At 39.4% G+C, this 144,179-nt stretch overlaps 3 protein-coding genes and 1 long non-coding RNA gene across 7 annotated transcripts; 3 read left to right on the forward strand and 1 right to left on the reverse strand.

Annotated features, from left to right (window-relative positions):
• Nucleotides 1-5,979: 5,979 nt before the first annotated feature.
• Nucleotides 5,980-95,552, reverse strand: OXCT1 (3-oxoacid CoA-transferase 1). 3 transcript variants are annotated; one of them, XM_080575019.1, is made up of 17 exons: nt 95,197-95,552; nt 92,716-92,824; nt 91,194-91,284; nt 77,318-77,453; nt 74,572-74,721; nt 71,893-71,999; nt 67,806-67,870; nt 46,896-46,999; nt 44,104-44,215; nt 43,508-43,602; nt 42,928-42,976; nt 39,500-39,572; nt 38,668-38,743; nt 24,957-25,046; nt 19,741-19,821; nt 16,513-16,614; nt 5,980-9,759 (listed from the first exon to the last, which is right to left on the reverse strand). In XM_080575019.1, exons 1-17 carry the CDS (start codon nt 95,278-95,280, stop codon nt 9,724-9,726), a joined length of 1,560 nt encoding a protein of 519 aa, XP_080431145.1. In that variant the 5' UTR covers nt 95,281-95,552; the 3' UTR covers nt 5,980-9,723. The 3 variants fall into 3 exon arrangements, with proteins under 3 accessions (XP_080431145.1, XP_080431147.1, XP_080431146.1); XM_080575021.1 differs by lacking the exons at nt 91,194-91,284; nt 92,716-92,824; nt 95,197-95,552 and adding an exon at nt 79,040-85,243; XM_080575020.1 differs by lacking the exons at nt 5,980-9,759; nt 16,513-16,614; nt 19,741-19,821 and adding an exon at nt 19,844-22,921.
• A 197-nt stretch (nt 95,553-95,749) lies between these two features.
• Nucleotides 95,750-101,395, forward strand: LOC308186109. Its single transcript, XR_013943914.1, has 2 exons — nt 95,750-96,026; nt 100,912-101,395. It is a non-coding gene; the product is annotated as an uncharacterized lncRNA (long non-coding RNA).
• A 6,472-nt stretch (nt 101,396-107,867) lies between these two features.
• On the forward strand, nt 107,868-119,270 carry LOC308186103 (RAB7A-interacting MON1-CCZ1 complex subunit 1-like). 2 transcript variants are annotated; one of them, XM_080575017.1, is made up of 11 exons: nt 107,868-108,078; nt 108,377-108,483; nt 108,854-109,000; nt 109,377-109,508; nt 109,709-109,823; nt 111,177-111,372; nt 113,808-114,028; nt 114,878-114,953; nt 115,446-115,624; nt 116,524-116,699; nt 117,610-119,270. In XM_080575017.1, exons 1-11 carry the CDS (start codon nt 107,883-107,885, stop codon nt 117,697-117,699), a joined length of 1,635 nt encoding a protein of 544 aa, XP_080431143.1. In that variant the 5' UTR covers nt 107,868-107,882; the 3' UTR covers nt 117,700-119,270. The 2 variants fall into 2 exon arrangements, with proteins under 2 accessions (XP_080431143.1, XP_080431144.1); XM_080575018.1 differs by lacking the exon at nt 107,868-108,078 and adding an exon at nt 108,115-108,291.
• Nucleotides 111,602-113,801, forward strand: LOC308186108 (F-box only protein 4-like). The gene is made up of 2 exons (XM_080575042.1): nt 111,602-111,841; nt 111,946-113,801. Exons 1-2 carry the CDS (start codon nt 111,659-111,661, stop codon nt 112,183-112,185), a joined length of 423 nt encoding a protein of 140 aa, XP_080431168.1. The 5' UTR covers nt 111,602-111,658; the 3' UTR covers nt 112,186-113,801.
• Nucleotides 119,271-144,179: the final 24,909 nt, after the last annotated feature.

Here is a 144,179-nt window from a genome sequence, read left to right on the forward strand (position 1 = left end):
ACCAGACTGTTCTCTTGGTCTTGGGAACAGCTTCCTCTCCAAAATGCCATTTGGGTTTTAAAACTAACTGGTTCTCCTGGATATTGTCACATTTTCATTTGTTTTTTATTGCATACCAAACTCCCGTGGGGACTATTCCCAAGCCTGATTAAGCCCTGACTGAGTTCAGGCTGAGCATCCTCACCACCACCCCCTGTGCCCTCACCATCACTTCAGGCACTCTGGCCTTGTAATATGATGCAGGGTCCCTTTTTCAGTGCCAATAACATGACAGTGACCTGGCCAAATTGATTCTCATTTTTACTTGTACTGCAGCACTTCTAGCCTCACGCCACTTAGCATCACTGTGATGTGCCTGACTGCCGCCTTGTCCCCCCTTATCTTGCATATGCTGAGGATCTTGAGACTGTGCTGGTAGCATCTATGGAAGAAAAAGTACAAAAATAAACTATCTTGTTGCAAGAGAGAATTTGAAATCAATATTATTCTTTGCATGCAGGGCACTGTGAAAGAAGGACATGGTGTGTCTGCACATGGCCAGTAGGGAGGGGAAGCCACAGGGCAAGGTGTGGGGGAGCCAGCTCTGCCTGGGCTTTCTGGAGATGGTTCTCAGCTGCAGGGATTTTTTCATTTGTTTGTTTATCAGGATTAGCAAATAGCCCTTAAGTCTTAATTTGAACCTTGCCACAACGGAGAACTGCACTTTGTAGGGGAGTTCATGCCTGTGTTAGAACGCTAATTTAATTCACCCAAGAGGACAGCAGCTGTCCTTCTCACAAAGACCTGGGCCTTCACGGCAGGAACCAGCCAAGAATTTACCTTTCCTCCTGTCTTTTCCAGCCCGTTCAGATACTGCACTTCTATGGGCACAGCCCCAGGTGTGGATGTGCTGCACACACCGTTCCAGTCACCTTGGCTGTCACCCGTCCCCCCTGTGGGTGCTGGCACGTGGTGGCCCAGACCTCACCAAGGAGCACCCCCTCCTGCCCCTTACTAGCTTTTTACAGGATGTCTCAAATTAAATTTAGTGTTTTGTTTTATTTTATTTTATTTTATTTTATTTTATTTTATTTTATTTTATTTTATTTTATTTTATTTTATTTTATTTTATTTTATTTTATTTTATTTTATTTTATTTTATTTTATTATTCTCAGATAATTTCTAGGCTTCAGCACAACCTGTCTCAATACTTGAAAGCCACAGGCCTAAAACATTTACTGTGACCCACTGGTGAGAGCCCTTACCCAGGAGCAGAAATCCTGGGGTCCTCAGGCCACAGTGTCACTTCATTGCTGTGTGTTTAGTAGTTAATGCTTAACTAGCTCAAACAGTGCTGGGCAACCTCCACCCCCTGCAGATCTGCCCCGCCTGGAGCATTGTGCTATGCCTAGAAGTGTCTTGCACTTGAAAATTTGTCTCCATTTTGGGTAAAATTATCAACTAGCTCCAGAATTTGAGAAATGTTCTGTACATGAAAGCCTTCAGCTGTGCCCCATCCAGAGCAGGGCTCAGCACTCAGCCTCCCACGTACAGAGGCAAAATCTCCACAAAGCAGACTGAAGTGCCTCCCCACTTTGGTGAGCTCTGCACAGCGTCAGTCATGGTTTGCGGTGGGGATTAACGGCATGGGGCAACCAGGGCAGCAGCACTGCCCATTGCTTCCCATCTCTCCCACCCCACTGACACCTGCTGTGCCCTGGGGACACTGTCCTGCACTGGCTGCAAACAAGTGCCCCGTGCCCAGGCTGCTGGCAGGTCCCACCTGGCCTCCCAGAGCCCACGCTGCTGCAGCCAAAGAGCCCTTCAGCTTTGGATGGCCACCACCTGCCTTGCTCCAGCCTTGGCTGGCAAGCCTGTGCTCCAGGAGGTCCCCAAGCACACACTCAAACCTGATTAGTTTTGAAGATACGCTTGAATTAAACATGCCATTGTAAAGCTCACCCAGAAGAGGATCCCATCTAAACCCACAGCCAAGAGCAGTGGCAGCATGTGGTCCTCAACCTCATTGCTGCCTTCTGGGAAGCAGCATCAGAGGGGCAGATAATGGGAGACAAAAGCCAGCTCTGGCACAGCCCTCACCACCAAAGCAAGCCTACGGGAGTGCAGAGAGCTCCAAGCACACCCACACCAGCCCTTCCAACCAGTTACATGCTGCCTTCATGGGCGCAAAACCGGACCTCCAGTGGCAAGAGCTCGGTGAAGAACTGGGTCTCTGACTGCTGGCTGTGGGCACATAATCATGCACTCCTGTGAAAATACAGCTGTGCTGAGGGAGAGGAGGGATGAAGGGGGGGAAATAACTAATTCACCCGGGAAACAACTACTTGGTTTAAAGTATTTCTGTGACATTACCAGCAACAAAAAGGAGCAGCCTCGCGCTGTGTTCACCCTGCTCCGCAGCAGCAGCTCAGGCCCAAAGCCCACTGTCCTCTCGTGGCCCTGGGACCAGCCTGGTCTCCTCTTCCCACGGGCACCATGGCAAACATTTTTGCCTTCTTTAACATATAGCCTTTTTTTTCAGGTTGCAACAGTTTTGCAACTCCATAACCAAACTGGTCTTTGCCATTTTCTTTGCACATTACAAATGGAGCTCTGCAAGGCAGTGGTTTATTTCCTATTGATCTGCAGCCTCCTTTCCTTGCCGCAGCAGTCAACATGTCCTAAAAATGCTGGATTGCTCTTAATGAGAACATGGATATGCTGTTGCAGACTAATTTCACCATCTTTCAGTTTTACAGCTAGCAGATTTATGCAGTTGGTATTTTTTTAATTTCTTTTTCTTTTCTTTTTCTCTTTTTTTTTTTTTTTCCTTTTCCATGCTGTCATTTGCCTGAGGAAGAGAACTGAAAATGTCCATATGAATCAATACAGCAGCAGAGCATCAGCAAACAGCAGCTTGTGAGCTGAAAGAACAAGGACACAGCAGCAGTACCGCGAGAAGCATCTCCTCGTGGAAGCAAAAGTAGGCAGAGAAGTGTTTTTGTGCCATTTCAGCCCCAGACCTCAGCCCTGCCTTCTACTCTGAAGAGTCCTGGGCTGTTGACAGCCAAGGCAGACAGATGCAGCACAGCCCTGTCCTGTGTGACGTTAGGAACTGCTACATGTGTGGGTGATGAAGCCTGGGCACAGGTTGCCCAGAGAGGTTGTGGAGTCTCCTTCCTGGAGATCTTAAAAATTCACCTGGACGTGGACCTGGGCACCCTGCTGGTGGTGTCCCTGCCTGAGCAGGGGTCAGACCGGGTGGCCTCCAGAGGCTCCTTCCAACCTCGGCGTGATGCTGTGATTCTGCCAGAGGCTCACAAACCAGCTCTGCTCTTCTGCTTGTGGCACGGCTTGGACACATGGACACAGAGACACACAGACACACATTTCTGCCTTTCTGCCTCCAACGCAGGAGGCAGCCAGGCCAGCAGGCGTCCCGCAGGCATGCGACAGCCCCAGCAGCACTGTGGGCACAGGCAGCTGCTGCTTAGGAGGGTGCCACGAGAGCCGAAAGTGGGATGGGGTTTTGTTCAAGCAAATGTAAGACGAAAGTAGACAGAAATGACTGGCAATCTAGAATTTCTGATTATGGCTTTAAATTTGGTATTTCTAGGGATGCTTGTTGGGCTGGACTTCGCCTGCCCCAGCCTTGCACAGCTTGCTGTATTCACGGGCAGACATGAGAAAGTGCTCATTGCTCGTGCAGCCAGATTTCACCATTACCCACAGGGGCGGAGGAAGGACAGTTTTGCAGGATTGCATCAGATCCAGTTTCCAGCCTTCATTCACTCACCACCTAAACAGACGATGCAGAATTTGTCCTAGAATTAATGTATACTTTCTGTAGGTGGTACCAGCATGCTCCTTCTGTGGCTTGCCTTTATTTTTTGGGGGTAACATTTAAGTCTGCTTCTCATATCGCTTTTGCTCAGTTTATGCAAATACTCTAATTCTCCTCCCGGCTGCAGTTTTTGCACTGCTTCTTGTAATGTGTTTTCCTGCATGTATAAGTTTTCACTTCCACTTTCAGCCCACATACTATGTACTTTCCAGCTGAGAGATCCAAAGGGAATATTTAGGAACTTTTATACATACACACACATATATATATACACACACATATATATGTATATAAAAGCAAGAGCAAAAAAGAAAGAAAAAAAACGAAGACAAAAAGAATAGGAAAAAGAATAATTGATAAACCTGCTGCATTTTGAACCATCCTGTGCAGAGTTAGGAACCAAACCTTGACAATCTCCCTACTGGGTTCACGTGGAGAAAGAAGCGTCAACACCATTTTTTAAAGAGATTGTGGCTGTGCCACTTCTTACGTTGAAAACCACACAAGCCTACCTACCAGCTGAGCGAGACCCTTCAGCAGTCAGGCTGATGAACACTCAGCTCGTGAATCTCATACAGTCGTAAGCCTGGGACAAACATGATGCTTTGCATTGCAGCATCTGCAGTCTAAGCACCTATCACAGGTTTACAGAAATTTAACACTTCCTCTGTGGATTGCATGCCCAGGGGACAGCATTAAGAGCACGGAAATGGAAAGTCTAGTCCTAGATTTCTACTGCTCTCACATGTGAGTAATTGTCTACTTGTTTCTGCCAGACATTATGAAAATAAATAAATAAATAAATAAATAAACCAAACCAAAATAAAAATAAAATGTAATTACCATGGGAGGAATAGACAGAAGCCATTGGGTTTGAAGGCAAGGACTTCTCCCGTGCCCTCACTTCTCAACACATACCTAAATATGTGAACCAGACATAGCAAGTTTATGGAATACAAACAAAATAGCTACCGTTTGTTGATGCTGGAGCCTCAAAGCCTGATGTTATGTACATTCAGGAAAGGAACTTCTTTCTCCCCAAGCTGTCCCCTGAGGTTGTTCTGTTAAAAACCACCACACATGCTGTGGTGCAGGCAGCAGTTGTGCAGGTTGTCTTCAGAGCTAAGCCCCCCGGTCTACAGCAGCAAACAAACAAGGGCAGAAGACTGCAGTGCATCAGAGACAATGGGATACGGTAAAGCAGGCAACAACATAAGACATGTAAGATGCCACAAAACTACTCAGACATGCCTGTAATCAAGTGGTTGCTTTCTCCTCTTGTTAGAGCCATACTCTGAATGGCAGGAAAACTTCACATTCTGCATTCGTACAACTGGATTGCAGAGCCTCAAGTACTCTCTTGGTGGTGCTGGCACTTACCTTGGACCCTATTCATCGGGATGAGAGAATGTTGGATTTTGACCAGACACATAAATTACTGAAGAGTCTAATTTCTGAGTGAACCATGGTGTGTTTTTTTTTTGTTTGCTTGTTTTTTGTTTTTTTTTTTTTGTTGTTGTTACTAAACATTTTTTCTCACATTCATCAACCTTTCCTATGATACAGGAGATAAAATGATACTATGACATATTTACTCATATTTCAAACAGAGCATGACTTCTGTTTGAAAAGATGACCTCACTATCCACAGACAAGCATTTTCATCACTTCGCAACCATCCAATTTATCATTCACTACGTGGTTAATGGAATTTGTCTTCATTTGTCACCCAGTGCTATTTTCAGAGTGGAGCCACACGCTAACATCAATAATAAACATCTCAAATGCCATCACTTCTACAGCAGTTTTAATCAAAAGGTGGAAAACACTTCTCTAAGGACTATCTATGTAGTCCATTATTTGACTTGATTGAAAAACAAGTCATTACAAAAATGAATGTGATAATTATGTTTGAGATTGACCTGACATGGAAACTAGTAAGAAGAGGGAACATGTACAATGCGGCTGTTGGCTGAGTTTTGAGCTTTTTTGTGCTTTGTTATTTCTGTTCATCAAATCCCTCCACCCTCAGCCAAGACCTTGAGGATTTTATGTGTGCTGAGGTATGACATGGTGGTGTGAATAGAAGTTAATCCTTTAATACTTCTAATGGCAGAACAGAACAGCATGGAAAACAGTAACAATAGACACAACCTGAGATTTTTAATCTTTTCTTTACTGATTGTTTTGCAAATACAGAGTAGGACTTTGATGTATAGTTTGCAGAGCTTACAGTACAACTACAATTTATATCATCATTCATTTTTTGCTTTTTCAGGGACAAAAGTCAATAAAATACAAAATGAATTAAGTCCAACATGATAACAGTAGAATCATCATCATCTTCAGGACAAAGAGCATCAGCTGTCTTTGTCTTGTGAAGTGCTGTGAAGCAGGCATAATATCAGTGATGTCCCAATAAACCATAAACCTTCACACATACCAGCTTTCTTACAGCCATGGAAGAGAAAGAGGGATGAGAATCTCTTATCCCCATAATACCGATCATCACAACTACTGCTCAGAGTATACCTTACCTACAAACCATACTTGTGTCCACAGAGAAGGCAACACTTTGGAGTGTTTTAATTTCTAATCCTACTTTACAAATTTAAATTTAAACAACAGAATCAGAGCTTGTTGTAATTAGCTTGTGCAGACACACGACATTTTCATAATACCAGTATTCTACCACAACATAATGTCTTTAAGATAAAAAATGTAAGTGTGACATACAGATATTTGCACCACCGGAATATACTGAGAGCGCCTATTTTCCTTACTTCCCTGGTCTTCGGCACCATATTGACTTTTGTCCTCTTGCATTACACTGGTGCAAGTAAGAGTAGACACAAAATTCAAATATCCACCATGTATGACATTCTTCAAAGCACTCCTCCATGCTCTTGATCCAAGCTGAAGAGAAAGCATAACCTGTTGCACAGATCATAGCTGGTTATTCCCCACAACACCCCTGTGAGGTAGGAAGAAAAACATCCCCTTTTCTAGGAAACAAGACAGAGAGCACAGATGACAATTTTCAAGGCAATACGTAGAGAATTGGAAAAGCTAAAATGCGGGAGTTCATGGCTCCTCATTCTTTGTGTCAGAAATCAAGGTCCTGAACTCCCAGACATTATCAGGTCATCAGTCTTTTTATAAGCCATATATCAAGGATAATTATGGCTTCTGTGCGTATGCCAGCAAAGCATAGTTCAATGGAAGAAGCAGCATATACTTGAAGCTGCCCTCAGACACTTCTCCCATGCCCTATATATGCCAATAAAGTATGCTGTAATTAACTAATCAGTACTACGACTAATATAACATAGGTAATTGCAATAGATCAACACTTCATTTCCAATTTTCTTTAAGACTTCCCCGGCTATTTAAATAATTTTATTTCTGGATAAGTTATTAAATCTCCTCCCCTGTACAATAGTTTTTATATTCCCCTCTAAAAACATCATCCATTCTGGTTGATCTCTATGAGAGCTTTACGTGATGATGGACAAGAAACTTTCAGGGACCAGATCCATCCCCTCACAGTAGCTCTTTTTTTTTTTTTTTGCTGTGTGCTGCACCGCAAGGGTCAGAACTGTCACTGAAGTGTTTTTGTGGAGCATGGCAGACATCTCTTGGCTGCTCTGTCTGAAACCAAAATTGTTTCACAAAGCTGAAAGTCACCTTTTTATATAGCGACTTTCAATCTGCAAAACCCCTCTGAGTAGAACCACTTAGATCACTCCACAGCAGTAGAAATGGCCAAACATTGAGAAAATAACTTGTTTGGAATGAGGGAATATGCACAGGGAGTATTAATTGAGAAAATATGAAAAATAAGGTAGGTAAAAATGTTGCTAATCCTGGATATTCTGGAACACTTTGACCAATGTAGTTTCAGGCTTTGCACACAAATTAACTACCAAAGAAATCACTTGTATATGTTCAGTAATGAAATTAACACTAGTCTGTAAAAGACATTTCTTTGTCATGTGCTTGGCATTAAGGTATTGCCTACACATTTAGGCTATACAACAGCCATTATCACCCATTAGCTCAAGTCATACAGCTTAGTTATTATGGGAGTACTTTTGTACTAATGTAAAGGTGCTTACAAAGGTATTTTGTTTATTCCTTTGTGAGAAGAACAACAACATATTCTGGTATTGACAGGAGACTAACAAGGAACTGCTTAGAGTAATTATAACTCAACAAAAATAATTTCTCTAATCAACAGTTTTACTGCTGTAAAACCCATGTGTGGGATAAGACGAATTTTATAACTGCCCCATGAAAAATTAGTATGTCTTATACAAGGTTACTAGTGCAGTACAAAGGCTAGTACTGGAGCTAATATTGCAGGAGTTTCATATCTAGTTCCCTAGAAATGTGTTACATTCCTTCCACACACGCACTGAATACATCATCCATCTAGTATCAAAATTCCCTTCTACACCATACCCCAACACTGCTTATCATATTTATGATAGGCATATCAATATAATTCTTTGTGCATATATATTTTACATATTTTTCAGTCACTTAATTTCCTTCTATCAAACATCAAACATCAAATATATGTCAGGAATTATTTTCACTAAAGTTTTTTAAGCATTCCTATTTAGATGAATGATGGAAACTATCCTACCTGGAAAGAACACTGTAAAAGAACACTGTATTTTAACAGATGCAGACTTCCAGTATTTCTAATCAATTCATGCTCTGTATAACGATGATCCATTGTGCTAATCTGGGATGTGAGATCCAATGCTGTCATAACTGTGCTGCTTGTTTGCAAAAACAGTTGGCTTGTAATTAGAACAGTGAAAGTAAGATCTTTACCAAATAGCAGAACCAGTATGAGAGAATGACTTTTCATATTGATTGTCTCATGGTGTGCATTCTAGTTATCATGAGTTTGGGTTCCAAACTCTCTAATTTTTGCTGATGCCTTGACTCTTAAGTGGTACAAACTTACTGCTTCGTATTCCCTTCGGAAGCAATCTCCCAAATGCCCGCAGCATTTTCCTCCCATATGTAACACTGGAAGGGCAGACCTCACTCCAGAAACAGCCTTCATTTGCCTTTGAATGGAGGTAGGGAGAAGAAAAGATTATATCCGAAGAGTAAGAGCAGTTCATGTGGGACAACTGTACAGCTATCAGTTGTTTACAGGGGAATGGAAACATGTTTTTATCTTCCTCCTGCAAATTAGCCCCATTCTAGCTTGTACAATTTAAATAGAAGGGGTGAGAGCTGGACTGTGGGCGGTGCATGGCATCTTAACGCCATCAGACACTGTTGAAGCAGCAGATACATTCAGGGCTAAGGGCCCCACTGATACAAACAGTTTTGTCACAGCCTCATTAAAAGGTTCTGGAAAAGGGAAGTCCATATTCCTGATGGCTTTCTAGAGATGCATGCATTTGCTATACACCACTCCAGAGGAAAGACACATTACAGGAAAAGAAACATAGTAAATGCTGTAGTTAAAGAGCAACAGAGTGATTTGTAACTGAGCAACATCAGCAAAAGCAGAGGCAATTGTAAGTTTGCATGGTCATTTCCTGCATCTGTGTAAAAAAAGTATTATTTGGCAGAGAGACTACAAGGCATTTTTTTTGACAATGTTCACTAACATTTTAATATAACATTATTTGAAATTTAGAGAATAAATTCACCCTTCTATTAAAATTGGTAATGCTATGAAAGTAAAATTCCGTTTAGGCTGATAGTCATGGCCTGAGTTTAACTAGCTGGAAACTACTTACAAAGCCCTTAAAAAAAAAAAAAAAAAAAAAAAGGAAAATTGCAAAACAGTCATGGATTCTTCTTCACTGAGCTCCCATTTGGAAACAAGCCTTCTGGCAAGTGAAGCCCAAACTGTGCTGCAGGTTTAAATCTGCCTCATAGGTATCAGTTTTGGCGAAACCTATCAAGAAGGAGGGAAAAAAACAGAATAGTTAACATACAGATATAGCGGTACAACCTGTAGTTTCCTTCCACCTTTATTAACAATGTGCCACTGAAGAATAGAGACACTGTATTTATTTAAACCCATATACTTGCTTTATTTCAGATAAATGCTGCCACCACTAAATTTCTGATGCAGAAATACAAGACACACGTAGTGCTAGTACCCAGCCTCTAAATTTCATTTACTTTGAGTTGGGTTATTGATTTAAGAATGCAAGCAGGTTAATCCTGGACAGCTGAACCTCTACTTGCCCCTGTTAACTGTGTGGTCTTTGTGGAGGGCTTCCAGTGCCAGCAGGAATGATAGCTGAACTCAGGTGAAGCAGCAACTCAATTATACAACATACAGGATGGCGTGTGAACATCTCAAGAACAAGCCATGGCTTTGTTAATACTGAACCATAAAAGGCCATAGTTTGTGCACAGCAGGGCAGTGCTTGCCATAAACAGCAATAACAGAGGTAGCTGGAGACGGGCTGGTGCTTCAACCTTCACCTAGTCCACTTGCATTCATGCACCAATACACCTAATGATGCAGAGGCAACAACACAGATGATATTCAATACCTGGCTGAATCACAACATAATTATTAAAACAAGCATGCCAAAGAATCCTGAACTAATACTTTCCCTTCTTTGCTCAACTGCTACGTTCATCCTGTTTTTTCCTCCCAACACACCTGGAGATGGGATGCTGTGTGTCGATGGTAGGTCTGCACAGAAGTAGTCAACTAGAGTTGTGGAACATGCATATTAGCAGGCAGTGTACAATCGAATGTATACATATACTATATACCTACAGTATAATATAGGTATAGTGTACATATAGTGCAATACCTCTAATTTTAACTAATATTGATTTTAAAGTTGCCTTCTTCCATTCACATTCATTTTTATGTCAGGACACACATACTGTTTTAATTCTATAGTCATAAAATCCATTAGTTGTATTATAAGATATCCAGCAGACCAAAACTAAAACATATTAAGCCTAAATAGAATAGTGGATGAAGACAGAAGGTATAAATGGGAGTAATGCAGAGAAGAGTTCAGAGCAAAGAGCAGCATTGGTTAACAACTGTTTGAACCGTAACTGCAGATCTACATAACACCCTGAGGAAAACCTCTCCGCAGAAGATCCAAGCCTCATTAAATATATCCTGTTCTCAGCCTTATTTAAATGCCCCAGGATGAAGATCAAAAACAATTTGTGTGATCTTAGTCTTTCTAGAGGAAAGACAGTACCACAGATATGTGGCTCCTCGTTGGTTAGTGTGTCCCACTGAAACATCACATTCTGCATTCCTTCTGCCTCCTTATCCCACCTTTTTCACTTAATAGTACTGAACAAGCCAACTTACAAAAGAATGATATATATGGGCCTTTTCCAAGCACAGGGAAGGTTGTATTTCCAAACACATAGGGCTGTATTTCCTATACCAGTTTGATTTCTAAGTTATCCTTCCTCCAGCCACAAAATGTCATTGCCTATAACTTTATGAGAATAGTGACTGAAAAAAGCTTAACTTGTGAAGAGCGTGTTTAATATATCAAATGCTAAGGAAGTGTTTTCAGTGGATGTAAACTGTTCACTGATTTTTCAAAGTTCTGTGTGAATGAGGATAATAAATAGATGTAACAGCTATAGGTGCAAAGGAGCTGGAAAAAATAAACATTCCCGAGCTAGTTCCAGACATGTTTCAACATTTCCAACTCAAAGTAGGTATGTACCTCGCTTTATTTGGGCCTGTTTCTGCCTCACCTAGGGATGGTGCTACTGAGGTAAAGACAAAAGCTGGAGGATGAAGACAGCACCATTAAAATCTGTATTCTGCAAATAATGACAAAAGGCAATTAATGGAGGAGATTGTTTTTCTGCTAGATTTTGGTACTATCAAAACCTCAAGCGTTTTACATGTCAATGAACATATTACATTAAATGTAATGCCTGCACATTTGATGTAAGCAGCTGTCATTTGTGTGTACCACTATTGGTGTCTGAAAGGCTCTGATCCCCAGGAGTGCAGAAGTGTCATTGTGCCTGCTGAACAGAGGTGGCGAGAGCCCAGCACCGCTAAGAACTGGATGCAATTAGAAATGTTTGCTCTAAATAAATGTGATTAAATAAGCAGAAAAATGCTAACATAAAGAAAGGGATGGTCTGGGCTTGAATAACAAGAAATAATCAAGTCTGAAACACAGAAAGCCTCCTGAATCTGCTAATTTAAATACCAGCAGACTCAGGCAATTCGGTATCACTCTGCTAACAGCATAGCATTTGATAAGGGCTGAATGCGCTTGGCAAAGACTATTTTACAGTACACAGATGCATAGTTGCTACTTTCCTGCAGTACATCCTAAGCAACACATTTTCAATGTTATTTCACTTACAGAAAGAACAGCTGATCTTGGAAGCTGCAACAGGCTGTGCTAATGTTGAACAGGCAGTACTGGGAGCTGCTTGCCTTTGCAGTCTGGTATGAAGCCCCAGACCTGCTAAGAGGAAGACCCTAGCTGAGGGCACATGGCCTCAGGGACTCCCTAGAATTCAAGCTTGTTGACTTCCTGATTTCCAGCCCCAAACAATACTTTTCAGCTACACAGACATCCCTACGCTGATTTCGTTACGTTTATTTACAGCGAGCAGCTCTTTCAAGGGCTGATTCTGAATGATGCTGAGTCCCGGTAACTTCTAATGATCTCATCAGGAGTACAAAAGCAAGTTATTGTGCAGAGCAGAGCAGAGAAGAGAAGCGTAACTGTTAAAATAATAAAAGTAGCTTATCCCTTATTAACTCTTAATTATTTGAAACTGCAGATAAATGCAAACCACATTTCTAACATCTGCTTTTGTAGAAAAATCTGCTCCTACTGTGAGCTCTGTAGTGGGGATGATTGATAAGGAAAAAACACAACATCCATTTAAAAATGGATTCAATCCTGCAACAGCCCATTCCCTCAAAGTAGAATATATTTCCAGAAGCTAAAACCATGTCCTCTGGTATTTTGCACTCACTGACTGGAGCTTAGACTGTTGATTATTTTTAAACATACACTAGTCAAATGCTGTTCAACTACCTAATTTTTCCTTTGTCCTAGCAGATGCTTTTCCTAAACTCTGTATTATCTTTTAAGAACCTTTTTCGTAAAACTGAGCTCTCAGATTATATTTTAAAAAAGGAAATGATTTTTTATCTCTATTTTATTTCAGGTTAAGCAGACTTACTGTGATGATCTTTACATCTGCAAATGTATGGTTTCTCCGTCTGTTTTCTTACAGTCTCATCAAAGGTATAAACCAGCACAAGCCAAAACAGATTACCTGCCAAAGTAACCTACATGCTAGGCAGCAGTAAATATGATTTAAGCACATGAGATAAGCCAACACTTTGTGTTGCAGTAAAATTGAGGTTGAATTGTTTATTTTGGATATGATGCCAGTCTAAAATCAAGATTGTTGACTCTATATCCTTTTTCCTTTGTCATTTTCATGTTGCAAATGTCTTTTAGGTGATGTTTTCCCAAATAAGCAGGCTGTGAAAATGGGAATGTATAGCCAAATGTGTCTCAAAAGCCACAAACACTATAAAGCTCTCCCCTCCCGAAGAGAAGTAGCTTGCACAGGGAGAGATAGTTATATATGAAGGCAGAGTCACTCCTGAAATTCTCAATAGTAACAAACATAGAGATATGCTAATTTTAGTTCAGATTGTTCTATGCATTCACTGAAAAGCTGTAAGAAAAGGGATAGCTCCTCTTTTTCCACCTATTAGTTATGTTCCAAACTACTAAAACATACGATACAAAAAAACCCTGCTTTAGCTATACAGTATCCCTTAAGTTCCTTGTCATCAATATAGACAAGATACCTCATTCAGTGTACGTAATCGCAAGCACAACTGTTACTCTTGCAAAGAAGCCTCAGGCAGAGCCTTGAAATTTGGAAAAACAGACCAAGGATACTGCTTTCTAAACAACTGCTTACCACTGTGCTCAAGTCTCTTTATTTTCTCAACTTCAAAATTAAGCGCTGTAGGTGTTCACTGTTTATGAGAATCAGGCCCTCAAGGGTCTAACATCATGCAACAGTGACCCAGTCTTGCTGTCACTGACGTCAGTATCAGTTTTGCTGAAGATTTCAATCAGAGGAGGAGGACTGGGTCACCATGACCTGGAAACATGTTTAGTGGAAACAAAGAAAGATGAAAGGAAAGGAGGAAAAGCAGAAAGAAAGAAAATGGGAGAAAGGAAGTGTTCTTCTGTGCCATGACTTTAATAAACAAATCACGGTAGTTCACTCCTTCCATTTGCAGAGCTGTAGAGATTTCAGGAGTTTTTAAGGAGCTACCAACCAGAATGTAAAGTCAACCTATGCACGTACCCGGGCAGAGGTCAGCACAGTACATGGTTTGCAAGCATTTATGGAAGCTGCATGCTTTAAGATAAATACATAAAATTGCATAAACCAAGCAGCATCTACATTTTTCATGCCCACATATCCTTTAGTGCAGCTCATGATGTCATGCATGACCAAGGCAGCTGTACAAAGCAGACTGCACTGGAGTTTGTCTTCATGAACCAGGAAATAGGGTGGCACTGAAGAGTCCCTTCCAGAACCTGGTCTGACAGATCCCAGAGACACAGACAGCACTATACCTCTCATCAAGTGCTAACCCAAGGATCCAAAATTTATACCACTCTTTTGCAACATTTATAGGAAAGCACCAATGGGACAGTGGGTGGTGTTAATCTTTTCTTTGGTCCTAATAGTCCTAATAGTCTTTGGTCTACTAATCGTCCTAATAAAAATTTATTTGAACTCTTTGGTCCCCACTTCTTCCATTGCCTTCAACATGGCCTCCTGGAGTTTACTGCAGGTAATACATACCCAATTAAACATATACATTTATAACTATATATTTAGGCCACTTGAACCAAAAAGAAACCAACTCCTTCCAAACAAACAAGTTTGGAACATGTAAGGGATGGTGTCTTCTGATAGAAAAGTACTTTCCTGTAGTTTCAGTCTATTTAAATGGTTACTAAACATGACGCTCTTCAAATCCAGCCCATAGTTAAACCTCAAACTAAATACATCAGAACAATGCAAGTGACTGATTGCCATAGATACAACTCTACAAGGTCATTTTTATGCTTTGGTATTGGGTGCTAGCTGTTTGAGAGGTTGATCAGCTGAAGAAAAAGAAGCCCTGATACTGACATTTTAAAAAATGTATCATTTTTTTCCTAAATCATAGACAGAAGTGAATGAATAATTTCTTTTGCACACAGAATTGCTAAATATAGAAGCTTGCTACTACTGTAAATTAAAAAATAAAAATGACTTCCACAAAATGTTACATAGAAAATGAATAATAGAGCAAAGTGATTTTGTAGCAATTTCCTGCACTCTGCAGTCGCAGGTTACTCATATTTAACAGAACATTTTTTATTTACGGATAAATGAATATTTTCTTACAAGTGAACAGCTTTTTATTTAAAATATTTAAAACTCCACAAGAAAAGCATACACCATCACATTTGGTTGTCAAAAATGCTCTCTAATGGACATGGAATTAATTAAATTCCACGTGTTCATTACTCAGAATATTTTAATTATTGCCAATTGTATGTTCAAAGCCTTAATAACAAACTCTTTCACATAATAACTGTTCTTCATTCTTACATTTATGTGCCCTAGCCCTGCCTCTCTTAACTCTGTGAAGAGGAAGAGTACTACACTTCACTACCAAAAAGAATACTACACTTCACTACCAAATATTTCTCAACCATTTTAACAGCACACAAGGTATACCCGTCAGACTCACTGTCCTCACCAAAAGAGGGCTGACCTGCCCCAACTTTACAACACAGAAGAAAAAAAATTTTTGATATCCATGCAGGACAAGGCCATGACAAAACTGTATTTGTTATTGGCTACACCTACAGAATCAGTTACACTCCAGTGCACTACATTTTTCCATTAACAAGCCAGTTTTGTGTTAGCATTAAATGAGGCTTAAGACAGAGTGTGAAGGTAAAATGGCAGTGGGTTTATGGATTAAGAACAAGGCACTGGAAAAGGAAAGATATCAACAGTATAGTATCCCACTAAAACAGGAGCTTTGAGATGTCCCTGTCCATGGCAGGGGGGTTGGAACTAGTTATCTTTAAGATCCCTTCCAACCCAAACCATTCTGTGATTCTATGATTTTGTGATGTAATTGATTGGCAGTAGTAACCAGGGTGGATGCATGCATGTAGTGATCCCTGTTGAGAAGACTCACAGCCCCACCTAAATATAACATGAAAACTTAAAATTAGAGAATTAGGTAAACTTTGACAGTGGAAGTACAAACATTCAACCACCTTTCAGACTCCCTTTTCAGCTCACCAGCTCCCCTCTTCAAAGCGTAAAGGGAATTGAGGTTCCTTTTCCACACTGCCCTTTTTACTCCTAGATATTCCTCCATCTTTTCTGTTTTTTTTCCACCTGGATTCTAATACCATTACCTAATATAATCATATTAGGTTAGCCTTAAAATATCCCATAAACTCTCTTCCTGGGTAAATCTACCCTCACCTTTAAGGAAGAAACTTACTGTACCTACAAGTCTTGAGGGGATGATTATTTGTGAATACTCATCCAGACACCAGAGTATATTTGTTTGGGAATATATTTGTATATATTTGTTTGTGAAATGACTTACTGCAAAGTCACAGCCAGTGCTTTTCTTGATGTCATCCACTGATAGTCCTTCCCAGATTTCCACAAGGGTGAGCCCTTTCTTTTTGTCCACATCAAACACAGCCTGCCAGGTTCAAATAGAACACAATTAATTTTTTTAATGTATATAAAAGAAAGAGGAAGTGAGTAGTGATACTGTACAAAGTAATGTTCTGAAAAGAGTTACTTCAGTAACAAATGATGCCGTTAAAAACTGGTTTCACTTTTCTGAATGAACAATAATGATTTCTGCAGCATTTATCTGTACCTAAAAGAATCTAAAGTATAAGATATGTTGATTTTGTGGAAAAAATGTGCAACTGTTCTTTGCTGTATGAAATAAAGACTGTGCCTCCTGCTCTGATCTGGCACAAAGGAAAGGGGTGAGATATTCTCTGCTGCAACACAATGTCTACCAAGAGATCATAAAAGAGAATAGGGAAAGCCGTTTTCTCCCTCACCCTTCTGTTTTGTTTTTAGGCCAGCAGAGAGGTACAGGGTGGGTGATCACCTTATCAGATGATGAGCTTCTCCAACAGCTATTAAACACTCAGTTCTAATTTTAGTATTTTCAGAAGCTAGCAATGAACGAGAAGGTTTCTTGTTTTATTTTCAATAACAAGCCTAGGGAGAAGTGGCTGAAGGAGCAAAGGCTATTCTTTCTGACATCTTCACAAGACATGCTTTACACTTCCGAGGCTCACAAACACATCAAATAAGAACACCTGTAAAACAGCATGCGCTTTAATGGTGCCTGCCAGAGGTAAGTATATAGGTTGCAATCTAGTTGCCAGGGAAACTATAAGGTCTATATTAATTTTTCTAAAATGCAATCAGTAGGAAAAGTCCAGTGAAGATTGAACTGGGAGTGAAAGTGAAGTCTTATGCACCCACAGAAGTGTGCTGAAGCTCAATAGCCCTCTGGACATATAGGACTGATTTATGGCTTCACTAAGTGCAAATCACACCTGACAAATTTGGTGGCCCTCTAAAACAGGGTTACAGCATTGGTGGATAAGGGAAAAGCAACTAACGTCGCGTACTTCGACTTGGGCAAAGCATTTGACACTGTCCTGTATGACATTCCTGTCTCTAAATTGGAGAGACATGGATTTGAGAGATGGACCACTCACTGGATAAAGGATTGGCCTGATGGTCCCATTCAATGAGTTACAGTAAATGCTCAATATCCAGGTGGAGACCAGTGATGAGTGATGTCACTGAGGAGTCAGTACTGGGACCAGCACTACTTATCATCGTTGCTGGTGACATAAAGGGTGGGACTGAGTACACCCTTAGCAAGTTTGCCAATGACACCAAGCTGTGTGGTGTGGTTGATACTGGAGGGAAGGGATGCCATCCTGTGGAACACTGATAAGCTTCAGAGGTGGGCCCATGCGAACCTCACAAAGTTCAACAAGACCAAGGGCAAGGTCCTGCACCTGGGCCAGGGCAAACCCAAGCACAAAGACAGGCTGGGAGAACCCATTGAGAGTAACCCTGTGGAGAAGGACTTGGGGGTTCTGGTGATGAAAAGCTCAACTCAGCATGAGCCAGCGGTGTGCACTTGCAGTGCAGAAGGCCAACCATATTCCAGGCTGCATCAAAAGCATCGTGGCCAGCAGGGTGAGGGAGGGGATTCTCCCCCTCTGCTCTGCCCTCACGAGGCCCCACCTGGAGTCCTGCACTTAGCTCTGAGGCCCCCAGCACAAGAAACACGTGGAACTGTTGGGAGTGAATCCAGAGGAGGGCCATGAGGATGACCAGAGGGCTGGAGCATCCATCCTATGAAGAACAGCTGAGAAGGCTCTGGGAAGACATTATACCAGTTTTCCAAGTACACAGAGGGGGCCTGCAGGAAATCTGGAGAGGAACTTTCTATAAGGGCATGTAGGAACAGGACAAGGAGCAATGTCTCTAAACTAAAAGAGGGTAGATTGAGACTATACATGAGGAAGAAATGCTTTACTGTGAGGTTGGTGAGGCCCTGGCACAGGCTGCCCAGAGAAGCTGTGGATGCCCCATCCCTGGCAGTGCTCAAGGCCAGGCTGGATGGGGCTTTGGGCAACCTGGTCTGGTGGAAGGCGTCCCTGCCCATGGTGGGGGTTAGAACTAGGTGATATTTAAGGTCCTTTCCAACCCAAACCATTCTCTGGGACTGAAATAGCTCTTCTGAGTTTTAAAAGACAGGCTGGGTGTAAGGAACATCCACACTAGGAAGCTAGAGCAGAAACAGTTTAGAATACAATCTAAGAACTGTTGTGCATTTGTGTCATCTTTTAATAAAACAGACAGATTTGATGAGTGGTGACTCAGAAAATTTCTGCATGTTGTTTATTTTCTGTCAGCCTTTATTCAGTTCTTTTTTTTTGTACCTTACATTTGTATGTGGCCAGTTAGTAGAAAACTGCATTATAACTTGCCCATTTTCATTTAGTTTCCCTTCCTTTGTGGAGGAAAACTTTAAATGACAGTAGCAATATACCACTGGGTAAAAATAAATTCTATATCCACACCTTTGAAGTATTCTACTTAGTATGACGGATGGCTCACAGAGGGACTACTCTAAGCCTTTAAAAATGTAAACATTGATAATAAAAGGAGTACGATTACAGCAAAAATCCCAAGTCACTTATCCACTGCTGAAAAGATCCACTAATGTACTTTGAGCATCAGCAATATCAGATGCTCACAAGGACTTGCATTGGACAGTAAATTGCTTCACAAGTGGAATCAAGTAAGGACAAAAGAATTAAAGCCCTGCTACAGCTACAGGTCATATTTCCCTGAAAGTCTGTAGTATACACCAAGGAAGATGCTAATCGTCTGACACGTATGTGCTACAGAACCGTTGCCTTGCATGTATACTTGAGGAAAATGTGTATTCCAGGATTTGCACCTCATGAGGCGAATTTTCAAGTATACTTTGGGAAAAATAAGCAGATACATACTTTGCATACTTCTCATGGATGGCATCTCTCTTCTGAAGGCGTCTAAGAACATCATCTGGTATGTTTGATGTCAATGGTGAGAGATTTAAAAGGAAAAATGAGCCACCAGGTCTCTGGAACTGAACTCCAAAGGAATTTTTTAGCCTTCACTGGTCACATCTACTGAACATATTATTCACTTTTATGAAGGTTTACTGCTTTTACTGAGTTGCACTTCTTAGGAATAGAGGAACAAACTATTGACAAGAAAAGCATTTTACCTTCTCTGTAATGATGCGGTTTACACATTGTTTCCCAGTAAGTGGTAAATTGCATTTTTCCAAGATTTTATGGACATTGCCCTGTGTTAAACAATATACAGACAAATGTTAATTTAAAAAAACAATGCAACTTACTCACAATGCAAATATGTACTTGAAAAGGGAAAATCACAGCTGTAGGCATTCAGTGTTACTGAAACATTCACTGTATTCAGAATACTCTCTGAAGTCTATGGCACATTATACCTCTGGCAATTTGGGACAGTTGTAACTAAAACCCTAGATATGGGATGATGATGAATAGGAGTCTTACTGCACCACTGAGTGGGCTCCTGTGTTTAGAACCTCTGCATACTTCTGCTTAATGATTTGCAATGTGTGGATAAGATACACATGGGACCTCACTGATGACATATAAAGGACAAAAATTAGACAAAAATGACATTGTGGGCATGACATTTCTGTCTTATACTTTATTATGAACAGTATTTGCAGGATCAGCCATACACACAGGCATTTCAAATCCCTAGGGCTCAAGTGCCCAGTCATGCTTTGAAACTAGTAAATCGAGTTTCTTTTCCCACATTCAATTCCCATTTCCTCCATCTCTCCAGGAAAGCACAGAAGCACACTAAGAGGTGAGTGAGATATACTCATCTTCAAGTACTACAGAGAAGTTAGATTGTATTTATTTTAGACAGAATAAATTAGCCCGCATGTATGGTAGAAAAGAACGTATGTAAAGAAAACAGGATTTACTCTACAGCATTTCCTTTTTTAGGGCATCAAACAGCAGCTACTCTAAATATTGGGAAAAATATTACCTAATGAAAAAACATAGCTTCTGTCACAAAGTTGGCTGTGTAAGGTTTGGATGGTAGGGTTTTATGTTCTTTTCCCTCTTTTTTTTTTTTTTTTAAATAGTTCACAAATGGCTTTAGATCCTTCTAAATCTGCAATAGCTGCAATAGCTCCAAATGGATATGATAAAGATAGATTACCATGTTTTTAGTCAGGATTTTGTGAGCCTTATACACAGGTAGCATTAAGTGCACATTTTTCCTATTATTATATGAGTTTTTTCTCTAATTATCGATTTTCAATTGTGCGTTTCAAAACTCTTGGAGTACTGCACGTCCCATTTAACTATCTGAATGCAATACTTTTTAAATTTACAATCATCAATTTGTCTTAAGGCTTAATATAAATTGGGGAACCATATCTCAGCCAGTTTGATTCCCAAGTGATAACAAAACGAGCAGCGCATGTGCTTTTCAATTTATCTTTTTCAGTGAGTAACTATTTTTTCATTATAATTATATTGGCAAGATCCACATCTGGTATCAAGGCAACTACTCTGATGAAACTCGATCACTCTTTACAAAAATGACAACTTGTGATAGTATGTTACTTTCAATTGATCAACTTTTATCTTGTCTATCTTAAGGACCTTCCTGCACGTTTTTCTTAAGAGCCAAGGTTAACCTGCACTATCTGTGGTATCCTCAGTAACATATCAGGTGTAATTCTAAGGCATTGAATTGCAGTATCTCTTCTTGGTGTCTAGTTGAGACTGAAATAACATAGACTTGAAGAGCTGACAGCCTGAATGGCTCCTGTGACCCTAAGAACTGATATGTTCCAGCTTTTTAACAGAAGAGCTGAACATTACTGTATTACCAGTTGCCATGAAAAGTGACTTTTGGAACTCTTCCATCAGGACACTATCAGAATGGGAATCCAAATAGAATTGCATGATTTTTTTCTGTCTGAATTTCTACAGGATTTGCTCAGATAAAGGAAGAAAAGACTGTCATGTAGATATCCAAAGTCTTAAGGTGTTTCAGTCTGCTTTCTCTAAATTCTGTTACTGAAGAACCAAAAATGCTCATAATTTTCCAAACACATCAAAAATCAAAACTATTCACAATGACAGAAAAGTTTTCAATTCAGTGCTCTTACGTTTCAGCCATGTCTAAATCACATGTTTAAAACTAGTTTCCATTTTATTTTTTGAACGGCGTAGACAACTCATTTCACAATATGAAACAATTACCAGCCATTATTTTATTATGTTTTGCAAAACATGTCAATAATGTGGGGGTGAAGGACTTTTATTTCTCTTAGGCAGCATATAGCTGAACGGGCACAGGTGCACAGTGACTGTTCAGAGATTAAATAACAACTCAACACACTATTACTGTTCTTCACAGTTACGAGCAAAAAAAAAAAGTAATTTAGCAAAAAATACATTAAGAACTTTCATAACAAATTAGACTCAAGACCATTTGCTGAGTGTCTCACAGTGGCCTAAGCACATAGAACAAAAATTGAGCCACCCTTGAACAGGTATGCCCTTCTGGTTCCTGAGATGCTGTGACATATGCATTTCTTGAGCTAGAGACTGCTTCTTGTCAATGCTACTTAATTGTCACTGATGAACTTGAATTCTTAAAACAGTTTAATGCCTTTCATATATATTCAATACTTTGAGCTCCTATATCATCCTGCCAAAGATCCACAACTTCATTAGTTGGCTATGAAAAATACTTCTTGCTGTTTGAGACGTGCTTATTTCTCTTTTCAGTTGGCTACCTTTATTTCTTCTGTAAGGCAGTGACTAGCCATCCTGCATCCCCATCTTTATTATTTTACACAGTTCTACGCTACCCTGCATCAATGACATTTCTTAAAATGAAGTCTTCTACAAAAGTCATTTAAAGTCATTTTTCTTCCGTATCTTTGAGTTTTAATTTAATATAAACATTTTAGTAATTAAAAATTTAAACACTTTAGGGCAAAGGGTGATTAGTTTTATTTTTAAATAAAGGAAAATTGAGTACTGCTTTGAATGTGAAGACAGGTAATAGTTTCACCCCCATAAGTAAGTGTAAATTGTATTTTGCATGCATTGCAAGGACTCAGCCTATTGCTGTCTTTGAAAACTGCAAAATGTATACTCAAAGGAGTACACTCTTAGAAAAATGTATTTTAATGTTTAAGAAGCTGTCACTATTATAAAAACACTTGAAGGGGATTAAGAGATCCTTTACAACATGACAGATCACACAAAACTAACTGCAAGATCTACCTATTGCTGCAATTCTTGAATATGTTCATTGAAGGTACTGCATATATCCCGTAGCCTTCCACTGTATTTCAGTCCATCGAGTCTTGACTCCTGTTGATTTACAGAAGGCTTTGGTGTCTAATGATAGATTTCTTATTATTTACTTGGAAAATAAGATGACAAAAATGTCCCTAATCTAAAAAGCCAGCAGACATAACAGATTCTGACAGTACACGCACACATTTTTTTTTCACTTAGTAGCACACTGGGCTCTGAGGAAGAGGAAAGAGGGCTTCTCTGATGCTTACATATGGATGAAATAACAGTTTGAGAAAATCTTTGTGGTAAAGAAATAAAAAGGTGTAAATATAAGATCAGCTCTGTAAGAAGCAGTCACCTCAACAGAAGGCTTCTGACTTTCAGAACTGGTGTCAGAGGTGCTATATTTGCTTGTTCATCACCTCCCTGCCTTTCAAAGGAGCATCTAAAAAGCTGTAAAAGCAGATTCTGATTTTTGAACACTAGATTTCTATACTTCATCTTGTCCATTTTCGGACAAACAAGAAGCAGCCCCAAAAGAGGACAGGTAAGAAGAAAGAGCACTAAGAATACTGGGACCCTTCCATTTTAAAATACGGATAAAATTGAAAAATCACCTATGTAGATTAGTTTTGCAGTGCCTTCTTACAAAAGCAGAATAAATAATTTATGAAAGCCTGTAATAGGCTTTCTAGAAGTCCACACCAGGCACCCCATCAATATAAAGGCCCGTCTTATGTATATGTATACCAAAATAAATAAGTCTATGCCTGAACTGTTTATGAGTGAACCTGTGTTCCTATCTTTTTAAGTTTCAGTGTTCTTATTGACTAAAAACAACAATTAAACAACTTCCAAACATTGTACTGACAAAAGAGTTTGGTAATAGTGCTATTAAGAGATAAATTGTCATAAATAATTAGTGTGTGGACTCCGACCCTTAACTGAATTCTACAGTAACTTGAAGTCTAGCATAAATATTTATTCAGATGACATTAATACCTGAAATATTTATCTGAGCAAATGGATAATTACACACCCAATTTGGTGGGGGAGGAGGGACTGTGATAGGGATGCAGTCAGGATGCTTTGCACTTTTACTTATTTACACATGTGCACACAATAACTATCAGGTCATTCTCAGTTCTGCTGCTTAGAACGTGCTACTTGAGGACACAACGTAGTATGAATTGTCCAATTTCAAAAAACAAAAGTTAAAAAAACATGGAAAATGAAGATTCACTCCCTAAATCACATTAAAAAAAATAAAATAAAAAAAAAGCCAACCCCACAACCATTAATATATTTAGCTTATCATGCAAATTCCTTATGAATTCTGGCAGGAATACTGATCTTAAATACACACAGCTAATTCTTATTGCAGACACATAACAAAATTGGAATAACAAGCACAGAAATGAAATAGGAAGTTAATTTTTAAACATTTATTTTAGTTCTCCAAGAATAGAAGATTTTGTCCTTTGGCTCATTTTTCTCAGTTTGGACAATCCCACTCTTGAAGTTTCAAATGACAAGTTTCCTATGACCTTCTGGGGGAGACTGCTTACTTCTATAAGCCTCCCGCCATAAAGTCATCTCTAGATTAACCTCTAGCACATAATGGTATAATATGAAAGGCAGCCTGCATTGCATCATGCCAAAAATACCTGTTTTATCAAGCTGCCAGTACCACTATGACTGACAGCTTCAAAGGTAAATATCTGTCCATCATAACAAATATTTAGCCACGGGGAACCTCATTTCTCAAATTATTCTGAGGTAAAGAGTAAAATCTCTAGGGTAGCATCTACTGTAGCTCTGGCAATTACCACTCATTAAATATACATGAAGCAACTACAAAATGCGTGCAGCTTTTAAATATCAAATTAATATTTCATTTTTTCTATGGTGAATGATTAACTTACAAGAGTCAAGGAACCATACTAACCTATCCTCCTGTTGTATCCCCCTCATAACTAGCAGCAAAACTGTCAAATCCTCACAAAGTGACAGAAGAAGTATGAATGTAAGAACTCTTCTTTATTACTATTTTTTTTTCTTGCTACAGCACAAGAGACTTATATAGAAAGAAGCAGCAGAGCCTTACCTTGGCTGAGTGCTCCATGGTGACAACAACTTTGGTCTGGGCACTGGATACCAGGTCCATGGCACCCCCCATTCCTTTCACCATCTTACCCTAAAATGAGATTTTTAATAGAAATGTAACATTTCTACCAAAATGAAAAACAAAACAAACAAACAAACAAAAAACAGAAAGAACATATTGGCTGCAATGACAGGACAAGGTATTTATCTTTTTCCTGTGTAGAAAACCCACATTATCCATGACCACTGTATTCAAACACTACCAGAGCTTCCCCTGAGAGGAAACAGCTGTATCATCCTAGGGTCTATGTGATGCAAATAGGAGGAGAACAATGAGTGGAATAAGGACCCACTGCCATGTGAGGCATCCTGGGTGTAACTTACACCTGAACAGTGACAGTGGGAGCCCTGATGCTGAGGAGCAATTAAGCTAGTTCCAATGTTTCTAATACTGTAAAAACAAAGTGTTCATTCTCACGTTAGAAATCTCATTGTCTCAAAAGTAAATAACTGATTTTAAATGTAACAACAAGAACATCAGAGCAGTCTCCACCTGCCAGTTCAGAAAGACATTGCTTGTATCACTAGATTAGCATAAACCATTCTTTTTATTCCATTCCAGATTTATTTGGATGTCATTTCAGAACAGGGGCAATAAATGAGTTTGAATCAGTACTCACTTCTGTTTGTCCTTCAAGCCAAGAAATGCTTTCTGCCTCTGTGACTCATTCTTTTTTTACAGAGCGTCACAATTGCACCTGTCATCACAACAGCTGTATTATGGCTTGGTGTTCAGCTTTTCATAGTGCTGTGGCATTCAAGCCCTGACTGCTTCCAGCATCTTAAACTGAATGCGTCTGATCTTGGAAGATAAGCAGCAAGGCTTGCTTGGCTTGCCGGGCTCAGCAAACTTCTGATGGGCAATGACCTTGAGTACAATCTTCTACTAGTATGAGGAGTCACTTTTGGACAACAAACACCAGAGTACCCCCCAAAACCACAAGCTAATAACTTCATGTGTCACTCCTGAGTTGCTAGGGAGGGGACCTGCATGATAGGTAAAGTTAGCAGGAAACATGAGGCAAGGAATTTTGGAGATTAAAATCAACTATTTTGTCTCAAATATTTTGTATTCATTCTGTTTCAGCTGCTTGTTATCTGTCATTAAAATGAATGAAGTACAGAAATATATTGTATGCTGTTTTACACTAGGCCTAAAATTAAATGGTTAAACAACTTGGAAACTTCCTAGCATAAAGCTTTTCTCTTATGCTTTTGTTTATTAGTTATATAGTTCGGTACCATCAGCAGCCATGGCCCATGACACAGAACACATGGAAGAGACTTGCCTCATTAAGCTGTCAGGACAGCAATTTATTGAAAACCTCTTCATCATAATGAAGGCAATACACATAAAAAAAATTGTTTTGTACAGTGAAGAATAAATCATATCTTCCTTTATCTATAAACAAGCCCTTTAGATTTTCTTATATCAGAGTAATATTAATTACATTAACACTCCTATTAAATATTTCTTTGCAAACACAAGCCTAAAAGAGATGACGGGATTTATCTCTGTATTTGGCTTCTTGGCACAGATCATTCTCAAACCCACCTTGAAATACAGAGCTCTTACAGAGACTGCAGTGACCTCTCATCAGCCTGCCAGAGGGTCACTGACAAGATAATGCAGAGTAGCTGAAGACAACATATCTCCCCAGTAACTCAAAGTAAGTTTGCACCAAGGATTATGCTATCAACGCTTCTACCCTGGCAACACCATTAGTTCACTTTTCAGGACTCAGTTCTATTACCTAGTAAAGAGCTAAAGCAATTAGGAAACGTCTGAAGAAACAGCTGCAGATAAAGGGCAATGACAAATGTACTGCTGAAGAAGCTGTCATAGAGTAATCTGACAAGAGATTTCATTCCTTCATGTACGTGAGAACAGGAAAAAGCAAGTAGAGTTGAGAAGGACTTGAGGACCTTTAAATCACTGTATCTGCTGTTGTTCAGGCAAACATTCTCATCACTGTAGGGTGACTGGTAGGTAAAGCAAATTATTTAAGCATTATCTCCAAACAGCCAAGCATGCTTTTATTTTGAGGAGTATCCAATGGAGAAGAGCCTTACATTATTCTCAGTGTGAGACTTTGGTAGGTGCAAAGTGCCCTGTCCTGCACACCGTATTAGAACAGGGCCAGCTGCATTCTAAATTTGAATTAAAATACTCCAGTCAAAAATGTGATTCCCAGAAGACATTTTGTTTCTTTTTGCTTAGGAGAAACATGCAGACCAAATCAGTTTTGATATTTATAAACACTGCACATTTACAAGCAATAAAAAATTTGTTTCTTTTGAATTTTAATATTATATTTAATTGCCTCTGTCAAAAGTCAGACTTCCATTTCAATCCTTTAAAAATATAAAGGCAATCTGTCACAGAAAAACATTTTCACTTCCTGGAGACCACCTGCAACAACCAACACTGATGTGAAACCTCTGACAACAGCTAGGTTGGCTTGGTAATGCTGAACACTAACTGGGTTGAGAGCTATACATTTCACTTTAAAAAAGTAGAGACCATTTTTACTTATTTTTGACTGAACAGGCCAAACTGCAGATGGTAATTATTTTTTTTTTCGCTCGTCAACTTGGTAAGGCATTTAATAACAATGTTAATAACATACATAATGCTCACTTGTTTTATGTAACTCATTAAAAAGAATATTTCAAATAAGAAATGACTAAAGTGCATGTGCAAGTTTCCTGCTCCTTCTAAGCATGCTAAGGCCCAGCCTTTGCATGTTTGTTTTTCCAAAAGATGAGTTTTTTAAGTTCCCAAACACATTAGTGCTGCTAGCTTAAGAAACCAGAAGCAAAGACTTAGTTTATTGGCAGTGCTTCAAACTATCAGTGCCCTATTAAAAAAACATCTACTACTTCGCCAGCAAGAGCTTGAAGTGAGCAGAAAACGTGTTTTGAATTTGCCATGTGCTTCCTGAAAGGTCCAGCATTGGGAATACTTATAAATAGGGTTACACATAAGGCAGAAACAAGCTGACAGTTCCCTTGCAGCTATATTGTTCAAACCATTAGTTAAAAGGTCCAGGATGCAAGGAGGAATTCTGCCTTTTGCGTCATGCTCCTTCTTAGCAGTTCTTGCTACATCTCAGACCAAGTAATCTTTGGGTGCAAGAGGAGGACAGTCATGGACTTGATGGATTTTTATTTGTTTATTTCAAAGATATTCAGCAATTTTGCTTCCTGACAGCCATTTAAAATAAAATAGCAGGGGGGATTTCTTATAATGCCTATGTATTGCAAACCAAATTATTTGGTTACTATAGTGATGGGGCATTTTAAAGAAAATATTATAGAACGGTACATATTTTCTCATTTGATGTCTTCATATCTGAACAACATTTGGGTGGTCAAAATATGATGTTAAAGAGCCTGAGAAAGTCATTCAGCTTAACAGTAATTCCTAAGCAGAAACCTTTCTGCTGGTTTGATCAGATGGAGGCAATCTATAGGATTCCAACAGAAACTTGTGAGTACTCCAAAGCAGGTGAGACAGTCAAGAATTTTTTCAAGAGAATGAAGTTTTTCTACAATGATTTTGCAAGAAAGATACTAGAGGAAGCAGGTAACAGCATTTATATGGAAAGAAAGCAGCATTTATATGGAAAATCTAAACAGACTAAAGCAAGGTGACTGAAAGAAAAGAGAATGTCTCAGGAGCCTTCAAACACTATTAAAGTCTTGAATCCATCCTGTTGTTCTGCATTTTTCCTCTGCATTCCTGGCAGCAAGAACTTTTCTTCCATAGCTACTTCCAACATCATAGGATAAAAGGCATCTGAATTGGTCTGGTTAAGTTAAAAGAACATTATCTTTTGAGACAAACAGATATCCCATCAACAATGCAGCAAAGCAGATGTTAATGATGTGTTCAAGAAACAGTAAAAACATATCAGTGCTAAATGTAGAGTTTTAAGGATGAGAAAACAGATGGAAATAAAAGCTTGAATAATTCCATTTAAAATTTAATATCAAAGGAGAGGTAAGGTGAAAATGTATACCAGTTAGAAAAGGAACTGAGCTATCTCCCTGTCCATGTTGCCAACTGACCTAATTATGTATTAAATGAGCAGGATTCAGTCAGGTTTTCTTTCTTTCCATTACGTAAGAATACATTTACCTCACACATTGCTCAAAATTAGTAGAATATCTGTTGTAAAAAGCTTACATAACATTATGAATGCTTCTAGTTTAAGCTACAGTCCTTGTGTAGGCTTCCCATTCAGTCTGAATTTTGAAGCATGTCCCTGAAAAGACCTTGAACAAATTACCTAGGATGAGAGAATTAAGATTTCAATATTTAAAATTTGTGTTGATTTTAAAGGTGGAAACAAAGTTTTCAGACACATCCTTCACCTTCCTGGACTGACTACAAGCAGAATGAAAAAAACCTACAAACCTTAAACACAACCATAAGCAAAGCCATTCAAATGCTCCACACTTCACAACGGTGTTTACAGGGAATGCCCATAAGGTCTCCAACAGATGCAGACAATACAGACGTGGACTAGGTGGCAAGTACAGAACCCATGCTAATGTTGGCTTAATTATGAAAGAAATCATTATGTCTTGCCAGGGAAAGCTACTAAAATTCAGAACAACCAGAACAGTGTGAACTCCGCAGAAAAAAGCAGAAATGAAGGTAATGCAGTGGATACAGGATAACTCCATCACCACTGCCAATGGTGCTAATACTGCAGTCAAAGGATAAATCCCTTCCGCTCTGCCCCTCTCCTCAGCAGTACTTCTGGACTCCTAACACACCTTAGTTCCACAAGTCTTCTTCCTCTTCTTACAGCTACTGCCTGTCTTCACAGATGTGGTGCCTTCAAGTGACATGCACAGGCCATCAGCGCAACATGCAATATTTAACAGAAGTACCTCAGCAGCTGTTGTGGGTGTAGATTTATTTATTTTTTGAATACTAGCAGAGACCTTAGCTTTGCACAAAAAATATGTCAGTCAGAAGGTAACAAAAATACATATGCATAAATCTATTCTAAGTAAATAGAAATGTAGATCACAGTCCTTTGCCCATTGCTAGTAGCCCTGTTCTGTGTTTAAAGGAAAGGTATGCTTATAGTTGATTATAAAATGATAGCCATAACTCATCCTGTATTTCATTTTTCATTTCTTCAGCAAAAAAGACTAGATGAAGACTATCAAGAGAGACAGAGAAAGCTGAACATGAAATATTCTGAATGTCAACTATGACAGCTAGATTAGATTTTACTGAGTATGACTGAATAAACATTACCAAGAAAATCCAGGAAATTGTTAATGGGATTTAATTGGTGCGGGCAATGGAACAACACAGCGCAGAGTTAATACTGGCTGAATGCAATAAATTGAGCCCAGCCCAAATGCACAACAGGTTGAAGATTATATACATATTTATATTTTAAGAATGTCCAAAATAGTATTTTAATTCCAGGGCTTACCCATGCAGAAAATGACCTGATTTTCACGAATGCTGACCAGATATTTCCTAACATATGCAATGAACAGCAAAATTTAAAAGTACAAGTTTTGAAAGGATAGAATACAGGCTCTTGAGTGACTTATAATACTTGGCAAAATTTATTAATGAATTTTCACTAAAATGTAGCATACACAAGTGCAGTAACTATATTTGTATTTTTACCTTCCATGAGCAGAAAATTAAGATAGCATGGGATACGTGCAAAGAAAGTTAGTCAAATTTTGCTCATTTATTTTCCTGTAAAACTAACATGAAATAACTGTTGGCAACAGTTTCAAATGATTGAGAGGAATTCAAATAAATTGCATCTCAAGAGCAACTCAAAACAGTCTGTGACATGCTTCATTGAAATGGATTGGCTTTATAATGATTAATGTTATTTCAGTGTAATGGGGCAGTTAAACCTTCCATTTACGTTTGCATTCCATTCCCCAAGCACGCAGCATACTGTGCAATAATTAAATATTACTGTCAACATAATACTAGTCTCACCTGAAAGTCACGGTTCCACACAGCAGTCACAATTGTTACTACTAACCACAGATCAAAAGCCTTTTGACATATGCTCATATTTTTGAGACAAGCAAAATTTCTTCAGCTGCTCTCATTATACAGATGCCTAACACATAGCTGACACTTCCCACATTGAAAATGTAGGAGAGAATATGAATAAAATACCAACAGTGAGCTCCTATATTCCCTCCACTATGCTGTCTGCGGAAGGGGAATAAACACAAACAAATTGGACAGAAAATGCCCTCAGAAAGGTGGAAGGAGAAGTAGAGCTAACACACGCTTTCTCCTTTGAGGCTCCAGGACTCTTCCAATGGCAGTAATTTCATGCCACATTCTGGAGGGCTCTCCAGGGCTTCCAGGCACATGCTTATGCGAGAGAAACTATAAACTGATATACTACTGTAGTCTTCTTCATTCCAAGACAGGTGTCCATGAAAAACTAGTATCTAAAACTAACTTCATATTAAAATAATATCTCGCTGAAACTTAGATTTGAAGGGAAAATCTAGGTAACTACAGGTCCTGTCCTTCCTCTCTGTTAAATTGCTGTTGCATATGCTCTATTCAGTCATGTCCCAGACATTGAAGTCAGATTAGCACTCAGAGACAGCCACAGTCACTAAGCCTAATTAATCTGCATATTTTCTATTTATACAGAATTTATCTAATTGGTAGTGCTTTATTCATTTTATAAACAATAACTGTAAAAATATTTCTCATAAATTTTCTTACAACAACATGTTGTACAACTTAGAACAGAACACAGTTTGATTGCACGCTGTGCAACAGACAGTTACCAGACAGTGTCTTTGGATTCAAAATGAAGACAAAGTTTGTTCAACAGCTCTCCTATTCAAAGAAAGAGGCAAACAGGCTGCAATAGGGCTCCTTAGAGAAGAGCCTACAGTGCTCTTAGGCTTCCAAGGATACTTGTTTTTTTTTCTCCCACCATTAACAATGAACATTTCAAGCCAGAAAAGCTCTTGTTGTGGAGCCCTCTGCTTTTAGATTAGATGCTAAAAATAGCATATTAGATACTAAAAATAGTAACTTAAAAACAAAACAAACCTTCACTCCTGCAATCACATACTCAGCTGCCCTCTGCCACAGTGTACTTTCATTTTAAAATGAAAGTTTCTATGAACAAACACGCAGTTCCCCTTATACTATGTAGTATACATATGAATGTGCAGTTCTCCCATCCTATATAGTATAAAACTTTGCAAAAGATACACTCTGTAGCCCTGTAAAAACAAGCAAACCCACATACCAACAACATACGAAATTACATTCCTAGTGTCTTAGGATATACTGACCTCTACAGCTAGCAAATTAAACGATTTATTACTAAATTTGAATTGGGTTTCCTCATATCTTCTTTTCAGAAAGTTGTCTTTGATAAAGTTTAAAATTTTTGCATACTTTTTCTTTCAATTTGATTTATTTCATTATCAACTCTTTAATCCTTTAAGTTTGGATACTCCAAATCTGAGCATTAAAATTAAGGCTCCTGTTTCTAAATTAAAGGATGATTTATTCATTTTCTCCAAGAATGAACCATGTTTATGTAACCAAACTGAGCTACCTTGAACAAATTACATTGTCTTCTTGTTCAGCCCCTTAACTGCATTACCTTAGCTATCAAAATATGAATTTTATACTCCAGCAGAGTAATATACAAAGCTAGAGTTAATTTTCTTGCTCAAAATTGTATTTGGTCTATATTGTCTGCAAGGAGTAGAGATGTAAAATAGTATCAGTCCCAGCATCATCCCTAAGGCTGCTGTTTGTTAACTGAGCAGCTGAATATTGTCCTTTGAGCCTGACAGTTCAGGAGCTGCCAGTTTCCTTGGCACCATCGGATGTATCCCATCCAGCCCCACGGACTGGTATATGTGTACTTGACCAGTTATCTTCTACAACGAGTACTACTTACCTTCCCCCAAATTCTACCACCAGGCATAGAGACCATGACACTAAAGCCTAAGGCAAAGATGCTGAGTACCTCAGCCCTTCCTGCGTCCTTCAGCCAAGAGTATGTTACCCTCTCATGAATGATGAGCTTTATAGTGATACTCCTCCCTTTCATCTGTAGTACATTTCTGCCTCAGGGAATGTGATGTCACAGAAATTTCATTCATTTTACTCTCATATTCGAACTAGCTGCAGGGCTTCTCCAGCTGTACTACAGTTTTCTGGTGGTGAACCATGTCAGCAATACAAGTAGTTATATTATTAATGGTGTGTAATGGCTAGGAAATGTACTGAAATGCACATTAATACTCATAATTAATAATGATAAAACAGAACTTCTGGTGTCACAGGGCAACATTTCAGAAGTTCTGGTAACCTGTGCTTAGCCTCTAATACATGTCAAAGTGGCAATTAGTGTTATACACCTTCCATCAAAAAGGCTGTGGAAAAAAAAAAGCAGTACTGCTTGGCAAGGTGTAGCCACTGGAGAAGTGGCAGCAATTCCCATAAAACCCTTCTAGCAGGAGGGTCCCATAAAGTCACAGTGTACTGGGTCTGGCTGGGATGTTAACTTTCCTTGCAGCAGCCCATACAGTGCTGTGCTCTGCATTCGTAGCTAAAACAGCAGTGGTATCACACCAGTGTTGTGTCTGCTGCTGAGCAGTGCTGGCACAGCATCAGGACTCTCTCTAATCCCCCTAGGGGTGGGCAAAAATGTGAGAAAAGAAGTATCACTAGGGCAGCTGACCTAAACCAACCAAAGGGATATTCCATACCATATGATGTCACACTCACCAATAAAAGGTGGAAAAAGGAGGAAGAGGGGAGGGGTGGGCTCTCGTGAAAACGTCTGTCCTCCTCCCGAACACCAGCTACGTGCACTGAGGCCCTGCTTCAAGGACATGGTCAAGCATCGCTCATTTGTGGGAAGTAAAGAGTAATTTCTTTCCTCTGCACTTCCACATAGCCTTTACTTGTTTTGTTTAGTTTTCCCCTTCCCCTCTCCCTTTTGCCCTTTACTTTTTTTCCCCTTTAGTTAAATTGTTAATTGTTTAGTTAAATTGTTTAGTTAATAATAATCTTTCCTTAATAATTATTTCTTTTTTTTCCTTTAATTAAATCATCCTTATCTCAACCCGTGAGTTGTTCTTTCCTTTACTTCTTCCCCTCCTCATCTAAGGAGAGGGAGTGAGAGAGCGGTTGTGGTGCTCAGCTGCCTAGCACAGTAAAACCACCACACACAGGTAGAAAGGAACTACAGGTAAAGCAAATATGGGCGGGGAGAATACCACAACTTTTAAGATGCTGGTATGGAAGTCTGGAGTGCAACAGCCCATGCTGCTACTCTGCAAAGATGCAGTAATTTCTGCTTGCAGCAATTTCTGGCAGTAGCTTGAGAGAAACACAAAAGCCAGATACTATGTCCTTCATCCATTACGTGAAGCACGGCTCCAACCAGTAGCTCCCAGCAGACATGGCTCCCATCTGGTCTGGTATGTCTGCTCTGCTCCACAGCCATGTCCTCAGCATTCCTCTTCCACCTCTCTTGGACACCCTATTCTAGCTGCACTTTGTTCCCAGGGGCTCCTCAGAAATTTGCCACCTTCTTCTCCTTCCCTCCCCAGAAACCCTCTCATTAGACTGAGAAATATCAAAGGGAGGAAGAGAAGAAGGCGTTAAGTCTTGTTTAATGCAACAAATCTCTCGATAAATGCTGGTTTAGGAAGTAACTTCTTTAGGAAGTAACCTAGTAAACACCACTGTTTATTACACATGCTCAGAATATTCTCAGTCTTCCTTTAGTCACAGGGCTTTCCTCACCATTAGAAACTGGCAGATATGAAAGGGCTGTAATTATTGCAATGAGCCTTCGTAGTTCAGTTCCTAATAACAAGTGCAAGTAAATACATAACAAGCATCTACCAGAGCTCGAGTGTGGGACAGAAAGGATAGTTTCATGATAGCACATATTCAAAACATGAAATTTAGAGTTCTTACTTGCCTTCAAAATTATAGCAAATACCATCAAACCAAGAACTCAAAGGCTACAGCATATTAAAAAAAAAAAGACACTAAAAAAATCACACTTAAACTAAGCCTAAATGAAAAGCTGAATGAAAAATGATACAATAAAATACAGCTTAAGGAAGTCTTACGCTGTTAGTGAAGTCCATCTTTGATCTTTGTATCACCCCACACAAATCTTGTGACTAAAAATAGGTTCATCTCACTCTAATCAATCGAGTATAACTTATCACATTTACAAGAGAAGTAGGGAGACCTGAATGCCTACATTGATTAATCCCATCCAGTTAACGCCTTCTCTCCCAACAGCTGCTAGTGTAATTTGGTCATCGTGATAAGTAATATGAGAGATAAAAGTATTTCCATCTGTCTCGAGATGTACAATATTTAAAAATGTAAAATTTAAAAACTTGTACTGTAGGATACTAATAGCACAGTAAAGCAGATTAAGAATTACCTTACCAATGGATCTCAAAATAAAGTAACCAAAGGAAAAATGTTTGCTGACTGGAAAGGCTTCTGACTGGATATATAGGAAGTGTCAAACGTATTTACTCACAAGTAAATACAAACTCACTTTGCAGACAGTCCACGTTAAATACAACTGCCAAATGAGGACAGCAAAAAAGTCACAGTGGTCCACATGGCGTATGATGGTAAAAAGGTACACCTCAAAAGTAACAAAAAAAAAAAAAAAAAGAAAGCTACCCAAAGTTTTATTTCACACTTCCCAACTTTGAAAGCAGGTTTTTTCACAAATCTGAGGGAAGCCTAAACCTGAACAGAATGGAGACACATCTTCATAAGCAATGCCAGATATGAAAAATAAATAATGCCCTCATTATGGATACAAAATCTCAAGTCAGAATAATCTGGAGAACAAAGCATTAAAGGAAAGAATACACAAGTCTGCACGGTCTTGAGAAAAACTTAGAATGCAACCTAATGTTTCAACGTTTCAGGAAACATGTTTGTAAATGAATCTCTTCTGCTAATGCAAAACACTCTTCTATTGATGCCCAGAAACAATTCTGATAGTCTCCAATTATGACTTATCTTTGGAAACTGATGCTGACAGGAATCAAAGAAGCTTTGGACAGTGAACTAAATATTGTGGTAAAGTATTTCTGGAAAAAAATTAACAGCTTTATTTTGAAGAGATTTTTTGCCCTGTGCAAAAAAATATTTTGGATTTAATATTTAAGCAATGTCAAAACATATTTTGTTGTATGAAGTATAAATACTTGTAATTTATCAACCCAGAATACTGCTTAGTAAGCAGTTTTAGAACATACCTGGAAAAGCCTAACAAAAGCCAATGGGAGATGAGGTCAAAATAAAAATAAAACTGGAAATGTAGCACAGTAGGTTTTTTTTTGGGGGGGGTGGGGGTGGGGTGGGGACATAAAACAGAAAAAGTAAAATGAAAGAAATCAACAAAGCAAGTGGTGAATTGTTCCTGGTCATGATAACTCTTTTCAAGAATAAACATTCTAGTTAATAGCTTTTAGATTCAGCATAGATGCAACTGTGTGAAATTTAATATCCTGAGATATCAATTTGGTCAGTTGAAATTAAAAGCTTTTTTTTTTTTTGAATGAAAAAACTGTCTACTGATGAATCAGTAAGATTTTTTTTCCCCCGAACATTTCAACTTATTGGCTATCACATGCATTTTTGCTTATTTCCTAGGAATACTATAGAGTGGGGATCATTTACTATTTTTTCACTTGGATATTTTGAAGAATGCTTCTCTAGACTCTTCAATTTACAAAAGCAATGAAAAAGAAAAAAAAAAACCCAATCCTTCCTACCTAAAATTTAGCCCACCACCTTTCTGCTTTCTAGTAGGCCTTTCAGAAATACCTTGAGAAAAAAGAAGGCTTTACCAGGTGCAGGAACATTTAACACAGCTTTTGCAGGACCAGAGGACTGGGAAAGAAGAAAATCTCAAGACTTAAGTAATCTTGAATATACAAGTACAGGGACATGTAAATATAGTGATTTTTTTATGCAAAAGCATATGGAGGATGTCTGTCTAAGGCAACATAGCTGAATAGAAGCAAGAATTTATCTGACAATTGAAATAAAAATATAGAGAGATTAAAAAAATATTAAACTGCGCCTACGAGAGTACCTCTAAATACCACAAACCAGGCTACAAGTGTTCCCCCCCCCCCGGGTAATTCTGATAAAAATAGTACCGTATTGAAAGCCATTGAAAATATCCAACTTGTAAATGATATGAAAAACAGATATGTTATCTGATGTTAAAATCTAAAGTGTGTTCAAATAATGGATTAATGTTATCAGTTGCTTAAATAATAATGAGACTGGCTTATATTTTTGTGTTTGAAACCTGCAGAACTATTTGCACAAGTATGAGTTATTTCCTTCTAGGTGTATTCAAAATGGTAATGCTGAGACTGACAAGAATACCAAGAAAAATAATGCAGGCTATTTTCTATCATTATACGATGAGCTCCATACTATTTCACACCTTCCTTAAAGGTTTTTCTTCAGTTACAACTATACAAGAGTTGTTGCTCTCTCAAGAAAAAGCATCATGCCTCAGCTGAAAAATTTGACTTTTTAAAGGCATAGACCCAAAAGGAAGAAAAAGCCAGCTTACATAAATCAAGTTTAGTTTTTCACAATACTTAGCACCAACATAACTTTAGAGGGCTGACTTCTTATATTTTACTGCTTGGTGACAGCGGTATCTAAGGAAAACTGTTAACCTCAAGGTTGCATGTCCTCTATTATTATTTTTTTTTAGAACCATAGAATGGCTTGGGTTGGAAGGGACCTTACAGATCATTTAGTTATAGCCCCCCTGCCATGGGCAGGGATACCACCCACCAAACCAGTTTGCCCAAAGCCCCATCCAAACTGGCCTTGGACACTTCCAGGGTTGGGGCATCCACAGCTTCTCTGGGCAACCTGTGCCAGTGCCTCACCACCCTCTGAGTAAAGAATTTCTTCCTTATATCCAATCTAAATCTACCCTCTTTTGGCTTAAAACCATTATTCCTTGTCCCATCACTACATGCCCTTGCAAAAAATCCCTCCCCAGCTTTCTTGTAGGCCTTTTTTGGTATTGGAAGGCCACTGTAAGGCCTCCCTGGAGCCTTTTCTTCTCCAGACAGAACAACTTTAACTGTCTCAGCCTCTCTTCATAGAAGAGGTGCTCCAGCCCTCCACTAACATGCTCATGGCCTTCCTCTGGACTCACTCTAATAGGCCCATTTTCTTCTTATACTGGAGACCCCAGAGCTCAATGCAGGATTCCAGGTGGGGTCTTGCAAGAGCAGAGTAGATGGGGAGAATCACCTCCCTCAACCTGCTGACCACGATTTTTTTATGCAGGCCAGGATACAGTTGGCTTTCTGGGCTGCAGGCACAGTTCACGCTGAGCCTCTCATCAACCAATACTCCCAAGACCTTCTCCTCAGGGCTCCTCTCAACGACTTCTTCTCCCAGTCTGTATTTCTACTTCAGACTGCCCTGACCCATCTTCTCAACGCTGCTTTTGCTTCAAGCCTTTTCTCCTTTTCCTGACTCTCAGTTACAAATATATTTATATTATCCTAAATATGGTGCACTGTCAGTTATACAAACGTCTACTTACAGGAATCATCCAGTTGGCAAGGTCACCATACTTAGACACCTGCATAGCTCCAAGCATCGTCAGATCAACATGGCCTCTGGCAAGAGAAGGAAAGTGTGTTATTAGCATATCACATTCAATAACAGCCCACAACACTTTACATTTTTTTTCCACATTCTCCTTGCATCACTTTTAAAATGGTATACCACAGACTTAGCAACCGTTTTGTCACTCATAGGTTTTTGTTTTCTTCTAGATACATGACTGCTGCAAATTTTCCTGCCTGCTTACTGAGCCTCAGAAATGTTATTGTTTCTGTCTGGTTTTGGTTAATTGCATGCACAGACAATCAGCTCTGAACTCATACTTTTAAGTACACTCCTTCACATATTTACATGCACTCATTATCTTTCAGAGCCATTAGGATTTAGTGTTTGTTTGCATCCAGCCTCCTTCCCGAAAAACAAACAAAAAACAGGTGCAGATGGTGAATTTCCATTAGGGAGGAGGAACGAGGATCATAGTTGCAAGCTGAACAAAGAGAATACACAGTGTGCAAGCACAGATTAGATACTTGGAAATGACCAAAAAGTAGTTGTTAAAACCTAGTTATAAATGTGTTTATATATGGCCAGGTGGTGGTAGACACAAACATCACTATGGTATCTGTTAGTGTTTTTCAATTTCCAATAGCTAGACCTAATACTCTATAAACCATCACTGATTAAGTCCATGATCATTTTGCAGACTGTTAAATGTTAACCACATTTCAAAGAATTACTAACGAGTTCAGCCACTGACTAAGTTTATTCTTTTCATGTTTCAAAAGATCAGGGTTTGTGTTGTTACATACCCTCTTATCATTGCAAATGATTCATCGCTAGAGAAGTAAGAAGAACCAGGAAGAACAGTGACTGTTTCCTTACCTGTAAAAGAAAAAAGATATTGTCTGTACATATTTTATCTCTTTGACAAAAGAAGCTACAGCTATTAACCAAGAATACCAAGTTGGATTCTGTACAACTATGGACCCGATTACACTTAAGAATGTAAACCTAATCAATCATAATGGACAAGGAAACAGTTTGTGACAGTTTTTAATAACAGGGTTGGCCACTGTTTGACCACCAGCAGTCTCAAGCAAGGCAGCTCTGAGACAAGAGTTTAAGAAATTTCTGTGGACTTCAGCTTTCTGCACTATCCACAGAAAAAGCAAGAGGTAACTCTCTTCCAAAACCAAAAAAGACCATCTTCAGGAGATAGAGAGGTTGCAAAGAAGAATGAGCAGACCAGGCTCAACACAGTCTACACTGATAATGATGTAGAACACAGAAAAACAAATGATCTAGTCTAATCTTGCTTTAAGTGCAAAAGAAAAAGGGCTTCTATGTGTTTCACTGTTCCTGGGTTAAGCAATGGAGCATACTTGGAAACGTTTTATTTTGACTCTGTCCAGAGCCCTCTCTTTACTCTCCTGCCAGTACTTTGAATCAGTCTGAGGATCAACCATGTATTTAGTGTGCCCATGGAAAGTCAAAAGAAACACAGCTGTGGATAGAATTATCCACCAAGCATGAGAAATTTTAGAGAAAAAACAGACTTAAGCACCAGACGACATTGAGAAGATAAAGTTAGATAACAACAGCAGGGAAGAGAAATCATTAAACAGTTTCCAGAAAACAGGGAAAAAGAAGACAAAAAGGAAACAAAAAGGATGGGAAAGGGGCAGGAAACACTGTAGGAAAGTTGAAACCGAGATCTAAGTTACCTGTTATAATTAACTGAGTTCAACTGGTGTATAATATACACCAAGATATTGTGAGGAAATAAAATTTTGATAGAAAAAATAGAATTAAGGTTATACAAGCAAGCTTGCAGTCAGATCACAAGAATTCATCATGCAAACACCCAGAGCAGCTGTGAGACTGCCTGAAATGTCCTTCCCTACAAGGCACTCAGGGAATGGGAGAGATGATGCAGCCTGTAAGCTGCATGGAGTGAGAACCTCAGGAAAAAGAGACGAGCTAAGACAGGGCTGAGAAGAAAAAGGCTGAGGGCCAAAGAACAATGTAGCAAGAACACCATATTACCCAGTTCTTGAAAATGCTTTCAAGAAGTCAGTGCTTGTAAACATGTCTGCTGAAAGGCGGACAGAATCTACCTTGAAATTACTGTCAAGATAACCTGTCTCTAACTGAGACATTCAGAAAATGGAACAAACAACAAAATTTATTTCAGAAAAATGCATGAAAAATGATAAAAAAATGGCAAGAGTCCAACCTTGAGTTTGTTTTGAAAACATGGAATTTGGGGCTGATACTGCTACTTTTCAGGCTATCAACAAGAACAGAATTAAATCTTACTCCTTTGTAATTTAGGTTCTATTTTTTTTCCAAATGTTTTTATAAATTTGGCTGAAAAGCACCTAGAGTGGTCTTAATCCAACTAAGTGTCAGTGGGGTTTAACAGTTCTGCATGTTTCAGCAATGATACCAATAACAGTTTTGGTGACTGAGCAGAGATTCACCTAATCTTGTGTTCCGTCTATCGCAGCTTCAGAAAAAGATGTTAAGGAGCTTAACATTAAATTACCAATACCAGAACAATCTGATTTCCATGTTGCATTCTGATGTTTTATGCTACCTGCAAGATTCTCTCTTCAAAAATATTTGTCATAAACAAGATCATCTTGATGTCCATATAAAAGCAGAATATTTTTTCAGTCTTTATCAAGTTCTTGGCTTTTTTTTCCCCCATTATCACTCTGTTACTGTGTTCATTTCTAATGCACTCATATTAGAAATTATCATTAAGTTCTAATAAGGGTCTATATTATTTTACCTTTTATGATAAATATTTTTATCTAAATATTTTTTTTCCTTACAATGACACCTTCAATATTTATTTAAACCCTCAAAATAACTTCAATCATTAAGTCAGCTTCCATGTGCCCCTGATATTTTTCTTCATAAAGTGTATCTCGACAGTTGAAACACTGGACTCAATTCCTTAATAATTTTTAATGTCAAATCAGAAGATGGCCTTAAATAGCTCCTTATTTAAAACATAGTACAGCAACAGGAGAAATAACATAGCAATGTGATAACGGTATCAATTAGTTAAGCCAGGTAGCAAATGTTTCAAGTCAGTGAACAATTGCTGGACTGTACCATGATATTAAATTAAATTCAGAATTTAATTGGACAAGCTAATGGAGACAGAGAAGGGTGCTTTCTACAGATATATATATATATACACACACACATATATACATGTGTACAGAAAGAGATGGAGAGACTTAAAGTAAGGCTAAGCTTGTCAGCTATGGGTCTATATTCTGTATCATTAGAATCAATGAGAATTCATAAGGTGTCATATAAGAATATATAAGGCCTACTTGAGTTTGTCAGAATGCAATATATAGGTTTAGTCTTCTGTAGAAATAGAGAAGAGATGTGAGTACAACTTCCAATTAAGACAACAGAGATCACAGACAGATGCACTAAACCATAACGAGTTTGTATTTTTGCATTTTATGGCTGCTTCTGAGGTGAAATGCCCCAAAACAGCAGGCAGCAGTGTGAAGCTCAGATGGAGAAATACAGAGGAGCCATAGCAGGTGATACATGTGGGTAAAGGAACATTCCTCCAGACAGAGCAGTCCCAGACCTGCTGCTCTGTTGTGTGCCTCCCCATCCCTGCTTTCACTTCAGAACCTGGGACCTACACTCCACCCCCAGCAAAGGGAAAGCAGCCCTCCAGCATGCCTGGCCCCTCAGCAAGCTCCTTCCCGCAGCCCTGGCTACGGCTCCCTCCCCAAACATACAATCGGGTATCATGTACACAATTCACTGTACAGGAAGAAGCCAGGACACTACTTACAGAATCTTTAAAAACATGTCCCACCCATAAATCATTGAAAAACATTTTCTAGAAGAACACTAAAAGGAACAGGGAAAAAAATATCCATATTCATGTAAAAGCTCCACTAAACAACCTCACTTCTGAAAAGGAAAATTGTACTCTTTACTGACTGGCCTGGAAAAGAGCTCCCTTCAGCAGCTACTAAAATGAACAAAAGCATAAGCTCTCTAACTAGAATATTAAATATCTCTATTGATCAAAGCCAACCTTCATTTCAAAGACTAAACCAAGCCAAATATGTTAATATTTATAAGTAAATAAACCTGGACTCTGTTCAAATGCCAAATCGAAAGAAAAATTCTAAATTAACAACGAAGAATCATTTTCGATATATTAAATTGATTTAAAAGATTTTACCTGCATTAATCAGGTCTGGATCTACTTCACTTTCAAGTGGATAAGGACCCTGACAATAACACAGACATATGTCAGCTTTATATTATAACACCTTTGAGATACAATTCATGACTGCTTTATTATTTCTAATGCTTATTGCAGAAAACAGATCATCACAAACATCCATTTTTTTCCTCTTCAGCACAATACTATCCGTGATGATACAAGACAAAATTTACATCAACTGATGTATCAAGACTGACGGATATATTGTTTAGAGGCTGTTAGAATCATTAAATAGCCAGAGTGGTTTTTTTGCTGTCGTTGTTGTGCGTTTTTTTTTCCTAACCAAACTGACAGACATTTTTCAGAAAGAGGTATTCAAGTGTAATATGTGTAAAAAAAAAAAGTGTAATATGATAAAGCTTTACCACAGCAAAAATAGTATTCCCTTCAAGTTTTATCACCATGCAATATTGCACGTGCTTGAATATGATTTCTAGTAAAACTAGTAAAACAGGATGGGGGCAGCAGGGGGGAATAGAACCTAGCGGCACAGCAAAGTAAGTATTGCTGATAAGGGACTATGATAAATCCTTACCAAACCCAGGACTCCGTTTTCACTCTGTAAGTGAACAGTTATGTCTGGACTGATGAAGTTACTGGCCAACAGTGGGATTCCAATACCCAGATTAGCTGACAAAAATCGGTCAAGGTGCAAACAGGAATATACTTACTGTAAACTAGTAAATTAAAAAAAGTAAATTAAATTATTATTGGACTACCATTAGAACTATTGTCTTCACAAACACTTCATTTTTTAGCAGGATGCCTCACACTTGTGCTGAATTATTTTGTCATTTGGAATAACCGCATTGTGTCAACATACTAAATAAAAACAAACAAACAAAAAAACAGTCCAGTGAAGCTCCATTGCTAACGTAGGTAACTTTTAAAACAAATTCTTATGAAACATTCAACTGCCAACAAGCTCTGTAGATATGCCTGAATAAAGACTCCAGGTATCCTATGCTTTAACATCCCATCTATTTCAACAGAGTGTTATTAAAATGCAAGAATTCCAGGCTCTCAGAAAGACAAATAAAGAGCATGTTAATTAACTTTCATTAAACAAAAACAGCTGCAGTACTAGTCTATCAAGTCGTCATTTTAACCTATAGCACAGGCGGAGGATACCATACATGCCATCCTCAAACTCTAAAGCAGCCCTTCTGATGATCCTCTCCCTCACATTGTCTCCTTGTTTTTGTTTGGCTTTTGAGTCTTCAGGTTTTCGGATTGATAAGCGCTGCAAAACAAGAACAAAAAAATAACGATAAGCAAAAATTAGCATCCAGATTCTTGCTTCTCAAGACACAAAAGCCTGATCTGTGATTGCACTGAGATACTTCATCTAAGAATAATGTTATTTATCCATCTCTTACAAAGAATGATGTTTTGTCTATCTATTCAATCTTACCCAAGCCAATAGAGTCATCAGATAGCCCCAATGATAGCTTTAGAGCAAAATGTTATTTTGTTGTCTACATTGCTTACTTTGTCTATATAGTCAAGATATGCGATACATAGATGCAACTAGTTAAGAAGAATAAGAGTGAAAGAAGGCACCAAGCATTAGTGCAACTACCAGCAAGTTTGAGATTCCTTGCCCCAGAGATACCTAAACAGACCTTTTTTTTAAATGTCAGCCTAAAATTCAAATACTGCTCTCTTTCTGCACTCATTCAGTTCAATGGTGCTACTCTGGATTTACATGCATAAGACAATTGCCAGTCATGTAAAGATAACGGGAGTTAGGCAAATACATTTTCAGAAATAAGTCAACACAACCTTGCATAAATCTGTCTGAAGTTTTTTCCTGAAATTTCCTGGCCTTAAATCGATGCTTTCAAAATCACATATATGTGAAAATGCCCAGCATTCAAGAATTTTGTACGATCCTTTCTGTAGGTATTTCTTTACATAAATTCTGTTCTTCATGCATGTCCCCCGCGGGTATAAGGCTGATCTGGACAACATCACATCCTGTACCCACTGTGTCCTCACATTCTCTCCTCACTAAGACATAACTGACAAATCTGGCAAAATTATCATCTGTTCCTTTTCATCAGCACAAGAGAATTTTTGCATCGTTTTTTTCCACTATATTGGAAGTCAGTCTCCTCTTGGGCAGTCAGGAACAGTATTAGTCCTCTTGAAGTTCCTGTTGACTTTATTTTATGACTCAACTATTTTTCCTAGAATTGCTTCACAATTGTGTTATGGAAAAATTAGGAACAATCACCAAGGATTTTCCTCCAGCAAACAGAAGGTTGGGTAGAAAGTATGACACAGACAGAGTCCCTAACAGAGGGAACAAGCCTGAGCTCAATTAGGCAGGAACCACTACCAGTAAGAATTACAAGAGGCTTGCTGCTCTTTATTCCTCTTCCTCCCTCTTAGCACTTATACTCAATGCTTTCATACAGACAGACACTTCCTAATCTCTCATTCTTAATCTTTTATGGATTATCTTTTATGGATGAATACATAAATCTGCCATTTTCTTCCTGTACTTCTACTAAAGAGCACTGCCAGAATTACAAAGAAACACAAACAAAGCACAAACAAAATTAATCACTGTTACAACTTTGCTGTGTAGTTTACAGTAGCATTTTTCTTTCTCATTTTCTTTTTTTCTTAAGCATATAGGAAAGGAGACAGTTGACTAGGTGTCCATCCTCCCTTACACAGACAAGTCAAAGAAAATCAAGCAGCTTATGTACTTCGTATAAAGGTCTCTCCTTGGAAGAGAATCACCTCTTTATCTAATGCCAAACTGTGATCAGAACAGAATTTTATTAAATACAAAATGGATTTCTCCCATGCAAGTTAAAAGCTTTTAAACTCTACAATAGTGTATCAATTCAAAAGGACGAAACAGAGCAGTCTAACACAACATACCCGAAGAAAAATGGAAGAGAGGTTTGATACTTCTCTTTCCAGTCAAATACTGAACAACATGGAACATGCTTTTGCAGAATGAGCAGATGTAACAACAAAAAAGCATGTTTTAATGTTAACCTAAACAAGCTTACTTCGAGAAAAGGCCTTGTATGACTTTGTAGGACTTTTTGACTTCAGTTTAATAATAAAAGTTTAATTATTACAATTCCTTTCTGCACCTTTTTTTTTTTGTCAGATGTTTCTTTGTTGTGGTTGTGTCATGTATCTCACCCTCCACCAGCTCTTCTAATAAGACTTTGAATAATTCCCATCTTCAGGCTATGGAGACACTGGAGAAATACGTAATTTTTAATTGCACTTTAAGAGCACTGTCACATCACCAGAATGAATGGAGGGACATAGCTTGAATGAGGCAAAGCCAAGGAAACAAAGAACAATTACATAATGGTCATTTTCTTGGAAGTTTTCAGTGTTTGAATATTATTGCTGCAATCTGTAATAACTACTGATATCTTTTATGCAGAAACGCCAATGGCTAGAAAAGTTCCCAGTTAGTGAAAAGGAAAGAAAGGTTCTGGGACCTCTGCAATGTAATGTAATTCACTGTGAGGCATGGAAGGGGCTGAGAATGGCCCTACCACGTCAAAAGCTTCCCAGTAGAAAAAAAAGTATCTTATTGTCAAGTCTTGGTGTTCCCCTTTTGTCTACAGATGGAGAACTGGGAAAAGGAAGGAGAATGAAGAAGGATTTTCCATCATAAAATTTTCAACTGCAATAAAGTCATCAAGGCCCACAGGCAGTTGTTCTAGCTTATTTAGGGATTGAACCCAAGAGGCTGAGACATGAAACACAAAACTCAATTCTCAGACCCCCATCTACCTACTAAGCACCTACCTAAGCTCCAGTACCTAGGCTTGACAGGTTTTCACTGCTACAACTTAGTGGCTACAGCAAGAACGCTGTAAATTCTAAAATACAACCCAAGGTGAGATAAGTCATGACCATGAAGCTGAGCTACTTACTTCGATTCTCTTCTCAAACTTCTCTCCCTGTATCAGGCGATCAACATAGATTTTGGGAACATGAATGTCTTCTGGGGCAAATGCTCCTATATCAACAATTTCTTCTACCTACAAAGAGAAAAGAGAAAATGAAAATATTTACAAACAATATTAAATAAGAGAATTCATTAGCAGTTAAATTTCAGTTAAATATACAGCGGATCAAACCACTGAAGAAAACTAAGAAATGGGACAAAACAGATATTCCCTTTAAACTAGGCTATTTTTGATGTTTATCTTTCCTCTTCTTTCATACACAGCAAACAGTAGACTTCTTTCAAAGGATATTTCTCTATACATATTGGACGTGGTTGATTTTTTTTGCAGCGCAATTTGTACAACCACCATGAAGAATTATGCCATGTCAAGTTACATCAGAGTTGTCTGTATCTACCACTAGTTTACATCCAAACAGGAGGAAACAATAAGCTGGCAACAAAAGTCAGAATACAAAGAAGAAGCATGGATTTAAAGGATACAAACACAGAAGCTGGCTTGAGGTTTCTCCACAGTGTACTCAAAAAAAAAATTAGAAAAATTTGAAATGTAATAATTAACTGCAAGAAAGATTCAAAGAGCTAGAAGTTTCTATAGTTTGTGAAACAGAGATTCAGCATGGAATGATACCAATGCACACATGGTACATTTAAAATGTGATCTAATTGGAGAAACAGACTGGGGTTTTCCTTTCCAGCTTTGTCTGAGTTCAGGGTGCTCTAACTGGAGACCCTGATACAGCCTCACACGTGCAGCACACAGCCTGAGCCATTCCTGGTGCTTTTCCTGGAAAATCTCAGGTGCATAGAGCACATCTCATCCTGTCACAAAACTCACAAGACAGACACTGCGATGGGACTCTACCTTCATCAAACCACAGAGAAAATTTATGATGTTGAAGCAATGGATCTAAGATAACATCTCAAATAATCTACTTGAAAGGAAATTAAATAGCTTCCAACCTGTCTTCCGTTGCCATCAGAAGCTAATTAAGCTTTCAGGAATATCTGAAAGAAGTCCAAGAATTCCAAAACAAGACCCTGGGTGTGACGTATCAGTAGGGTTACATCTTTCGGCAGCCATCACCAGAGAAGCAACATTAAAGAACTTAAAATTCAATTTAACATCCTACTGTTACTGCATAATGTGATCAATAATAAAATCTATAGCACATCTGGTAGACAACTACTTCCCTACTGTGCCAAGCAGTGTGGCAATAAACACACAAAAACAAATCCACCATAAAAGCAGCAGAGGGAGAAGAAAAATTAACAGACTGAAAATCACAGGATCTGAAAAAGATGATCCCTAAAAAAAAAAAAAAAAAAAAGAAGGAAAAAACAGCCATGGGGTAAGAAGACAGGAGGAGACAAGATGTAAGGCAAAGGTTGCAAGGAAGAGGCTTTAACAGCCAGTGACACAAAACACAGTGCTCATGGATATCAGAATCACAAATCCAGAATGTGCAAGGCTACAGGAATTTTTACAAAAGGAGGAGAGACAATGAAATCAGTATTTTAAAAACTCAGTCCACTGTATTCTGGAAAAAAATGGTGCAATTGCATCTATACCCTCTCTAAATTGCCTCACTAAATTGAAGGTTATTACTTTATACATTCATTTTAAAGTTAATAAGGAGACCAAGTCAAACACAGGGCAAGATGAAAAATCCTACAGCTAAAGATGTTCTCCAGGACCTGGGACTACTACCACAACATGCTCAAAGGGAGGAAAATCAGGAGACTGACTTTAAAATGAAGCTATATATAAGCAGATGATCTGCTATCAGCAGAACTCCCAAATTCACCTTGCCTAATTATGTTTGTCTTCATTTATCAGGTGGAAAATTAGGTCTGGGGAATACTAATTGCTACTGATTTGAACTTCATCATAAAAAGAACTACTTTTATTTGCTTCAGTAGCTGAGGTTATAAAATCAAAATCTTTGCTGGCACAGTTCAACCAAGTTCAACAGAATTGTGCTGTCAGAAGACTTGACACACTGCATCCCTCCCCCTGTAGAATACACAGAATAAATAATTTATCCAACAATACCAGATTTTGTTATTAGTCACCAAACTCCCTTAATTGGTTAGCATTTTATCTCTTTGGAAACAGCCATCAGCAAGATAGCCTTTCCTCACAAGAACCATCAACATAATTATTTATTTTCTCAGTACATTATCCTAAATGAGTGTAACACTGACAAAATGTATTTTGCCCTAGGGATTTTAAATGAGCCTAAGGATCCCTGCAGACTGGCACACCTTTGTGATCACAGGCAGCCCTCTACTATTCTTACTGGTGTCCCGTAATTTCCATGTTCTACCATTATGTCAAATGAGCATCAAGTATAATTAAAATTAAGTATGTTTGAAATATGCATGTAACAATAAAATGGAATTTTGAAAAGGGATTGCAATTTTGCCTGTAATACAAGAATACAAATTTGCAAGAATACAAATCATCCACTTCTGCAAGTAAAATTAATCAGCACATTTCTTTGGAAGAGTAACAACTCTCATTGAGAAAGTACAAATATGATCTGATTGCTCCAACTCTCCTTCCCAACTGTGCTCACAGAGAAACTAGATGATGCTCCACTGAAACACTGGAGGTTGCTGGCAGCCCACCTCTATCAGTGTTGCCTGCACTGCTACCGCAGATGAAGCTAGGCCAACAAAACTGAAACAGGAAATCTGATGGCTATGGGAACCAGCAATGTAACTTTCTATTAAGCACTACTGTGACCAACACAAGACATAACCCAAGCATCTTTCTAGATAAGAATGATAATCAAAAAAATAAACATCTCTACAGCTGGGCATATTCAGCTCCCTTTCATACTGCACATTATTTTGCAAGTCTTTTCTGTAACACATCTATAGTCTAATCCTCAACCACCTGCAGACACATAGGAGAAAATTTATATTAAAAATTAAGAGGATGCGTGTGAATTTTATAAGAAATATCTTTATTCCTGTTTTACTCTCCATTTTATTTATCTTTCTGATCTTTCTCCCCTCTATTTGCCTCAGGCTTTATTTTGTCACAGCGGAGAATCCATGTAAACATCTAAAATCCACATACGACATCCTGCCCAAGTGACAAAAAAAAAGTCTGGCAAAACTTAAAGAGGGAACTAATAAGGGCAGACCACCTCTTGTACTTTTTTGAATTAGTAACTCAAATACTTTGGTACTGTTGAAATTGTCTTGATCACATGTTTGTTTTCAATCTTAAGCTCAAAGTGATAGAAAATTAACACATCTTTGCTACACAGGTGAAGCTAAAGAGTAACTTCAAGCGACCATATGGGCTGAGTTCTCTCTTCTGTGAAGGTTCTGATTCATGACTCAAACATTCTTTCACTGGTTCAAGAGTTTCACAATATCAGTTTCCTTCCTTGGTGTAAATATCTTTGCAAATCTTGCTGATTGCTGACAATGGGAGCAGAATGAATAATTTCAAACATTTCTGAATACTGGTTTATCTGCAAGTACAAGCAGAACACAAAAGCTGTTCTCTGCTATGATTCACAAGAGCCTTCTGCCATTCTTTTTGGTATCAGCACTCATAGAATCAATGGTCACTTGTTTCAAAATATCACTTCCTTCCGCAATTTTCATACACTTTCCCTTTTTAAAGAAGTTTTAATTTTGCTTATGGAAATTCAGCTAGTATTCTGAAGTTTTAACTCAGAATTTCTAAAGGCTTCTAGAGAGAGAAAGGGAACCTTCAAGGTTATGAACTTCCAGTAAGTAAGATAACAAACACGAGTTCTAGAACAAAAATTGGCAAGGAAGTTATAATCACACAACTTTTCATGTCAAAACAGCTTGAAACTTAAAAAACGTTTACTTTGAGAACTCACTTTTTAGCCTGTTCCTGTTGCCTAATTAGGTGCTTTATGATATGTGAAATGTTCTCAGCTATATCTGTTTTAAATCTCAGTTTTAATAATAGTAAGCTATAACCTGACATGTAAACATAATTCCTTATTACAACCAAAAAAAAAAAATCAACAACAGGATAGGGGGAGACAATGAGGATGGCTGTGGGCAGTGGGTTGGTGATTAACAAAACCTATGCACTTATTTTTAAAATGGCTTTATTAAATTCCTCTAACGCTGTCTTCATTATCCCGGTACCTTTCAGTTCATCAAACTAAAATAATAAAAACACACAGCAGAACATAACTAGCAAAAACATGACAACAAACAATAGAAGAAATAAAACAAATTTACCCCCTTAGATGCTAGAGACAAGCTTATTAGAATGCTTCTTCAGTTCACTGCTGGAAGAGTCAGGATGTTGCTGCAAAATTCATTGTAACACTTATAAAATAATACAAAGTTTAAAGAAAGAGCTATGAGAAAAAGTTGTGTCTGTTTGTCTACTCCAGAGAAGACTGAAGGTAGTCAGGAACTGTGATAAACCATTCCCCATAGCTAATACAAACAAGAAAAAAGTCTTAATTGATTTTAATTATTTTGACTGAGTATAACAAAAAGCTTTGATATTGTAAAATGATGGAATATATACTCTGAAAATTGTCATTGGAAATTAAGAACAGACTATACAGACTTACTGGGCTAGAGGGAAGAGCAAATTAGGTTATTATTTACTCAGTTCTGCCTGAATGCAGTGAGATGAAACAGATGTTCTGAATTCTGTTCTGTACTTTTCTGGTTCTAAGATCAGCCACACCATGAAATTTCAATTCCTGTTAAGTTTCCATTGCAATGAAATAACCATCAGTCTATTTCCATCCTGAAGAAGAGACTTTTACAACAACTCTAAAAGTGAGCAACTACTCAGTAGTCTGATAAAGGTATGCCTTGGTCATAATCAGCCAGGTCGTGTTCCTGTCAGACTTGGAATAAATTTCTTCGTAAGCGTATCGAGACACAGGAGAACAGTAAAAATCTGTAAAGTGCACATTTATTAGAGAACCTTTAGGCTAATGAGGCTGATCTGGGTCACACTAAAGGTCCAGTTAGTCCAGTAAGCCTCCTCGACAAACAACAGAAGCTTAAAAGACAGCATGATACTCCTGGCTATCTTCTGCCAGCTTCTAGCACCTACAGTTTAGGAACCTCTTCAGTCAGAGGCTGCACATAGACCACCTTGCTTCATAGCTTCTGATGGACCATGAACTTATCTAATAGTTTCCTCAGCACCCAAACGATATCATACCATTGCATTTCTCAGATTTAACTAACATGAAAAATATTTATCATTATGTCTTGTGATTTCACTGGGTGATTCCTTTTCTTGCAATGGAGGAATAGGAGGCAGTTGTTTTTGATTTGTCTACTCTGTACCAATGAATATTCTATTTACCTTAAATATTTTCTGGTAGTAGTAGACTTATCCTCTGTGAGCACTGCAGAGAAAAACAGTGAGACCTGTTGCCAGTATTTCATATCTGAACATTAAGGAAGCAAAACTGACAAGAATCTCCTACGTTTGCCATCATGCGGCTATAGATTCTTATAATTTAGGATCCCCTGCTAGATTATACTCCTTTAACCTTTGTTTTCTCTGTTCTGTGTCTCCTCAATTACCTCCACTTATAATTGCCTCTGGCTTAATCTCTTTTCTCACATTTCTCTGTACGTGCTGCCTCCATTCCCTGCAACAGCCGCTCTCCATTCCATGCACTTAACCTCTTCCTCCACACTGTACTAGTGACTGCAAAGAAGTATACAGACTGCATTAAATTGCCTGCTCCTGGTACTCACGCGTAACTGTTCTGGGATAACACCTTGAAAGAAAAGAGGAAGTATACTTGATTATCTACAAAAGCTGTCTACCTGTAAAGTTGTGTGCTTGTATGCATGAATGAAAGAATTTGAAAAAATTAGGTGCTGGCCTCCAAAAAACCTTTATCACATACATAGAATTATACTTCCTCAGAAATTTAGAAATTGTTCAACTTATAACACTACCAGGATACACAATATTCTTAAGTTTCAAGAAGAGAGAAGATACTGAAATTTCTCAAAGGAATAATAGTAAGAATATAACATTCTTAAAACAATGTATTTTGCCTTTATTTTTTCCATATAACTGGGCAGTTTTATCCAAAATAAAATAATCACTTATGCATACTCACTTAAATACAGTAGAAGTGATTTTATAGAAGAGTAGCAACTTCAGCAATAGATGCCTGTTAACAATACTACCTGTAAATACGTACTGTAAAAATGACTCTGTATGTACAAACCAGAACTTGCAGGTTTTTTTCCTCATGATGTTTGCAAAGTAGGTAACAAAGAAAAAAACAGTGTCTGCCAACTATTACTGGTTACTGACATACTCCCTTAAACTGATGGAAATGCTTGTTTGATTGTTTGTTTGCCCCAGTACCCAAACAGGGCCTACAGGAAAGCTGGGGAGGGACTCTTTGTTAGGGAGTGCAGTGATAGCACAAGGATAATGTCCTTAAACTGAAAAAAACAGGTTTAGATTAGATATTAGGAAGAAATAGTTTACTATGAGGGAGGTGATGCACTGGCACAGGCTGCCCAGAGAAGCTGTGGATGCCCCATCCCTGGCAGTGCTCAAGACCAGGCTGGATGGGGCTTTGGGCAACCTGGTCTGGTGGGAGGTGTCCCTGCCCATGGCAGGGGGCTGGAACTGGGTGACCTTTAAGGTCCCTTCCAATACAAACCATTCTGTGATTCTATGATTGACACACGTTTGTCTATATAATTCTGTATGCATCTACAAGAAAAAGTGATAAATGACAGCAATTTTCTTGCCATCTTAAATTCATTCATTTGAATTTTGGCACTATTTTTCAACTGTAAAATTCATTACCTGAATTAGAAGTATGAGGGATTGCTTTAACACCCAGCAAGCCTGAAGCCCCAGTAACTATAACCAAAAGAAACACAGAATCATCCAGGTTGGAAGAGACCTCCAAGATCATCCAGTCCAACCTCTGACCTAACACTAACAAGTCCCCCACTAAACCATATCACTAAGCTCAACATCTAAACATCTTTTAAAGACCTCCAGGGATGGTGACTCAACCACTTCCCTGGGCAGCCTACTCCAATGCCTAACAACCCTTTCAGTAAAGAAGTTCTTCCTAATATCCAACCTAAACCTCCCCTGGCGCAACTTTAACCCATTCTCCTTCATCCTGTCACCAGGCACGTGGGAGAACAGACCAACCCCCACCTCTTTACAGCCTCCTTTAAGGTACCTGTAGAGAGCGATAAGGTCGCCCCTGAGCCTCCTCTTCTCCAGGCTAAACAACCCCAGCTCCCTCAGCCGCTCCTTCTAAGACTTGTTCTCCAGACCCCTCACCAGCTTCGTTGCCCTTCTCTGGACTCTCTTGAGCACCTCGACGTCCTTCTTGTAGCAAGGGGCCCAAAACTGAACACAGTACTCGAGGTGTGGCCTCACCAGAGCCGAGTACAGGGGGACAATCACTTCCCTAGACCTGCTGGCCACACTGCTTCTTATGCAAGCCAGGATGCTGTTGGCCTTCTTGGCCACCTGAGCACACTGCTGGCTCATATTCAGCCGACTAACCCAGCCTCCTGCAGTAAGCACACCTCAGCAGGCTTCCTAAAACCTTAAAACCTGGTTGTTTTGATACCAACATATTTTGATAGTTTGAAGTCATCAATAAACTCACACTAATAGTGATTGGGTTTTGTGATTTGTGCTTTGTTGATGAAGTGAGTGATTTCACAGGGCTCAATACTTAATTATATCACACTGAACTGAGTAACAGTAGTGACAACAGAAATTGGAACTTAATTATACTTTCACCTTTTAATTATAAAGCGCCCAATTTGTATTCAGTACCTAAGTTCTTGACAATAAATGGAACATCACCATTCACATTGAATAGATATAAAATTGATTTCTCAGCTATGGAAAAGTCAATTTTGGAAAATAAATTTTTACATTACATTACGTAGTTTTCAAACAATTAAAATAATGGGAGAAGAGCTTGGGGGGTAATTTTATTTATTTATTTTTAAGTCCCGCAGTCATTGAACAAATTCTTCATTTGTTAAGGGCTTGCTAATGGCAAAAGAACCTGCTTAGCCTGTACTAGGTACATCTGCCGAATAAGGTTACTGACCACATCCCAAATCTTTCCATTCCTGAACAGTGTAGCTGCTAACAGTAATAACTCTACTGGAATTATATCATTTAACATTTTTTCAAATGAAATTTACTTTGCTTTAAATAAATTATTCCTGTATTTCACTCCTTATTTTCATAGATTCAAAACTATTGGATTGACAAGAAAGTAAAAATAAGTAACAGACTTTTTTTTATTAAAATTGTTCATACATTACCAAGAAGAATTGAAACCTAAAGAAGTTATCTTTAATCTCAACAAAAAGATTATATTTTCTTATTCATATCAGAGAAATAACAAATGAAAAGAGACTGAAAGAGATCTCATCTCCTACGCATTCAAAGAAATTTAACTTAAAGGTCAGGAGACAAATTTAAGCTTTACTGTCAAAAATGAATTAAGAGGAATTTAAGTACTGAAGGAAGAGGAGGAAAACTTAAAAAACCACGACCAAATACAAAACAAATTTACTTGCAGCATTCAGGAAGGAATTCTTTTTAATTCCCAGCTTATGCAAGTCTCACTAAATACCTCTGAAGTTCAAATACATCTAAACAAGAATCAGCCCAGAGCATGCTAAACATGACATATACATATAGGAAGGTAATCAGGGTAAAACAATGCAGTAGCAGCTATTTTATAACAGATTGTTTTGGTGGTTCTCTCTGGTAAGAAGAAGAAACCCTGAGCTATTTCAATAAAAAAGACAAAAAACACATCCTGAAATGCCACTTTATGTACACATATTTATTAGTTATCCTCCTCATTTCAGAAGTTCACTATAGATAGTGGTAGTTCAGAAAGATTTCTGAAAAATACTTTACATACTACCACTGTTTTTTAGCTCCTCAATGAGGGATCAGTATGATATATTTGACCTCCAAGATCATAGCAGAGATACCAATAAATAAATAAATAAATAAATAAGAAAACCAACACAAAATATTACAGACAAATACAACTCTTCTGCAGTTTTAAGGAAGAAAGTAGCCAGAGTATTTTTCAAGGAAAATACTGGAAGAAAGAAAACAATTGATGGTAGTATGTGATGAGGCTTAGACAGTTTCCACAGATTCATCAGAAACCACAGGAATTTGGGTATCAAGAGATTTTAAGTTATAACTCTTAAGAAAAATAAAACTTCACTTACACTTAATTACTATCCTTCCTGAATGCTGCCTGGGAAGGAGAGCACTAAACATGCAGGGGAATAAAGAATAGGAATAAGTGCTTCACAGAATCAAAGAATATTATTTGAGGCTGAAACAGACATATTAAATCAATCTTTCACTTTGTAAGTAATAAATAGGTTGGTTTTGTTTATCTTAGCCTAATGAGAAAATTCTGATTCTGATTTCCTTCCCTCTAACAAGGGTGCAGAATCGTCTTTAGCACATCTGATATCGTAACTTATAAGAAGTAGTACCTCTGATCTCCTGATCATACCAAAGTTTCCATTCTGTCTCTGTATTTATTGATCAGGGAGAATAACCACTGAAGCAGATCAAAGCAATACTGATTGGCATAAAATTCCTAGTAGAACTCTTACACAACTCTTGCAAACTGGTTTACCTTTTGCTTTTGTAATCCTCCTCTCTCCAGCGACCTCAGAGTAGAAATACATTAATCGTAGATATCTTTGCTGTCTCTAATTAAAACAAATTATTCAAATAAAAATTTAGGACTCTCAAAAAACTATGCATTCATTTAGCCATTTTTGTTCTTGTGACAGAAAGTCTGAATGTTGCCTTGAAGGGCTGGTTGAGTGGCTAACTTCATATAATTCATCTGGTTCTCCCCTTTCCCATAAACTTCCTGGCAGACGTCTAACTCAAATATTTGGTTAGCACATATTCAACCCTGATGGAATCTGTTGTCATTCATGACAAGCAGCAGATCATTTCTACTTTTACCATGGCTCAATTTACTCCCTTAAATCTGGAGTTTCTTTAAATCCCAGATTAGATCTCATTTTGAATGAATGAAGCACCTTGCATCTACCATCGCATTTCTGTAAAACGTAATTCCTGTAAAGACAAACACATGTAAAAACTGCTTTACTCAACGTATGAATGACAGGAGAAACTGAATGCCTACACAGCCAGCTCAGGGAAATCAAGAGATGGCCCACTTCAAGGCAGGGACAGTCTTCTAGTTGCTGGTGGCAAAGACAAGTACAAAGCACATAACCCATCCTACATGCTTTACAGGAGGTGACCAAACATCACAGCTGTCCAAGCTAGGAAGCCTGTTTCTCAGCTGGCCTTATCTCAAGATTCTACAAAAGCTATGAGACTCTTTGGAAGACACAAACATGACAGAAAAATAAAAGCATACAACAGCAAACCATCAGAGCAAAGCAACAGAAAAAAGGTGGGTAAACACTTGTCTGATCCACTTAAGAAAGCTAAGGTGAACCATGAGATATCAGTATACCTTCCATCAGCCTGGAATTCAAATAGCCAAAAAATATTTGCATAGAAATGCAAACGTCTAATTTGAAGGTCACGTAGGAATAAAATTAGTATCTGAAAATATTTTTTATTAAAAAGTTGTTTACTTAAAAACTACTAGATGTGCTTGTCCATCCATTTGCAGCTCTTGATGCTTTGTGTTTAAGAAGTTCAGTACTTTGAATCTTAAATGTAGAACTCCAAATTTGAAGTTGCCAATTAGAATCCATGTTAAAGTAATATTCCTTTCAAAATTCAGAATATGTATGTGCATAATTAAGTCAGAGGCAGAACCTACAACTTTATTATCAGAACCAGGAGGGCAGTATTGCTCCTTAGCATACCGGCTTACACAACCCGTTTGCTACATATCTCCCTCATTTTGCTCAGGAATATATCCCAGCTCTCCGCCTTTCTTTTCCCTGTTTTTTTCAACAAGAAGAAAAAAAAATGTAATACCTCTGACTCATTCCAAAGGTATTCAGAAAAACAAACAACAAAAAAGTCCCTATTTTTTTCAATTATTTTTAAAAAAAGAAATATCAAACATGACTTAGAAATAGTTTAGCTGTCACTTTCTCTGGCTTAATCACAAGTGGCAAAGACCATCTCATTCAAAGGACTGAATTTCCACACAGTGGACTTCATGAGTGCAAGTCTTTTATAAAGCAATTTAACACAGTTTGGGAAAAAATGGAAGAGTAGTCTGCTTTCAAATGAACACCAGGAAATTTAGCCTCTTTGGGAGATGGTAATAAAGAACTACTTTGTGGCCTGCATTCATCGTTTTACTATCTTTTACAGCTTGCTGGAACAGCAATAAATACTCACATCTGAAAAGAAAAATCAGTATGCTATGAAGTCAAGACAGTCTTGATATCTCAATCCTTTACTTCTCTTTAAATCATCATTTTCTTCACTTAATAATATTTTAAAGCATTTTCAGGGAAGGATGCTGCAAGAGAAGATAAAATCTGAGCTACTGATTCAAGCGACGACTCCAAAATTCTCATTAGAGTTACAAGGATGCAGCATTTTCAAATCTCAATATTTTGGCCACCTAATAAAATGCTGTTTCATGCCAGTAGGTGTTACTCACACTGTGAACTAAGTTTTTGTATTATTAGTTTGAACTTCAAATCTTCCTTACTTTGTATACTAAGAATCTCCATCAGAAGTGACAAAAAGTTATTAATAGCATAGGAAACAAATTTTAACTTTAAGACTTAAATAGAAATATACATGCACATCAAGTCTTTGAATCATCCCTAAGACTCTCTCTGCATCATCTTCTCAGTGATATAATTATGTAAAAGGTGATTTAAAATGTAAATACAGAAATCATTCACTGATTAATGTATCTTAAGCACAAAGCAGGGCTTAAGAACTACCATTAATTGATTGTATATATTAATACATACAATGAAAAATTCATTCTATAATATTTTAAAATCCTATTCAAGTTCTCTTAACAGAACACGAGTATGATAAAATAAACGTACTTCAAAATGCACAGTTTTAAGGCAGAGCATAATGGATTTTCTAAAAATTGTTATGAGAAAAACAAACAAACAAACCACCTTGAACTTTGCTTTAGGAGCCAACAGAGGCTTTCGCAGCACAATGACTCCTGGCAATCTGCAGTATCTACTGATCAACCACAGAGTTGCATTAGACTGTTCTTTTTGAATGTCATATTTGTTCTTAACATACATGACAAGGATAAAAGGATATTCAACACATCTACATTGAACTTCTTAAGCTGAATGTGGAGAATGCTCATGATATTCATTCCAGAAAGTATCAATTTTAGAAGAAAAAGAAGAGAGAGAGACAGAGAGAGAGAGAGAGACAGATAAAAGAATAACAAATTCAACTCTTTCAGCACCATATTACACGTAGGTAAAAGTGTCTGAACAATTTGATCTGCTATGAATTTTAACAACTTAGCATTCACTACTCCAGCAATAAAGTGTCAAATCTGAACCCAAATAATTTAAAGTTATAGATTAAAAAAATAAATAAAATCACCAGTAGAAAAACCCCACAGCTAAACTAACTCTAAAAGAATTTTCCTCCCCTGAAAATCAGAAGCATGCAAAAAGAGCTACCTTTTGAAATATCTTCTAGCCCAGTCTATTCTAATGCTTCTCAGAACATTTCAATATGGTCTGCACAACAGCTGTAAAAATGTTCTGCTGTCCTGCTCTCTCTCAACTAACACATGCACAGACAAAAGGAAAGAATCAAAGAATCAAATCAATAAAAACAACAAAAGAACATTAAAATCTGGCAGTGGCCTTCCTTTTGGCAAACTAAAATTACTGTGGTAGTCAATGGTGTGCAACAGCTTCCATGAGTTGCTTTTCAAAAAAAGTAGTCTCCAGTCCTTCTCAGACTTGTTCTTTAACCTTCTGTAAATGGCACCACAACAGTGAAACTGCTTTTTAACATTACTGAAGAACAAGGCAGAAAAAGCATTAAGCCCTTCAGATTTCATGGTGTATGTGGTGGTTTCTCATTGACGGCCAACTAAACTCCACCACCACATGGTTGTTTCATTCCCCTTCCTCAAATGAAGAAGGGAGAGAAAATACAATGGAAAATGGCTCAAGGGTTGAGATAAGGACAGGTAGAACACTCACCAATTACTGTCATGGGCAAAACAAACACAGCATAGGGAGACTAATATAATTTATTGCCCATTACTAACAAGCTAGAGCAGTAAGAGCTAAAAGCAAACTAAAATCACCTTCCCTCCCATCCACCCTCTTCCACCTCATCCCCCCCCCGAGTGGCACAGACGAATGGGCAATGGGGGCTGTGGTCAGTCCCTGACACTTCGTCTCTGCCGCTCCTTCACGGTCCCTCCCTGCCCCTGCTCCATGTGGGGTCCCTCCCACGGGATGCCGTCCTTCCCGAACTGAGCCTGGGGGGCTGCCCACAGGCAGCAGCTCTTCAAGCACTGCTCCCACACGGCTCCGTACCACGGGGTCCATCCCCCAGGAGCAAACTGCTCCAGCACGGGTCCCCCACGGGCGGCAGCTCCCCCCAGACCCCCTGCTCCTGCGTGGGCTCCTCTCCACGGGCTGCAGCTCCGGCCCGGGGCCTGCTCCTGCGGGGGCTCTCCATGGGCCGCAGCCTCCTCCAGGCCACATCCACCTGCTCCTGCGGGGGCTCCTCCACGGGCTGCAGCGTGGAGATCTGCTCCGTGTGGGACCCGTGGGCTGCAGGGGGACAGCCTGCTGCACCAGGGGCCTCTCCACAGCCCGCAGGGGAACTGCTGCTGCCTGCCTGGAGCACCTCCTGCCCTCCTGCTGCACTCACCCTGGGGGGCCGGACGGTTGGCTCTCACCCCCCCTCTCTCCCAGCTGTTGTTGTGCAGCAGTTTCTTTTTTTTCCGCCCTTTCTTCAGTCCACTCTCTCAGAGGCCCAACCAGTGTTACTCATCAGCTCGGCTCTGGGCAGCAGCAGGTCCCTTTTGGAGCTGGCTCTGATCTGACATGGGGCAGCTGCTGGCTCACACAGGCCACCACCGCAGTCCCCTGCTGGGGTCTATCAAATCCTTGCCACATAAACCCAATACAATACTTTGCATTGACAATTTTACTGTCTTCATCGAGAAGTGAAATATGAACATCTCTCGCCTTCCAGCTCACCATGTATGTACTCCTAAAGATGTCTTGCCATTTAAAAGTCTTCTTTATTTTGCACTGGGCTGGAGCTTTCTGAGTTTGCTTCTAAGTGCATAAGACTTTTTGTTTGGTTGCATTTTTGTAATGCTCAGCCTCACTTATCTGACCTTGTTTTCACTTTCTGTCATTTTCCTTTTCTGCATTTGAGATAGTGATGATTGTGATCAAGGTGATACTCTATTGTTCTCCCAAAGCTTTCTCCATCCTAGAAAAGTTTCTTCTCATGCCCTTAACAGTCCTTCCTTAATTTCATTTCTTTTTAAATAGACCTCTCAGAAGCTTTCACTTACCAAATCTATGAGCTCACAAAGTCTGGCTTCCTAAAAGCCATTCCTGATACTTTGCCATTTTCCATTCTATGCTTTCTAAGGAACTTGAGCCTGCATTTTATAGTTACTATCCCACTCAAATCTTTTTTTGTTCACTCATATTTTTCATCTCAGTTACCTTTGAGAAATGATACTGCAATGTCTGTAGTCTATAACTGCGTTCATATTTATCTAAATCCAGATCTACAAATATCTCTGATTCAGGATTTAGTCAAAACCTAGGGATATAAATCCAGTCATGCAGTCAAAGTCCCTGACTAACCCCTAGATGTTTCAGATACAGACTTCCATATGTAAGTGTATATATTATGGAAACTAACATTCTGTTGTAATTTCTGCCAAAAGCTGCAGATATCATAGGACTAAGCAGTTCAGTACCCACCCTATGCCAAATGAAATATTCCTATCCTGCAGTCCCCTGGGATGCTTTCAGCAATTGTCCACTGAGCACACACACGGTCATCCCTGAGTACCTAGATAATGCTATCAAAAATGGCTATCAAACACAAACCAGTGTTGCAGCACTTGCTCAGAAGGAGGGGGTACGCCTTGGTTGTGTGCCCTTCTGGACCTCAAACCCGAAACTGAAGTCTTTCAGAAAGATGTCTTAATGCAAAGCCAGTGCCCATCCCAAACTGAGAATTGCTTCCTGTACCAAGATTTGGTTTTGAGTTCCATGGCTGGGGCATCCAGGCAAGTAAAAAGATTTTAAGATTTTTTTTAAAGATTCTTTTTCCCCCTTAAAACAGTACTTATAGGTATTTTGCAATAAACTGTCACTGTGTAAAAACCTTGAAGAATTCCTCAGAATGGAGCTATGCATCTGAGGAAAGTTTTCCTAGTGTTAAAACATTTGGTAGAGTAGACATTAAAAAAAAAGTTATTTTTTCAGTTTCCTCAATAAAACACAATGCCATGATTTAGCACAGATAACAGCGTACAAATGGCTTATTTCAGTCTGCTTCTGTCCCTCAGTGTAGCACAGTTCATTGTACCTGAGATAATGACGCTCACTGACGTGGCTGTGTTGTTACCAGGCAACCAGAGATAAAATGCAGGGTTTAATGATTTTTATTTAATGTATTTTTATGAGAAAGTACACTCTCTTTTTTCCTCCTGTGATATTATTTGAGGTGGAAATGCTGTTTACACAGGGAAATATATTTAGCCATCCTCTTGCAGTCTGAACAAGAAAATTATTCAAACTGGATATTCAAACAGCCAGTCAATAAATATTTCTGAACACATTGACTATTACCATTCTCAAACACTTATATCGTGGCAGTGGCTGAGATCTAAAACCACTTTGTCAGGAACAAGCATTCAGGAGGTCTCACAGCAGAGAATAACACTGGCAGGGAACAGACAGCAGCTTAGTGGTGTTGGGGCTGTTACAAATGTCCATGCAGTTGTCCAGGGCACAGACAATTTAGCCTATGCTTAAATCACCCTTCACCTCTCAGTACTGTCATGATGCTTGACCCTGGCAAAATCATCACCAGAGCTGTCCCTCCTGGTGGGGCTCTGCTCTCAAGAGCTTCTGCAGGAAGATGCATATCTTAGGGGGCAGCCTAACAACACAGCCCTTGCCCTAGCAGTCTGGGCCACACATCCAAGAGGTAACACTGTAACTCCAAGATGCTATATGTTCCATTTCCCATCACACATCTCAACTAATCTATTGGCAAGCCTGACAGCAGTGCCAGATGATGAACTCAGCAGACAAGTTCTTCATGAAACAGAGAATGTCTGGAAAACATTACTGCAGATGTAAGACCACACAAGCCCTCATGTTTCTCCACGTGACAAGCTCTTCCTCTGCACCTTTACAAGGCCCCATGACTTGTCTGTAAATTGTGACTACTTTACAGCCAGTGAAATCCTTTTAGACTGGCTGATTTCCCAACTGTCCTACCCTTGCTGTAGGAACGCCTTCCCCATGGGAGCAAGAAAGTGTTCATATATCCGAAAATCAACTGAAAGGCACTGGAGGGCTCAGGTCCAAACAAAGCCAGAGCTCTAACTGCATGATGGATTTCTGAGAGTTACGCAAGATGAAGTGACAAGTAGATGTAACAAAAAAGAACCATTCTGGAACTCAGCACTGTAGAGAAATAAAAAACAATCAAATTCCTGTGTCATTTTGCTTTCACATACAGATAAAGACAAACTAACTAAAGTTTTTGATACTGAATTATTTAACATTTTTCTCTGCAACAATTACCTATCAAAAAACAGAAATCACACAATTCAGTTCAAACTTCTTTTTGACCCTTAATATTGGTCATTTTTAACTGAAAGTAGAAAATCCACTAGTAAGCACAGTTGGATCTGTCCAGATGGTTATCTATGTTTCACGAATCATCCTTACTATCAAGCATCTTATCAGGTTCTATTTCCTCTCACTTCGAAAGACAAAGAAATGCATGTAATAGTTCAAAATACTTGTGTAGTTCAGTAAACACCTCTTGCATTTCATTAGAAGTTTACAACCGATATATTTCCAATCCCAGAAAGGCTACTGCATTTGGTTCAGAACAGCTACTTCTGAACGTTTAACTGGTCAATATAAAGAAGGCTTAGGGTCAGATACTTCAACCTGAAGTTTCTTCTACGGGAATTTTAAAATCAGTATCCTTTCAACTGTGAGCCACCGACTAAGTGGTAACATTACAGACTTACTTTTTCCTCCTCCTCACAAGCCGCTCTATGCACAGACAGCCTTTTTTAAGAAAACAAATTTTAAGCAAGCAATAGCTATCAGTTTGTGGATTTGTGAGTGTTGGTTTTTGCATGTGTGTGGCTCTGCTTTTATTCTTCTTATCCACAAACGCTGCCAAGTTCTCTCACCTCTGAACTCTTACAAAAATTAAGTCTCTCCATACTTCAGCAAAGACAGCATAAAATGCCACACTGACTCGAAATAGAGAATGTTTAATACATTAAAGAAAAATGTGTTTTCAACTGTATATGCATGTCAGGCATGCATGTGGAGCTTCACAGCTCCACAGCATATCTTATGACGGTAAATAACTAATCCAACTGATTCCCAGTGTACTCCCTAGTTTCACCAAGTTCACAGACACCTTGAGATTGAATTTCCAGTATTTTTTATTTCCCTTGATAAGGATCTCACTAGGTCCAGTGTCATTCCATATTTTTATCAGTGTTCAGAAACTAAAATAAATCTGGGGAAAGACTGGTGCAATAAGAAATATGAATGAAGCAGCAGTACCAGACAGCTGATAAACTGAGTGTTTTCAAACTTAACGTATTTCTAACACAAAGTTAGACAACTTTGGGCAAGGAATAGCCACCATACTTCCAGAATGCATGCTGGAAATCATTGATTACACCTTTCCTGAAGTATGCCAGAAAAGGATTGACAAGGTGTAGGCAACTAACTCTAAAGGAAACCCCTGTAAAATGATCAGCAAGAAATATGGGTGTGCAAACAATGAGTGCACCAGGACTGGACAGAAGAGTAACTCCACTTTTGCAGGTGACAGTAGTGGTATCAGTATTGTAATGTGAAGACACTCGTGTTGGTCACATCTGTAGATTTTCAGAAAAGCAACAGAGGCAGAAGGAGATGGAGATAAAATGTATAGGAGAGCTGACAATGTTTTACAGTTAGAATCATTAAGACTTCAATCTGCTTATCATATCAGCAGCACTGAGAAGCCACTCCGTGGGAAGGAAATGCCAGCTTCACAAAGGTTTCTAATCTAGCAAAAGAGAGCAAAAGCATTGGAAAGAACCTAAAGCCAGACTAATTACAGTAAGAAGACGTATTTATACCAGTGAGAGTGATTAGCCACTGGAACAGGCACAAAAACAAGGATGGGCTTTCTACCTCTTGCTTTACTCAAAACAAGGCAGGATAAATTTCTGATGAAACCTACCTTCCAAAATTCAAGTTACACTGATTCAACATGCTTACTGAACTTATTACAAACATAATTCAATAGCCTAGTACCTTTGCTTATAACTCAATATTTAGCAAATGAAGTTCTATTTCTAAAAAAGATTGCTTCTAAAGGACTGGGTAAAGCTAGATGTATCCAAGAAAGCAGAGAAGAGAAAAAAGTAACTCACCAGAGTATCTACCAGAAATAGCAAATCCCTTTGTCTCTGTATTTACAGCATCAAATTTTAATGAATGCTGTAAAAACTAGTTTCTAGCTTAAAAACTAGTAACATGGGGCAGGGGTGTGTGTGGGGGGTGCATCTACTTTCTGCTAGTTACCTGCCTCAGCTTGGTACTTCTAGACAAGCAGATGTTGCCAGCCTAAGTCCGGTTGCATAACAGGTACAAGGTTACAAGTTCAAACTCAGGATACAAGTGCCAGACAGAAGCTATAATCCCACAAATCCCAAGTAATCACTGCATGACTCTGCAGACAAGTCTGACCTGTAGCTAGTGGTGACAGAAAGGAGCAGGGATGGCTTCAAATCTGTACTCGTAGGACTGTCTGCTTAAATTAAGTTAAATGGTCTGTGAGTGAAAAACAAACAGAGCTAGGAGCAGGTATCAGAACTCAGAAATCTCTGCTGCCAAGGAAGTATCCGAATTACTGGATTACCAAAATTTTTTTCTTTCTCACTGTAAGTGGGATTGAGAATTTTACCTTTCAGCCTTGAACAACAAAACTAAGGAGCCTTATGAAAGTCTTTGCAGTCGCCTCAGTTACTTAGCAATTAGCTCTAGGCAGCTGCAGGCTGACAATCCTCAGTACTGAGGATGTACTAGATGCCATATTGAGATAGTTCTTTCTGGTTCCCTGGGTTTGAACTCTTAAATCCTAACACAGCATCCTGAATTCTACTTTGGAAGAAATACTTAAAAGTTAACCCAAGGCATTGCATTTGGCTTGAAATATCTATTTGTCCTAAATCTCTGCTTTTCACCCATTAATTAGTTAATAAATAGCTAGAGTTGTAAAGTAACATTAATGTGCTATCTGGCAAAAAGCAGTTTTTAAATGGTATAGAAATTGCAACAAGACTCAAGGTGGACAAAGTTAAAGGCAGATATTCCAAAGATTAAGTGGAATTATAGCAAGAAGGATGTCACATAATTGCTGCTCCTTGACAAGAAAATTCTACCCTATCACATGTGGATAGAAGAGCAGAGAGAATGAGATGGAATGTAGGTGGAAGGCTTTGATCTACTCAAATTCTCTAAGCACCAGACTGTGAACAAAGTATGAAGGGTGAACGACTAGAATGAAAGGGAATGATGAAGGATTCTTTACTTCATTTTTAAATGGAAAAATATTTTAAGCCTTTCTTGGAAACCAATTGTGAAAATTCATGTACTGCTGCCAAACTGTCACTAAAAGTCATTTAGCAAATTCTATGGTATATTTTGCTATAGCTCTGTACAACAGAAAGAAATAACTTCCCAAATGTATTATCTAGAGATGTTTATATAACATTTTACAGATGTTTTTACAAAAAAAAAAACACAAACAAAAGCAGATGAACCCAGAAGAGACCAAGGCAATCTTCCGTTTTGAATTTACTGAAAGTGGTCTAGAAGAGTTTCTTTTGATCTTACTTGAATCATATTTAGCTTTTTTAGGCATATTAAAAAAAACACTACCAGGGAGTGAGAAAAAGCCAACAGTCTATCTTTCAGATACTACTATGCCCTAGCAACTCTCCAGTCACCAATATATTTCCAGTATAGCCTCCTCGATGTTTTCAAACATTATAGTTTTACACAACAAGGCAAAAGGACAAAAAGATTGGAAGAAGCTTCTAGATCACCTAGCCAATCGTCTTTCTCAAGGCATTATCAAATGTTTGTATCTAATTCTTGCCTGTTATTTATACAACTTATTTTTAGAGACCTCAACTGTGATAGATCCATGATTTGCTCAATCTATGTTGTTACACGTTTATCCTCATTATCAGGAAGTTTTGCATAAGGTCTTACATGAATCTTCTCACATGCAGCCTAAGCGTATTGTTTCTTCTTTCATCCATATATTTTCTTATTTAACAAATGCAAAACCTTTCAAAGGCTGATCACAAAAAATGAAGTCCTGGTCATAATCAGATGAAAAGTGATAAACTGAAGAACCATGGTAAACTAATCACTACAACTGAACGCAGTGTTAGGAATAGCTAGTCAAAGAATACAGATTAGACCACCATCCCTTATACAAAATTCACCAAGTGAGTCAAGAAAAACAACTCTGTCCCCAGAATGGCATGAGAAACAGAGGGGTCTGTTGCGTATGGTTGTATACAGCTTACTACTTTTCAACTACCTACCTCCACCACGGTTGTCTTGGCAGCTTTGCACATTGGCTGGTTGAAATTTCTTGCAGTTTTCCTGCAAAAGAACAGAAAATGAGTAAATATTAAAAGTTGTAGAAGGAAAGACATTTCAGAACTAAGTTACATCAAGTATCTCTGTAACACGAACATCACAAATCTTTCTGCCAAATAGCTAGAAGACTAATAAAAACAAGAAGGAAGAAAAAGTACTGTGGAATTGTGTAAGATGCATATGAAATTAAATCATATTTTCCTACATCAGAAAGTATTTATTATATTTCTTTTGACTTTTAATCAGCACATTGTCTAATTGAAATTGGGTATGCTACTGATACATTCATTTATCAGATTCAAGAAAAGCAGCAAGCTGGGCTGTGTACAAGGTACCTTCCCATTACTTCACCGCACAAAGAATGAATTTCATCTCCATAGGGGAGTGAGCACAGGGCCTAACAACCTCCCAGATCCCACATATGCCTTCATAATTTAGACTAGGCAGCTATATGGACTTGGGCTAGCACTTTGCACAGTAGTAAATTTAATCCAATTCTCTTGATTAAAAAAGCTGTGCCAGTTTTGGCACTCACTCAAGACTCTGGCATTCATCCTAAGTATTCCCACACAGTATTTCTGTTACAAGGAAAAAGAACTTCTAGGAAGTAAGGTAAGACATGGTATGTACAACTGCACCTGGATCATACCGGGCACAAGGAGAAACAAGTGACCCATGTCAGTTCTTCTGTATTTTCCAGAAAACAAACAAAACTGTGAGGTATAACATTTAAGAAAAAATATATATATTTTGGTGGGGTACCACTGATTTTAAAGGTAGAATTCTGTTTTGTTTTGTTTTTTTCTTTTCTTTAAAATGCATGAAAATAGGGTTCCAAATAAGTCAAGACCTTTTTTCCCCCCCTTTCCACACAAATATTTCTTCCAGACTATCCTTGTTTCCCAATGTCTTTTCCTCTTTTTTGCATGCTCTCGTCTAATGACCATACCAAGCGCTATAACCCTAATGAACTTTGGCATGCTGCTGCCACCTCGTGGCTTTGGGGAAGGAAGAAAATGGAAACGTGCAAATCCTCATCTGCCATGCATTTAGGACCGTTTCCTAATGCAGAGACCTACAGAATGCAAACTATATCCCAAAACACGTATCTTGAGCAATCCTGTCTTATTGTCAATACGTGGCAGCTGTGAAGCTTGTAACAGAGGCTGCAGAAGGCACAATTTGTGGCTGCATGAACACAAATGCAATATTAAGGTTTAGTTTGTATATTAGGAAAAATGTCTTCACTGAAAAGGTTGTGAGGCACTGGAACAGGTTGCCCAGGGAAGGGCTTGAGTCATTATCCCTCGACGTATTTAAAAGTCATGTAGACGTGGTGCTTAGGGCCACAGTTTATTGGTAGACTTGGCAGTGCTGGGTTAACAGCTGAACTTGATTTTGGAGGTGTTTTCCAACCTAAATGATTCTATGATTCTACAAAAAAATAAAAAGCCTTGGAATTTATATCTTTTTCTTAATGTTTGAATGTAGTACTAGAAGAAGTCATTCAGAGAAATATACCCTTAAACCAGGTAGAGCACAAAATGAGGAGAAAAAGCTGAATTAAAATAGCAGGGGAATGAATACAGATGGGATAAGCAGATGTGGAAACAAAGAATTCAGTATTTCATCCCAAGTGACTATTTTTTTTGCCAAAGACCTTTTCAAGATTGTACTGGTTGGTCTGCCAGTAAAAGAAACCAATATAAAATTATTGCCACTTGAGGGGAAGGTACTAGAAGAAACATTTCAGTGTCAAATGAAGAAGAGTTAATAGGCTTGATTCTGACTCTATTTACAAAAGCTGAAAGTGTTTTTTGGTTAATAAAATTGTTTCAGTAGTAGTTTATGAGACGAAAGGTATTTTCTAAAGGGTACCTCAATCCAGAAGAAGAAAATTCAGGAATACTATTCTTACTTTCCAACACAGAATAGCATTCTGGTTTTTGGAGTTTGAAAAACAAAAACTATCTAGCAAAGGCTACCTTCTCATTTTGCAATAGATTTCTAGGTATCTAGACTCTGCAAGCATATGGATTCCTTTGTTCCAGTGACAGATTCATAAACTGATCCAAACATGTGGCAATGACTTTTCCCCCACAGGCAAAAGACGGCAAACTAATTCACAGAGAACTAGAAAAACCAAGTAAATCCATCTAATGCAGCCGAGCTGAAGGAACACCTCGGCTGTTTGATGAATTTATGTATTACAGAACCACTTGATGTGTGAAGAGATGACCTGACATAGCTGTCTGTGACAGCAGGGGGCCTAACTCAGGGCATCCTCTTCACTGCCCTGTTCTTTTGTCAGGAGTGTACTTTTATGGGCACCAAACCACATCTCGGACTGTAAAGTGAGAGTATACTGGGCTAGGCAATTCCAAAGCTGAATACTACCAGATGAAAAGGAAGCGCAGCCAAATCAGGTGGAATATTCACGGAAGCAGTGGAGCTGCCTGCTGTTGCTAACAAAGCCCCACGGAAGCTTTAAGATCCATGCTCCAGCTAAGCAAAACCAGTACCTGCATCAGACTAACACAGTGAAATGCTCATATATACATCCTTACAGCTAGCACAGGGACAAGGTGAGGTTATTTTATTATGTTTGAGGGAGTTTGGGATTATTTGTCTTGGTAATGGTGTATCGTATTGAAGAATGAAAGAGTTGTGATGCAGAACTGTCTGCTCACCATAAAGATGCCTGGAACAAAAGTAATGACAGCATATTGTATGGAACAAATGCACTAGGGAACCTGAAGTCACATGAAGAAAACCCTGTTTTAAAAGCTGTTTCCTAAAGGTATTAGTGCCATTCAGGATCCCAAGAAAACAGTATAGTTTCATGCAGGAGAACAGACAAAAAATCCAAACTGGCCTGCGTGGTTCTAACACGTCTACCTGAAGTACATCCTTTATATTTAAAAGAAGCTCTTAGCTTGAGCATGACTAACAGTTTGGCAGTCACTCCACTCCTATTGGCTCAGCAGGTATCAGAGTCATAGGAAATCAGCTATAAATAGTGGCACACTGTTGTGAAAGCAGTGGCAGATGCAAGTAAACACAGAGTCTACATCTATCTAGGCATACACTGGAAAATAAAAACAGAATTTGCATAATGGAAGTAAGTATGGGAGTGTCACAATGATAGTGAACAAACATACAGAACATGTCACAATGTCAAAAATATAGTTTCCTTTATATCCTGTTGATGGAGCCACCTATAAAGCAGCTGTACTTTTTCCCCATTTTTATCCCCATATTTTTCAGTTGCTTCTTCAACTCATTGTTCTTCTCAATATATACAATCAGACTACATCGTTCAGACCCTTCACAAAGTAAACTGCAACTGATTGTTATAACGCTTACCTTTTCATCTGATAGCCATAAAACAAACAAATAAAAACCAGACATTAAACATAAGCAAACCTCTCCTGCTTCAGTTCAGGACAAACCAGAGGAAAAATATAACAACCCAAATAAATGTTATCACTAGTGCAATGCCCAAGCTTTTCACAATAAAAGATGTTTAAATTCATGAGATGCCTCTCCCTACACCACTGAGATCAAACAGACTTTAAACACACTTTTGTGGGGACAAAATCAAGCTTTCCCATCATTGACTGGTCAGGAAACTGACTCAACTCCCTTCTATTCTGGCATATATGATACTTGGATCAGCCTTCAGTCACACAAGAAAAAGGACCAAAACTAACACGAAAACTGACAGGAACAATGTTACTACCTTTCTCCACAGACAACACTATGACTTTGATCTCCTATACATCATTTTTAACTACCAATGTTTTATTGAACGGCTGTATTTGGATTCTCAGAAGACTTTAGAAAAAGCAGTGTTGTTTTTTTTTAATTTTTGATAAGTGTAATTTGACATTAGGGAAAGTCAATATGAATTAAAATGAAATCAGTAAAACTTTATTTTATCATCACACACGAGACAGGATTCTCCTTCTCTTTCATTATCTAAATCATTAAAAAATCTTTTCCAACTGATAAACAAGTCATACCTGAAAATGATGTTTCCTGCACGATCAGCCTTCCATGCCTTCACAAGAGCAAAGTCTCCTGTAATTGATTTCTCGAGGATAAAGTGACGACCATCAAACTCTCGCACCTACAGAGGAAGAGTACATTATTGAGATATAGGTTTCTTCAAACAATCATCTTACGTAATATTTATTTTACAAGGTTAATTTTACAGACTATTTATTTGGTCTTCTTTTTGCACCATGTACAATTCTATCTGAAAAACTGTAGCTCATGTGTGTAGCCACAGAGCTTGTAACAAATCCCAGGTTTACCCCAGTGTGTGTTTAGTGAAACATACACAGAACAGAACAAGATACATATTCCTGCTGCTCCATCTACTGGTATTGGACATGCTTTTGCAGAAAATCCAAATCTAAATAAAGACAATTTGATACAAAGCACTCAATTCAGACCATCTGACAGGCTGAATTTTGCTTTGTCTCCCTTTATGATTAATATTTGTAACGATAGTGTTCATGAAGCCAGAATACTAACTGACAAACAGATACTATTTTAGCAGCTCCATAAAAATGAAATGCACTTTTCAAGAATAAATTCACAATTTCTTCTAACCAAGGTAAAAATTCTTCTGATTCACTGACAAGCTCACTCATAACACAATTGGGTTTGGGAAGCAAACTGAAATGTGAGTTACATTCCATGCAGAAAAGTAAGTCTAAAAAAGTATTCTGGAAAACTTTTCACTAGGTTCTCTCATACATGGTTCCATTTTCTTTGCAGTCACAAGTGAAGCTCACTATTGAACCACTTTATAGGGCAGAGGCAGAATAGAACCTGAATAGAATATTCAATATGCGCAAACTCAGGATATATTTTTTCGTATCCACCAGATTACTGATGTACAAAGTAGAAAGTTCAGGACTTTGTTGGATCTTTAAAATAGTAAATCACATTATTTCAAAATTATGCATGCAAAACGTTACGATGTTCACAGGAACAGAAATCAAACAAACAAACGAACAAAAACAGACAGCAATGAGGAAGACAAAAGGAATTCCTCTTTACGTTATTAAATTAATTTTAAGAAACATCAGGCCATTTTTGTGCTTTTATGAAGTCAGTTAAATCCACCAAAGAGAAGTTAGTTGGACTAGGTCTCTGCCCTCTCCGTGCTCTCTGTCAAGGAACCTGAAAATATCCAAGATCCCCACAGCCACAGTGCGGCTTCCTCAAGAACCTGTTCTTCCCCATCTTGCTTTGTATGAGAACTCCCCAAATCTATGTAGATTCATATTCAATTCCAAACAATATGGATATACCCAGAAAAATCAACCACTAATCTCTTTGTTATGCATGACCATTATTAAGTATGGTATATCACCAGAATAATTGCAGAAAGGAAAGCAAAAGACATATATATATATATATATATAAAAAAAAAAAGAAAACACTGTCTCAGAAAAAATGAATTGAATATTTCTGACTGCTAGTCACTACCTACTCATATATAAATCCTGTAGAGAAACATGAAACAGCATGAAACAAGGCAGAAGGTTAGAGTATAGAGTATACACAACACTACTAGTACATAATTCAAAATCTGTGAGAGGGGAGGAAATACAACAAAGACATATCAAAAGTTATTTTTGCAGACCCGTAGGGGTAGATCTGAGCTTTTATAAAATGGCACTTGCACTTGAAAAGGGTTGGATCAAATCTCGTTAGTGATGTTATTAGCCTCCAAAAGACTGAGGAGAGCAAGAGAGACTTTTCTACAAATGTTAAAAGTAGAAGAAAATTGTTATCAAAATTGCAAGGTATATATAATAAACAAGAGATTCCTTCAAATGGTAAAACATCAAAATGTTCAGTAGGAAAATTAAGAAAAAAAAGACTAAAGTTTCAATAATGAAAATATCAATGCTTAAAATAAAAGAAATCCATGGAGGAAAAAGTTACCTTTCCCCCAGAGATGTTCTTGAGAACAGGGGAAGAGTTTAATGCCTGTGGTAGCTTAACTGGAACTTAGAGCATTAGCCCCATCTATGTCTTCAAGTACCCTTACAGCACTGAGAAATCTCTTCCCTTCTCCAATTTCTAGAACTAATTTCAATATGAAGTCCACATTTCTCTTTCGGAAGCCAGGCTGATTTCTTGCAATTTTAAATACTCATACTAAACGTCATTTCAACTGCTGGCAAAAGTTTCCTGAATGTGTCAACAGAGCTTTTCCTGTTCAGCGAGAAAATGCCTTGTCTCTTCTAATACTAAAGCTTCACGTACAGCTGCAGGGCTGCTTACTCCACACCACAGTACTTAAGGAGCACCTGCCCTATTAAAAGGAGCTTGTTCTCAATCTATCATGTGATGCAGTGGATTGGTACAAGATTTTGTTTTAATTCAGAGTATGGTCAGAGAACTGAGTCAAGTGAAGAGTAACTCAGCAAGAAAGGTTTTCACCTGGATAAGTTTCTAAGTCACCCTAAAGCTGCAAGACCTTTAATAACACATTGCAGGGGACAGGAATGAACAGAGGGAGTACAATTATTCTACCCAGAACTGTAGCCATACTATTTATCCAACATACCAAGGTTAAACTTGTCCAGAAACAGCTTAAACAGCAGTTTATCTTGGACATCTGTACGAAATTCAGTATTCAAAGCAGAAGGTGTCCTGAAAACAGATCAACATCTTACCTCCCTTGGCTGACTGGCAATAGCAATGGTGCCATCTGTATTGTATTTGATAGGTGCGCCCCCTTCCTGCACCAGTGTCCCATAGCCAGTACTGGTGTAAAACGCTGGGATTCCTGCTCCTCCTGCTCTAATACGTTCAGCGAGCGTACCCTGTGGGAAAACACATTTAAGAGCCTGTCTAAAGTCATATAAAATTTGAATGGCACCTTTCAAAAAGGAAACATAACATTTATCTTAACATAAATATTTCAAACCCCTGTACTTCCCTGCATGTTATTAATTCACTTTATTGTTCACCAGTGTACATACGCTGTAGACCCATCATTGTCATGCAGATCTAAACAATTTGCCTATGCAGTCCACAAAGCATATCACATGCCTAAGGAGTTCAAGGTCTTTTGGATGGAACTACTGAGCGTGAAGTAGGAAGATGGAAAAAATGAACTGCAAGGTGATAGAGAGGTGAGATTTGAGACTTTTGAAATCTGAGAAGTAACAAGTGCCTGGTTATTTCCATGTCAGCTGACTGAAAAACAGAATCACAGAATGGTTTGGATTAAAAGAGAATTTAAAGATCACCTAGGTCCAATCCCATGAGTCCCATGAGCAGGGACACCTTCCACTAGATCAGGTTGCCCAAAGCTCCATCCAGCCTGGCCTTGAATAGCTCCAGGGCTGGGGCATCCACAGCTGTTCTGGGCAATCCGTGCCTCAACTCCCTCACAGGAAAGAATTTCTTCCTAACATTTAATCTAAATCTACCCTTTTTTAGTTTAAAGCCATACCACTTTAGTTTAAAGCCATATCACTCCAACCCCTGACAAAGAGTCCCTCCCCAGATTTCATGTAGGCACCCCTTTAGGTACTGGAAGGCCTCTGTAACGTCTCCTCAGAGCCTTCTCCAGGCTGAACAACCCCAACTCCCTCAGCCTGTCTTCACAGGAGAGGTTCTCCAGCCCTCTGACCATCCTTGTGGCCTTCCTTTGGACTTGTGCTAACAAGCTGATGTCCTTCTTGTGCTTGGGGCCCCAGAGCTGAATGCAGGACTCCAGGTGACGTCTCACGAGAACAGAGAGGAGGGGCACAATCAGCTGCCTCACCTCATGCTGCTTTTGATGCAGCCCAGGATAAGGTTGGCTTTCTGGGCTACAAGCGCACATTGCCAGCTCATGTCAAGCTTTTCTTCAACCAACACGCCCTGGGGCTGCCCTGAATGCATTCTCCACCCAGCCTGTATTGGTGCTTGGGATTGTCCTGGCCCAGATGCAGGACCTTGCACTTGGCCTTGTTGAACCTCATGAGGTTTGCACAGCCCCACCTCTCAGGCCTGCGCAGGTCCCTCTGGATGGCATCCCTCCCCTCCAGCATGTCAACCACACCACACAGCTTGGTGTCATCGGCGAACTTGCTGAGGGTGCAATTGACCCACTGTCCACATTACCAACAAAGACGTTAAATAGCGCTGGTCCCAAATACCAGCCCCTGAGGAACACAACTCATCCCTGATCTCCACTTCACGTTGAATGCAACTCTTAGAGTGTGACAATCCAGCCAATTCCTTACCCACTGATTGGTCCATCTGTTCAATCCATGTCTCTCCAATTTAAAGACAAGGATATCATGGGGGACAGTGTCAAATGCTTTGCACAAGTCCAGGTAGGTGATGTTAATTGCTCACTCCCTGTCCACCAATGTTGTAACCCCATCATAGAAGGCCACCAGATTTGTTGGGCATGATCTGCCCTTAGTGAAGCCACATAGGCTGTCGCCAGTCACCTCCTCATTTTCCATGTGCCTTAGCATCATTTCCAGGAGGAACTGTTCCATGACTGGGTATAAAAGGAGAGTTCCTGTTCATCTCTGGGATTCTTTGACAAAATCCCAAGAGATTGAGCCCAAGGGACTCTTTTCCATAAAATCTTAATACTGTTGCTTTGCCTAGAGACTTATGTTAATGGCTGTTTCAAGTCCAAAAGCTTTGCATTGGCATCACCTTTGGAAATGCCTCCCAATAACATGCTGTAGGTTTTAAAGTTATAGTATCTATTTTATAAAACTAGTTCTCAGTGGAATACCGATACTCATAATTCTAGGATCTCATTATATTCCAGCTATGCAGGTACCTTGACAGTGCTAAAAAGTTGTAGATGTTGGATCATAACGCTGTAGAGACTAACTCAGTTGAGATTTAACAAACTAGCACAAAAGATTTAATGTATTCTAAACATTGTCTCAGAAAAAAATGGTCTCCTCTTTTGTTTCTTACCCACTAGATGGCAGACACTGCACAAACAACTTCCCCAAAAAGCACACCAGGGCGACCATCAGTATGGTAATCCAGGGATTCTTTGACTTTTTCCCCTTATATGGGCCACAGCAGTAAGCCAGGCATAGTTCGTGTGTTTTTCTATCACCCAGGAGGAACTACCAAGGACAAACATTGTACAATAAAACATACTATATATACACGCACACACATACATATGTGTGTGTATGTGTGTACTCATATTTACTTGAAACTAATGTAACATACCGTGCCATAACACAAATTCACACAATATGACCACTTAGATCTTAACAGAGCAGTTGCAGTCTACAGCCCATGATCCAACTTGGCAACTGCCATCTTTCTCTACTGCACTTCTGCACAGAGAGAAAACATTAAGAATACAAATCAATTTAAAAGACCACTTAAGGAACATTGCAATCAGTATTTTAGATGAAAATAAACCACCAGCCTTCTTACCTGAGGTGTAAGCTCAACCTCAAGCTCACCAGATAAATACTGGCGTTCAAATTCAGCATTCTCTCCAACATAGGACGATACCATGCGTTTTATCTGCTTAGTCTGAAGCAGAAGACCAAGTCCAAAATTGTCAACACTGTGTAGAAAAATACAAGACAATACTGGGCATTTATAACTGTTTTGTTGTATGCAAAGCACCTGATAAATGTAACGACTTAACTAGATACGACAGAGTTATCTTCCCCCATTTCTGATGTAAGGAATTGTAGATTAAAAAAATAAGAATAATAAATTACAGTTTTAATAGGGAAAAAAGCATCGAAGCTAAAACTGAAATGTAGGAGTCTATTGCTCACACCTCTTCTCTTCAAAGGCACTGAAGAAACCAAAAACTTCATTTTTAAAGACATTTCGTATGTCACAGCTACAAATATGGGCTTAACAAGTGCTGTTATGCTACATACTTGCACCGTTAAAAAGCTTCGCTAACTAATAAAGAGTCAGACAAGGCACAACCAGGCTTTTACTAAAGAGAGACTTATTTTTTGTTTGAACTCTTGCTCCCTAGGGAGAAGGCCAGTTAAAGTGATTGTTTAGCAGCTCAAGGAGAAAGGTACATCCACATTTACAGTGCTGGATTGTACCCAAAGCAAGAGAATTTTTATATTTAAATTTTCTTACTACAGTAAATATTCCACTTTCTTATTAAGAAATTGTCTACTCTAGCAACATTATATTGGACATTAAAATTGCAGTCAAGATATACTTGTCTGTCACAATGCCAGCTTAAACTGAATGCCAAAGATAACAGAAGTTTTCCTGTGCCACTGCTTCAAAATGTTCCTAAATTCTAATGTCCTAAAGATGGTCTTTGTTAGTCTTTAGCATTTTTGTGATTTTTGCCACCCTGTATTTTGTACTTATAGGACCAGAACATACTTCAGGTTTCTGTAATGATACAAAAAAGGGAAATAAACAGAAACTGTATTACAAAGAAATGTTTCTTTCACATACCTACATTATGTGGGATATTGGCAGACTGGTACATGTGTGTGAAGCTCCTCTACCTCTATGTTGATCTCTGCAACATGAGTGGAGAACTCAGACCCTCCACACACACCATGGGAAAGATGCCATGATGCAGAGGCACCTCACAAAAATGATGTGTATTTGCTAACAGCTGTCTCAATTCAGCAAAACAAGATTATCCACACAGTGGAGTCATATTTCAGCATAAGAAATGTTGAAAAATATTACAAGTGTTCTATAAGAAATCAAACCCAGTACACTGTAATTAGCATGTATGCATTTACAATACACACATCGTACTGAAAACACCACTCCTGAAGAAGAGCTTCCCAAAGGTTGTCTGTATTTTTTAATTATATTAATTTCTATTATACTAAAGATTATATGAAATATATCATTTATTGATATTAATCTCACCCGCTTGGCATTCTTACATAATGATGTCTACAGTGCTCTTCCTTCTCTAGATAGTCAGAAATTATCTCTTTCCACCAATGACCACATGAAGAAAGTAATGCATCAGACCACTTTCCTTTATACATTACCCAAATTATCATTAAGCATAACCCCTAACCCTGGTATGGCAATGGGAAAGGAAAAAAAAAAAAAAGAAAAAAAAAAAGAGTACTGATGCTGAGTGTGCCTAGAGTTATTTGTTTTGCACAATAAATAGTGGAGTTCAAAGGAAATTACCTGCTGGACAACAACCAAACCTCATTCAATGCATATTGATACTCCATCACTTTAGCATTCCATTTTACACATCTCAGCTGTGACCTCCTGGCATCCTTTCAAAAGGCCAGATTCAAAAAGTTAGCACACAATCAGTCTTTATTTTATAATAGAAAAGCAGTAATGGTGAACATAATCCACAGGCTTACACATTTTTATTCTGAAGTTTAATTCTGCTTAATTAACTTGGACCAATGCAGTATTTCTGTTGTGGTATGTAATATGTAGTATTTCCCATCATTTACTGTTCAGAAAGCTCCACAAATCAACGCAGAGCATAAGCTTATCTCACAGCAGCTGTTCTTCCACACACTGAGGCCTTGAAAGTCTTAAGTTTCAGGCAGAATGAGGTAGCTCAGGGGATGCCTTTGAATGCTTCTCCTAAGCGATCAACCCAAATTCACTAAAGAGTCCAAGCTGTCTCTTCTCCAGGCTGTACCAGGCCTGACTCGCTCTCTGATACAACAGCACAACTACCCTTTTGGTTGCCAGCACTGCAGCATGCGTTGCAGTGTTGTATGCAAAGTGAGAAGGGGCTGAGCAGAGCAGTACCAGGACCAGCTATTCCCCTCCTATCACAGTACTTGCAACAGCTGCACAGAGCAAGATGTGCAGTCAGAAAGCCTTCGCAGCTGCGTGTATAATGAGGACTATTTTAAGAGTTGGCAGCCTACTTCTATGCATACACAAGCAATTTGGAAACTATGCATGAGGAAGTAAAACAAAATTCTCTTGTATGATTCTTCAAGCTTATTTTTTGTTCTCTAGTTGTAAAGAACTTGACTTAAAAAAAAAAAAAAAGCTTTCTCCACTCTCTAACTCTGACCTATAAAAGAAATCCAGCTCTGATGCAATACCATACAATGTCAAAAGTGTTCCAGCATGCCAAAGCCTTGAGAATAAAATCTGTGCCACATGGAAACAACCTATATTTCTAACTCCCCACAGGAACAAATTCCAGAGGCTTGGAACTAAAAAAGCTGAGAACAGAGTAAAACAAGAAGTCTTGTAGGCAAAGAAAGGGATTAAAAATAAATAAAAATACAAGCACCACAATTTGCTTTGTAGTGTCAGTCAAAGCAGGAAAATCCCTCTCAAAAGAAAACCATCAAACCCCGATTTATCATTATAAAAGATAATAATGAGCAAATATGATAGACCAGCTAATATCTGACAGCAGTTTAAAGGGGCTGTATAACTAGAGTACTGCACAGTAAAAAAAGGTACATTAAGTAACAGTCTGCAGAGCTTTATGGTGGAGCAGTGTTTTGAACTGTCTACAAATTGGAGTTTGCTGTCAGACAGAAATAGGCAGACATGAGATTCCTGCACACAGGCAAAATTGTGAACACACGTGCACTTAAGAAAGGAATTGCAGCAGAGGGCCAAAAGCGAATTTGTAATGGTTATAAAGAAATCTCTGCCTCGTTTCACCAAGACTTCTACTCTCTGCTTCCACAGGCTAAGCAACAGCTACTGGAGCATATAGTCCTTAGCAGGATTCTGCATATCTTCATTCTAGATCCCGTACAGATATGTTTGTTTCTCTCATGTACTGCAGGAAAGTATCACCTCTCAAACAAAGCTTTGTAGTTACAAAAATCCCCTAAGAATTAAACAAAAAGTTATTCTGTCACACTCAAACCAAGGTGTTTCTAAGTCACTCTCCGTATCTCAAAGGAGGTCAATTTATTCAAAAATAAAACTGCAGTGAGGATCAGTCACTGGGCACACAGGCCATGCAGCCTTTTTTTCCTAGCACAATGAGAAGAGGCATTCTGCCTTCAGACAATCATGCACCAAGAAGCTCTGCCTGCCTGCCACTCAGAATTACTTCCATTCTCTGGGATTTCATCTTCAGAGAAGCATCACAAAATCCAATTGCTGTTACTCATCCTATATGTTTATATCATACGTCAATTATATGCAACATGCATTCAGGTTTCCAGCTGAAAAACCCTCTTTCATGGACACTGTATAACCTTTCAAGCACATCAATAACCTTTCATGTACATTATTTTTCATTTCCCTCCAAAATCTCACTTTGCATAGTTCATCCAAATTTATGTTTTCTGTGTTTTTTTCCTTACACTTGAATATTCTAAGAAACCAACTTTTCACACAACTACCAGAAAGCTATTCTCATTCCCATTTTCCCCATGCTTTGCCCTTTAGTTAATATCTCTATTCTGGAATGAAAGTAAAAACCAATTTCTGATTTAGGGAAATTTCATTCAGTGTAACTTTTTTGTTTGTTTTAGGGTGATTGTTAATTGCTTGTCCTCCCTTTCCAAGTTCTACTGCTTTCTTGGTCCTTTTGTTTTGGGCACAAAAGTTTCTTTGAATTTTTAAGCTTTGTTTATACTGAAAATGTTATCACTAAATATCTCTCTTGCAGGCAATGCCCTTGCTATCAGATAATAGCTTTAAGAAGAAAAATCCTTCACTGAGTGAATGGAAAGGGAAAGAATGAATCCTGAACCTGGGTTCAGTCCCTTAAAAATTTAAACAAAGGTGAGTGTAATAAAAATGTGTTGCTCTGGACAGGAAGGAAAGAGGCGTGGTGGAAGTTGTTACAGCTTTTACGTGTACTGTCAGAAGAAGGAAAGTACAGAGACAGAGAATGCTTTCTTTTACCCTCAAAGCCATCAAGATTTCTTTAACTTTCCCGTTCTGTATTAGGATGAAATCTGAATCTATAGAATACATGAAATGAATACAGAAAAGGAGATCTAACGTGACACTGACCGGAAAATGTAATCACAGTCCAGCAGGTCTGGTTGTTCAGTAATGAATTCCTTTCTATTGTTTTGTCCCTCTCAGACTTACAAAATCTTCCTGTCAAAAACTAGGGTCAGCCTTTTCTAATAAAAAACTAGCCAAAGAAGACTCCCAGGTGGATCTAGCCCACAAATCTCAAATACACTTCAAATAGTCTCAACAACATGTCTATGTTGCACTCCAGATAAAGGTAGTTTGCAGTTCTCAGACCTTTATTTCCTGGGAGTCTCAAATAAGATACATTCTACAGCATCACAGGGAAGATGACTTTATGAAGTTTCCAAGCTTCACACACCAACAAGCCCTACACAGCCCAATGAAGCAGGTAACAGAAATTTGCATTACTATTCAGTCAAAAAGGCAGACTTGGGATGTCACACTGCTCTGGCAGAAGACGTAAGATGGCTTTTCATTCCTTTTCAGTAAACAGTGCTAATTACACTCTCCTCTCTGCCTTTGTAAAGACGTTTATATGTATCAAAGAAAAGCACAAGTATATGTATAAAGGACTGGCTGCCCTTACTGTGAACACTGGAAACTGCTAGTGAGCAGCATCAGTTAGCTTGATGGCTTTGTTCTATGTCACTTAAAGAGAAGTTTTTCTCCGTTCTTGCTGCCCAAGGATTCTCCGGGACCTGAGGTGGATATTCCTAGGAGATCACACCAAGACCAGAGGTCACTGGATATGAAAGGTTAACGTGTATATTCAGGTTTTGTAGTATAAAAATATGCTGGACAAAGAGGAGCTAACATGATGACGTACCTGACCTTCCTCCTCCTACAATATGGAGATTGGAAGGATGGAAGGATAACTACATCATCCCTGGAGACCACAGACTGAGAAAGAAAACCATGTAATAAAAATACTCAGGCAAGGCCCCTCCTCAAGCAGAAACTAGAGTTTCTTGAAACTTGCTGTTGCTGCAAAAAAAGCATACTTCTCTTCGTCCTACTATTTTGGTTAGTCCTGTTGTAGTCCCAAGGTTTCTGACATACAGATATTCTTCTGAAGAGTGCTTTATATGAAAACACTAGTCAGCTTCTGGAGATACACGAGCAGTCTCTCTCTAAGCATTCGGCAAGTCACAGCGTTGCACAGCTACGCACGAAACCTGATAATGTACGGATCCATTCCAGAGCTAGAAATTTTCCTGGCAAGAGGCTAGAAGTGGGAGAGAGAAATAATTTCTTCCATCTCTGTCCACTTAAAAGAGGATTCATCTAGTCTCTTTTTACTTTGTAACTTTAGCTTTACAGTCCTCAAAAGGATCTGCTCCAAGTTACACAGCTTGTGTCTCCTGCTAGGTTCACACTTCCTGAGGAAGTCCAGGTGGGCTCCCAAGCTGAGAGGTATGGACCGAACACTATCTGTTCGTCAGTAATACAGCCTTAAAGTTGCATGCTCAGGGGCTGCCCTAACTACAGCATGAAACTTGACCAACAAGAAAAAAGCCTGAAGAAACCATCCAAGTTCTTAGTGATGCACATTCACAGCCCCACAATAATCATCACAAAGTGCAATCCTGGCAGCATCAGAACATGATCCTTTGTAGACTTTGTGCAGAAAATGAGTGGATGGCCTTTGCCAGAAGACACCTAAGCACATGCAATCAAGGATAAAATAAATGTGGGCAATCACTCATCTAGCAGCACTTGATGTCTTGCATTGTCCAGTCATCTACCTGTGAGAGCATGTCCCACAGTAATCCCTTACGCATTAGGTTAAAAGATTAGTGAGGAGCCAGCTAAGCCAATATGCTGTTTCTGCTTCTTTTCTGTTCTGCACTACCAAGAAAGTACATGGAGAATGAGAGGAAGATGAGGGGTGGGAATCAACTAACAGAGAGAGGGAAACTGTTTTTAACTTTCTTTTTTTTTCCTTTCTCCTAGCACATTCTTCCATCTGTCCTATTGAGAACTGGTTAATGGAAGGCAGAAAAGAGAGGTAGAAACTATCTTAGGGAAGGTAACTGAGAAGAGAGGAAGAAGACCGAAGTATTGGAGCTTCAGTATGCTAAGGCACTCCCAGTCAGAAGGAAGAGGTAGGACAGAAAGCAGGGCAGGTCACAGCTTCCAGAACCCATAGCATCTCTCTCACCACCTTTTTAGCCCATGGCAAAGGACGAAGGAAACGATGCACTGAACCTCTCTCAGCTCAGCAGACTGAGACTGCCCCTTTCACTCCGAGGGGAAAAAGGTGAAAGAAAAAGGAGCCCATGGTTGCTGGAATCATGAAGGCCTGCCTGCAAGCTATCAGCATGACTGAGCTTTAAATTCCCTCTGCTCACTCTCCACACTGCTTGCACTGCACTCTTCTCCCTCCACTAGTAAAGCCTTCTCAGGGAAACTCCAACCTCTCTGCTCCAGTAACTCCATCTCAGCTTCAGCCTCACAGCAAAATAACAGTATTGTTCCTCTGCCATCCTCCTCCTCCATAAAAAAAGATGCACCACTGCTTGTATGAACGACTAGTGCAGATATATGCCAAGTCCATCAAAATGGTGTGAAGGCAGACAATTTTTGAGAAAGACAAGTACTGCACATTGGAAACTTATGTCCGCAGCAAGGACTCCTCTCTGTCTTTCTTTTTGCTATGAAGTGGCATATCACATTTTTAATACAACAAATAAAACAACAAACTCCATTCAGAGCTTTTAAAATTTACCCTATTTTTCCTTTGCAGTGAAGTTAAATAGTATAGACTTAATCCATTAAATATGTGAATTACATCATGCATGCATCATACTTCAGTCTCCTGGCTGATAGCTAAGTTTAACTTTTATTGACACTTTTCTAAAATTAAGTTGACACAATTCTTCAGACATGCTGAGTTCTTTACCTACATGGTCCTCCTCATTTGTAATTGCAACCTGCAAGTCATCTTCTGAGTTGATTTCTCAATAGTTCCATGTAGTGCAAAGTTTAGTACAACTTGCCCTGCCAAAATCCTAAATAACCTCCACACTAAAATTAGCAAGATGACCTGGTCAGATCTTGAGGGATTTGCAGTTCAAAGAGGGTCAACAATCTATAAACAGTTGTAATAAAGCATCCAATTAGAGTCTTACAAAAAAAAAAAATATCAGAGGAAAAAAGAAGTAAATTGCCCAAAAGGTTCATCTTCACACTAAAAATATATTACAGACCTTTCCCCATTAGTTTGGCAATTTGCCATATGTAAGAAAGATAAGAGTCATTGGTGACCTTGTATTTCACTTGTGAAAGAATGTTTGAGATGTTTAAAGAATTTCTTATGTATGCAGAAACTACATCACAATGTAAGATCTTCTGAGCATTATCTTGATTGTATCTTTGTGACATACAAGCTTTCTTCACGCTCTCCCATAAACTTCTTCAGTTACATTTTTCACTCTGAATCAAGTGATTGTCACTTTTATGATTGTTAGAAGCACTCAACACCTTATTGATATGCTACATGGAAAAAATTCTCAACTTGCTGTGAATCTGGGATGTGACTTCTACCAGAAGACTTCTTTTTTTTGACATAAAAGGAAAGAAACGTATACATTAATATATAAGGAAGGAATTAGGGCATGGGAATTACATACACAAGAACAAACAGGAAGTTTATGTCAAAGATGGCAGACTTAGCTCAAAGTAATTATTGACAAACGAGATAAATTTTATCTATGTTAAAGTTTATTAAACCTGTCTTAAAAACAAAATATTTAGTTGTTAAAACTAGAAAAATACCATTCGTGCTTTTGAATGAATATAGGACGCACAGTCATACAATAAGTTTCCCATCTAAACTGTGCATCACAAGATTGCCATTGAATAGTTCCTTGTCTGGCAACTCTCTACCTGCAGGTAGTCCATTATGAAAACCATACATTAGACTCAGCTGAACTAGTAACTTAGTGCATACAGGCACAATGACCAAACATTTACCCCACGGATATTTTCTCCTTAGTAATGTATAATATTGTAACATAAAAATAACTTCTCCAAAACGAGCACAGAAACCAAAGGTTCAAAAAGCTGCTAATGCCTTCTTAGCAGATAGCTTGAACCTCTGATAATCTGACCACATGTGGTCCACCTCCTTTAAAATGGTCGCTCAGGTGATTAGTAATTAAGATATATTAGCTGTGACTTTTCTATTTTTACTGTAAGTGAAACCCTACTGTTCAATACTATTGCATTCAGAAAGAATGCATGTTTAAATCCCACAAGCAGACAAAACCCAGAGGGAAGTAGATCATTTATAACAGTCAGACCACATGTGCAGCTAGTTTAAGTGACTAACAGACTTCATTTTTACCTAGCACATAGTCAGTCTATTGAGATGGTAGAGACAGAATAAAGGTATTCATCTCAGAATGTACTTATACCCAAAATTAGTTAACCATTTCATGAAGCATAATTAATGAAAAATAACAATTTGGAGCCAATTCTGTAAACTTTCATTTTAAATATTTGGCTTTGTTAACTGTTAATGACAAGATTAGTTTTGTTGCAACACATATCCTGAAACAATAGGCCTGTAAGCCTGCAAAAATGGAAGCCTTGGCATAAGTTGACCTGAAATGTCCAAGTCTACTATAACCTGAAGTCAGTATGCAACAGGTACTACGAAGTCATAGGGCAGATGACAAAAAAAACACGTGCAAGAAGGTACTGTATGTCAGTCACAGCTATGTTGGGAATTTACTGAATCAAGATTTAAAATAAGGGTGCGCTGATGTATATGTAGCTAACCAAATTTAAACAACAATGCAGCAAAGACAAAATAAAATGGATTCTAGAAGGTTACTGAAATAGAATCTTCTAAATTTAACGGGCATGTAATCATACTTTGTAAAGGAAATACTTAAAATATGAACAACATAGGCAAAACAAGTTATAAGGGAAGGTGTGCGAGTATGCATTTTAAAAGCACACCTACCCACTATAGCGCCTTTAAGTATCTCCCATGGTTCACAAGCCCCAGTTTCCCCTGCAGCACGTTGTGTAAATAGCAGAGATATGGGATATTTGTATTGCTTCCCTTTCAAACACTTTGCTTTGTTTGGTTTGGCAAAAGAGTAACTACTCTTAAATATGCCATTTCACTGGCTAGTGCATAGCTTAGGCACTACAGAAGCGCACAGCAACCAGCAGTGTGTTGAGCAGGATCATGTTTCTAACTAAGGTGCCCAAGAGCGCCTCATACAGTACTGTACATCCCCTCCCTGGCAAGGCTTTCACAGGTCAAAACAGGACTTTACCTGCCAGCAGCCATATGAATCGAGGAAGGGCTTGCAGGAGGAATCTCCTCCTTGTTGCACTGTAGCACAACACAGTAAGGTGTGAACTTGTGACCACATACTCCTCTGAAGTTGTTTCCCTGCAGTGCCAAGCATTTCTAAACTTGGCTGAACCTTCTCTCCAGCTAAAAGAAAGGAGTTGCTAAGGGTCCAACAGGACTTCCTCCTGCTCTCTCCTAGATGCAAGCGAAGCATTGTCTCCCTTGCTGCTCTTTAAGTCACAAACAGATCTCTCTGTAAGAACGTTTCGTGGTTCACGCATTTTGAAAGACGTGACTTAATCCGTGTTGCTGCACTGTTCTCTCGAAGAGGCTGCCTGTCTGCATACTTGGCTCCTTCTCTGCTCCGATTACAAGTTGCCTACTAACCCAACTGCCAGATGAAAAAAAGCCTAACCACAGCCAATTACCTCCTGTGTGCTGCAAGAGCTGGAGAATAGAAAGCAGTTGCAGTCAGGAAGATGAAACACAGCAGGGTATCAGCTGCAGCGTAACACTCAGCACCAAAGCAAAATACTGAATCCTGAGGCTTCTTGGAAAGTGGCAAATTAGTCACCTCACAAAGTACTTGACACCCCAAGATTAAAGGAACAACTCACCCTTTGAATACTACTGCTGCAGGGCATATGAATTTCAGTTTTCAAATCTATTTATTAGTGTTGCGATACTTGGTAGTATCACTATGCTTTTTGCTATGGTATTCTAAGATGCTTAAATGGTTTTACTCACTGTGATGAGAATTTTGACTTCATTAATGACAACATCTGTGATTTGATTCAGATGTCAAACCCTATCAAATTATAGCAGGCTAAATTCCATATAATAGTTAATAAATAAAAACAAAAGATGAGGCCATATTCTTAAATTAATTTCAAAATAGACAATACTGTTTAATATGAGATTAAAACCAGTTTGTTTTTTTTTTTTTTTTTTTTTTTTACAAACTAGCTTTCATGAAAAACCCATATGTTCTTGGGCATTTTCAAATCATCATATATGATACCACCTACAGGGAAAGCCTGAGCACAACTGCTGCTCCAACACCCCCTCAAAGGTAACAGCCATTAGCAGGTATACGAAAGGAAATGAGGATGCAGGTCTGAAATGCCTTTAAAATCTGTAGAGGTGGAAGCCTGCACTGGAGACAGACTCAAATACCAACACTTTGAGTATGCCTAAAGGGAAGCACAGATCATCATACTGTTCTGTGAGGTTCTTATCAGCCTTCCATGAACATTCACGGAAAACCAAACATTTGACACTAATCTCTCCAGCCTCAAAGACCAAAGAATTTTCAGGGCAACTCTTTCAAGCAAAATTAATTCCAACCTATCACAGAATTAAAGAATCACAGAATGGTTTGAGTTGGAAGGGACCTTAAAGAACACCCAGTTCCAACCCTGCCCAGGGCAAGGACACCTTCCACTAGAGCAGGTTGCCCAAAGCCCCATCCAACCTGGCCTATACCACCACCAACAACCTTGGTCATATACTAGATATTCTATATTATAGAATAAAAAAGAAAGTGTCTGCTTCTCAGTTCCATTCCACAATGCTTCTCTCTTCACACTTAAACCTTTACAGGTCTCCTAGAAGCATCTGTGCACTCACTCTATTGACGCATGTCATTCAGAAATAAGGGTATAAGGAAAGTGATTGAGCTCTTCTACATGATTGATCTTTCATAACAATTTTCATCTCTTTGTCTCCTTTTTAGCATCCAACAGAAATTGTTTTCAACAGGATACTGAGGGGTTTGAGTGTGACTCTCTAAGTGCTAATGCAAATTATATTCATTATTATGCATGCACAATAGCAAGCGTGAGGAACTGGAAAAAAAAATAAGATTAACATATTGTGAACTTCAGCTGCCTGGATTATATCTATAGGAACAAAGTTTCTTCTAAAAACAGTAAAAAATAAAAAAGAAGAGAACCACAACTGTACTTCATTAAAAGTAAACAAAAATAAAACTGGTGGCTTATTTCTAAGGTGTCCAAAGAACTCGAACAGGAGAGAACAGAAGTGAGAACCTTAACAGAACTAAGCATAAATGTCTCATATCTATATCTAGCAGAACTCATTCAGTAGCTGTGTGACCTTCTATCAAACATCAGAAGTTTTTTGATGCAACAGGAGGGCCATATACTTTGCCAATTTAGTTGGAAGTGCAAACTCAAATTCTTCAGAATTATCATAATGATTGCCCAAAAGAATATACCAAAATTTGTAAGATTATATATCTGAGAAAAAACTACTGCCTGATTTTGCTCAAATACAGTTTTTCCCTTATAATATCAAGCTTTTAAAGAATAACATTTTCTGAAACACTTCTCCCTATTACCACTGCTAATTTCAATCTACAGGTTGGTATTATCTTATTATCCAGGAAACAATGCTGATTACAGTAGGTAACAGAAGAAAGTACTTTCTCTTGTTAACGTTTAAATCTGCATTTGAAAAGGTAGTGCAAAAGACCACATAGAGATTTCTGGTGTTTCCTTGTTCTATTACCAAGAAACTGTGTTCCGAAATATTTTATGTGAGAAGGGACAATGATTTGTAAAACACATTTTTTTAATTCATTATTAATTGCTATAATTGCTTCCGTACCTGTATTTTTGAATGATATTCTGGTTTTAAATCATGTTAACTTCAGTCTAGTTAAAACAAAATAGATTGGGATACAAAACTATGGACAAAGTATAGGAGAGATATAATGACGCAGATGAAAAGAGCACAAAGCATTACTAGATAGATCAAACCTAATTCACTTCTTTGGCAAGGGTGGAGGAATTGAGGAAGCAGGGTTTGATGTCTACGTTCATTTCACACAAGGAATCAAGCTCTTCATACTCAAACAACCCTTCTGTTTCACATAAACCCATCTCTCCCTTATTCTGGTGCAAGTACCTAGATGTACCTTTAGCAAACTTTTTTTTTTTTTTGAGGGCTCATCCTAAACTCCTGCCTTGTGAAACAAGAGTCTTTTCACAGCTACATCTACTGGGGTTATAGGGTTATACACCCCAGGTGGTAAGGAAGCTGGTGTGTGAGCATTCTTACCCTTTTTTTCTTTTCTGTAATGATGTGTAACTTCAGCAATTGGAAATTCCCATGTTACTACATTTTTTGTGAACTACTTAATTTTGAATGTTGCATTTGAGAGGAAATAATAAATGAGGAATTTTTATGGTTTTCAATATTCTTTAAATCCACAATGAATCAAATTACACTGAGATTATTTTGTTGCTGTAGGTGGTATTTAATGTGTAAAGTTACTGAACCAAATTTAGGGCTACCTGCATATGCTACTCATCCAACATGCTGCAAGGAGCAGAACATCCATCTTATTGACCAGGCCAATTTCAAATACACATCACTACATTCTGCATGTCAGTATTTTTATTTAATTTTGTTTCTATTCCATTAATGCACTTTAACAAAAGTGGCTGTAGTTATTTCTCTACATGAAGACTGTTAGGTACACTGGATGAGCAGCTTGTGTAAAAAAATAACCATAATGAGAAGTTGGGAAATTGCATGTAAAAAGTTTGTCAACCTCACATGAATTTCTTAATGGGCAAATATTTAACAAAAAATAATTTCAAGACCCACAAAAAAAGTCTCTCCATTGACCCATCATAAATATTCTCTACTGCTGTGGGGTTATTCTCTTATTCTCTCTTTTTTTTTTAAAGTAACAGAGCTGTAATAAAATTTTGTCAGAAAGCATCAAAATGTAATTAAAAATTCCCATCTAGAAATTTACAGACACACAAATGACTGATATTTTCAGTTACAATCAACCGGTTATATATATGTAAATATACATAATTGCTATGTTCCACAGCAACAATTGCTCCCTGACAAATTGGGGTATATATACACACAGTACTGTACTCTCTGGGCTCATTCCAAAAATAAAACTGACACAACTATTTTTCATACTAATTTTTTTTTCATATTAATTGTCAGACACCTTATGATGAAAAATAGTTATTTTTCACACATATCAGCCTTCTCACGTGAACGGAATTAAGCCACAAACATACATATACCTACCCTGCATTGTTACTGACAGCTGTAATTCCCTTTACTCCAGTCTTCAGCAAACCCCCAATGAGGTTTTCAGGAATCCCACACAATCCAAAACCTGTGTAAAATGAAAGAAAATTGAATATGTAGCAAGTGTTTGAAAAACAGTTGAATCAGAAGTGAGAACATGCACTGGTTAGTTAAGTCTTTTCTGAATAGAATGAGCACTTTATATGACTAAAGAAAACAACACTTCTGGGAAGAGCGGTGTGCACTAGTACTGGAATCTCCCAGTCACTGGATGCTTCCCAGTTTGGATTAAAGCAATTTAGCAATATTAACGCAATGAAGACATCAGAGTCTACTCCTACACAAACAGCCTTTGGAGAAGGGCTCCAAGACCTTGGCTCTCCTGGTGTGTGCCCTAACCACTCACCATGCCCTTACACACATTATTCCTCCTTCCCTTTCCACCCAACTAACCTTCAGTACCAATGAACAGTAACAACGTCAAACGAGAGGAGCAAAGCGTTCTCCCATACAGCATAACCTATAATCAGGTGATAAGAATCTGGAAATCTTAAACTTCTGGGTAAGATCAGTAACTAGAAGCACAGTAACTCAGATCTCCACCCAGGCTGAGGCACCTCACACCCCTGCCTATTATGCAAGAACCTCGTACCCCTAAAATGAAGTATGATAGCACATTTGAAGCACCAGTCTTAGGCTAGTACTATGACTACTATCATTTAACTTGCAACCACTGAATCTCAGATTTTCTTTTGTTCCTATCAAACAACAACAAAAAATATATAGTAGTAAGGCAAAATGATAAATAGGAAGAATTATCATTTCTTTGCCTTACTACAGATCTCTAGTGATGTTTCCCATGTTTTACAACATTACATTCACTACTCTTCCTCAGTACTAAAAATCAGTTATGGCATGTTAACTAAAGAGATTGCCTTTTCTTTCAGGAGGTTAAACAGCATGAAACTGTGAAAAACATCTAGAATATTTAACAGCTCAAGTCATGTTGAAAGCCAATATGACACAATTTCTTGACTCTTCTGGAAATATTACACATAACCATTCAGCATAACATAGGTAAGTTATTTTGACTTCCAATAGTCAAACAGCTCAGGCGATTTGTTCAAGGTCACAGAGAGCCAGCGAGAAGGCAAGTACAGAGCACAGAATGCATGAAAATAATCACACCAAAATGCCTTTCTTCACTGTCTGAAATAATGATGTTAATCCAAAAGACCAAATTAACTTTCTGCATTCAAATTGACACAAGTAAAGTCTAACGCTTTATTAGTGGGGAAAAAAGCTAATGATTTTTTTCTGAGGATTTTTCCTTCAACTAAGAAACCAGGATATGCTTACTGATAAGGTCTGTCCCAAGCAGAGGTAGAAAGACAGGAAATGACTTGTTTAAAATACCTATACAAGAATATGGATTCTCAAATTAGATATCATTAAAAGAACCACAATTATCTCATGGATAGAATATGAGTTTTCATCCATAAAGAATTTAAATATTTACCACCAACAAGTATAGTTGCCCCATTGGGTATGTCTTTTACAGCTTCAACAGGATCAGTATAAAATTTGGTGTTGCGATGGCAGCTGGTAGAAAAATAGCATCCAGAAATCTGGAACAACATTAGAAGAGGTAAGTGAATAAAATGTATTATATGTTATCTCTGTAATGATGACCCTTCCTCTGGCTAACTAAAGAGGAAGATGTACGAAAAAGACACTGCTAAGACAAAGACTAAGCTTACGCGTTTGTGGAAGGAGGGATAGACGGGTGCAGGGAAAGATACATGGGTTAGGCAGTCTAGAACAAGGACTCTGCTGTCTCTCTATCCCCCAAATCATATCAGATTTTGCTACATTCATATGTGTTATGAAGGCTTTAGGCCTCATATAAACTGCATCCATTACGCTATATTCAAACATATTTAAAATTTCTGAATTCCATCTTAAATTGTCGAGAAGTCGTGACTTACTGTAAACAGACCCACAAACGCAATTCCTCAACACGAATTTGAGCAACATGTAGACTGCTCCAACCCATACATTACTGCTTGTAGCTCCAAAGTATCCGGACACCAAGCATAATCAGTAGTCGCTGAAGCAGAGGGCCAACATCACCACAAACTCTGAGTGGACACCCAGGAGCAATGTGAAGTACAGCCTATGCTGGCAGTGTGGTAAGCAGGGATGCCCAGCTTCCTCCTGCATTCTTAGCACTATTTGCATTGTTGGAGAACAACCCACAATCAGGGAGACTGCCACAAACAATGAAATACGGAGGACAAAAGGGAAATCAATAGGACTCCCATCCCAAAATCAAGACTTGATAGTGGAAAGCCATTCAACAGTAACCATCATGAGTCCTCTGTTATATTCTTAGATCACAGCTATCCTAAAACGTTTTTTTTTTCCCCTTGAAGCATTTCCCAGTAATATTATCACGGATTAATACTCATGAAGTACTGTCAGTGCTCCAGCAGCAATTGACATGTAAGCCACTACACTATATTGACACAGTCTTGAAAAACTGAGCATATTTGGAGGTCAAAATACTTGCTACTGGTGTTTCCACTTCTAATTTGATGTGGAAGAGAGAAATTGTAGACTGGAAAAGAAGGAGAAGAATGAGTAAATAAATAATAACCGAGCTAATGTATGCACAACGTAAAGAGAATGGCAGTATTCTTCCCTGCAGAGTCGTCTTAAGATCCAGTTATAACCAGTGCAGCAGTTTTGGCTCAGTTTCAAAACTACACAAACCGCCTCCTTTATAAAATTAAGGCTAGAAGGGTTTGCACTGAGTATTCAGAAAACCTTTTTGAATGGAGGCTTCTTTCCTTCCCAATGGAAACATCGATGCTCCTCTGCTTTGAGGGGCTCAGGAAAACATTATTAAGCGGGAACAGTAGTGGTTGAAAATAAGACCCTTTTCCCCACGCTCAATAGCCCCATGGCTATTTCCTTCAGAAACACATTTTCGGAACTGCAGCACGACTGCAAAGTGTGTCCCTACACGCCAGGGCATGAAGCCGAAGCCCCAGGTGGTGGCCGTGGCTCTGGCAGCTCAGTGACACACGGTGGCCGCCCGCTGTCCCCTGCCGGGGGTGGACACACAACCAGGAAGGCGAGCAGCAAGTGGTGGGCTGAGATAAAGGGAGATTAACAGGGAAGAAAAAAGAATACACAAAGCAAGTGATGCACAGCGCAATTGCTCAGCCTGTCCTTAAGCAATGGCAGACCCCTGCCAATTCTCCCCCATTTTATCATTCAGCACGGCACCACACGGTGTGGGACACCCCTTCGGCCAGCCCGGGCCACCTGTCCCGGCCCTGTCCCCTCCCAGCTCCCGGTGCACCCCCAGCCCCTCTCTGGCCGGGCAGCACGAGGGGCTGTACTGCCCTGGGCTCCGTGCGAGCACTGCTCTGCAACACCTAACACATCGGTGTGCTGTCAGCATCCCTCCTACCCTAGATCCAAAGCACAGCACCATGCCTGCAAGGAATAAAATTAGCTACCCCAGCCCAAAGCAGGACACACGGGAGCAGAGGGCTAACAGAGCGACAGAACGACCAGCTAAGGGGCAGGACGCCTTGCAGAAGGGCAAGCCATAACCCGACAAAACGAAGGCAGAAGCAGCCAGGACCACCTGCCCACGGAGACACGCGGGGCACCCCACACGTGCGGCAGGAGGCAGCAGGTGAGCCGCTCCGCCGCCCAACGCCACCGCGGAACACCGAGAAGGGGCGAGGGAGGGGGCGGAGAGCAGAGAACCGACGGCCGGCGGCTGCCGGGGGGGGTCAGACGGGAGCGGGCAGGGGCCCCACGGATCTCATCGGAGCGGCTGAGCCGCGCTCCGGGGCCGAACCCCGAATCGCCTCTCCCCGTCTCCCCCAAGGTCAGCGCCGCCCCGCCGCAAGCCGAGCGGACGGACGGATGGATGACACGGACGGACGGACGGGCGGACGGACGCCGTCCCGCCCCTCACCTCGGCGGCGGCGCCCCGTGTCCGCGCGGCGGGCAGGAGGATGCGGCGGGCGAGCGGCGGCAGGAGGAGTCTGTGCGCCGCCATCTTCTGGCTGCGCGGGTCGCGGGGAGGGAGCGGCCGGCGGGGGAGGAGGAGGAGGAGAAGAAGAAGAGGAGGAAGATGAAGGAGGAGGAGGGGGCGGCTGGTGCTGCTGTCCGACGCCGGTTGAGCGAGGGCCGGCCGGGAGAGGCGCCGCCGCAGGCTCAGGCGTGCCGGGGGAGGGTGAGGGGCTCGGCCCCGACGCCCACTGACGTGGCCGCGCCCGAGGCGGGGCCCGGCGCCTGAGGGAAGGGGGAAGGAGGGTCCGGCCCCGCGGCTCCGCAGCGATAAGGGGCGGCTCGGCGGTGTAACTGGGGTATGGGCTGGGCCCCGGGGATGGCCGGGCCCCTCGCTGTCCCCGCCGGGCAGTCGGATGCTATGTTTGTGTGGAAAATGTGACGACTGGAATAGACGCACGCTCCCTTAGGCAGTCACATGGCGTGGACCTCTTAGCGCCGGCACCTCTCGTTGCTGCGACGAGGAGAATTCAAAGCATGCCTCCACCATTATTTACGCTTTCTAAAAATACCCCCAGGCGATCAGCTCATGCGCCGGCGATGCCCAGTGGAACAAAGATTCACAGAAAAATGGAAGCAGCAGCTCGGATGCAGGAGAGGAGGAGTGCCCCCAGCACATGACGGGTGGTCACGCTCCTCGCCTGTCAGACTGCTCTTGTTCTCCTTTCCAGGCTCGCTCCAGCACAGCTGCCAGCCTTGTCCTCCTCAGCTACGGCGGCGAAAACACACAGCAAGGTAATCTGCCACAAAGGAGGCAAATTTTTAAAGAGTGCTGCTAGTCTCACTCTGAAGTGTGCACACCCATTTCATCTGGCTCAGAGTGCTGGCCGAGCCTGGCACACATGGGCCTCTGGCGCCCACGAGCAGAGCACAGCCGTGTCACCTTGACGTGCCACACGCTGTAAGTGCCCCTTACATGCTTTCAAGGACACCAGTAGTGACAGTTCCCATAACACAAACCTTGCAGACACCAGCGAAGTGTGTGGTGGAGGTAATGTTCCTGCTGGGCTCCAGGTCACTAACATACTCCCCTCTCCCCAAGCCATTGGATTTAGCTAGACAGCTAGGTCTGGGGCACTTTTAGGTGGCAAAAGCTGCCTTTTACAGGGGCTTGATGAACTTGCAGTAACAGTTGGGTCTGTATTTTCTCAGGGCTAAACATCTGCAGGCAAGTTTTACAGAACTGTATTTCTGAACCTCAGTTCTACCTAAATTTCATATAGACTTGTAAATCCTTTACATCCTTTTTCCTTTCATGAAGAATTTTTCTCTAAGTATTGCAAAACTTGTTCATCTAAATGTTAGTTTAGTTCAGTATCCTTAAACCAGCAGTGTGCAGTCACAAACTTACCCAACTGTTCACTTCTGAGTACTTGTTAGATACTCAACTAGCATTTATTTCACGTGGGTTTTGGACTAGTGGGGATTCCAAGGGTGTTCTTATCTGCAGGCTGGAGGAAGGGGGCTAACTGCATGCAGTAGGTACAAGTGCATGAGTAATAATACCTCCTTGGAACATCTATTATGCAAAGCTGATAATCCTGCCCATATAAAGTAGTTAATGAACTAGGAAATTAGGGGGATATAACTTTTACTTATGAGGTGCTATAGATTTTATAAAACCAAATTATTCAAAAAAGACTGTGCAAGGTCCACATGTTTTGGGGCATAAGCATCTTATTTTGGCAAGTTTCAAACATTGCTGAATGAGCAGATAAAATCATTTATTCTGGAGTAGTTTATAAAGGATGTTAGATAATCTACTTTGTATTAATTTCTTATATGATTTCGAGCTCTTCACACAAGGGGCTATCACCAGGTAGTCAAAGTCTCCAAAATAATCAAAGATACTTGTAGTTTGTTTGATCTTATTTTGTTCAATGAAGTAAACCAGGTACCAGTGGTAACATGCAAGTCAAACATTTTTCACATTTACATTTATAAATGAATAGTGGGAGAGTGTTGAGCACCTGGTGCCAAAAACAAGTCAGTAGGTATGTATTTTGGAGGTTAATCATCATGTATAACATTATACCACCAGCTTAATAATACTACTATCAAGTATATTAAGACAAAGTCAGCACTGCAATACAGTGAAATACTTAATATTTGCCCAAGTCCAGCAAAAGTTATCAAAGTCAGCAAATAGGCAGACTTTTTTTATCTGTTTCATCCATCTATACAGGGTGGAGAACCAGAGCTCTGAAATGAACAAATTCTATACAAGTTCTGTAATGTTTGTAGTTCACCTAGATTTTACCTAATTAAAAGTTAGCAAATTACTTTCTTTCAGATCCATTGGAATTTCACAAAACCCCACAGTTACTGATGCATGAAAAATCACACACTGGACCATGCAGAAAGGAATGCTCTTTAAATTATATGGCATCTAGAATACACACAGAACACCTGGACTTACCTCCAATGCATTAATAGGTCCCAATTCTGAAACAAGAGGTTGGTGTTTAAATACTTTTACTTGAAATACTGGGGTATTTTTTACATTAATCATTCAAGAGCACAAGAAACTCATCTTTGATATAGTGAAATTAATCTAAATCCCTTCATATGGAATGGAAAGTCAAAGAAAATTTAAAGAAGATAATTTTATAACATCACTATCTTCCTACAAGAGGGGAATATCACAGGGAAAAGCAAATAAAGGAAGAATAAAAAGAAGAGACCTTTTGAGAATTACATGATAGAGACATAACAACATTGGATAATCATAAATAAATTTCATCTAAGAACATGAAAATAATTGCAAGCTCCTGTGCAAAACCATTCAAAACTTTAGGTTACACTCATAGCATTTACAGGAGATGTATTTACCTAGAGGAAGACAAAAGGGCTGCCACCTGCCTGACCAATGATTACACTAGTAAGCAATGTGAACTTAAATATTCAACTTCTTAATAAGGCTCAGAAGAAAATAAATAATTAAAAAGGAAAAAAAATACTCTTTACAAAGTAAAATGTGCACTTGCAGGTTTAGTGAAAACTATGCGTGATAAAAATTAGCAGGGAGTTAGCAAATGAAAGTTCGTAAATAAATTAAACCAAAGGCAAAAATCAACTGGAAAACAAAAAAGCCACCTTCTAAAGAGTTATGGAAATTAAAGGAAATGAGAGAATCACAGTGCCAAGATTGTGGAAGGAAAACCTGTGGAACTGCTGAGGAATCCTTTTGCCAACTAACTCTGTCAACATTTTCTCTTGAGGGGCCAAAGCGTAGGACCAAAAAGGAAATTAAAATGTGGAAGGATCCTGAAGCTACATAATAAAGAAGAGTCAACAACTCTTTGGCAAGAGCAGTTCTTTACCCCTGAACGACCTCCTGAGCAGCTTAAAGAAAGTCAACAAATATTTTTGTTACAATGAATAACTTAATAGAATATCAGGGCTCACCTAGATAAGAAAAACAAAAAACCAACTAACCGCATAAGCAGATCTTATGAAAAATAATTTGAGAGGGATTTTTTGTTTGTTTGTTTCACGCTATTCCAGTTTCCGTTATAGCACTTGTATTTTAGGCAGGATGCCCAACTTTCGTATAGCCAATACTGAACAAAAGAATTTCTATATCATGTCACAGAACCACAGAATATCCTGAGTTGGAAGGGACCCACAAGGATCATCAAGTCCAACTCCTGGCTCCATACAGGTCTGCCCAAAAAATCAGCCCATGTGTCTGAGAGCATTGTCCAAATGCTTCTTGAACTCCAGCAGCTGGGTGCTGTGACCACTGCCCTGGGGAGCCTGTCCCAGTGCCCGACCACCCTCTGGGTGCAGAACCTTTCCCTAACGCCCAGCCTGACCCTCCTGAACCTCTTCATTTTTGAGAAGAAGCTTTTTGCTGCAAGGGTGCAACAGAACAAGAAAGTCTTTTTTTTTTTTTCCCCTTTGGCCAAGCAGAAAGAATGGGGTTATTTTACACTCTAATCCTAGTGTTGTTGAGGGTTAAAGGTAAACATGACATAAGGGGCTACAGAAACAAATTGGAAACAGGAATCCTGAGCAGCTGACACTCTGCGTGTCAGCACATGTTGTTAGCACTGCTGTAACAGGCTTTTCCAGATTCTGCAACTCAGCGTTACATTAATAAGCTGCATGGGTTATGGTCAAACAAATCTCATAAGCAAACAGAACGTATTTAAAACTCAGAGCCCAGGAAGACTTTATTAAACTACTAGTGATGAAATATTTTCATTGTATCTGGTAACGTAATTGATAGAAAGAAGTATAAAACATTAACATGAGAAGGGACCTGGGGTTGTTCAGGCTGGAAAAGAGAAGGCGCCGGGGAGACCTTATAGTAGCCTTCCAGTACCTAAAGGGAGCCTAAAAGAAAGCTGGGGAAGGGACTCTTTGTCGGGGGGTGCAGTAATAGGACAAGGGGGAATGGTTTTAAATAGAAAAAGGGTAGATTTTGATCAGATGTAAGGAAGAAATTATTTCCTATGTGGGTGGTGAGGCCCTGGCACAGGTTGCCCAGGGAAGCTGTGGATGCCCCATCCCTGGCAGTGCTCAAGGCCAGGCTGGATGGGGCTTTGGGCAACCTGGTCTGGTGGGAGGTGTCCCTGCCCATGGTGGGGGATTGGAACTGGGTAACCTTTAAGGTCCCTTCCAACCCAAACCATTCTGTGATTCTAACACAGAACCGCATTTGCAGAAATTGTATGCAGTAAACAAATCACACGCCCTGTAATTCAGTGCAGTTAGTCCTGCACCTTGAGACTACGGGACAGCCAGTGGGGCTGGAAATGAAGAAAAGCAACATGCCTAGACTGCAAATTTCAAAGAGGAAACCAGAGTTACAGGTGAAACTTGGACTTTGCCATCCATTTCATGGGTGTGGTGCTTAAGTGTCAAGCACCAGTTCTTGGCTACAGGAGTCTGGCATGCAAATCCACACACAGAGTCCAAGCCCACATAATTATTTCATCATCTACTCTCTAGGGAGCCAGCTCCCTGCATGCTCTGACAAAACCAGGTGCCAATACATTTTCATCTGCATTGCTTTGCCTAATTCAGCTGCTGGAGGAACAACTCCCTGCAGCGCAGACCTCCCCTGTACAGTGGAGCAGTCCATCAATAGCTTGGTCAACATTCTGAATGGGAAGCATGATCTGAACATGCAAAAGGAAAATGTGACAGTTGTTTCTTGTTAGGTTTCATTTCTCAGTCTCGATCAAATGAACAGAAGAATTAGGAAGGCACCTAATCTTACACATGGGATAGATGGCAAAATCTGAAAATATTGTTATATGTTCTTTATAAGGTGATTTAAAAAGAAGCCTTACCATTCACTCATCCAACTTCTAAAAGGCCTTTTGGAATTGTTTAGTCATAAATTTTGGGGATTTCCTTCAGCTCTCCCCTGTTTTTGGCAAAATGTAACAGTCTGTTTTTAAATACAGTCCTACAAACACACACACAAAGGGAGATAAAAAAAAAAAAAAGCTAAAAAAAGCCTAAACAGCAGGTAAGTTCCCTGCATTTGCAAGCACACAGCTATTTGTTGAGAAGCTCTCAGGCCTCTTGCTTTCAACTTCACTAGCTCCAAACAGCTCTTCAAAGGTCCAAAATTTTTTTTTTCTTTTTTTTTTTTTTTTCCCAGATGCCAGCCTGAAGCTATACTGCAATAGTTCGCAGAGACTTCACTACTCTGCTTTTGGGGGTTTGTACAGTTTTTCATTCGAGACTGACATCAGTGCTATGAAACATCCCAATTTAAAACCTGGAATGGATTGAGGACAGTGGAGACACCCTGTGGCATCCCGCTGAACTCTCAGACAGGCAGAGTGAGCAGTTTGATGTTTTATCTTCCTCCAGCAGCAACGGCTGTCCTCATGTAAAACTGTAAGGCCTCAGTTAGGTGCTACGTCTGTACCAAGCTTGGCACAGAGGTCTTTAAAGTAACCACGGTAACTAGATATACTGAACTGAAAATAACTGCTATGGGAATGGCAAAAAGTGCCTCAGATTCCCATAAGATGTTAATGGGCCTTTAGGATGTATAATTCACTTGACTCTCAATTGTTCATCCAATAAGTAAGTATGGTGCTTTTTGTTTGTAGTGTATTTAAAGTGTTAATAACTTTAAGCAAGCACTTCCAGAATTTCATTCAATTGCAAGCTAACCACAACAGGAATCAGAAAACCTATCATGGGATAACAATCTTATATTTCCTGTTTACCACACTGAATAAAACCTTGATCACTATTATCATGGCTCACCACTTCAACAGTTGTGTGCCATAATGGAAGAGCTACCTGTGACAAGAACCGGTCTTCAAAATCCGTATGCTTGCATTTATTTCCTTATGTGTTTGAAAGATTGGGCATTTGGTTGAACATAGGTTCAAGAGGTCATACCAGCAGTCACACTTGCAGGTAAAAGACTTCCAGCACACCAGCCAGAACTGTGGATTGACACTTCTCATCCTATTCCACACCCAGTGCACTAGAAACATGGACTTCTTGCACTAGCAAGGAAGGTGCAGGCACATGCATGTGTGAACACTCAGTGTAGCCCAGAAAAAGGGGTGGGGAGGCTTTGAACACAGATGAGCTTCCCAGTCATGTTCATCACACACAACTGCATGAGCACAACCTACAAGGCAGCCTAAAAAGAGGGGACAGAAGGGGCAAGAAAGCAGAACAGCTGTTTAAACTAGCACTCTTATTAAAGAAATGCTTGCCAAAATAAGGCATGACACCTCTACCGTGTTTAAAAGTTTATCAAGTACATGTTCCTTCTTCCCCACCCCATTTCAGAATTGCTCCCCTCCAGCAGCCCATGAAGAACCAGAAAAGCTTTAATACTAAATGCTACAATGACTAATATAAAATCCCAATTAGATTTAATTTCACTATGATCCAAAGGAATTAACGGTATAAAGCCTCTTATTGTGGCACAAAACTTTACTACAAGACTGACGTATGTTCTCCAAGGGTAAGTTACACATAACAGTCTCAAAAGGAAGTTACAGGCTCTGTCTGGGGGAAAATCATCAAAATTGCCAGTTATGCTGCTTACATCCACCCAGATAAGCTTGATACTTAGTCTATAGAATTAAAAAAAAAAAAAAAAAAGGCAACATTCAGTCAGATAAGCAAGCCAACCTCACAAACCAAACCATTATGTGACTCTTAGATTAATACAATGAAGTGCTGGGACCATGCAAGTAGGGACATGAGTCTAGTCATTTGTTTTTTTGACCAAATGGCCTTATTTCTTTGTTAGCTAAAGGTCAACTGTGAAATAATACCCTGAACCACAAACACAGTAATCTGTTACAGTTGGAGGCTGGGGTGAAGTTTACTGTAAGCAAGTTCTCCTAGCCTGACACCTACAGGAACCCATAAATTAGATGTGCCAGGCATAATGATGAAGCTGTCCACAGTACACACAGCTCTTTGATCATTAACCATATAATAGAAAAGCTGTTTAAAAAGCTACTTAAATTCTGCCTTCAGCTGCGAGAAACCACCCCTATTTCTCCGGCTCTAACATTCCCCTTTTCCTGGGAGATCATTCCAGAAGAGCAGTTCCAACTTCAAAGTTCAGCACGTGCCACTTCCTAACAACCAATAATCAAACTGCTAAATCATCTTATATTTTCTGAGCCTACTTAAACTTAAATGCAGGTCAGGTACCATGTTGTCCTACACGCGGGTGACCACATCATAAGAAAGCAGGTGTTTTTTATTTTGTCAGGGCACGACCCAAAATATGAACAGACTGGAAGTAGGTAGAACAAAGAACAGTCATGCAAGGTTAGACAAGAAAAATATGACACACCTACGGAGGCTATAAATAGTTGGCACTCACGTGCCTCTCCAGAATTAATTATTTCAAATCCATTGAACAAAGTACAATTCCATTACAGATCACCCTTATGCCCAGTTTCACATTTGGCATCATCAATATGAATATCAATGCTCCGTCCTGAATATATTTCAGACTGAATATACAACCTTATTTTAAGAGGACTTGCTTAATTTGATAGTTCCTTAATCAATGACGTGACATTATCCATTAGGACTTCAAACTCTGGAAATCATTTTCATAGAGTTTAATTCCACAGAAGTATGGAGTAAATCTTTGGTAACTATTTTCCACTCTTTTAGCACTGTTCTGATTAAATTCCAGTTTTGCACACCTTCCCTGGTACTTCTAACATCACTCTGTAAAACACACCAAGAGCACACACCTCCCTTTGTGAATCAGAGAGACGTTTGAAAAGTGGTACTATAATATTGACCAGCTTTCTTGTAGATATTGTTAGACAAACAAACTCATGAAGCTCATGTGCTATAAATATGCTAATATAAATAAACCAAGACTGACCTCAAGTAATATATTTTGAGCAAACTTGTATTATTCAGCCCCATAGCAGATAAGTGTGACTAAATATCATTAATACATATAAGTAAAAAGAGCAAGTATGTTGGACTATTTTTTATAGAATGCCTCTTAGTTACTAGAAGCACAACTTACTAGAAGAGCATCCTTTATAAGACAGATAAACCAGTCTAGTATCCACCTCACACATAAATCATGAATTTACACAAACAAACAGTAAAATTGTATTTGTCCCTATTTTGGGTTGTTATGCTTTTGTATGTTATAAAGTTTGTAACCTTGTAACTGAAATAATAATTAAAAAAAAAACAAAAACAACGCATAGGTGAGTCACTTCTCATTTCCTTGCTCATGAAAATTTGCCATTCCTACCTAACATTTTACAAATATACACCAAGCTTCGGTAATTTACCAGATAAAATAAAAGCAAAAATTTATTCTTGAAATCATGGTAATTTACTGTCATTCTAAGATACCTACCAAATACTGTATTATAAACCTTTCCAGATTCTACAGGACTTGAAGCATGCTGCTACAAACTGAAATCAGCCAAGCACGTCTGTATTAATATCCGCGTTGTATTTGCTGTTCATTTCAAAGCCAAATGTTGACCACAGACTTTAAAACTGCTAGGAATTCCTGGATAAGGGATAGTGTCTGGTAGTTTTTTTTCTCCTTCACATGAACAGTCCAAAAGCAAACCATAAGTAATCCAATGCTGTCTTCATCACCAGGTTTAGTAACCTTAGGTCAGAGAAGAAATTTAGTGAACGGAAAGCCTCTTTCTTCCAATGTTCTTTCTAGAGATCAGAACAGCACATAATCAAAATATACAGTTCACTTAATCCAAAAAGTTCCTCTCAGGATATTTTCTCCAAGAATTAGTATGATTTCTTTATCACCCCACTTATATGCCACAGTTCAAGAAAATTTGCACAGTCTGCAAAACTGCAAAGTTCTTGAGACTGCTGGTAATGATAAAAGTATATCATTCATTGCTGCACAAAGCTTTTTTCCCTAGACAAGTCTGTACTTTTAATTAAAGCTAACATTTTCCTGCCTCCATGGTTTTCCAATTCCTCTCTTTAAATTCTAGTTTGGGTAACACTAAACATACAGAGGAAAAATGCGCTTGTGTCTAACTATTGTTTCTTTAACCTCCAGAAATAAGAAGGCCACTAAAGCAAAGTATGTTATGTGTATTCAAGACATTAGTTGTTCTAATGTGTTCGAAATTTTCAGGTATTTAGAGATTTCAGGCGAGCCCAGTTTCCCAGCCATGTTTATCATGATAGTTAGGAGTGCTGATGGAATACCACAGGACAAAAATAATTCCTTACTGGTAACTAGGTTACAGACGGTCTGTTTCTCTAACAGCATGCACATTTAAACACCAATCTCAGAAGGAGTGAAAAGCATGTGGTTTAGAAGGAAAGCAGCAGTAGAATCTACTGTAGCTAATAATAATAATAATAATAATAACAACAATAATAAACGACATACTGAATTTAAAGAGACCCTTGTGTATATTCTGAAGCTACAAATTTGCAAAACAAAAATCATGGCTATATTTATTACTTATGTAATTCTACAGATACTGCACAAAACCAATGTTTTTACATGCATGTGCTTCATGCATGTACATTTACACTGTGTATATGTATTTGTGCATACACACACATATTTATATATAAAACCCAAATGACAGGACAGTTGCGGCAATGCCATTTGCTTGGCTCCAAAGAATGAAACAGTAACATCTCTCCCTCTTCTGTCAACCTGAACTGTCCACACACTGTGACGCTTCTCTGTTTACCTGTTGTGCTTCCATCAGTTTAAGAGCAGAACCTGTTTTTAAATAGCCAACGCCTCATTTCCTCCCTTATTAGTAACAGTAGCTTTAAAACTGGAGACACTAAGCAGCAAATTATTACAAGCCCCACATAAATATCTTTAACAGAGACTGTTTTACCGTACTGCAACTATTCCCTAAAGTAGCTCTATAGAGTAAAATGTTTTTTCCTTCAAGAAAATTTATGCTAAGAGCTATCTTGTAAGAACGTTCTCCTTAAACATGGAAAATTTTCCAAAAAATAGGGGATGCAACTTGCTTTGTGGGAAGCTTGGAGAAATTGGATTTTAAGATTTCCCAGCCCTGAAAAGAAATGGTAGAGAAATGGGAAGAAATGGGGAGAGGTAGCAAACCCAAAACCATGACATTATCTTCCAAACATTTGTCAGGGCTTTTATCCCAACAGTTTCTAAGCAAAAACAAAACATCAGGCACATTGAGATTGTTGCTCTCTCAAATAATCAGACATGTTCTTTTATCTGTCTTCTGTACAAAGAGCTCTGCAGGGTGTGAGGCGAAGATTAGCACAGTAGCTCTACAAGCTGCAACATACATCTTAGGAGTCTAGTGCCAGAGGGGGATGCAGCTTGGAGAAGAGATGGATGCTGGAGCTGCTCAGAGGCCACCCCAGCCAGGAGCAAGGCAGAGCCCAAGCAGAGGTTTGAGCTTGCCCACAGCAGAACAGTGGCACCATCCCAGCTGTGCTCAGCCCAGCCCTCTCTTCCCAGCTCCATGGGTGTTTGCCCAGAACTCCTGACTCCCTGTTTGTTTGCAACCCACTTCCCAACAGGGTACAGAACAAGAGAAATGCTTGAAAGACATTATAGCTTCCACTTACAGACTGCACCAATATTTCATGGCAAAACCAGGTTGGGAGAAAAACGAATAGATGATAGCACTAAAAAATTTTGAGGTTCTCTTTTCCTCAGAAGTTCATGTCTCCAGTGTTTGTTTTTCTTCTTCTTTTTCTTCTCTTCATTTGTAGCAGCTATCTATTTCACCAGCTTGGTATTAACACATCTCTTCCAGCTAAACCACTGATGAGAAAGGTCAAATCCAGACTCCCTTGAATAGGTAAAGAAACAATGTGTAACTTTCTGGACGTAAGTCACTGCATATACATTTAGCTTTCTTTCAGAACAGATGCAGCTAAAATAAGATACAGCTAAAATAAGCGGCAGTGCCAGAGTGCAGACTGAAGAACGATACCACTTCCTTTATCGAATGAGTCAACACACAACCATTACAGGTTTGTTTGTTTGTTTCTCCACACTGCACATCTTGAAAGACTAGCTGACATCTCCACTATTAAGGGCTCACCCACTTGCCAAGTTGTAAAGAAAGCCACTAAGAAAGCAATATAAATCATAACTGGATGTTGAAACACAAAATTGAAGGCAGGACCATGGAAGCAGAGTATCTGGGACAGCAGAAGGGAACTTGAATGACACGCAGCCATTTTTCAGTCCCCAAACTGTCAACGTGGCAAGTATTGCATTTCATTTTAAACAAGAAGCGCTATCTCCTTGACTCTCGGGAATGACACAATTATTTACCTTAATACTTTCACTTTTAAGGCAACTGTTCTTTAGATGAAAAATTGTGCTTGGATGTGGACTATGCAGGAGTAAATAACAGCAGACAGAAAAAATATTAAAAGATTTCTCCTAAAAAATCAAACCATTTCTGGAAGCAGGTGTTTTTGGCTTTTTGGTTTTACTTTTTCGTTGTATTTGATCTGTTTGATAGCTTTTACATAAGGCACATAAAACAGGCAACAGCAAAACCACCGGTGTCTGTATGTAGGCAGCTTTCCACTACCAGTTCACAAGCACTGTACATTGCAGGCAGTTTTTTAGTGTGAATTAAGCACTAACAGAGTAAGTAACTTGGGAAGAGATTGCAAGCTAGAGAGGGAAAAAGTCTTCAGTCACTCTTAAAATGTAAACTGTCAAAATCCAGCACCGCATGAGCGCAGAGCTCACGAGTACTAATGCATTAGTTTTTCCAGAAAGAGTTAAAAGATAGATAAAGTATTGAGATAAAACATTTCTGTGTTTATTGAATAAAAAAGCAAGAGCCGATTTACAGCGGTGCAGCAGCAAGCAGAAATAAAACTTTTTTTTTCACAACACGCCAGCTGCACATCTCCGGAGGCCTGGAGGAGAGCTGCTGTAAGTTGGACGGCAAACTGGAGCCGTAAAATAAATAAATAAATAAATAAATAAAGCTCAACCGTAAAGTCACCTAGCGCCACTAGCTGCTCCCCTCCCCTCAGGGGAAACTCCGGCCTGCCGCTACTGCTACCGCGCACGCGCAGCAGCCGCGCGCCCCCGCGGAGCTGGCAGCGGGGCCGCCCCGCCCCGACATGGCCGCCGCGCGTCACGTGGTGCCGGGCGCGGGCACGCGCGCGGGCATGGCGGCGGCGGCGGGGATGGCGGCGGAGGGGATGATGGCGGCGGAGGGGCTGGGGAGCGCGGGGCCGGTGCCGGTGCCGGGGCTGCGGCGGCGCCTAGCGGCGCTGGGCCGGCGTCTGGAGGCGCCGAGGGGAGCGGGCGGTGACGGTGAGGGGCGCCGGCAGGGAGCGGGGCGGCGGCGGGGTGTGTGGGGGGGGGGGCGCCGGTGGTGCTCCCCCGTGAGGGGGGCTCGTCCCCGGGGCCTGCCTGAGGAGGAGGCCGGCACCCTTGGGTGCCCTCGGTCCGGTCGGGACTTGTGTCAGCGGGGCGGTTTTGGTGCCTTGTTGTTCTGCTGCTGCTCTCAGATGTATCACAAAGGCGGTAAAAACATAATGGAAAGGGGGAGGAAGCAGGGCTCTAGGTGCGTGCTTGGCAGTGCTAAGGGGGCGTTGTGTTCTTCCCTCAGATACCTTCCTCGTAAAGGGCTCTGCTGCTCTGGAGAAACTGGAGGGACTCTGTAATGAAGGGAGCGAGAAAACACACCCTTCCAAGCTTTTGCAGCTTTATACACAGGTAGTGCGTTCAAAGCATTACGAACTCCATTTAAAAACATCCCCTGTGTATAGGAGAGGGTTCGGTGTATGAAAGAGGGTGTAACAGAGAGGGATTTCTGTCACTCCCGTGGTAATTACAGAATATCCATGAAATACAGGCCTTCTTTTGTCTGGAGTAGAAGATAAGTTAGAGTTGACAGTAGTTGTACAGATACTGTGAAGACGGAAAGGGTTATGAGTTTATGTTCACCATCAACAACCCTACAATACCTTTAGCTTGTTACTTTTGTAAATTAAGTAAATTGTACTAATTGTAAAGTAATTGTAAAGTACTATCTGATTAGTCTGCAAGTAGTATTCTTGCATTTTATATCTTTTTGTTTCCATAGGCTGTCTTAGACATTACATATTTTGAGGAAAGCCAGCTTGTGGATGAAGATTTTCCAGAAGAAACTTCCTTGGAAAAAGTTAAAGAACTTACTGGTATTTTGTCAGAACCAGAAGATCTAGTGAGAGAATGCAGCATAAATGAGGATGTGAGTACTAGTGTTACTCAGTGAGAGAATCAAATATTTCATTACTTAAAAATCTGAAATAGGATAGGATAGTATTATTTGTATTTTTAATGGGCAAAGTTTAAGATCTTTGGAAAAAAATAATATCTTAGTTATATTTAAATAGTAATTCGTCAAAATAATTTTTCAAAGAACATGTTGCATGCTCATTCTTTCCTAATGTTTCATGATTACAGAAGCTTTTGGCAATACAAATCTGAAATACGAGGTTTGTGTCTGCGACCTCTGCTGTTAAGTACAGCCTCTAAAGCTGGAGGCTTAATATAACACTGTGTGTGTATGAGTAGTTTAGATGGTTTACTTTTTGCTTAGCACAGTTTGTTGGATTTTATTTCAGCCTATTAACATCCTTGGTATAGAGTTGGTAGAATGTCTTTACTGGAGAAAAGGAGCCCTGCTTTACATGTATTGTCATACAGCAAAAGAAAGGAGTGAATGGCTACGAGAAAACATTGCCATATTTAAAAAGGTAAAGGAAGATTTATAAAGTGCTATGAATATGTGAATGCCCGTAAATATGGTTTTAAAGTGTGACTTTTTTAAAATACTTTTTTATTTATTTTAAATAAGGTTTGGGGGAATTCGTGTCTGGAAATATTTTTGGCTATCATTAAATTAATTAGAATTTATCTAAAAGTGTTTTTTTCCACATTTTGTAACTGCATTCAGTGTCTTAATGATGGAGTTCGTTACTTGATGAAGATGCTTAGCTTTAGATGCCCTCTTCATCTAAATGAAGATGTCTTACTTCAAGATAAAGACACAGCTAGATTACTCAGTGAAGGTAAAGAAAAAAGCGCAACCCATGCCCCCAATAACTACTCCACTTTATAAAATGCTTTATTGTGTATTTTGGTCATTCGACTTCATTTGTATTCAAAACTATCACTTTTTACAACAAACCAAAAACTAACAGACATAAAAAGCGGGCACGCTTTCCTGATTCCCTCCTCATCCCCCATAATTTCTTCTGAGTCATTCTTCTCAGTCGTCTGAGGTGGTAATGTTCATTTTCTCTATATTTTTGAGTGCACTGAAGGAAAATGAACTGAGGCTTTATACACTGTGTGCACAGTGTTTGTGGTTTATAACCATACAGCTGTCAGTTGACAAATGTTGAAAGCACAAACACGATTACAGAGGGCCCAAAATGTTACCGTTTTGATTTCCCTGTTTAGATCTAGAAGAAAACAGATATGATGAATTGTTGACTTCACCCATGTAGAAAGTATAAGCAAAGTTGGCTAGAGTTGGGAAACTTTCTCTCTCATCCACTGTAGCTTTATGTAAGTTGCATTATTATAGTGCAATTACATGAGCATCTGAGACTACATCAGTGTGGTGCTGGTATGGTGATGGAGCAGGAGAGGATTTCCAAAGTAAAACAGCTGGTGATGAGAATGGGATGTTCACATTATACCCTATCAAAACTACCTCTACTTTGGTCCTATGCAATAAATGCTCAGGGGGACAGCAGAGCACCTTGTTTAATTTCATCCAAAAGTGGGATTGCTCTAGTTCAGCTCCACATTGATTGAACAAATTCAGTGACTGATTTTGTACATTCATTCAGTAGGATTTCTTTGCTTTGAATGACCATGGACACTTAATGTGTTTCCTATTCAAATACAAAAGCTGCTGCTGGTTAACCCGAGTTAAGATGATGTTCAAAAAGCTATCTTCTAGTAGGCTTAAATTGTGGGAGGCACAGAGGTATTCTAATGTGGTCAATTCTAATACATGCTCATACCTCCACTTAATGGATTGTACAGAAATACTGAAGTTGTCTAAGATAAATAGGCAAACATATTTTATATTATCTATCTATATTATATTTTTATATATATATATATATTATTTATTTATACATATTTATATGCCAGTATTAAAGATTTTAATATTATGGAAGGGCAAAATGGGTGGAGCAATGAGCAAGACCTTGGTCCAGCTTCTTTTGTGCGCATCATCAGTCATACAATGGCAGAAAATTGTTCTTTGGTGTACCTCTTTAGTAGGCTTATGTTGCCTGTACCTTTTTTTTTTTTTTGCTGCCTTTCTAAGAAAAGGTTGTAGTTAACGAGCTGCGTACTTGTTCACAACAGAAGAAAAATGTGCTTGATCTGAATTATTTCTGCAGGTATATTTAGTGACACTCACTTGCTGGCGATGATGTACAGCGGAGAAATGTGCTACTGGGGACTGAAACTCTGTGGAGAGGGGGAGCAGGAAAGCCTTCGGACGACAGACCCGGCGCCTAGCAGCGAGCCGGGCTGCAGATCACCGCACAGCGCACCTCTGGATTTCCGAGAACTGGGCAAAAGCATGCTGACAAAGTACGTGTCTGTATGCGAGGGACCTTTGCGCGGCCAGGGCTGGAACACCGGCAGCGCCGAACAAATGCTGTGTTACCTCAGGACCAAATAAACGCGCCCCGCTTCGCAAGGAGCTCGCTGTGCTGTCAGCCTGACCCCCGGCCGCCGCGGGGTGGCGGGGCTCCGCCTGCGTGGCCGGCACCGCGGTGTCAGGCGGCGGCGGGGCGGGCGCTGCGGGGCCGGGGGGCGGCCGCGGCGGCGCCGCCCCTTCCTCGCCCGGGGCCGCGGCGGCGCCGTGCGGGGCGGGATGGCGGCGGGCAGCGGGCCGGCGGAGCGGGGCGGGCTGGAGGCCGCCGTGCGCGGCCGCCTGCGGGGCCTGAAGGAGCGCTGGGCGCGGGGGCTGAGGGAGCGGGCCGAGGCCGCCTCGCAGCCGGGCCCCGCGGGCGGGGAAGGGGAGGCTGAGGAAGCGAGCGCCCTGCAGGCGCTGCCGGTGAGCTCGGACCCGCCGCCCTGCCCCCCTCCTCGCCGCTGCCCTCGGGGCTGCCGTGCGCCGAGCCCCCCTGGGGGTTCAGCCGCCGGTCTCGGTGTTTGCAGATCGACGTGCAGCTGAACATCATGTCCTTCCTCTCGCCGCAAGACCTGTGCCACCTGGGGAGCACGAGCTGCTACTGGAGGGCGGCCGTGCAGGACCCGCTGCTCTGGAGGTACTTTCTGCTGCGGGATCTCCCCTTCTGGACCTCCGTGGACTGGAAGTCGCTCCCGGATGTGGAAATTTTTAATAAAGCCTTCTCAGAAGTCAGCGATAACACGCTGTATGACTACATGGCGATGTGAGTGTCTCAGCATTCTCTTGCACAATTTACAGCCCACAGGCAGGGTTCGTATTTACAGCGGTAAACTGTAAGCCGCTGCTCAAATTTTGGTGGGTTCTCAAACCCATCCCTTACTCTGGAAATTTAATTTCCTGCTCTGTGACCGTTTGGTCTGGTATTTCTCCTTGGAATTCAACAGGAATGTAAGATGTTAAAAAAATAATAATCAAAGCTTTTTGTAAACTCTGTGCCCACTGTGCCACCAAAAATCTTGCACTGGTGAAGCTGTGCTCACCACTCATCCTGATGAAAATTCTCTTCACTCTCATTGCAATGAAAAATAATTTATTGTTTTGATAAAAGTACTAAAAAGTGTTTAAAATACAGTGAATGGAATGATCCTTAGTTTTGTTTTATATCTTATCTGGAAAACCTAGTAAAAAATAAAATGTTGTTTTTGAATGTGCGTGGAATAAGTACTGATATTGCTTTAGCTCTGATGGTTAGTGTCCATGAGACAGAGCCTGTAATTTTAACCAGTGTAGCTGAAAAGCACAGTAACACTCATAATATGTTTGGATGATTGAAAAGTCCCCTAAGAGAAGCAGATTATTCTGCAGTGGTTTTTTTGTTGTTGTTGTTGTTTTTTAATCTCATTCAATGCCTTTAATTAATTTGCAGTAAAAGTTACTAATTTGCAGTTACGTTTTCCAAAGATGATTTTATGAAATTCTTGCTTCACAAAAAGTGCACTGACTCCTGTGGTCTCTGTGCCCTTCACCCCCATTTTACAGCTGGAAAAGAGGTGCTTTGAACCTGGAGTGCAAAATATCATTGATTTTGAGCACTGGATTTAATGTCTTCAGGTCCAAATACTTCAGAGCATCACATATTGGAAATGACCTGTCACTGATTTTCATTGTGTCTGTGAGCACTTAACGTTGTTGCTGATCTTAAGTGAAGTGTACAGAAGCACACATTTAATGTTTTCTTGAAGTGATTTGTCCAGCATCACAGTTCAGTGTCCAACGAAGCAAAGATTGAATCTGCTTCTCCAGGAAGTCTGTCTCTTCCGTCACTGTTACTTCTTTCCCTGTGATTACCAAAGTCATTCATGCCTTCCAGCTTCTCCGTCAAGTGAATGCATAAGGTTGCAGACAACAGCTTGTCTTCTTTCACATCATGTGTTCTCTGTTCCTAAATGGGAAATGGTCCTTTCCAGGTGGAGTGAACGATTAGTAAACACAGAGGCAGTTTAACGAAGGTTGGAAGTGCAGTCAGAATTTTCCTATTTTTTTACGCCGTTTGCAACGCAGCAGCTTTTATTTAATCCTACGAATGCTGTGTGTGCAGTGAGGCTGGGAGAGTTTCTAATTTTACTTTATTTTTTTAAGTAAACTAAATATTCCATCCCATGGAAGTATATTAAAGGTCCAACAAGTCAGCGTTTGGAATTTGGAAGGACTAATGGTTTTACCTGCTTTAACCTGCTGACTGAAATAATCAGTTTTGAACTTCAGCATTTTTCACCTGTGCTTGAGTTGTACCAGTAACAAAGCATGAGAAGCGTGGGACCTGAGTAAACGTTGATTAATACCTATTCTGTATTTTGCGTTTAATTTCTAGTTTGTGTCTATTTTACAGATACAAAAAAAGCTGTCCTCAGAGTAGAAGAAGCTGGAAATCAAGCCGTCCCCGGTATGGGGCTGTGACTTCCTTTTTGCAGTCACTGGTCACTCAGGCAGAACCTCGCTTTGCAATGTTTGGGCCGGGTTTGGAAGAGCTGGATAACTCTTTAGTGCGAAAGATGATGACATGCCCAGAAATTCTGCTAGTAGCTGGCCTACCTCAAAGACGAATTCATGGTAATGATGGTGGTGGTGTTGTTTGTATTGTTTTGTATTTCATTTTCATTTAAATCTGAAATAAATCTTTAAACACAAAAACATTGGGGAGAAATGGAAAACAAAAATGATGCTTTTTAATACTCCCCCTGAAAATCAATAGCGTAATGGTAAAAAAACAAAATCACTGTTTGTATTTATTCAGAAGGATAAATGCAATAAACATTGTGATCAAGTTGTAGCTGCAGTAAATTTAATGATTTAATTTGTATGTAGCTGCAGTAAATTTAATGATTTAATTTGTACAGTACCATATCAAGATTTTGCTCTTTGTACTTCTATTTTAAATCCTAAAATCCACTTTAATCCAAACCAGACAAAAATGTATATTACTTTATGTCCTTTATTTAAGCACAGCACAGTTGTAATGGTTACATTATATTTACAGGAAGTGTGAAAATACAACTTCTTAGAATTGTTATCTTTTTTCTACTTCGTATCCTTCTCAATGCAGCTTGTTGTAAATAATATAGAACATTTTCTGTGCTGGCTTAGGCTGATAGTGGCAAATCTAATTCCCCTCTGACCTAGGTTTCTAGGTTCTAATCTAAATATAAAAAACATGGAAATACTTTCTTATTTTAATTCAATACTATTTATTTTAATTAAATTAATAGTCTGTGTGACCAATTTAGAGCGTGTATAAAATTTCAGCATGAAATAATGCATATGCTACCCTTAGCAGCAAGTTTGCAACCTAAGTTTGGATATATCCTTTGTACAGCACCACTGGCATTTCCAGCCTACCACTTTGTCATATTCAGTAACTAAGTATTTGTAATCTCATATGCTCAATTTTTTTCCCTGTAGGAATTGGATCAGGAGTCAGTTTTCAGTTTAATAACAATCAAAAATTCAATATTCTGACATTGTATTCAACCACCAGGTAAGATCTGTTCTGCACAAAAAAAGCACAGTTTCTCTGTTCTTTCATACGCCTTACAGTTTTGTGATGTGGTTTTTATGCCTATGTTCATATGCATGGATGTTCCTTATAAACTGAAGCTTCAATACATACCTTCAGTCTTTGCCTTCCTTTCTTCAACGTATGAATTTTCATGTGGAAGTAATAACTTTATTTTTCAAACCTTATATATAACAAATGTATATGACAAAGACATAGCAGGTGCTCTTGTCTATCTTGATAACCCGATTAATTCCCATTTGAAACACTGTATAAACTCATCCTGGAGTGTATTTTCATACGTTCTTGCAAATTGCTAGCTGTCTGTATACATACACTAGAAAAAAATGTGTGAGGAATGAAACTTTTGCTGGCTTAAGCTATTTTCCTGCCCCTTTGCTATGCTGCCTAGATCCTGTTTTTGCATTTTCTACTTAATTAATCTGACTACTGAAATATTTTAATACCTTGCAGTGTGGAAAGAAAGAGAGCAAGGGAAGAGCAAGCTGCTGTTGTGAATAAGATGTTCTACCAAGAGAACAGTGTAGTAGGAAATCAGCAAGCTGTGCACTACAATGTAATAGCTCAAGTTAAAAAGGTGTGCGAAGTAGTTGATGGATTCATTTATGTTGCTAATGCAGAAGCTCATAAAAGTAAGGTTTTTCTCTTTATTCATATTTTATGAAAGGTTGGCATGTCACAAAAGATTTGTGCAGAATATGGAATACATCAACATCCATGTTCTGATTATTTCAAAATCAACTTCATTAGTGCTGTTTCTTCATGTCTTACTCAGTCCAAGAGGTCACCTGTCTAAGTAGTCTGTTAGCTCCCTGTGAGATGTTATAGCCCCTTCTTTCAGTTATGGTTGGTACTTATATGTCTGCTCTCTAAGCTAGATCTGTGAAGTGATTTGGATTTCAAAAAAGCAAAGTTAAACCAAGCCAAACAAAAAGTCCTTGGGTGTGGGTAGGAGAAGCAGCCTGGAATGGTGGTAGTGGTATAATAGCCTGGAAAGAGAGCCTCCACCAGGAAGAGTGCAGAAAAAGATGCAATTAGCTCTATTCAGGACAGTCCTATAATAGGAATAATCCAAACAACTATCATGTTAATTGTCGTTACTTTCATCAGTTTTAAATGGATGGAAAGGTCTAGCTCAGGAAAGAAAAGGGTAAAAAATGTGAGGGGATATACTAAGAGGAAAAATACAGTCGGTAGGGAAGGGCTGCTGACTGTACAGCATGTCAGTATTTTTTAGTGGTTTGTTGCAGTTTTGGACTTAGAGGTACCTGGAAAATGCCCTGACATTAAGGAGTGGAATAGGCCATCTGTGGAAATCTGTGGAGATCTTTAAATAACAGCTAAGTGTGACACGAAGACAGATGATCTGGCCTTGAGTTAAGCAGAATGAGATAATTTGCCTATACCCCTTCTAGCTCTGTGTTGCCTCACCACTGAGATCTTAAATATTTAAAAAATATTTAAGACAAAAAAAAGTTCTCCTTCGGATTTGCATATATGTAATACTTACAAATTAAAAATTATTTCCTAGAACATGATCGTCAGGAGGAACTGGCTCATATTTTGGCAATGATTGATCCAGCCCTTGGACCTCCGAACAGACCTCTGCTAGTTCTGTCTTGCATCTCTCATGATGATGTGAAAAGAATTCCTTGTGTTTATATGGCACATCAGTTGCAACTAAATCTGCTAAATCAGCCCTGGATGGTACTTGCTTTTAAACCTTTTCTTTTTTTTTTTTTTCCATTTCTGTGTGGCTTAAATGTAATTTAAGTTAAGTAATTTGCAGTTCCTGAACTGTACCTACCTAAGCAAGCTTTCAACACTAGTATTATGTGAGCATTCCACTTAAATGAAGAATTTAGCTTCTCTGGTCCTGTAAGATAAAGCATTAGCCTAGATGAACTAGCACCTAGCTAGGAGGTAAGTGGCTTGCCTAGGTACACGTAAGAAACTTCAGCTGGAGCCAGAAGGTAAGGAAGGGTCTTGAAGGGGGTTGCCCTCCTCTGGATGCATTCAAGGACCTGAACATCCTGTTTATGTTGTGGAGACCACAACTGCAACCAGTATTCAAGGTGAGGTTGCGCCAATGCTAAATACAGCGGGAGGATCACCTCTTGACCAGCTGGTCAAATCCTGATTTGAGATAATTCCTTTCTTTTCATTAAAGAAAATGTTCACAAGTTTTAAAAGTGTACCATTTCTAATAGGTGCTTTATAATACATTACAAAATCTGAGAAGTAATAATACGCCTTGAGTTCTAAAGTTGGTGACAATTTTCCGCTAAGAGTTAAGAGAAGAATTTGCAAGTAGCTTCTCATCTGTAAAGTAAAGAAAATTGTCTAGAATTACCAATGGAGTGACTAAGATAAAATTAACCTGGATATCAATGCAAGGCTTTTTTTAATGGGTCTCATAATTCATTCTGTAAACCATAGTGTTTTTGTTTTGTACCATACTCTCAGGAACCCTGTTTAAGGGATATGGAAGCCAGTGGTGAAAATTTAGATTTGAGGAGTATTTCTGACTTCAAAGATAGACATGCAGTGCTACTAAAATACTGTTACATTGCCTGTTATCTGTAATACATTAGCTTTTTATTTTTTATTTTTACAGGTACAAGATACTGTAGCTGCAACTTTAACTGGATTGCTAAGTGGAATTGAATGGCTCTTAGAAGAAGCAGATTGTAAAAATACGCAATAATGGAACTTGCTTTGGTTTACTATATAGAGACTTTGGTCTCTATATATCAACAGATGGTCTCTATACATCAATAGATGAATTGAGAATCTTGTCCTGACACAGAAGCATCAGAAAGGAGATTTAAAAGACCAACCTGCATATATTTCATTGAACATAAATAATTAACATATGTTTGTTTTCTTTCTTTTAAAACGAGGCCTTTAAGTTGCAATCTCTTCTCAGTATATGTGATAATCTCATCTCATCTGTAAATATACCAAACTAGGTTAATTTATCAATGCAGCGGTATGGCACGCATCACACATTCAGTAAATACATTCAGTGGACATCTTGACAATGACAGTTCCTAACCAAAGAAAATACTGTACATTGTATTGTGTTCTTATCTCATCATCTTTTGTAATAGATTGACAGAAAGACAGTGTCTCTTTCAGAAGTGTAGATTTTCCTTTTTTCCTTTTTTTTCTTCAGAAACCATGCCTTGACAAGAAATAGTGCTTGAGGCATAACTGTCAGCCCAGACCAAAACTCGCACAAGCAAACAAGCAAAATACCTTGCATGAATCAATTATTTCTTGGTTGTGATCTTGTTTATCAATTGACTACAGAAACCTTCAACATCTGCTTTCTGCTGCAGTGAAATTATTAATTTGAACTGACGTATCTGTTGTTATGAGTGAATGTAAAATAGAGTTATTAGTATTTCAGAAGATTTATCAAATATATAGATCTCCAGGACCTATTGGTTACTCAGATAATTGTGGCCATTTGCAGATGTGAAGTATTGGGCTTGAAATTTTCTACAGAGCTGTAAATATTTTTATAAAAAGGAGACAACATTTTAGATCCAAAATGTCATTTTTCATATTGGTGTCTTTTGGCATAGTTCTGCTCCTAGTCTTCCACCTTTTTAAAATTTTTTAATAATTGGATGAATGTTCAGAAACTTCCCTTGGCTTTTTTTTGCCTATGCATGTATTTGTTTTGTTTGGGGATTTTTTCTTTGCTACATGAAAATGCAGTAGTCTCAAAAACAGTTTTTTGTTGTTATTACCAAGATAAATGGTGCACATGGTGCACATTCAGCTTGCAGCTACCTTCATTCTGGTATACATGTTTGATGTTTAACACAGCTACTTGAAACATTCCATCTGAGAAGTTTTTTTTTTTTTTTTTTAATGAACTAATACAGAGATAGGAATTGTAATCTTACTTTGTTCATCTTTATACAGGATTAACAGTTTTCTAGGCTTTTTGTCTGACTTCGTATCAGGAGATGTTTTAAGGGAGGATCCATGGTGAGCAATACTATGCTAATTCTGTGTATTATCCTGAATTTAATAGAATATGTGTACTCTGTGCTTTAGTGTGCAAAACGTGAATAATTGGAGAAAAAATAGGCACTTTGTGACTGGGTGATTGTGACCTTCCTGTTAGTTATAATAATTCTGTTGTGATCTATCTATGTTACAGAGAACTGAATGCAGCGACTTCTGCTAGCTACTACAAAAGTTTATGTAAGATCTTTGTTCTGCTTTCTTCATATGGAATAAATTATTTTTAAAAAAGTATTTCCAGTCTTTCTCGGTGTTAAGCTCTCCCCCCATATGCACACACACAAACGAGCACTGTCTGCAGTCATGCTGCCAGAACAGATAACAAACTATAATTGCAACATTGCTTTCATTAGTGACTAATGTTATTAAATGTTTAATTAACAGATGTTAATTTATTGTCATTTTAAAAGGCCAAGATAATGTAGGGAATACAATTTTTCATAACCTAGGGGACATAATTTACATTAACTTAGAATAACTTAAGATTTTTAAGGGTGCAGGCTTAGAACCAGACAATGGAAAGTGGCAGTCTGTGCAGCTGCATCACTGGAATCCCAGAGCTGGGGGGGCAGCCTGCATGACAGTACAGTCGGTGGTGGATCAATACAACTAAGGAAGATGGTGAGTGGGGTGTGTGCTTTGCAAATCAACAGCTTGGGTGCGGAGAGATATGCCATGAAACAGTCAATCAGCCTGCCGAGAATTCATATGCCAAATAAGCATTGCAGAGATGCACTGCAGATGTCACTTAGAAGTAGCTTTTAGATTTCACCTAGAAAAAAATACAATTTAAATTCCTGAGTCTGGTGAATTTAGAAGCATAATAAGGCAATTAAGTTTGTGACTTATATTACGATTTCAAAGTAGTTGAGTATTGAATATTTGAATGTCACTAAAATTTATTTAAAAACAGACTTTTAATATGTTGTTTTGTTTTTAATATGGTTTCTGTATTTGTACTGATAGCAGCAAATGTGACTGTGCTGAGATTGTGAGAACTAAAACTATCAGGGATTTATTCCCCAGAAATATTGTTCTCCTTGAGAAGAAGGATTCTAACGCTGCTAGAAAGGGAATCATTTTCCTGCCCACTGATGCAGGATGCTTATTTAAAAAACGTTCACAAAATAAAAGCAAAAGAATAAACCGACAGTACATCTAATTTATAATAGCTCAGTTATTGAGTCATCCTGCGAGCAGCTTTCCCCCCTGCCAAAAAAAGAAAGCGGCCGTGGGGGTGCTAGCTTTCACAGTCTGTGAAACTGAGAACAGCAAGACCGCTCGCTGCCCGCTCCGAAGGAGCTGGAGCGAAGGAACCTGCCAAGTCCACAGGACGCTGGCGGTGCCCCATGGCGGACTCGGGTGTCTCGCAGCTTCCCGAGCGGTGCCGGGCGGTGGCAGGGCGTCCCGGCGGGGACCGTCCCGCAACCTCCCCGCCACCTCCCCGCGTCCCGCTGGGTGGCGCTGCCGGTCCGCCGCCGGCACCGGTGCGCTCCGGGCGGCACCTCGCGCCTTCGGCAAACCGCCTCAAGCGGTCCCTGCGACTTTCCTCGGAGACGGCAGCAAGCAGACGCAGCTATAGCAAAGGCCGTGAGAACAATCAACGTGATTTTCACAGGTTTATAGAGAGGGAATTTGACGCCCCTGCTTTTAATCTGGTGGGTGTTGATATCAGTTTGTCAGGAGGATGTATGGAAATAATAGCTGGCATCCTTGAAAGGTGGTTGAGGCTTAAGCCAGTGATTTAGTTTGTCTTTTGTGCCATTTTAGCAAGAGTGGTTCTGGATAAGATATCCTTGTTATGTAGAAGAGTGAAGAAATAATATTCTTGGGCCAATTAGACAAGGCGATGCTAGAGTTTGAGCTTGTGCTTAAATCTCAGGTCAGATGTTTGCACACAGGCTGCTCTCAGTTCCCTCAGGAAGATGAAATTACAAATGAAGGATCTAAGTAGCCATGTGGAAGAGATGTTCTGTGAGTGAGACAGAGCAAACAGCAGAACACAGTGGCTCTGGATACAGGGATATATTTAAGAACCAGTGAGGCCAGATGATCTCCCTCACTAGCTCACTTCCCCGCCAGCATTGCGTTCACTGTCTCCACCTCCCTTCCCAGGCTCCACTCTTTTAATCACTTCAGCTGTCCTGTGGTGGATTCTCTCCAGTGTATAATGTCTCTCACACCACAGACCCTGAACTGGACACAGTGCTCCAGATTCAGACCCACGAGTTCCCAAACCAGTCAGTCCCTGACCCATCGTGTTCCCTTCCAGATGAAGGACTTCGCGTTTATCCTTGCTCAGCTTCTGGAGGTTCCTGAAGAACCCGATGACCCACTGAATGCACACTTGCAATTATTCTGGCTGTCCTTGCACCAGGATCCTTGCATCTCTGGAAACACCAGCCCTGCCTATGACAGCAAGCAGAATCAGTCATCTGACGGGAGAGGAAAAAACCAAAGGCATTCAGTCTTTTCATGAAGGCTGAAATCAATCAAGCCATCTGCTCCATCAGAAAGGTTGAATACTCTGAGCCTCAGAACCTCTAAATAAATTCCTGCGTAGTTTGGCAAACTGGTCACTAGTGAAAGAGAGCAGCTGGGACTATGTTAGTCTGATACTGTCACAGAAGTACATTTCTCCAAGCTCTGAAAAGTCTTGCATTGAGAAATAAGCCTGGTGACAACCCACAAACACCTACCAGACTTGTTAAACTATTTAATGGTGATGACAAGAAAATAAACTTTTCTTCAGTTTGGTCTCAGGAATGACAATCAAGGAACTGAGGGAGGTCGAGAGCGACTGAGGGCTGTATTTCTTAATCAGTTGTGTTTTGTTGATAAATGGATGCAATTTTTTGGTGTCTTTCATATCTTCTTCACTGGCTTGAATTACAAAGACAATTCCGCAGCTTGATTGCATGGGAGACACATTCCACAAATGTGAACATAAAATGTGAACAAAAATAACCCTATTTCTCTACTTTGAATCAAATACACCTTGTCTTTTATGAAAGCTTCTTATACAAGTTTCCTGTGCAAAATGAGTCCAGAAACTGCAGTTGCTTTGAACTTCGTTCTGTCAGACTGATAGTATTTCCAGCCGATGGACTATATTTTCAGCTAATGGACTATGTTCTGTAAGACTGATAGTATTTCCAGCCAGTCATCTTTGAAAGTGAGCTGGCTTCATATTAAATTTTGTAGAGATTTAAAGATGTGTCCATACCTTTAATTCATACGAATATGATACTTTATATTTGACCTGGATATGTGCTATACTTTAAATTCTGTGTGAGGAAGTATTTAGAATTGTATCATGAATCTGAATCACTAATTTTTAGGCAAGTAAGTTACCTGGGAATCTTCTTTTTGGACTATAACTGTCATTCATCATGTGTCCAAACCTTGTACTGTACAACAGTACAACGTAAGGATGTACTGACTCAGCTGCACAACAGCTGCACAAATACATCTTTTAAGAAAAGTACAAGCTATATTCGAGACAATAAATGGAAATAATAAGTTTAACTAACAGAAAGATTAAAGTAATCTTATGTTTATCGAAAAATAAAGATTCAAATTTTGTAAAAACATAAATTATTGGGAGAAAAGAACCTAATTACCTGATCACTGTTGCATTCATACAAACTAGGAAGGGCAACTCTGAGAATAATCAACATGTGGTTGAATTGTGCACTTGAATACAAGCATATTCCGGTCTTTTGATGAAGAAAAAAATTGCAGCTGAACCAATATCAATATCCTTCTTTTCAGCTGATACACCTGAACTTCTTTTGAGCTCACTAAAAATCACAAAGCTTCTATCAAGTACTTACAATTTTTTTAACTTGTTTTTAATGACAGGATGTGAGTTGATACAGATCAGCTGGTGTATAGATACACAAGGCATTTTTCCCCAGCAGTTCTCTGATCACTTGTTCCAGTCACAAATTGTTAATAATTTAGAGACAAATTGAGAATTAAACAAGCTACAGGAAGTGTTGGTGTAATGATTCTTTGGAGTGACTCGATGTGCCTGAGGGTGTAGTCATCTGAAGGGCCCAATTTACAGAAGACATTGTAAACTGCTGTCACCGTGATCAACAAGATTCATGGTAGGCACTCAAAATCACCAATAATGGAAATTTCTGTCTGACAACAACAACAAAAAACATTATAGACACCTTCCACAACATCCATGGGCATGTTCATGGTGACCCCCTGATGCCTCACACGCTGACCATGAGACTCACAGTCAGCTTCTGCCTTCATTTTCCCGAGGGATATATTTCACACATCTCTGGCCTAAAGCAGCAGAGCACAGCACTTTTTTTCCTGCTGTTATTCTGTCCAGCAAATTGTTTTCATTGGCCTGACCTGTGACTTGCTGAGCACATGAGGCTGAAGTCAGGGAGTGGAAGAAACTGCAGATCTGTGTTGCATCTGGAGCCCATGGCCTGTGTGAGATGCTGCTCTTGGAGGTGCAGCCGTATACCAGGAACCCTCTCCTAATCCTAACCACATGCCAGATCTATAAATGTACCCCATATTTGAGCGCACAGAATTGCAGACACTAGGAGAAAGGAAAGTCTCAGAATATTTGAGCTACATCCACAGAATTTCAATAGTTATGGCACGGCACATAGGGAAATTCCTGAGGCCTAACTATTCCTGTGAAACTGCTGCTCAGATATTTCTATGCATTTATATATTGCTAGCTTGATCTCTTTGTGTGTGTGTCACGGGAATGGAGGTATTTGGATACTGGAATATCAGCACTGTAACAGCATTTCTTTACAATGGCAGAAGAGCTTGCTCTAGAGGGACGCCTACAACACCCCCAGAGATTGTCAGTCTGCATATTTATCTGAGCCACAGGTGAAAGCTGGCATGACAGCCAGGTCACCTCTCTTCAAAGAGGGTATCTTCCTCCTGACACCCCTGTGAAATGTCTAAATGGCTTGGCTACACTTGAAAGTTGGCTCAGATTAGAGAGTGAATGCAGAAAGAAATTGCTATTCTTGGACAATTGCAAGTAGGACCACCCTTACTCCTAAGGAGGAGCACTTTGTTCATTCCAAGCACAGTAAACTACACCAGAAGGACATACCCATGTCCTGGAAAACAACACCAGCACAGTGGATTTATGCTCAGGGTTAAAATGCCACAAAAAGTTCCAGAATTACTTCACAGAAGGTATGCCTTAATTGTGATGTCTAATGTAAACGTATTAATGTTGTAGCTCCAAAATACAAACACAGTGTGTCAAATCTTTGAAGTAAGTCTTTTTATTTCTTCCTTGATCATTGTTTGACACACTGTGGTCACAGGGGCTCTGAGAAGCACACGTCCTGGCCTCAGTGAGCTGCGGTCCATGCTTGCACTGTACTTCTGCTGCAGAATATGCCAAAGAGATACACCATTTGCACCCTGACAGCCCTGTATGGTGCCATACTGTCAACAGAGTGCATCACAAGTTGTGTGTGTGTGGACCCAAGTCAATCATCCAGGGTGACAGCAAGCTATGGCAAGGAGTAATGTGGGCTTAAGTTATCTCCTCTGAGGTGCCAGTGCACTGGAGCACACCTAAAACCTAAAACTTTGTCCCAATCTAACTGGTGGTGGGCTGGAACTAGCTGCTAGATAGAGCACAGATGTAGCCTAAATCCACTAAAATCAGGTTTCCATTGGCTCAGGCTAAGACAGGATCAGGATCATATAACTTCTTGCTCATCACCAGGAATCATTAATTAGGATCCCTGTATTTATCGACAAGATTTCTAAATATGTTTTCATCATACACCTATTTTAAGAGCATTTAAGTAAGATGTTGTTGAGAGTATCCAAAGTTAGGGATCCGAACTCCTGAGAGAGAGAGAGGGAGATGGGGAGAAATGCCACCCCAGAGAGCACTTCAGAGCTCCTGTGTTACTTTAGCACACTGCAACAACACTGCTCCTAAAGATTTTGGTTTATGGTATTTAATTCCTTTTGTTCTATCTCTTTGAGACAGCCTGAAGTCTTGGATGAAAAAGTGCTGGAGTCTCTCCCAGCTAATACTCTGCTTTTGTCTGGATGCTGGCAATATCATGTCTTGCTCCTTGCTATCAATCACACAGAGGTCACAGCACTGTTCACTCCGGGAAACTGCCCCATTGTTTGCAGAATAATAAGAGCTTCCTGTACAGACTATATTTATTTAAACACCTAGGACATCAGAGTACATTTCTGCCATAAATGTAACAGGACCAGTGCTATTACTCCTTCAATATGCTTTATACACTCTAGAATCAGGCTATGGATTTGGATCCTTCACTAACCACATAGGTGGCAATGGTTACTGAAGGCAATAAATAGTACTGCACACCTGAAATTTAGCATGCAAGTCTTTGCAAAATGGGTGTCTTGCTTTTTCTTTGGAAATTATAAAGGATTTGTATATGTAGATACAATAATTCATTGATTTTGCTTCTTACTGGGTTCAAGTGTTCTAATCAGACTGGTTTTTGAAGCTCTAGGTTTATTTGATTTTATGGGTGTTTTGGCTGATTTCTTTTCCAGAGCCTGAGGACTGCAATCTATCTAGTCCTGCGCTTGCCAATTCCCCTGTGTGCAGGACAAGAATCACCTTTTGCCTGCTTTGGGGTTGCTGCAGTGATTTAACTTCCTTTAGCAGCATGTTGCAGGCTTGTTGTTCAGTAGGTTACTGGCATAACTCACTCCTGAGTCCAATGCAAAATCTCTCTAACCAGGGGAGGCAAAAAGAATCTCATTCATAAATAAAAAAAAAAAAGTGGTAAAAATTTCTGTCAGCAAAACGTACAACAATTGATACCAGTGAGGGTAAAAGTCTACTGAAGTCAGTAGGGACTACGTACTTGGACTCAACAGCCAAAGGTGCTTTTACTGGTATGTGCACAGACCCTTCTTCTAGTAACCATTACCCCTCTCTTCTCTCCTTCCAACCCTGCTTGCAAAGGGTTTTACCAGATAGGACAGGGGTGCATATCCTCATGTCCTCCTCATCCTTAGCATCCTTACTGTTCCAGCACTCAATTTCAGCGCACTTCACCTGGTCTCACAAGTCCTCTGATCTCCTTTCTCCCACCAGACCTAATCCTGGCCTCCCCTACCCGTCTGCTCACCAGCTCCCCAGGTGCCTTCTTCACATGGCCCCATAGCCCAGCACCTCTGGCTCCCATGAACAGCCTTCATGGCAGCTCCAGCACCGCAAGCCTACAAACCATGGAAAGCGTTTACGTGATGTTGGGCCTAGGCACGATCAGACCTCTTTATCAAAGTCTCTGAGCACAGATTTTGTTTTTATCTCTGTAGCATTTACTGTTCTTAGCCAAAGATTTGTGCAAGGTGCTGTTCAAACACAAAGCAGGAAGATCAATCTTACTCCAGTGCACTCACCATTTAATTACGAGAAACAGAGGTGGATAAAAGAGGGTAGGTGTGTTTGGATGGGAAGAGAGTGGATGGCTCTGCACAGTGATAAAGGCATCACAGCAAAACAAAGTTTTAAAGACATTTTTCTTCCTTTACCCGTTTGCTTTACTCATTTCCTTTCTCGAGTTGCTTCAGGTAAACAGTCATCTTCCCTGAGGCCTGTTCATCTGCTTCTCCCTGGTTTGTTCCAGATTGTGCAAACTTTGATTGCTGCTTCTTTCACTTTATTACACAGAATCAAGGATTTACTTTCCTGTTTACATCACTAAGTCAGAGAGAAGGAAAATAAGCTGGAAAAATTGTCACCTAAAAAAAATTTTGCTTATGTTTGTTAACTGAAGAACTTCGTAAGAAATGTTCTGTCTGAATAGCCCCTTTACAAATTCCAAGTTCCACCCCCAGTTTTGCACGCTACACAAGGAGAACATTTTCATGTACTGCCAGTGAAGGGAGGTTGTGGGTTTCTAGGCCATGAAAAAGTCTGCTGGCTAGTAGGAAATAACAAAAACTGAAGCTGAAACCTAAACAGAAAACATGAGCTGGAGGCTGGGAGAGAAAATGGATGGTCTAGACATGTTTTTTGTGGTGCTTCTCTCAGACCCACTGACTTCTTAGAATTTAAAAGGCAAACAAAGTCAAACATATTTCAATGTGTCTCTGAGCAGACACTTCCCTCTTACCTCAGTATCAGCTCTCATAAAATGATCAGGCTAACAGTATTTTATTGTTTGTTTTCCCCATATGTAAAAAGCCAGGAAATCAATTCTCATTTCTAGAAGAGTCTGTGAGCTATTTTTAACAATTGTACCAAATGTGCTACTTTCATATGTGTTACATATGAAAATATGCATCTTTATTCTTGAATGCAAGAAAATTACCTGGCACTGTTACAAATATCTGTAGAACTCCTCATGAAAACTACTTGGTAAAGAAAGTTGCAAGCTCCTTTTTATAAGCAAACACACACGAACTTGGCTTTTGAATTTTTTGATTTTTTTTTTCATTGATTTCGCTAAATCCTGGTAAGGTCTGGTTAATTTTTTTGTTTTGACTTGTTTTGTTTTTTGGATTGCGGTCATTTTCCCCAAAGCTAACCAAATAATAAAAAAAGGATGCCAAAATCCTGGAAGAATGCATTTTAGGTATGTGTTAACAATCTCTCCATTGTCTGCAGACATTGTGATGGAAAGAATATATATATATATTTCAAAACAAAAGGAGTATGGCAATGTTGGGACAATCTATAATAGCAAATAGCATACCTCAAAGTGAGGGTTGAAAGTGAGACATCTGCCAACTTAAGGCTTTATCTTTCTTTTAGAATTCTACACCAAAAAAAACACTTCAATATTCCTCTCTCTATGACAATGAGGGAGAATATCACTGCTGCCTAATTAGTTCTCAGCCTGCTGCAGAAATTACAGTGGATGTGCTTGTCACTGAGAAAACAGCAGAAACACCTAACCAAACAGCTGCCTTCATCCACAGTGACACAGAGCCATGCTGGAAAGGGAATACTAATATGTCCATGCAGTACACTCTGGAGAAGTGGAGACTTTGTATTTCACAGGGTACTGCAAAACAGCAGCAGTTGAGAGGGATCATTAATAGCAATGATAAGAGTAATTCAGTATTTGCTCTGCACTGCTTACACCAATGACCAACATTATCTTACATTAACCTAGAACTGAAAAAGAAACACAAATGGTTTGAAATTTGTGTGCTTACTACTAAACATACAAACAGCAGAGTGCAGCAATGCTGGGAACAATTTGCATTTTTTTTTTACCAAAGTACCAGCTGTTTTATGGCTAGTGGCAGAATTAACCATAAAACAGATTTAACTACTCGATGAATGCTTACTATTTCATCTTGATTACTGGTGGTTTAAGCCAAAAGTTACACCAGTTCCAGTAGACCAGTGAGCACTATTAGACACTGGAATTAACTTTGAGTAGAACTTACTACCTAGTTCCAAACAAATAAAGAGAAAGAGGCTTTTTTTCTTCCCACACAGTCGGATATTTCAGGCAGTATGTTGTTTCCAGTTGCATCCGTGCTGTTTAGGTAATTTGAAGAGAATACAAATAAGATGAACTGGAAGAAAGAAGAAGGAAAGTAAACTATTCAGCTTTTGCATGGAGGAGAAGGAGAAACTGAGGGTTTATCCTAACTCCAGCAGGCTGTTTGTTTGTCTGATTGATTGATTTGGATATTGTTATTCTGTTATTTTGTTCCTAGCTGTTAGGTGTGGAGGTAGCTGGAAGGCAGCTGCACACAGTATAAGGCAAGAGGTCTGGTGGCATTCTGCCCTTCTTGTTCTATGTCTTTGGTTTCATAAAGAAACTCATTACCTGACCAGTAAAACTCAGAGCACCAAGAATTGTTACTGATTTTATGTGCATTAGATAGTTCTCCATATATTTAATGTGTTTACCCATTCTATCACTAACATGCCAACGTCCCTCAGTAACTAAGGAGTTGTGATGGATGAATGTGAAGTCTCACCATTCACTAAGGACACCCAGTGTTTCATTCCAGTTGTTTAGTCTCTTAACTAAATCATACCCACCCTAAGTTCAGTCTGAGTGTTCTTGGCATGCTGATAGAGCATATTGTATAGGAACACTGCAACAACTACTGCCTGTAATTTAATACCAACATTGTAAATAGGCTACTTGGATGCAGACAGCATCTTAAAGTCCATTCACACACAGGTTACCTGCACAAAGGCACTAAATAAACGTAATAATGTGACCAATACAAACTCAACAAATAATCACCTCTGTTTCTGGAGGTCTGCATTGTTGGTAAGATGATAATGAAGGGACCAAGTGAAAATCACGGGTTTAGCTTTAAGCCAAGTGGGATCATGAGTCTGCAGTTCCTTCTAGGTATAATGTATTTTCTGATCTATTTGAAAAATTAAACATTTTCAGTAGAGAAGTCTTTGGAAAATAGGACAGTGATTGGCTATCTCAATTGAAGAGTAGTCATTTATTGAATTTATTGTACAAGTTATACAGTTAAAGTCTGCTCTCAAAATTAATACTTCTGTCTCCAATTATTTTTTTAAACCTTGGACGAAGATAGGTTTGAAACCGTCAGGTCATGAAACATGATTGCTAGGATAAGAAATGTGATTGCTAGGATATGACAGTATGACTCAGCAGGACTGTGTTTCCCTACTGGGAAGCTGACTGAGGACGGCAAGAGATGTACACCCCTTCACTTGGTTGAAACCAGTGCTATTTTCTTCATGCTTTTTCATGTAGGCATACAAACAAGCTCAGAAGGAGCTAAAACATTTTCTAAAATGGCACTGCATGGCATGTCTTCTGCTGTTCGCAGTTCACATAAACATCATATAGGGCTACCAGTACAGAAAAAGTAAGTCTGGTCACAGAGTTCAGTGGCAGTTTTAAATTGCCAGTTGCCACTTGGGTACTTTATTGAACAGTTGGACACAGTACATCCAGGTGGAGACAAGTGACAAATGGCATTCCTCAGGTGTCAGTACCAGGACCAGAACCTCAAGGATGCCCCTTGACAAGCCATGTTCACGGGTCCTGGCACTGTCAGGTCCTTTGCTGCAGAGCTGCTCCCCAGCCAGTCAGACCCCAACCTGCACAGGGTCATTCTGCACCAGGTTCAAGACTTTCCTCTTGTCCTTGAAATTCATGAGATTTCTGCTATCCCATTCTTTCAGCTCACCAAGATCCTATGAGTGGCAGGCTTGCTCTTCAGTATATTGATCACTCACCACAGTTTGGTGTCTTGCCCAGACTTGACAAGGATACATTTCATCCTGTTCAGGTTGTTGATGACATGGTTAAACAGTATTGGTCCTTGTATCAAGGCCTGGGGAGCAGTACTCATCACCAGTTGCTGGTTAGACCTCACAATATTAAAGAGCACACTTGGAGCAGAGGGGTAGGTTTTTTTTTACCTACCTTGTTGTTCACCATCCCTGCTAAGATGAAATGCAAGTGGTCAACACTGCAGTCAACAGCTCATTGTCCATGTGGAGGTCAGTAACGAGTGGTGTTCCTCAGAGGCTGGTATTGGGACTGGCGCTGTTTGACATCTTGTCCTGTCATGTCACCATGTCGGTGACATGGACAGTGGGATCGAATGCACCTTTAGCAAGTTTGCCAACAACACCAAGCTGTGTGGTGTGGTTGACACTCTGAAGGGAAGAGATGCCATCCAGAGGGACCAGGACAGGCTTGAGAGGTGGGCCTGTGTGAACCTCATGAAGTTCAATAAGACCAAGTGCAAGGTCCTGCAGCTGGGCTGGGGCAATCCCAAGCACCAACACAGGCTGGGTGGAGAATAGATTGAGGTTAGCCCCAGGGAGAAGGATCTAGGAGTGTTAGTTGAAGAAAAGTTCAACATGAGCCGGCAATGTGTGCTTGCAGCCCAGAAAGTCAACCTTATCCTGGGCTGCATCAAACGCAGCATGGCCAGCAGGGCGAGGGAGGTGATTGTCCCCATCTGCTCTGCTCTGCTGAGATACCACCTGGAGTCCTGCATTCAGGTCTGAGGTCCCCAACACAAGAAGGACATGGACCTGTTAGAACAAGTCCAGAGGAGGGCCATGAGGATGACCATGGGCTGAAGCACCTCTCCTATGAAGATAGGTTTAAGGAGTTGGTGTTGTTCAGCCTGGAAAGGAGAATGCTCTGGGGAGACTTCATAGCCGCCTTCCAGTACCAAAAGCGGCCTTCAGAAAAGCTAGGGAGGGACTCTTTTTAGGGGGTGCAGTGATAGAACAAGTGTTACGGCTTTAAACTAAAAGAAGGTAGATTTAGATTAGACATTAGGAAGACAGATATTCTTTCCTGTGAGTGAAGTGAGGCACTGGAACAGGTTGCCCAGAGAAGCTGTGGATGCCCTGTTCCTGGAAATGTTCAAGGCCAGGTTGGATGGGGCTATGGGCAAACTGGTCTGGTGGGAGGTGTCCTTGCCCATGGCAGGGATGTTGGAACTGGGTGATTTTTAAGGTTCTTTCCAACCCAAACCGCTCTGTGATTCTATGAAGTACAATATGAAGGACACATAGGACTCCTTCCCTGTTGAGAAAGTTGCTATCAACTTATAATGAAACTTTCCTCAGCTACAATGAAGATATAAAGAGACACAATAAGAATTGCATTACAAGTGTTCATATTATTCAAAGAGCTGAAACCATCTGGTGTTCAAATTACTGAAAAACCATCCTCGTCAGTTCAGAGTTAGGGAGATTAGTTGTATGTGAATAGTACATTATGAGTCCAATTCTCTGCTGTCATCAAGGTTTTTTTCTCTGAGCAGACACATCTTAAATTGCATTTTTATCCAATTTTCTAACCACAATAATTAAACTCCAAAACCTTATTTCTTGTCCTCGCTTGTGTCACTACCATAGCCAAAAAGTGAGGTGCCATACTATGTAGATGACAGAAGACAGAGCTTTTCACTGAAAGAGTATCTCAACCCTTCTTTTGTAATTCCCAGAGTGGAAAAAAATTGCATCAGAGTCTCCCTGAGACACAGCAGGCAGTGGGAGTCAGAGCCGGGCACACGAGGGAACAGGTGCATTTGCAAACAGCTCAGATCAATTCTATTTCACCAATTTCAAAGGGAATAGTGTTGAGATAATCACTGCCTGAATCAAAAGTTAAGGCAATAATAACAATAGAACGAAGCAACCTCTAACTGCCCTGCTCCCAAAAGTAAAAACTTTCTGTGCTTTGCCGTGCCTATGGCTTCCCTGGCAGACGGACTGGGAAATGGTTCTATGATCTTCATTTGACTTGCATATTAAGCTATAAAGCCTAATGAGTGAGAAAAATGCAATGCTGTGAGGGAAAGATAATAAACTCCTTTTGCCCTATCTGTAGCCATACATGCAGAGCCCTGTACTCTGATGTCCCAATTCTCCGTTACGCCACAGATCCTGGACCATCCATCTGGCACAACAGCGTGGTCACACTGTAGAAATTACTTCATACGAATTTATGCCTATTTACAATAGGCCCTTTTAATTCAGCCTACAAAAGACTGCTGCCACCTGGGTGCTCCTGTGAGGGCCTGGGCCTGTGGCACCCCGCAGGGACCCTCCGGCCCCACTGGCCATTTTACCTGGCGGAGTCTTGGTGCCTTGCCGCAGGCCCCTCTCACTGCAGACCTCACTGCTGAGGGATGGGGTCACGTCAGAGGAGCAGAAAGCTCACATCTGGTGGTATCGCTGCAGTAGAAGGGGTTGTGGAGCTGTTGGTTGTACACAAAACTGAAGTCAGTTGATACAACCCGGAAAAAGGACGTTGTGGGCTCTTGTCAGCAGCGTGCCCTCGCAGTGCAGAAAGCTGCCTGTAAGTGGCATGGGCAGCATGAGAAAGGTGCCTGCAGGCTGAAGGAATTGGTAGGTCCCTCCTGTGCCACATTTTGGGTGCACAGTGTCTGGTTTGGGGACACTGGGCCCAGAGGTAATGATGAACTGGGGAGGGGACAGCAAAGGGCTGCTAATAGGCTTAAGGGACAGTCATGGACTGCATTTATAGAGCCTTTGCAATATCTTGGAGTAACACAGAAGTGCATGGACTCCCTCAGTGGAGGTTGTTTAAAATAGGCTCATCATAGTTCTTTTACTAACTTTAAGTCATAATTCTGCTTGCAAGGCTGCTCTGCATTTACCTGTCAGAAAGCAGGAGGAGAGGGCCAAGCAAATGTTTTCACCGTAGAGTTGTAAAATACGTTTTATCAATCCCTCCAGTCATCCAGATCCAGTGTTTCCTTCTTCTTTCTTCAGGTCAGGATACACATTCCCGATGCTAGCCCAGTGTTTTTGCCACACTGTTTATATTGGCTTAAACCAATTTTGAAGTTATACAAGACAGAGAGATAAAGGGGAAAATGCAACGCTACTGCTCCTCTTTCTCTGCTGGAGTACCTGTCAGACCATACAGGTGTCAGAAAGCCAGAGGGCTCCCATGAAGTGCTAATTTACACCAACACAGGTGTCTGAGATTAGGAAATGGAAATCAGATGACAACCAGAGTGGGAGCTGAGAGGCCACAGGTGTGTTGCTTTCTGACAAAGGTCAATTCAATCAGGGCTGGGAGAAGAGAAGGCAGAGGAGCATTTTCGCCCTCCTTCTCCCCTCCTTCTCCTTGCTTTCTGTAGAGTGGATGCATTCTTGTATGGTATGTTAGTAAATAAAATCTGTTAGTTCACCAGTTTCTTCATATCATTTAGTTTCAGCACAGCACTGGCTCTGGAAGATGTGATGGGGGTTAAATACTGGACTAAGTTCTTTACTGTTTGAGCTAATGAGGCTGGTGTGAGGAATTATTTAAGCTTAAAAATACATGGGTACCTAGTTAGATAATGCTCTGAGAATAACTTCATAGGAAAATGCTTTCTCAGCCAAAGAAAACCGTAGTGTCTTAGGGTGCAATTTAGTACATTCGTTATTACCATAACTAAAAAATCAATGGAAGTGTTTCTTTCATAGAAGCCGGGTGCAACACTTCATTTGGTGTTTATGCCACTGCAGATTGGATTATTCTCCTACACAAAGCAATGCATTTTTCATTTTCTGGAGTGAAATAGAAGGTGATATAAACAACTCAATTCAGTAAATTGTATGCCTATATTAGTATACTCTAAGGTACATACTGTTTGTGTTTAACAAACCTTTTTAGATGGATTTGTACACATGTAAATGTGATGGCTTATGTTTTTAGTTACTTGTGTATTTTTCATTTTTTGTTTTGTTTTGTTTTCTTTTCACTTGTCTAATACTTTCTTTTCTAGGGAAGATAAGATCTTCTTTAACTCTGTTATACCTGCATTTACAAATAATATAACAGGATGTCTAAGGCATACTTGATGGGTTTCCTTAGCAAGCTTTATTGCTAGCTGGTGGTATTAGGAAACTTTAATGCCTAAAATTTAATATTAACTTCTGGTGGGGGTGGGGGAAAAAGCTTTAAAGTAACTAAACTGTCAAAGTAATACACCTTCAAGGACAGACTTCTCATTTGAATTCATGGCTCCAAGAGATGAATAGCTTTAGAACCTCACCTGCAACAAACTAACTACGTTTTATTAACGCTAAAAAGCTTGTGAAGTTTTCCATGAGGTAGGAAAGGTCTGTATGTACCCCCCCTCCCCTGCCATTTCCCCTGCACCCCTCCCCTTTTACCCAAAGAATCTGTTCCCTGGGGATATATTTACCTCTATTTATATTCTGGCTCCAGATAGACATTCAGTCTGCATTATAATGCCACCAGCTTTGTGCTCTCTCCTTCAGCATTGGAATCTAAATGTTCTCCGCCCTACAGTTCACCTCTCATTATCAGTTAGAGCACAAGCTAACTGGCTAATACTTCTGGAAAATTTCAGGCTCGCTTTAGTAACTTCACACAAAATGCATAGTTCTATGATATAGCTTTTTCTAGTGCTTTTTAAATTACAAATTATTGAAAAATACCGGGACAGACTACATTGCACTTATACAAATAAATATCTTCAAAGCCTGCTATGGATTGCTATAATTAGTCAGTTTTCTTGTGCTCATTACTTCTCAGTACTTTTTGAAGTTAAGATAGGCAATGCAGGAAGTAAATTCTGTCTGTACATGTTTGTCTTTCACAAGCAAAAGCAAGGGGAGCTCTTGCTCACATACCTGGCATTGGACCTAACTTCGGACCCAATGGAAGTCTTATAAATGAAAGGCAGTTTCATTTCAACACTCTATTCAATAAGCTAAATATGTGTCAGTGATTTATATTCTTTAAGTATGATTAAAGATGAAGGTGACTGCAAGAATACCTGTATACTAAAGAGCTAGTGCTATAGTATTCAGTACCTATAGCACATCCTACAACCCCTGGTGAAATTAATTGAAAAAAAAAAAAAAAGACCTGGAGGAAAATTATTTGAATACAATCAAACAATATTCAGTGAAATTCAATGTAAAAGAGTACTACTGGGATGAATATGGTAATATGTTTAGAAAACAAATGTAAGTTTTTTTTTTTTTTTTTTTCTTCTGGATCATGTCTTCATGGATAATAAGAACAAACTAATATAAGACCAACTGCAGCAAGATACTGAGTTTAATTGCTGCTGGAAAAGAAAAACATTGGAGAAAGAAAAAGTTGGAAATTCCAATTTTATAAAGCATACCACAATTATTTTATATAATCACTTATTCTCTACTTTCATTTTTGTATATAAAATGGAGGAATCTGCCTGTAATGGATAGGAGAAAGTTTGTAGAAATATAAATAGAGGTAAAACTGGACATAAAATGGAAATTTTATTCAATAACCTATGCAGTCCTTGATCTCAGGTTTGGAAATAGGCATATACTAAATCAAGAAAGATTTCATCACTGCAGTAGTTCAGAAGTCTCTCTATATCCTATATATCTCTATATCCTTTTTGCTTTTAGATGCAAGGATTTACAAACTTGTAATAAATTTTGTACTCGGGTGTTCATTTTGCCTTTCATAAAAGATTTACTACTGACCAAATTTAAGCCAATACATTTATTCTTACCTTGGAAGTCTTGTTTACAATATACAGCAACCTCTGTGGGGTTTACCACACTCTATGTAATACAACCACTAATGAAAACTACGTTCTGTATATTCTCTTTGATAAATCTTTTGCTTAAATATTCTCAATCAGATATTTAAAATCTCTACCAAATTTCCAGGAGGCCCTTGTGAACCATTATCTTTTCTCTGTATAATGAATTTGCTACATTAACATTTTTTAAATATTTTGACCTGTTATGATCCATGTGAACCATGGAGCTCTCACTGCTATAAGAAATAATTTAGACTGAATATATTAAGCAATAAGTTCTTGCTTAAATGAATTGAATGTACACTGGAGGAATAATTTCTCTGGGATAATTGAAACTAGAGACAAATGTAAGGAGGTCTACAAAGTTCCACATTCCAGAATTTAAACTATTCTGAAAGATTAGAATGAGATGTAAGCAGGTTATATTACTTCCTTAGTTTAAGATTTTTGCAGTCTTTTGGCAGCTGTTTTCTGCTGCTATTGGCAGAAAATCAAACTTTTGAATCAGTTCCTGAATGATAAGCTCAAAATGCAAAAACATTTTTCTTGTTCTAAGATGACTGAAGATGCATACAAGTTTAAAGTATGACATATTATTTTGGCTAAATCAGTCCTTCTACGTACTTTGTGTATGTAGTAAGATTAGTATCAGGAATAGCTAATTCAGAGTTAGGTCAGGAATTTCTCTATTGTTCCACAGTCAGTGCTTTGTCTGTGGTATAAACACATTCAGGTACCTGGACTTAGTTTCATAACCAGGGTAATAATAAGTAGACGGATTTAAGAAAAGTTTCTTCTCAAACCATTTCTAACAAAACAGTTGAAGCAGTAAATTCTTTCATCAGTAAAGGAGAAAATTCATAAAGGTGACAATGAACACTGAGAGCTCATGCTTTGAGTTAACATCATTAAAGGAAAGGTTAATACTGTAATTATTGTCATTAACTTTTTCACATCCTTTCCTCTTTTTCTTATGTCTTCTTGTTGCAGTCTGGAGTTACCACACTTTTCTTTTCCTCTTGAAGGTCAAAGATTCTTTTGTTTTTCTTTGAAATTGTTTCCAAATAGTGTAGAAAATACTTTAAGCTGTTAGTCTACTCTTGTTTCAGCTTACAAGAATGCCTTCATTTTTCATTGACATCGCTCTGAGTCGGGTCAGAACACAAGATAATTCTCTAGAAAGAGAAACAAGGGAGGAAGCTTTTACTGTGCAGTATTTGCCTTTGAACTCTCCTCAGTGAATGTTAAAAAGTACTTTGAGGACCAGTCCACATGCCTCTTGTTCTTTTCTGATTCATTCTGTCTTTTCAGAATGCTTTGAAAAACAAAGTAGAAATTGATGTAGAAGCTTGTGCAATCTTGGACTGCAATTATATGCACTTAATGGAACAGAGAGAGCATCCTGCTGTCATGTTAAAAGGATAGGTACTTATGTTTTGTTTTAAATCTTTGATTAATTCAAAGGATTTTTTTGCAGATCAGATGCTATGATTCAAATGAGATGGCCCATCACCTATCTGTATTTCAAAGGCATTGGAGTTTGCTGTTTAAATATTATGAATACAACTGCTCTTCAGTAACGGGTATGCTCTTCCTCCCTCACACAGCTCCATTAAAATGAGCCTGGCTGGGTAATGTGTTTGCAGTAACAGGTTTTCTAAACTTACACTGAGGAACACTACACAGGCAGCTAAAACAACATCTTGATTTGAATGATAACTTCTGGTAGGATGGCTGCAGCAAGTACCTGGGGTCTGGACAGGTGCAGCAACCTGTTCACCTACCCTGACAACAAGCAGAACAGCATGCCTGACATCAGTCTGAATTTCTTGGGTGAACTACTTTTGGAAAAATCAAATTCCAATTAATTTGGAATCCAAATTAGTCTTTGTCTTTCCTCCTAATATATCATCTTCTATGGCTTTAGGACTTCACATCTTTAAGAAACCTCAGTCCTGGAAGACAGCAGACTCTAGTACTTTTGCCTAATGTTACATAATGCTTGAGGTGGAGTGTCTTATCTTCAGTAGGAGTCTCTGGAGATTACAAATTTAGGCATATTTTCAGAAGGTAGATTAGTTTATGGCACTCTGAATACTGGGAAAAGGAGCCAAGTCTTCAGTTGTTCTTCATTGTGATGTTTCCTACCTAGCTCACAGCCTGACTGGGCAGCAGAGTTTTTTTGTTGTTGCTCTTTCCAGACTGGTGCAATGAGCTGCAATGATTTTCTTTAGCTAGAGAAAGTACTTACCTAAGCCTGCCACAGTAAGAAGCACCCCCTGTAGAGAGATGCCATTCAGTTTACACTTCAGCTCTTGGGAATCTTTTCATTCCTGTTAGCTGACTGCAGCTTTGCAGACTTCAGAAAATAGGCTATAGTGTTGTATCATATTTATTTCATAAAGTCACAGTGCTTATTTATAAACATTTGTGTGTACTTGCTGTGATGGAAGAGCACACCAGAGACTTCATTTGGTTACATTTTCTTTAATGTGGATTATTTGCCAAGAAACAAAGAGTATGAGGGACTAGCAGATGAAACTACTAAAATGAGCTCACTCCAAGTGCTCACATTTTCAAGCTAATAGAGATCTCATAGTTAATAAACTTGAGAAAAGCCTTAAGGGGATGTCCTGCCATTGCTTTTTCTATCCTTTTATGCAGCACTGACTTCTTAGGCCAAGGTGCTCACATTACTTCCAACTGCAGTTGGGATTTCGTTTGTTCTGCTCACTGCGTGTTAAAATGTTGAATTTCCTTTACTGTCTTTAATACTTCTAAGCTTTAAAGTTTAAATTAAACATCAACAAACACAACCTGAAGTTTGCCTAGTCATGTGCTTCCAGGTTATTTACACAAGTCTACATGAATACTCTATGTTTTCAGGAAGCAAGGTGATTATTTATTTGGCATTTTGCTCAAACTTTCCATTTGAAGAATGATTCTACTTGCTCTATTGAGAACAATAACCAGAAATATATTTCAGGATAGATGAGGTTGGTTTCTTAAAGACTGTTGAATCATTGCATTCTGGGTCCTAGAGATTTTCACGTAAAAGCCTTTTTAATAGAGTAGCATATGTTGCAGCAAGAAGGGAGATTCACATGTTCTGTGTGCTTTATTTCTGCCCTGTAAGACAATCCAGGTGCCTCCATGCACGTGTATGGGGAGCCACTGATAATAAGTCAAGTTTTTTAGGTCTTTTTTCTAATGTCATGGAAACTCCTAGAGGCTGCCTCTCTACCCTTCCTCAGTGATAGATTCTTAGGGTTCTTATTTGAGGCTAACCTTGCTGTACAATTTTTAAAATTTATTAGTGTTGAGTTTTTGCATCTATGCTAATTTGAGGGTGGTAAGTTTTGCATTATTCTAAAACCAAAAGACATTAGATATCACCAAGTATAGTTTAATTTTAAAATCAAACTGGTAATTAAAATTAAACTGATAAAGCTAGAGGAAATCCTCTCATTCACTTTCATATGTGCTTTCAGAACATTTCTGTCTTACTACAGTATAAGACTGTTCAGTAGTACTGTTTAAGATCTTCAGTGATTGGTTTGTTTGTCCTTAGAGGGTTAATGTATCCTAAAATTTTCCTGATGCAAAGACTACTGATGCTAGTGAAGTTTCCCAGCTGACCACTGGAGAAATGGATCAAAACTGGCACTGGTTCCACTTTCAGCAACATCTGCATGATCCATATCTACTCTAGTCAAAATAATGGAACTCACTGGGGATAGCTGGACCTCACTGGGCATAGATGGTAAATACTGTAAATAGAGAGAGCTTGTTCTTTATCAAAATAAAAGTTGTCTTTATGCTCACAAGGCAATGTACTGTTGCTCAGAATGCCAGTACATTATGGCTATTCCTAGGGCCTCTCCCCTATGACTCCTGCTTTAAGGTGGAGAAAAAGTCCCTGGAGGGTAGGAAAGGGATGGGCAAACAGCTGTGGTCTAGGTGCAAAAGGAACAGTTTTCAGTCGTGATGTGCAGTAAGTATCTACTGGTAAGAAAAAGTAGCCTGTTGGGCTTTTCAGAGATTTGGCTGTGGCTCTCAGATAGGCTTGTGACAGGTTGATGTGATGCCCACTGTTTGCTGGGTACCTGCTGGAGACTGGGTTTTGCCAGAAGAGCATGACTTGTCAGTGGAGAAGCCTTGGTCCTGGCTGCTGGATGGTGTCTTGTGGATTCCTCTGGGAGGTCAGGGATATGGATTCTTCCTTGGGGACAGGTGTGCACATCCCAGGAGAAGCAGTGCCAGGGGTTGGGATCATGAAGCTACAAAGGGCACAGAGCACTCTGGAGAGGAGCATGTGTTCCTGTGATGAAGGGAAAGGAGTCCTAGATGTTCCTCAGACGTGAAAGAGAAGTCTCTCCTGTATGTGTACAATCTTTTCAGCTCAAGAAGCTACTGGTGGGCTATGAAGCAAGACAGCAGGAGAGACTTTGTTTTTCAAAGTCAGAAGATAGTTGTTTTTTGAACATCTGTGTATCTTGTCTGTTGCTTGCAGAAAATCTCAGTTCTCTCCAGTTAGAGATTGCATTGCTCTAATGTATTGTTTTGCTAAAAGAAATCTGAGACTCCTTCATCTCTGATGCATTCACTTCAAAGAAAAATGGAACTTTCTGTATTTTTCTGTACCCGTATTTTTCATGGTAAACATACTGTGGGTTGTCCTGCCTGTAGCAAACGTGCATCCTCTTTTTCTGGAAATAACATAAGTGGGAAAGAAGGACGTGTTCCTAGACCCTAGATAGTACTTTATTTTTATTTTTTCCATTGGAGTTGGAAACAAGAGGGAAACATGCAGATAAAGATGGCCAAGAAGTTTTTTAGGTTTTCTTGTTACAAACATCTAGCCTTTCCTCTCAACAGGAGGGAGAAACCTAAAACAAGTTTCTAACAAATGATAGCTTCAGTCTTTCACAAGGAACATCGTATCTTCAGCACAGAAGGTTACCCAGCTCCTAACTTGTGATCTATCTGTGGTGTGTATAGACTTAATGGTGATTATAGCAGGGGCTGTAACCTCCATTGAAAAAAGCTGCACAGATAAATTTCAGCTTCTCTTCAAAGTTATAGCTCTTGTGTGTTAGAACCAGAGATCTCAGATCAACCATCCCTAAAAAGAAAAATACATAATAACTGACTACTGAAAGATATGTTAGGAGGAATAACACATTTCCTGCAATAACAAAATCCCTGCTTATGAATGCAGGGATAGACCTTGCTGTTCAAGTCTTATCTGTGAGAGAAGTATCTCTCTTCCTGCATGCCACTATCTTGTTTGCAGGTAATTTCCAGCTGCTTTGCACTAATGAACAGTGGGTCCTAAAGCCAAGCCCTTCCTTTAATTCATAGCCTGGGATCATCCTATAACTTTGTCCATTCTGGGCAAAGAATGAGGTGGAGGTCCACAGAAAAACACCTGATGACTGAAGACAGCCACAGTTCAAAGGGATGTGGGCTTCATCTCCTGACAGCCCTAACCAAAGGATATTGGCTATTCCAGGATGAATGTTTTCTGAAGACAAACTCTTTTAAAGTAATGAAGTATGGAGGTATTTAAGGGTGGAAACCTCAATTTTAAATATAAAGGTACAGAATTGTATTTAATCTGATTTGACAAAGTCTGCTTTGAAAAAAAGGATATGCAACTATACATCTGGAGAGATATGCTGTACTCCTGGTAATTATGTCAGAGCTTTTTATATACAGAAGTGCTGATATGTCACTTGTATTGAAAAGCGTTTAGGTTAGATTGTTATTAATATTAAGGTATTTGAAACAAAATGGAAGCAAAGGCTTGCAGAGAAGTCTTGTGATAATGACTGGTTACTAAAACACCAAAAGAAATCAATTGATGATATGGGTAAAGTGAAAAACGTTCCTTTCCACTCTGTAAAACAGTGGAAAACTCCTCACTTCACATGTGCAGTGTAGACTCAGTGATATCTCCTATTGAAAGGAGCATCCTTACCGGTGTTTTCTACTTCAGCAGAAGTTGACGGCACTTTGTGATTTTTTTTCCCTAAAACAGCATTCTTTCTACTAGCATTCAGTAGTTGAGGAATTTTGCAACAGTGCAGCAAAACTACTGAAATATTTAAATATGTTTTGTGGCTAAAAATAGGAGCTTCATTTAAAAACAAACAAACAACAACAAAAAACAGCAGATGCTTATTTTGTAAATATAGCAGGCTTTCCAAAATACTTTTGCTATTTCTGAGTATTGGTAAATGCTACCAGTCATCTCTTCAATGTCAGTAGAATGCTGACCTTACTTATGTTAGAATATTTTGCCATTGTATTTCATAGAGCCAAAATTTCAAATTTTGCTTTCAGATGAGTTCACTAAGCCTCATTTCTGCACTCAGACAGACCTACTGTGAAGTCTCTCTGGGCATTGTCATTTTCCTTGCATTTTTAATTAATGCAGAAAGTCCAGAACAACTTGGGGTTTTAGGAAGTTAAATTTTCAAGAGATAATTTAGTGTTAGATGCTGCATATCACAAAAGTTATTCCTGCATACTAAGTGATTATAGACCATCTTATATTGAAAGATTACCTCTGTAAATACAGAGAACCTTATTCCCCACTGAAAATAATTGCAGTAATATTTAGTTAGGTATTCCAAGCTATTTCCATATGTGAAGAACTGTATGCACACAACAGAGTATAAATAAAAGTAGTAGGTAACATTGATACAGATAAAAGTAACGAAACAAACTCCTCTATGTAATGTGAAGGCCCCAAACAAGGTCAGAGTTCAGTTGAAGCACCTGTTGTGAGTTTTTCTTTTAATCTCAAATAACCTACAGTCAGAATAGCTTTCATAAATGAGCAAAATTGCAGTACTAACTTCAGCAATCCACAGGTTTTCCGTAACGATAAAAATCTATCGAGCTGGTTACACTGTATCTTGATGATTTGTTAAATCGTTGCCCATGAACTAAAACAAAACTTTTGAAAACTTAATGAGATGTTAATATTGAGCTTAGGCAAACCATTTTACTAGAATACTGTATATCTGCTGTACATATGTATCAGTTTCAATTTCCTAAATTCAACTATTTTTCTAGACACATGGAACACTGAATAAAAATCACTGTTCTTCAAGCTCTTTTGTCTTTGGTAAATAGTAAGATGCTCTATGAATGTTGTACAGATGTTTATTCATGACCCTGCTAGTGTGGTTGTCTTTTAAAACTTGTTGCTACCTTTTATTCAGGATAATGCAAAAGTTGTAAAATATAAGATTACAGCAATAAATAAATAAATTTCCTCTCCATATAGTTAGTAGAACTATGGAATACTTCTCTAGGAAGAATCACCACAGAATCTCTCTAAACTGAATGCTGGAGAAGAGGCAATGAACATAGGGACAAAATAACAAATAAGTAGTAGCCCCCAGATAATTTCTTCCAGTTCTGAAAGAATTCAGGGTTTAAAATGTCTGCACTGCTAACAACACTATATGAATTTATGACTGTTCTGGGACACAGAGCTGCAATTCGAAGTATGTCAAAGAGCCTAGATATGAGTAAGACAGTAACTCAGTGGTGCCATGACTTCTCTTTTTCTTCAGGGAATAACTACAGAATTGTACCCTCACTAAAATTATTCAATCAGAAGTGTATATCTTTGGAGTAGAACAAAAAGCATACGTAAGATGTCAAAAATCTGGTGTGGTGCTGGCAGAATCAACTTGCATAACAATTACCTTAACTAGGGAAATAATATACTGATTGACATTGTCACTAACTCTCATTTTGAGTACAGTGGCAATCTTGCATTATCAGGAAGAACAAAATGTTCCTGAGTTTATATGTTTAACTCTAACTTACATTTAGCCCTGTGCAAGCGAGTGTTTAATTTAACCAGAAAAATAGAGTATATGAAGTGGTTTGTTTATTCAAGAGAAAGAAGTAATGTGATTTTTTTGATGAGGAGAACTTGTATATCAAATCTGAAAACAAGGTACTCAAAAGCTTTAGTTCTTTGCTGGTAAACACCTAGAGAAATGACAACTTTTAGGCAGATATACTCAGTGCCAGCATTGGTGGAGCCCTTCAACAGTTCTGCTGAGCATGGGGTTT

This window comes from Anser brachyrhynchus (genome assembly GCF_964034855.1).
Source record: "Anser brachyrhynchus genome assembly, chromosome: Z".
NCBI lineage: Eukaryota > Metazoa > Chordata > Aves > Anseriformes > Anatidae > Anser > Anser brachyrhynchus.

What these genes read in the sequence shown, in the direction of transcription:
- LOC308186108 (XM_080575042.1), top strand. Translation starts at nt 111,659, where the DNA reads ATGGCGGCGGGCAGCGGGCCGGCGGAGCGGGGCGGGCTGGAGGCCGCC. An exon ending in GCGCCCTGCAGGCGCTGCCG is followed by an intron (nt 111,842 to 111,945) that starts GTGAGCTCGGAC and finishes CGGTGTTTGCAG; the next exon opens with ATCGACGTGCAGCTGAACAT.
- OXCT1 (XM_080575019.1), bottom strand. Translation starts at nt 95,280, where the DNA reads ATGGCGGCGCACAGACTCCTCCTGCCGCCGCTCGCCCGCCGCATCCTC. An exon ending in CACGGGGCGCCGCCGCCGAG is followed by an intron (nt 92,825 to 95,196) that starts GTGAGGGGCGGG and finishes ATGTTGTTCCAG; the next exon opens with ATTTCTGGATGCTATTTTTC. An exon ending in TTGCCAACTGGATGATTCCT is followed by an intron (nt 25,047 to 38,667) that starts GTAAGTAGACGT and finishes ATCTCATTTTAG; the next exon opens with GGTAAGATGGTGAAAGGAAT.
- LOC308186103 (XM_080575017.1), top strand. Translation starts at nt 107,883, where the DNA reads ATGGCCGCCGCGCGTCACGTGGTGCCGGGCGCGGGCACGCGCGCGGGC. An exon ending in GAGGGGAGCGGGCGGTGACG is followed by an intron (nt 108,079 to 108,376) that starts GTGAGGGGCGCC and finishes TTCTTCCCTCAG; the next exon opens with ATACCTTCCTCGTAAAGGGC. An exon ending in AGCTAGATTACTCAGTGAAG is followed by an intron (nt 109,824 to 111,176) that starts GTAAAGAAAAAA and finishes TTATTTCTGCAG; the next exon opens with GTATATTTAGTGACACTCAC.